This window comes from Thalassophryne amazonica, chromosome 14 (genome assembly GCF_902500255.1).
Source record: "Thalassophryne amazonica chromosome 14, fThaAma1.1, whole genome shotgun sequence".
Classification (NCBI taxonomy): domain Eukaryota; kingdom Metazoa; phylum Chordata; class Actinopteri; order Batrachoidiformes; family Batrachoididae; genus Thalassophryne; species Thalassophryne amazonica.
Genome location: NC_047116.1, coordinates 37,578,444 through 37,707,248, shown reverse-complemented (window position 1 = coordinate 37,707,248; position 128,805 = coordinate 37,578,444). Strand labels below are relative to the sequence as shown.

The following is a 128,805-nucleotide window of genomic DNA, read 5'->3' as shown; positions in this document are numbered from 1 at the left end:
ATATGTGGAAATAAACAGGCACCCAAATGTAAAAATTTAACCATAAACAACAAGGAAATTGAGCTAGTAAAAGAGAACAAATTTTTAGGTGATGTAATTGATAATAAACTTAGCTGGAAATCACATATAAATTATGTCAAATCGAAATTGTCAAAAACTATTGCTATTCTGTATAAAGCCAAAGATGCACTGCTGCAAGAAGGGTTACTTACTTTACATCATTCTCTGATGGTACCATATATGACATATTGTGTTGAGTCGTGGGGAAACACTTACAAATCAAACATCAATACAATATTTCTTTTGCAAAAATGAGCCATACGAGTTATCTGCAATAAACATTATCGTGATCCAACTCATTCTCTATTTGTGTCTTTAAATGTATTAAAATTCAGAGATTTGGTCGATTATATCACAATTCAAACTTTGTTTCATGCGAAAAACCAAGCCTTACCGAGACGTGTCCAGAATCTGTTCAGATTGAGGGAACCCAGTTTAAGAGGTTGTGCACTTTTTATGAAACCATCAGTAAGAACAAATGTAAAGGGTTTTTGTGTGTCTGTGGTTGGGGTGAAGAAATGGAACGAATGTTCAACAGAGATTAGAATGTGTGGTACCTTAGTGCGATTCAAGAAACTACTCAAAAACAACATCATGTCAAGGTATCATAAAGATAATATGTATGTGTATATTTGAATGTATGTAGGTGTATGTATATATATATATATATATATATATATATATATATATATATATATATATATATATATATATATATATATATATATATATATATATATATATATATATATATATATATATATGTGTGTGTGTGTGTGTATGTTAATGTATATATGTACGTATATAGGTATATACCCAAGCAGAGGGGCACTCCCTAGAGCCTGGTCTGCTTGAGGTTTCTTCCTAAGAGGGTGTTTTTCCTCACCACAGTTGCCTAATGCTTGCTCTGGGGGTCGGTAAGGTTAGTCCTTATTTGAGTAAAGTGACTTGGGCCAAGTTTGTTGTGATTTGGTGCTTTATTTATATACATAATATAATTATACATGAATTGAAGTGTAATTGAATATTGAAGTGTATGTCTGTGTGTTGATATGTAGTGTTGTGAATTTGTGTTTATGTTATTATGACTGTTATAACTGTTGGACTTGTACTAGCAGGGGTGGGCGTTGATAAGCTTTGCTTCTGCCCACACCCTTTCGGACCCACAGGCTTTGTTTATATATAATATTCATGTTATTTGTATGTTTTTGTTCTTTCGGATTTGTGTGTGTGCCAAATAAATTAATTAATTAATTCATTCATTCATTTATTCACTTATTTTCCTCACTGTATATACATGCTAAAGATAAAATGATGCACAGCAGAAAACACAAAGGAAGCACTTCATAGGAGGAAAGCAATGACAGATTGTAGGAAAAGTGTTTCGCTCTGTCTGCTGTGCATCAATGATTTTTAGCACACATGAGCACCATGAGTACCAGTTACGTGCGCCCCTGTGTGTGTGTGTGTGATATATATATATATATATATATATATATATATATATATATATATATATATATATATATATATATATATATAATACAAATAATGGAAGGTAAGAGGTCCAACATAGAGAAATATCGGATGAAGAAAAGTTATACTGGACGAGGCATAGCCAAGTCCAATATAAGTTTTCTGAATCCAAAATTTCTCTATGTTGGACGACTTGCCATCCATCAATTGTTATGTTCTCCACCCCCCTCCCAAATTAAGCAAACAACAAAGAGTCAAGTAAATTAGATCAATTTATTTTGTTGTGACAAGCATATGAATGCTTCTAAAACGTAAATAGCATGCTTGTCTACCTTCTTAGTGTTTTTGGCATCGTTGGAGTTCAATATTTCCACCAGTTCCTCCTCTGTGAACTCAGCAAACCTCGCTGGCAGACGATGTTCTGCTGTTGTTGACATGTTTGTTGCCAATTTTTCAACCAGCATCTGTCAGCTAGTTTCTGACCTTCGTATGCCACACTCTGATTGGCTAGCTGTTGGCAGTAAGCTCTAACGCTACTGGGCAGTGGGAACCGATCCAATATAACTTTTGGTCCTAGCCTTTTTGGATCCTTTTAGATCCAACATAACTTTCTGGCGCCAAGCATGCCAAAATACAGGTAAATGATGGACAGAAAGGCTAAGCTGTGATTGGCTATTGCAATCTGAGTGGAGAACACACACACATATACATACATATACATACATACATATACACATATATATATATATATATATATATATATATATATATATATATATATATATCATTATACTATACTACAGTTACTGAAATAATTGTGTTGGCAATGTAAAATGTCCTTGCACTGTTTGTCCAGTAGATGGAGGTCTGACTCCATTCAACTGACAGCTGCTTACACCCCTGCTTAAATGTGTTCATCACCGCCGTCACACTGCACTGATTGGCTGACAAAAACATACAAGTAAGTCTATAAGGATGTTGTTTGTAATAACTTTGCGATTACATTCACCCCACATTTCTCCCGTTTCAGTTCAACTCAGTTTGATTAGCTCAGTTTATGTAGTAAGATCAGATGTATTTCACAACTCTTTTTAAGGATATGTATTTGCTAATTTCACAAAGGTGTAATTCTTGATTGCATTTTTTGAACTTGAAAATTCTTCTCTGTTATAAAGTTAATCAATATGAGGACAAAGCTTTTAGCTCATCCCTTTTTTGTTAAGGGTCCAAACAAGAACATTTTATTCATTTAAAAAAAAAAAAAAAAAAAAATATATATATATATATATATATATATATATATATATATATATATATATATATATTGGCTATCGGCAAATCAGCCGATTTATTGATTATCGGCATTTTTTCATCCAAATATCGTTATCGGCATCGGCCTCAAAAAATCCATATCTGTCGGGCTCTTTTATATATATATATATATATATATATATAGATAGATAGGATCACGGGGGGCTGGACCCTATCCCAGCAGTCATAGGGCATGAGGTACACCCTTAATGGGATGCCAGTCTGTTGTAGGGCTCTTCCAATAAATTAATAAATTAAATGTAATTAAAATGGTATAGCAGATTGTTGTCCTGAAATATGACGACATGTATTGCCACAACCTACTGCCCTCATCTGATTAACCTATCCTGAAGAACTTTCCATTCCCTCCATGTCAAGAAAAACACATATATTAGACTACTTTAAAAGACAAGACTTCAAAATATACAGAAATTATTAAAGGTGTATGGCCTGTGTTTTTTTTTTTAATTTAAGTCATAAAAGTATTTTCTTTGTTACCACAATAATTTTATTCCTTACCATTTAAATTAGGGATTAATAATGACATTGCCTATATTATCAAAATTCAAGCTGTCTGGAAACAATTTATAATTTCTCCCCCTGATGGGAAGAATTTCAAGTGATCAGACGGCCATAGCCTACATTTGTTAGCAACATCAGATCACATGGTGGCTTCCCTCAATATGCACGAGGATGCTGGGAAGCACACAGTGATAAACAGTCAGAGGAAAGCCACCTTGACACTTGTACGAATTTGATCCCCGCACTGGCTCACAATTTTGTGTGCCAGTGAGTGTGAACTGTTTGAAATGTTCAAAATTTCTGGCACGCATAAATTTTGTGACACTTGTGTGAACTAGTTGTGAAAACTGCGCAACCTATTAGCAAACACTGTGTGTCACTGCATATCAATTAGGGAATAACCCTGTTGTGCCTGATGATTTGCGGACATTCATGCTGGTTATATGATCACAAATTGAGTTTTACTGGCGAGGCGTTAGCGGAGCCGATAAAACGGATATTTACGACAAATCATCAGACACAAGTGGGTTATTCCCATTCTAATCCAATTCCATCGTTTGCAGTTTATTTTTCTGGAGGTAATTTGGTCGGCGAGGCTTACCGTGAGGCAGCGTCGCTCCAACAGCAGTCAGGCCATGGAGATATCCATCAAATGTGAAATGGTAATTCTGTGTCAGAATCCACATCAATTCTTTTGTATGGTAGCTTAAATTCCCCCATTTCGATGGCGGCGGTATGCAACTTTCTATCACTCTCAACGACATTATGACATCTGCGTAGCAGCGCGCACAGCCGGTGTTCTGTCGAACTGTGTGTCTCATCGGAAAAATTGACAGTTACGCATCCCGATAACATTGCACATGCGTGCACATGGGCAGTTGTGCGGAGGGCTGGCCTGTTGACACGAATGACATCTTGTCAGAACACCGGTCAGGATGCGGAGTAATACATCCAAATATGAAACGGTTAAATATTTTGCCACTGTTACCCCAATATTATACGGTCTGAAATCTCACATGATTAACCAATCAGATTTGCGGAAAAAAAAATGAATTGGATTAGAATGTGTTATTGCACGCAGGGCCTCGCACAGTTTAGGCACAGCTTACAACAGTTTACGACACACTTGCTTGATGTCCGCTCCTGGGGTGTGCAGCAAGAAAGTGGGTCAGGTCACAGGTAATCTCAAACTTCACACGTGCACACGTGCTTCCTCCTACAATCCATCTGCACTATGCCGTAAGAATGAAAAGAAAATACTCACTATGGAATTCCCCCAGGTACATGTGTTCTCTTGATTAAAATGAGCTGTAATTCTGCAGCACTGAAACTATATTTTGTTAGTTTTGTGAAGTTTGAAAGGCTGTACAGCTTTAAGCTTCAGAAGACCATATTTATAAACAAACAAACATGCAAAAAAAAAGGTATGCTAATCTAACAAAACGTACCCTGGAACACCAACCTCCAGAGGGAGACATTTAGTACAGTCAACTGACGGTACAGTAATACAGTCAACTGACTGTATTTCTAAGATCCCTGCAGATATCACAGCATCTCTTCCTTTCCCCAAAGCACAGTCCAGCCACATTACAAAGGAAACCAAATGTTGCAGTTTGAATCTGTGATTATATTCTTTAGATCAGACTGACTGTAACAAAGCGCTGGCTCATATTCCTGCATTACCACACATAGATCACCTCAGGAGCCATGATGATGAACCCTCTGTAAGTGCATATGAATGATCTTGCCAAATCTTATGTGGATAACTGCGCTGCAGAGAATATGCAGCTTCGTGCCTGGCATGAGCAAAGAAGGCATGATTTTATGACTTAATAATTCACATTATAAGTACCTCATCAAAACATTAAGTGTTTGCTATATTGTATGGAAAAAATTAAATGATGTAATTACAGTGCAAGCCACCATCATTTTTGCCCTATACATGGTGGTTTGATTTGTCTCCAAGATAATTAAAATGAGTTTATTGCTAATTGACCAGCAGCAATGGCAGCCGTTCTACATAAGGCTACACATTCTTGCTCACTATGAATTAATGACTGATTTTTAAAATAAATTAAAAATCTTTTTCGTATTGAATTAATTAGACATGAAATGATAAACTATATGTGAGTGCCTTTGTCCTACAGTCAACATATGGGGCCCTATCTTGATTGCCTAAAATGCATGGATGATAATGGGTGGCACAAATGCTTTTGGGGAGCATCAACCTCCTTTCTGCATTTTAAGCAGAGTGAAATCTCAGCACAAATCCAGGGCACCGGATGCAAAAGTTGCCACATTAAGTCACCTGATTAGTCATGGGCTTGTTGTGGTTGTAACATAAAATCAACCCATCAGATTGTTACCCATCAGAGCACTACAGATGCAATGTTTGCTCTGAGAATACTGATGGAGAAGTATCGAGAAGGCCAGAAGGAGTAACATTGTGTTTGTGGATTTACAGAAATCTTATGACAGGGTACCAAGAGAAGAGTTGTGGTATTGTATGAGAAACTCTGGAGTGGCACAGAAGTATGTGAGGGTAGTGCAGGATATGTACAAGGATAGTGTGACAGCGGTGAGATGCGGAGCAGCAATGAGAAACTCATTCAAGTTGGAGGTGGGATTACACCAAGGATCAGCTCTGAGTCCTGTCTTGTTTGCAATGGTGGTGGACAGGTTGAGATCAGACAGGAGTCTCCATGGACTATGATGTTTGCAGATGACATTGCGATCTGTAGTGAGAGTAAAGAACAGGGTGACTCGAGCCGGAAAGGTGGAAATATGCTTTGGAGAGAAGGGGAATGAAAGTCAGTTGGAGCAAGACTGAGTACATGTGTGTGAATGATCGTGAGCCCAGTGGAATAGTGCAGTTACAAGGAGTAGAAATGGTGAAAGTAGATGAGTTTAAATATTTGGGGTCAACTGTCCAAAGTAATGGAAAGTGTGGTAGAGAGGTGAAGAAAAGAGTGCAGACAGGGTGGAGTGGGTGGAGAAAGGTGGCAGGAGTGATTTGTGACCAAAGAATATCAGCAAGAGTGAAGGGGAAAGTTTACAAGACAGTAGTGAGACCAGCTATGTTGTACGGCTTAGAGACGGTGGCACTAACAAAAAGACAGGAGGCAGAGCTGGAGGTGGCAGAGCTGAAGATGTTGAGATTCTCCTTAGGAGTGACGAGAATGGACAAGATTAGGAATACACAAATCAGAGGGACAGCTCAGGTGGGATGGTTTGGAGACAAAGTCAGAGAGGCGAGATTAAGATGGTTTGGACATGTGAAGAGGGGGGACCCAGGGTATATAGGGAGAAGGATGCTGAGGATGGAGCCACCAGGCAGGAGGAGAAGAGGGAGACCAAAGAGGAGGTTTATGGATGTGCTGAGGGAGGACATGCAGGTGGTTGGTGTGACAGAGGAAGACACAAAGGACAGGGTGAGGTGGAAACGACTGATCTGCTGTGGCGACCCCTAACGGGAACAGCTAAAAGACAAAGAAGATAAGGCCAATTTCCCTGCCCTGTTGGATAAGTTAGAAAACAATATACAATTTTGGAAAACACTCCCCATTTCTCTATTGGGCAGAGTGAACGCTATCAAAATGATTCTCTTCCCTCAGCTACTTTATCTTTTTCAAAACCTGCCTATATATCTTGCCAAATCCTTTTTCAGTAAATTGTACTCAATTGTTCTCCCTTTTGTAAACACAGAACTAATGGGGGGTTGGCACTGCCTATTTTTTTTTTGTATTATTGGGCCACTGGGTTACGCTCAATGGTATACTGGCTAGATGACAATCCTTCACCTTATGATGGGCTAGAAATGGAATGGGAGGACTGTCTACCATATTCTATTAGAGCAGTCATACTGTCACCCATCCCAGTCAATAAAACTTGCTTTAATCATACCCTATAATTTATGCTTTAATTAGGATATGGAAACAACTAAAGAATCATTTCAAGCTCAAGGCAATATCATTTCTGCTGCCCAAAACGGCAAACCCTTCTTTCACTCCCTCAGCTCTGGATGGAGCCTTTACCATCTAGAAGCGATTAGGGATCAGTGTCGTGGGTAAAGGGACTTTTGCGTCTTTCCAACAACTTCAAAAAAAGTTTAATTTGCTGAGGAATCAGCTTTTTAGATATCTCCAGGTTAGGGACAATGTTAGAACATACCTTCCTAATTATGAGAAGGCAAACCCAGACAGGATAGAGAATTTTTTTAATCTGTTCCCCAACCCTTGTAACTATATGAAACACTACAAATCATGTGTCTTCCAAAGATGGACAAGATTAAGGAGGAATGGGAAAGAGAGTTAGGAGCCTGGATACCTCGCAGTGTGTGGGAGGAGAGTTTAGAGCACATTCATGAATGTTCTATAAATGTGCATCACTGTTTAATTCAATTCAAAATACTGCACAGATTACATTATTTCAAAACAAAGCTGCATCAAATATTCCCTGAAGTCTCTCCTCTGTGTGAGAAATGCGAATCCATGGAGGCTACCCTATCACATAGTTTCGCTCTCTGCCCCAAACTTCAAAACTATTGGCATGAAATATTTGATTTCTTTTCACAGATTTGGGGGATTCAACTAGACCCAGATCTTATTTTAATAATTTTGAGAACTTCTGAGGGGCTAAGGAAGCGAAAGGTTGCACAACAGGGCCTCCTGGCTTATGGCCTTATTACAGCAAAAAAAAAATGTATTCTCCTAAACTGGAAAAAGAAAGAGGTGCCCTCCTTCAAACAATGGATGACTGAGTTGGCAAACACCTTACATCTGGAGAGAATTAGATTTATTCTGTAGGACAAATTGAAGAACTTTGATAAGATCTGGCAGCCACTGGACTCTCATCTCAAGGGGGAGTAAGACTGACTTGGGGGGGGGGGGGGGGGGTACCTTTTTATTTTTTATTTACTTACTTGTTTATTTTCTTCCGTCTGCCCTTTTTGTTTTGTCTTCCTTGTTGATGTAGGTTTCTGTTGTTATTAGTTATTTTTGTCAGGGACTACTTTTTCTAGCTTTCTGTTAAAATAAGAAAGGAAACATGACTATTAATTTCTCTGTTGTGTGACTAGTTTCCCAATAAACATATTTGAAAAAAAAAGACACTTATTTTCCCTTTCATATGGCTAGCAAACTGGCATAGTGTGTTACTATGCTTTTTACCCTTTTAAATTCATTTTATTAGGAAACAGAGCGGGCTGCGGCCTCAACTTTATCTATAGTCTGGGTCTTTAGTGAAGCTTAGGGCTAGTGGCCGGCGATCACCTTAGTAGTTCTGTTTTTTCTTATTGCTTAATGGTGACAAATTACACTGTATTTGTTGTCTTTGTTGCCGGGGATCAACTCCAGATGTAGAGACGCTGCCTTGGTCAGGGACAGAGAAAGGAGCAGACCCTAATAAGCAAGTTTTTGATTGTGGGAGGAAACCGGAGTGCCCGGAGGAAATCCACGCAGACACAGGGAGAACATGCAGAAAGGGCGGGAAGCAATCCCACGACCTTCTTCTTGTGAGGCACTAATGCTAACCACTGAGCCACCGTGCCACCCTGGCCATCTCCTCCTACCCCAGGAGGACGAGACTGATGGAAGGATGTTATCAGAAAGGAGGAAAATTTGCACTCATCAGCTCGGAAGCTGCACATGGGACGTACTTGGACGTTCCAACACAACAATGACCCAAAACGCAAGGCCAAATCAACCTGTCATTGGCTACAGCAGAATAAAGTGAAGGTTCTGGAGTGCCCATCTCAGTCTCTTGACCTCAATATCATTGAGCCACTCTGGGGAGATCTCAAACATGCAGTTCATGCAAGACAGCTCAGAAATTTACAGAAACTGGAGCCTTTTTGCAAAGAAGAATGGGCAGCTTTACCATCAGAGAAAATAAAATACCACAACAGACTCAAAGCTGTCATTGGGGAGGTGATGGTCTAGGGGCTTCAAGGGGCTTAACCCCAACCTGTCCAGAAAATCACTATGGAGCCTTGGGCAAGGTCTTTAATCCCGGTGTGTAGTGAGCACCTTACATGGCAGCACCCCAACATCGGTGTGTGAGTATGTTTGTGTCAATGGGTGAAAGCAAGGCATCATTTTAAAGCGCATTGAGCTTCTCAGAGGGAGTTTTTCCTTACCACAGTTGCATGTGTGCTTGCTCTTGGGGTTGGTAAGGTTAGGCCTTGCTTGTGTGAACCACCTTGAGGCAGCTTTGTTATGTTTTGGTGCCATATGAAATTAAAGAAATTGAAAATTTAAATTATTTGCTCCCCCTATTAACTTTAACATTTTCTTCAAAATTTTCCAAAGTGCTTTTTTAAAAAGAGCAAGGAATTTTCAACACAGCATTTCTAAACATCCTAGTTAGTCCTACTTATTTTGGGTGCTTAGATTATTTTACTTGGCACACAGAAACAAAATAATTTCACAAAAACTACCAGCGCCAAAATTATTAGTCTTCCTGATGCTAATATCCAGTTGTGTGTCCTTTTTCCTGGAAACAACCTGCAGTCATTGGTAGCAGCTTTCAACAAGTCTCAGACATGTCTCCTAAGGAATCCCAGCCCATCTTCTTTGGTGAATCCTCAAGCTTTTCCAAATACATTATGTTATGTTACGTGGTCTTCTGGCATGGACCTTGGTCTTCAATTCACCCCACAGATTTTCAATGGTATTCAAGTCATAGCTTTGGACAGACCAGTCAGTTATGTTCACTTTGGTCTCCTGGATGCAGTTCTTCATCTGGAGCGACATTGTTTTGGATTGTGTTGGAAGACGAATTTGATGACCCAGACCCAGTTTTGCTGCCAACTGCTTGATGTTTTCTTTCAAAATCTTCACATATCCTTCTTTCTTTATGACTCCTTCCACCTTGAGGAGATACCCAGTTCCAGACACACTGAAGCATCCCCACAGCATAATACTCCCACCAGTGTTCTTTGGGTCATACGCCTATCCCTTCTATCTCCAAACATAAGCAACGTCTCTATGGGCAAAGACCTACAGTTTTGTGTCATCTGACCAAAAGTAAAGTCTTCCAGGATTTATAACCTTTCTCCAGGTTTTCCTGAGCATACTTCAGCAGAAATGAATTGTTGTTGGTCTTCAACCTCACAGTTCATTCCTGTCCAGGATCTAGTGATTGCCTTCTAAGAGGCTTCATTCCTGACTTGACAAAGTAATTCCCCTATGTCTTGGCAGTTGTTCTGCACTCTTTAGACAAATCTCTCATGGATTTTCATTCCAGAGTCTCTGAAATCTTTTGCTTCCTGCCTCTGCTGGGCTTGTTCTGTACTATGTGACTCTCTTTGAATGTCTTGATAATACTTCACACTCCAGTTCTTGGTGCTTGACGGACATGACATACAATACCAGAGGCACTATAACACATAAAGAAGTCATGACTGTAAAGATTGTGGTTGTCGTTTGTAGAGCATAAGGAAAACATCAGTGAAACCATACATCAAATAATGATAGTAGGACCAGCAGTAGAACTGCCATCGTTCGTTCCTTCACAACATTAACTTGAACTTGTGTGTTATTGTGTATTTTTACGCCTAACATCAATCATTAACATGAGTAAGTTCCAGCTTCTTTTATATTGTGCTCAAACTTTAAAGGCGTAGGGCCACCAAGCTTTTTAAAGATTTAAAGCATAAAAACAATTTTCTTTGACACCACTATTACTTAATTTATCAGCCTTTAAATATGGGATTCCTGATATTACATTGCCAATATGATCAAAATTTGCATTGTCTAGAACAAATTAATCAAAAAAGATCCCCTGAAGAGTAAAATATCAAAAGAACAGAGGACCTTGAACTACTTATAGCAGCAGCAGTTGAGACCCACACAATCAATGACAGTGACATCATAGATCACGTGGGGGCTTGTCCAGACTTGTGTGAGGCATTACGGAAAGGACATGTGACAGCCAATCAGAATAGAGAGGCACCATGACATCATTGGCGGGCCTCTCTCTTGTTGCTAATCCAACATGGTGGAAAACACTCATAAACGCTGACGTTTCTTTGTAAATCTAACACGTTTCTCATGGATTTTGTAAAAGCTAGTGAGAAATAAACACTTCTAAAACTAAAAATGCTGTTCTTGTATCCAAATACAGCGCATCTGGAAAGTATTCACAGCGCGTCACTTTTACTACATTTTGTTGTTACACAGCCTTATTCCAAAATGGAGTAAATTCATTTTTCCCATAAAAATTCTACTCACAACACTCCATAATGACAACACGAAAAAACATATATATATATATATATATATATATATATATATATATATATATACTCAACAAAAATATAAACGCAACACTTTTGGTTTTGCTCCCATTTTGTATGAGATGAACTCAAAGATCTAAAACTTTTTCCACATATACAATATCACCATTTCTCTCAAATATTGTTCACAAACCAGTCTAAATCTGTGATAGTGAGCACTTCTCCTTTGCTGAGATAATCCATCCCACCTCACAGGTGTGCCATATCCAGATGCTGATTAGACACCATGATTAGTGGCACAGGTGTGCCTTAGACCTGCCCACAATAAAAGGCCACTCTGAAAGGTGCAGTTTTTATCACACAGCACAATGCCAGAGATGTCGCAAGATTTGAAGGAGCGTGCAATTGGCATGCTGACAGCAGGAATGTCACCCAGAACTGTTGCTCGTGTATTGAATGTTCATTTCTCTACCATAAGCCGTCTCCAAAGGCGTTTCAGAGAATTTGGCAGTACATCCAACAGCCAGCCTCACAACCGCAGACCACGTGTAACCACACCAGCCAGGACCTCCACATTCAGCATGTTCACCTCCAAGATCATCTCAGACCAGCCACTCGGACAGCTGCTGAAACAATCGGTTTGCATAACCAAAGAATTTCTGCACAAACTGTCAGAAACCGTCTCAGGGAAGCTCATCTGCATGCTCGTCGTCCTCATCGGGGTCTCGACCTGACTCCAGTTCGTCGTCGTAACCGACTTGAGTGGGCAAATGCTCACATTCGCTGGCGTTTGGCACGTTGGAGAGGTGTTCTCTTCACGGATGAATCCCGGTTCACACTGTTCAGGGCAGATGGCAGACAGCGTGTGTGGCGTCATGTGGGTGAGCGGTTTTCTGATGTCAATGTTGTGGATCGACTGGCCCATGGTGGTGGTGGGGTTATGGTATGGGCAGGCGTCTGTTATGGACGAAGAACACAGATGCATTTTATTGATGGCATTTTGAATGCACAGAGATACCGTGATGAGATCCTGAGGCCCATTGTTGTGCCATACATCCAAGAACATCACCTCATGTTGCAGCAGGATAATGCACGGCCCCATGTTGCAAGGATCTGTACACAATTCTTGGAAGCTGAAAATGTCCCAGTTCTTGCATGGCCGGCATACTCACCGGACATGTCACCCATTGAGCATGTTTGGGATGCTCTGGACCGGCGTATACGACAGCGTGTACCAGTTCCTGCCAATATCCAGCAACTTCGCACAGCCATTGAAGAGGAGTGGACCAACATTCCACAGGCCACAATTGACAACCTGATCAACTCTATGCGAAGGAGATGTGTTGCACTGCATGAGGCAAATGGTGGTCACACCAGATACTGACTGGTATCCCCCCCCAATAAAACAAAACTGCACCTTTCAGAGTGGCCTTTTATTGTGGGCAGTCTAAGGCACACCTGTGCACTAATCATGGTGTCTAATCAGCATCTTGATATGGCACACCTGTGAGGTGGGATGGATTATCTCAGCAAAGGAGAAGTGCTCACTATCACAGATTTAGACTAGTTTGTGAACAATATTTGAGGGAAATGGTGATACTGTGTATGTGGAAAAAGTTTTAGATCTTTGAGTTCATCTCATACAAAATGGGAGCAAAACCAAAAGTGTTGCATTTATATTTTTGTTGAGTAGGTGCTGCACTTTCTTTTACTTTCATGGAGAATTCTAGGGAATTTAAAATGCACAAAAAGCATTTGTATTGTGGGTGGCGTAAATAAAATTAACTGAATTATGTATGCATTAGAGCACATCTGACAGAAACAGTATGTACTGTAAAATCTTTAAGTCTCATGTGGAAGCAGTAATGCCTCCCTTAACATCCATTCACAACCTTCCCAAATCACTTTTAATTTAATCTGCTTGACTGACCAGAGAACACAGCGTTCCCTCTAACCAAAAAAATAAATAAAATAAAATAAAACAGAAAAAGAATTGATCCAAATCATTCAGACATACTTCAAAAGGCCAGCCAGCATCAACCTCATTCTTGAGAAGTCCTTCTGTCTAGGAGCACTGACGCACTGACACAAGGACAGAAAGCTTTGTGTGTTTTAAGGTATGATTCCTTTTGCATCTGAATCTGAAAAGCATACTTCCCTTTGTACTGAGACCTAAATCTAAAGTGTAAAGGTTCAAAAAGATAATTTTCTGTCAGACAGCTTGCATATGGGGCTATTCCACAGAGTCCATTTCAAACCAGGACAGGTTTGAAGCATCTTATTAACTTCAAAATTGATATACATGGTAGTTACGGCCATCATGAGCACCAATTTTGAAATCGGTGTGAAATTTTCAAGCTGTTAAAAATTTACATCCAATTCACCAAATCGTCGCTAGTTCATGGTAACAACCGGCTGTTCATAGTTTTAACAGATTCAATCATGTTTAGGTGTGTTTAACCGTGTATTCCTCGTGAGTACAGCTTCAAACATGTTGTGGCCGAGGGGGAAGCCTACTAGGAGGCAAGCCAGAATAAGCCATTTCATCCCATTTTTGAACTGTTTTTGTATCATGGCCGATTGTAATAAAACTGTGGAATCGGGATGTTACACACTGAGGCAAATATGTATTTGTGTTTTCCCACCTACAAAGAATGGAGAGGTCTGCAATTTTTATCGTAGATACACTTCAACTGTGAGAGACAGAATCTAAAAAAAAAAAATCTGAAAATTTAATTGTATGATTTTTAAATAATTAATTTGCATTTTACTGCATGAAATAAGTATTTGATCACCTACCAACCAGCAAGAATTCTGGCTCTCACAGATCTGTTATTTTTTCCTTATAGAAGTCCTCCTATTCTGTTTTTTTTTTTTCAATTTCAATTTATTTTCATTTATATAGCGCCAAATCACAACAGAGTTGCCTCAAGGCGCTTCACACAAGTAAGGTCTAACCTTACTAACCCCCAGAGCAACAAGTGGTAAGGAAAAACTCCCTCTGAGGAAGAAACGTCAAGCAGACCAGACTCAAAGGGGTGACCCTCTGCTTGAGCCATGCAGACATAAATTACAGAACAATTCACAAAACGAATATACAGGAAATGCTGTTGGTGCACTCTGCACTCTTTACCTGTATTAATTGCATCTATTTGAACTCATTACCTGTATAAAAGACACCTGTCCACACACTCAATCAATCACACTCCAAAACTCCACTCGCCATGTTTGGAGGATGAGAACAACCCCAAGAAAACCATCCCAAACGTGAAGCATGGGGGTGGAAACATCATACTCTGGGGGTGCTCTTCTGCAAAGGGGACAGGACGACTGCACCGTATTGAAGGGAAGATGGATGGGGTCATGTATCGTGAGATTTTGGCAAACAACCTCCTTCCTTCAGTAACAGCATTGAAGATGGGTCGTGGCTGGGTCCTCCAGCATAACAATGACCTGAAACACACAGCCAGGGCAACTAAGGAGTGGCACCATAAGAAGCATTTTAAGGTCCTGGAGTGGCCTGGCCAGTCTCCAGACCTGAACTCAATAGAAAATATTTGGAGGGAGCTGAAACTTGAAATGTGAAAGATCTGGAGAAGATCTGTATGGAGGAGTGGACCAAAATCCCTGCTGCAGTGTGTGCAAACTTGGTCAAGAACTACAGGATACATTCTTCTATTGACATACTTGTATTTTGAGATCAACATAGGTCCGTCTCGCCTCTTTGTAACCTGCGATGTACTCAGAAAAGGAAAAAAAAACAAAAACATTGCATACGTCTCAATAACACTGAATATGTATGTGAAAGTGGTGTCTCTGATTTCACTCCTGTTGTGTACACACACACACACACACACACAGAAAGTCATGTAAAATTATTACTGCTCCACTGCTGTTTTTTGTCCATAGGAAAACAGTCTTGCTCCACCAGAAGCCGGCTGTCAGTAGCTTAGCTTAGCCATCGGGTTAACTCAGCTTAGCCAATAACACAAACGCTGAAGACCTGAATCCATTTGAATATCTCTAGAGAGATCTGAAAATGACTGTGCACCGATGTTCCCCATGCAACCTGATGGAGTTTGAGAGATGCTGCAACGAGGAATGGGCAAAACTGCCCAAAGATAGGTGTGCCAAGCTTGTGACATCATATTCAAGAAGACCTGAGGCTGTAATCGCTGCAAAACATGCATCAACAAAGTACTGAGCAAAGGGTTTGAATATTTATACATATGTGATTTCTTTTGTATTATTTTTAATAAATTTGCTACAATTTCAAAAAACTTTTTTCATGTTGTCATTATGGGGTGTTGTGAGTAGAATTTTGAGAAAATATGAATTTCATCCATTTTGAAATAAGACTGTAACATAACAAAATGTGGAAAAGGTGAAGTGCTGTGAATACTTTCTGGATGCACTGGATGCAATACACCCATTGTTAAACATTTTAAGAGCATGGTTTTATATACTTGGACAGTGACCAGTGAGTGCAGTGTGTGGGGAAAAAAGTGACTACCAGGTCAAGATCACCTGCCTTATCACGCTTGATTGCCACCCTGTGTTATGAACAGAGAAGGAAAAATTGACAAAGTAGAGGATACATGAAGCAGAGAAGGTCAAGTACACCTGCTGGAAAATGCCACTAGCATTTAACCTGATGGAGAGAGAGAGAGAGAGAGAGAGAGAGAGAGAGAGAGAGAGAGAGAGAGAGAGAGAGAAACAGAGAAAAAATGCTTCAAGTTTCCAGATTCTCTTTGTGTGAATGTGAAAGGATAAAAGTAACACAAAGAAGTGACAAAAGTGGCCAGTAGATACGCTCAGAAATATGTGTTGTGTGGGCCTCTGAAGAGGAGGTACTGCTGGCCCACCACCACCATATGGCGCCCTGCCTGAAGTGCAGGCTGCAGGCACGAGAGGGCGCTGCCGCCCCACAAGAGCGGCCGGGGTGACGGCTGTCACTCAGCGGCTATGACAGCTGTCACCAATCATCTGCTCCTCACCCCTAATAAAAGCAGGACGACACCTCCACCACGTTGCCGAGATATCGTTCTACCAAGGAGGTAATGTTCTCAGCCTGAGTGTTATCACTACTAACGTTGTTTCAGTGAATACGTTGTTGCAGCTGTTTTCCTGAGGAATCGGCGTATGCCGCGACTGCTTCGCTCTGCATCCCGCCAGTTAAGTGATTGACAGTAGCTACACGAGTGTGGATTATAGGTGGAGGTGGAATAACCACCATACTTGTTACGGGGTGTACACACACCCACACCTGACTGTTTTTGCTCTTCGCCAGCAGTACCAGATCCGACACGCGGAGACGGTGGCCACCTGGGGACTCGGAACTTGGCGGCTCCAGTATTCTCCTGGTTCGGTGGCGGAGGAAATCGTGTGGTTCCAGTTCTTCTCCAGACGGACGTCTCCTATTGTCGAGCCTGCCCACACGACACCTTGATTGATTGATTCTGTATTTGTTCTATAATCTGCTGTGTGTAGTTGTGGCATTCACAACAGTAAAGTGTTCATATTTGACTTCTTCTATTGTCCGTTCATTTGCGCCCCCTGTTGTGGGTCCGTGTCACTACACTTTCACAACAATATGAATATGTATTCATAATATGCCTACCCCAGCAGTCACTGGTGAAGAGGCAGGGATCCACCCTGGACAGAAGACCATTCTATTGCAGGCAGACACATACAGAGTGACAAAACACAATCACACAGCCACTGTACTCTCACCTATGGCCAATTTAGAGCCATGTATTCACCTAAACTATCATGTCTTTGAAGCTGGGAGCTAGCCAGAGCACCCATGGGAACCCATGCAAACGCCCCTCAGGAAAGACCAATCAGAAGCGAACCTGGGACCTTCTCTCTGGTGAGGCAACCCTGCAATCCACTGAGCCACTGTGCTGCCACAAACTGTGCTCTGTTGTTGGTGGAAGTGGTAACAAGGGGATGGTTTCGATTCCTCTCTTTATCCATCTTCTGAGTGTTAACTGACTGGGAATTTAAGCTTTTCAGTCTGCCATCTTCCAAGAAAAACCATCTGTCTCTTTTTTGGAACCATTGATATTGACTTTCTTCTGAAGGCATTAGCTTTGATGTATGCCGCTTTGCACTGGTGAGTAGAACACAGTTAAGTGGCAGTGGTTCATGTTAACAGAAGGAATAGGTCACAAAATGCTGCTTTTTTCCTGTGTGGATTTTTGAAAGAGCATGTCAAGCTCAGATCCCACCACTGAGCATAAGGAAGGGGGAAAACTCTCAACTGTGCAAAAGTAAAAAGATTATTTTTAAGGATGTCAGGCACTTCGATATGTATAGAGTGCTATGCAAATGTTTTGGCATCTCTGTGTTTTCAAGTCCATGTATTATTTCATGAGAAATTGATTAAATGATGTTGAGAAAAGTGAAAATAGTATCTGTAATTATCTACTGGATCCAGACCAGCACCACACAAGATATGTATGGGTGAAAAACATAACCGCTTTGGCAAATGTAAGAAAGTGGGGGCGGTCCAATTTATCTGAATGATATAAGATTAAAACAATGTTTATTTATCAACCAAACCAGATTGTGTTGATTGACGCCCTGAGCCTCAAGTAGTTTCTAGCATTTCTGGCTCCTGTCACATTCTTACTACTCACAGTGGGATGAGACAAGCTGATTACAATGTATTATACTGACATAGGCTTTGCATACAACACGACAATTTCATAATAGTAACAAATGAAAGACAAAAGAGCTATACTTAAAGGAGAACATTATTTAGTACTATGACTGTCAGCATTGTTTCTGTTTAAAATCTTAGGGGCCCCTTCACACAAAGTGCGAATACGTACAACTCCAGGGCGATTCACGGCGGTAGAGCTCGTATGAGTGAACCACGAAACATCACGCTGACGGGCAAGCGTGTTTGATTGCCGGTGCGATGGTTCATGCAACGCGGACAACAGCAGGCTGCCTGGCACTGTGTTCCCGCAATGCATGAACCATAAAAAAAATAAAAATAAAAAATTACATGCCACCCACGGGAATTGAACCCACGGCTTTCCAAAAGCCTGATTTCTAGTCACAAACTTTACTACTGAGCTACCGTAACTGTTCTGTGGACAGGTGCCACAGAAACTGCCTGATATCAGAAAGGACATGGACAGTATTTTAAAAAACAAATAAAACCACACACCATATAAAAACCCCGCATTTATCAAGTGGACAATACAAATATGATCCGTCTGTTCCTCTGTAGATGACCCATGGTCACTGATGTACAGTCATGAAATGATATGAATGAGAAGCAGTTCACTCTTCTCATGTCCACATCTGCTGGCGATGTACAGCCGGTTCCGCGTGCGTATCTTGTGGAGGGCGCGCCGCAGGACTAACACTGCATCATGTGAAACAAAGCTCACAGGGGTGACAGTCAGATCGCCTGCTGTGTGTTATGATCTGATGGTCCATTTCAAACCTTGGGGGGAACCTGTCAATGGGCTGCAGCATGTGTGTGCTTGCTGCAGCCCTCCGCCACAGCGATATATGTTTTTATTTATGTCCACCGTGATGACAGCCAGCAGATACATGCGCGTCACAGTGGGCAGTTGTTATTCCATTTCCATCAAACGCAGTACATGTTGTCCACTGGGATGTCCAGCTGCAGTCGGTCGGATGGCCACACCTCCTGTTAGTTCAGCGCACAGAGCCAAAGCCACACTCGTGGAGTACTTAGACAAATTGTTACTGCCAGCACGACAATGATTGTCTGCTGACTGTTGTCATGTTAATAGTGCGAATGGCCACACATTTTCTAAGTGCCAAACAAGCAGTGTTAGATGTTCATGTGTGTCACCTGGAATATGGCCGAATATGAATATGACCTACCGCGAGAGGGTTCGATGGTTCGCACAGTGCACAATCATGTCTTTCAGCCACTGGTTTGCGCAAATAGTTGCAGCAACAGGTGTTCAAGGCAGCTACGATTTCACACGTTTTGCACATGATTCCTGCTTCATGTGCACTTTATGCGCAAATCGAACCAAATTCACATTATGTGTGAAGGGGCGTTATGATTTTGGTGTCAGGCAATGTTAGTTCAGCATTTGGAAGTTTCCCAGTATTTTGCTGTTTTAAAGGCACCTATCCGCATGTAAATTAACCCAAGGGGAGGCACAGTTCCATTGAAGCCACTCTGACAAGCCCAGATTATCTCAAAATGTAAATCAGGTCGAGCCCTAGTTACAATGACACCTGTAACAATTGTAAAACAAGAAAAAAAATGAGGTTGTAGCTTAATGAAAATTTGTTTTAAAAAATTTTAAAATGATGGAATCGATATACATATTTTTGTAACAGTGGGGGCGGGAGGGGACTGGGGACTCTGCATGCTGTACATATAATATAAGTATGTTTCTTTTTCTGTTCCACTTTTTCACTGTAACCTTGCATTATTTTCATGCTCTGCTCTCTACTCCAGCCTGCAAATCAGTCGATGAAGTGCTGTTTGTCTCAACTGGGTCATTCCTACCATCACAATTGTGCTGAGGAGCCCAGAATTGTTCTTTTCTAACAGACCTTGGATACAGCAAATAGGTTATTTTTGGAAACTTTTTAAATGATATATGTAAAGTTAACATGATCAGTTCAAGAAATTTGAAAACCTTATTATTAAACTTAAATTAAACTTATTATTAATTTCTGTTTTCACCATTCCTGGTGATGATGAATGGTATAATTTTGGCAAATAATAATAAAAAAAATTCCTTTTAAATCCACCAGGCTTTTTGTCTTCTTCTTTGTGTTTATCATCACTTCTTACAGCAAGGGATGAGAACATTCACCACCAGCATTTTATTTGCCAAACAGAATGAATCAACAGCGTTTCAATGAGAGTGGATAACGTGTCTTTCTATGCTGCACCTGAACCATGTGACAGCAGAACAGCCACACAGAACAACTCTGTCTGGGAGTGTCTAGACACCCACGCACACACCCACATGCAGACTGCCTAACCAATAAAACACGAAAGAAAGAAAACGTGCTTAAAACCTCTAGAATACATCAGAAAAATACATAAATTCACTGACACACGAATGCTTTCCCCTCAATAAGGAGATAACAATCTCGAAGAGACACACACAGAGTATCTACTGTACGAGACAAAATGAACAAAAATATTTGTTGTACTCTGCTACTTCTCCTGCAGTCATTCTACAAGTGTGCCGCCATGAAGTCGCCACGGTGACGCAGCATCTTTGCAGCAGAGCCAAAAGGAATATGCAGCACAGAGAGAGAGAGAGAGAGAGAGAGAGAGAGAGAGAGAGAGAGAGAGAGAGAGAGAGAGAGAGAGAGACCGGGTTTAAAAACAGAGAAAGGGAGAGACTGAGACTTACCACAGATGAATGGGTTGTTGTCCTCAGCTCAGAAGAAAGAAAAACATCTGAGACCAGAGAGAGAGAGCGAGAGAGAGAGAGAGAGAGAGAGAGAGAGAGAGAGAGAGAGAGAGAGAGAGAGAGAGAGAGAGAGAGATTAGATCTGATTTCCAGTTCTTGTCGATTTGGGATGTACACACACACACACACACACACACAGGAAGGGTAAAATGCAGCAGAAGGCGAAAGAGAGTGTGGGTGCGTGAGTGTGATTGACAGGCGTTTGAAATCGATTGTAGTTCTCGAGGAAGCCCTGTTTAATCAGCCGGCTGGGAACTGCAAAGTTCACAGCAGAAAAAGAGGGGAGTCAGGAAAAGACAGCTTCTCCGGTTTTATACATCTACTGACTCTCTACATTTTAACACCACATGTGCAGGGCTCATTCAGGCACAGCCACAAAGATACACACACACACAAACGTCTGTGCCTCCTGCTCGCACAGAAATCACATCAGAGTGTCTGTCAACAATGAAGTTTTGGAAGCATGTCCTGGTGCATCCACCATGCTGAGGAATCACCTTGAATCCTGAATGACAACCACCCAGGCAGTAACTGGTCCATCCCCATCTCTCAAAGGAACCATCTATCTGTCACAGCCAAGTGAAATGTGGGTGTCCCATTGATCTTTCCCAGATGCTGGATGTACATTCTCACTCCCACCTCCTCATATTTTGACGTTTGGTCAGTGGCCCTCTGCATCACTATGTGACAAATTGGGTTGTACCTTCATGTGACATAGTGGCGGGTAGGGAAATGTGTTTTTTTTTTCCCACAGCAGTTTTTTTAGGGTTATTGTTAGCTTTTCTCTGTACACCATATAGTGATGCAAAGGGGGTACCCAACTCATCACATATTGACTTTGGTTAAAAAGCTAATCTTTTGTGTCAAAATGTAAAGGGTTGGAAGTGAGACTGTGTTGTTGATGGCATCTTCAACACTGAGGCATCTGCATGCTGGATCATGCCCAGAGAAACACGCCACATGGCCAAAATATCACAAGTGATGGTCCCTCACAACACAACTGGTACTCCTCATTGTAGTCTCCCAAAGTAACCGTTTGGCACAAAGTCATTCCAGTGCTATAATATGTTATATATGCCTGTATGCATGTGGGCCGGGGTGGTGACCAGGTGGTTAGTGCGCTTGGTTTGGTGACCCAGAGTGAAAACAAAGGAGCAGCTGAAGAGATTTACTTTATGTGTATATGCATTTGGAGTGTCTGCTCGGGAGGACTTGGCAACAAACACAGCCAGGTGGGAGCTTCTCTGGTGGAATGATGATGATGAGGTGCCCTGAGTTGTAGCTTGGCTTCACTACACACTTTGGTTGCATGTATTTCCACACAGTATGAATATGTCAAGACGTGCAACAACTCCTGGCTCTGGTCAACTGTGCATGTTCATGTTTGTTTCTACAAGACAGACTGAGGGCTTTGAGTCCAAACCATGGGCTCTTTGGAACCAACATTAGTCACCCTACTGTTGGGTGATGTTCACAATGCTGCCCTGAATTATTATTCCAAAGATACAAAACCATTTTGTACAGTACACAATCATTACACATAGTAGTCCTGCATCCTGCAAAAGCAAAGCCCGGGCCGGTCCGTAGGGTTTAATTAGTTCAGCTAGGAAGGGAGGTGCCAGTCTGTGAACTATTTTATAGGTTAGTAGCAGAACCTTAAAATCCGATCTCACAGAAACAGGAAGCCAGTGAAGAGATGACAAAATGGGCTTAATGTGATCAAACTTTCTGCTTTGTGTCAAAAGTGTGGCAGCAGCATTTTGTACCAACTGGAGACCCCTAATGCAGGACTGTGGTAAACTAGAAAATAGAACATTGCAATAATCCAATCTAGAAGAGACAAATGCATGAATCAGGGTCTCAGCATCAGCCATAGACAGGATGGGACAAACCTTCGCTTTATTTCACAGATGGGAGAAAGCAGTCCTCATAACATCTCTAATGTATTAGAGATGTTATGAGGTCAAAGGACAACGTAAGATCAAAAATTACCCCGAGGTTGCTCACTTTGTCAGTGTGATGTATGACACACAAGCCTATGCTATTAATTATTAATTGGTTTTTGACCAACGGTCAAACCTGGGGGGGTACTTTCTTCTTTTATCACCAACGTTTTCCTGTCACCCATGCCAGTCAGTCTCATCTTGTTCCACCGTTTTTCTTTTTGCTGACTCGCTTGATTTTCGCAACAGAGAAAAGAAGCAACCCCATATCAACAAATAAAGCTCTTGCACAATAAGTGTCAGACACTAGACAGCTTCAGACGGAGGAGTTCTTTACAACACAACAAGAGTTTTCACAGCTTCATCATGAATCTGTGCAGGCTGCAGTATAAACAACACAACTTATTACAGCAAGCTAACAAATGCTACTTACTCACTGATAAGCTACAGGCTAATACAAACATATTTACTGTTCTTACACAAACATATGCACAGTCACTACTTGACACATGCAGACAGCTTATGGTCGTAAACACTCTCGATTTTTAGAGTGTAGGTGGATGGACAGAAGCTTTAGTTGCCATTATGTAGTTCTACTTTAAGTTAAGTAGCAACAAAGATGCTTAGACCAACATCAAGTGCATGAAAGTGAACTCATACTGTCATGTTTTATTGGAAAAAAGACAACTCACATAAATTGTGGAAATGCAAAACAGATAATACTTTAATTTCTTTGAGAATAAATCCTACAGAGGTTTAAAAGTACTTTGTGTTAGTTTTGAGGCTGACAGTAAAACAAGGTTCTACATCATTTTGTAAGCATGGGTGCGGCCATGGAGGCACTGGGTCAACAGGCAGATCTTGTAATCAATCCTCTGCTGGACCGGGAATGAAGTATGGGGGTGATGTGGTCATATTTGCGCTTCCTCATCAGGACCTGGGCAGCGCAGTTCTGAATGTGCTGGAGCCTCTGATGATGATGATAAACCATGTCCACGCAAAAGGAGGCCAGGACAAATGTGGCCTGAGGGCCACAAATTAGCAGCCCTGGTTCAGGCGCAGCACAGTGACTTAACAAGCTGCTGTCCGACAAAACCAACATAACAGATCACCTTAAAAAACTCACAAAAATTTCCACTTTTTTATGACACATTGCCTTCAACAGCATAGCTGTGTTGTGAAACGCGAGTTATTGAGAAAGTTTTACCACCAACTGACTGTGCAAATGGTGTGACATTTCAGGAAATAACATCTGCAGTGTAAAAAACATATTTGGAGGTGAAAGGGAATGTCTGACTGTTGTTTTGTCAACAGGAGCCAAAACCTGTGGAGTAGATGTCAGATTCAGACGTCTGATGTCTTCTATTGAAAGCTTTGACTGCTAACATTGACATAATCACCACTCCCAGTTTCTTCATACAATACTACAACTCCTTCTCAAAAGCTACAATCGCTAAAAAAAAATTGATTCAACAAAGAAACAACAAAGAAATGTCAAACATGCAAAGATAGAGATGGTGAAACTAAGCATCCAGGTACTAATAAAATCCAGTGGCGTATTTGACATTTGTCAAGAGTTAAGTGGGATCATCAGAGACAGTTCATGATAAACCTCAGCAACGACCATAAACCCAACAATGCACAATGGGCCATGGTGCTCATCGGCAGACTTAAGGCAGACTTAAGGCAGACTTGAGCACATTTGGAAAATGCTGGAGTGCCCAGTGATAGCAAAATAATAAAAAAATAAGAATAAAAAGCCTACAGTGCACTCAACAACTTGCAGAACGATGTCCCTGCTGGATATATAATCCCTCACTTATATCCTCCTTTTGTCCTTGGCACAGAGACAACGCTCATCCACTCGCTGGACCAGCCTCTTCTCTGTGACACAGCGATGTCTATCAGTGCTTCGGGGCTGTGCATCCTTTCATTTGATTTGATTCATTCAGCAATAACTTAGTAAGTTCCTTTTGCTGCTCCCTTGTTTTTTCACTCGAGGTCCCCACAGCAGATCCAAGGTGGATCGGCATGCTGGGAGCATAATGGGAGGAGCCTTGTCACCTCTCCAACTCTGAACAATTCAAAATCTAGGTGCAATGCTTGTGATGCCCTGCAAGTGAAGCGAGGGAAGAGCACCACCCAGCAACACAGCACAAAATCAAGAGATTTCCTTCACAATTGCCATTCGCAGGCTGTTGCAGCCCAGTGAGAAAGGACCCTAAGTAATGTTGCAATTGCTGCTCCATCTCTGGCACCTCGGACAAAAGGATAGAGCAGAAATTAATCGGAGTCATAGGAAACAACTCAAAGGAACACTATATCTCAAAAGTAATATCAAGAAGAGGATGCTAACATGACTGCCAGCAGTACTGTCCTACATTTCACTGACTTTCCCATAATTTAGATGTTTTGAGACTAAGTCCAGTCCTATGAGCAGTAGCACAAATTTAAGGTGGGGGTACAGGGCAACACATTTTCTACCAAGTATCACATGATTTAAAACAAAAACAACTCAAATACTTAAAGCTTTTGTTGAAGCTTTTGTCCTGCAACAATGGCATCATGGTTACCAGTCGAGCGGTGCACCCTATGATGGTCACAATCAAGGTATTCATTTATGTGGACTCTTTAAGTCTGATATGAATGCACACTGACAGCAAGAAACAGCAAGCAAGTTTCCTTTGCAAACAGAGGTGTGCATTAGTTGTACATCAGTATGCATTCACAGTCTCAAATAAAAGTGCGAATGAGAGCTTACTGTGAAACATGTAGGCATGTATCGTGCAGCCAAGATGCATTTTTGACAGCTTTGTGAACCAATATATGATTTGGAACTGCACCAGCACACAGTTACAGATCCAAAACAAAATTACAAGTATGTAAGAAAAAGTCAGAAACTGTCAAAAAGAGATTTTTTTTCAAATAACCCCACTGTGACTCTCTTCCTCTTTGGGATCTCTGTGTGTATGTGTGTGTGTATAGAGTGTACAGTATTTCAGCTTCTTGAATGTGAATAGTTTCTGATTTATTTTACTAGCTGCTTTACTGATATCTGACTGTAAACTGAATCTTTTTGGGCACAAGGTGTCACTTAACATTTCTCACTTTTTCTTTACATTGTTTGGACATAACAACTAATCAACTAAGCCAAGAAAATAACTGATATAATAAGAATAATTGATTACTTATAATATATAAATAATCATTAGTTGCAGCCTTATTGCATACTGTTCTATGCTGCGATGTGACACTGAAATTCCCCCATTAAGGGATGAATAAAGGCTTTTCTTATCTTATCTTATAATTCTTCAGAATACAAAATATAAAATTCTGTGTGGCTTTGACATTTGATCACATCTGTCCAAAATTTTCTGTCTAACTTTATCCTGGACTAAAAACAACCCTTCCACCAGGTTTAATCCATCAATCCAAACCTTTGACCTTGACTTTCACAGAGGTTGCTGATTAATCATTTTATTATCATTATATGCAAACAGCACAAACCAGCACAAACCTGAAGCAAATTATAGAGACTAGATCGCTTCACTTTTTCCACATATTACAGTCTTATCTCAAAATTCTACACACATTACCCCATAATGACAATGTAAAAGAGGTTTTTTTTAGATTTTTGCAAATTGATTAAGGATTAAAAAAAAAACACAGAAATCAGATGTACATAAGCAGTGATGCCGGTAACGCGTTACTCTAATCTGACCACTTTTTTTAGTAATGAGTAATCTAACGCGTTAATCTTTCCAAATCAGTAATCAGATTAAAGTTACTTCTCCATGTCACTGTGCGTTACTATTATTTTTCATTGTGGGTCGATAGCAGCATTAAACTTGGTCTGTGGGCAGGAGGTCGGGGTTCGACTGAACTGTCCACTTTCAGCGAGCTGTGAGCTTTTCATCCACGGTTTTTTGCAGCTGCTCGACTCGTCCTCACCTCTTAAAGCGCGGTGATCAGCACACCAGCACTGAGCTTTACCAAGACATTTTTATACTTTCTTCCCTCCTTTATTTAGAATTCTGAGCTGAGCCGCTCTGTATCGTCTCGTTAAAAACAGCTGATCCTACGCGACGCGTCAACAACTAACACTATTTTCCACTCAAATGCACCTACACTCTCTTTCTGAGGACCACATGATGTGAAAACGCAATAAAACTTTCTTACCTGTAAATCTGGTCATGTTTTCTGCATAAATAAATGTTCCATTCTTTGTGCTCAAAGGCCAAAGCAGGGGCGAATCCAGATGGAATGGGGGCATGGGGGAGGGATGTGCCCCCCTTCCCCACAACACCCCTGGATTAAAGGTCCAGTTTTGAAGCCTTTTTTTTTTTTACTACAATTACTAATACTACTTAAAATAATAGTAATTTCGACAAGTAAAATATTAGAGAGATTTAAATGTTAGAATGAAAAAATGCTAGAATGAATTTAATAGTTACATTTATAAACAATGTAGGTTCGAAACTACAAGTTTTACTGTTACAGTGCTGTCAACAGTTAAATATGAGGTCAAGAAAGAGGTCTTTATTTTACTTTTATAAAACAAGTATTTATTTCATTGAAGTTAAGAAGGGTGACTATAAAGTAGGTTTTGGCAAAACAGGTATCATTGTCATGTTGAGGTGGGTTGTTGTCGGCAGCTGGGGAAAGTAACTAAAAAAGTAACTAGTAATCTAACTTAGTTACTTTACAACTGAGTAATCAGTAAAGTAACTAAGTTACTTTTTCAAGGAGTAATCAGCAATCAGTAATTGGATTACTTTTTCAAAGTAACTGTGGCAACACTGTACATAAGTATTCACAGCCTCTGCCATGAAGCTCAAAATTGAGCTCAGGTGCATCCTGCTTCCACTGATCATTCTTGAGATGTTTCTACAGCTTAATTGGGGTCCACCTGGGGTAAATTCATTGATTGTACATGATTTTGAAAGTCACACACCTATCTACATATAAGGTCCCACAGTTGACAGTACATGTCAGAGCACAAACCAAGCATGAAGTCAAAGGAATTGTCTGTGGACCTCTGAGACAGGACTGTCTTGAGGCACAAATCTGGGGAAGGGTACAGAAACATTTCTGCTGCTTTAAGGGTCCCAATAAGCACAGTGGCCTCCATCATCCGTAAATGGAAGAAGTTCAGATCCACCAGGACTCTTCCTAGAGCTGGCCGCCCATAAACCAAGCGATTGGGGGAGAAGGGCCTTAGTCGGGGAGGTGACCAAGAACCTGATGGTCTCTCTCTGTCAGAGTTCCAGCATTCCTCTGTAGAGAGAGGAGAACCTTCCAGAACCTTCCTGCCGCAATCCACCAATCAGGCCTGTACGGTACAGTGGCCAGAAGGAAGCCACTCCTTAGTAAAAGGCACATGGCAGCCCACCTGGAGTTTGCCAAAAGGCACCTGAAGGACTCTCAGAACATGAGAAACAAAATTCTCTGGTCTGATGAGACAAAGATCGAACTCTTTGGTATGAATGCCAGGCGTCATGTTTGGGGGAAACCAGGCACTATCTCTACAGTGAAGTATGGTGGTGGCAGCATCATGCTGTAGAGATGTTTTTCAGTGGCAGGAACTGGGAAACTAGTCAGGATTAAAGGAAAAATTAATGCAGTAATGTACAGACACATCCTGGATTAAAACCTTGACCTCAGACTGGAGTGGCAGTTCATCTTTCAGCAGTACAATGGCCAGCCAAGATAGTAAAAGGAGTGGCTTCGGGACACCCCTGTGAATGTCATTGAGTGGCCCAGCCACAGCTCAGTCCTGAATCCGATTGAGCATCTCTGGAGAGATCTGAAAATGGCTGTGCACCAACGCTCCCCATCCGACCTGATGGAGCTTAAGAGGTGCTGTAAAGAGGAATGGGCAAAACTGCCCAAAGATAGGTGCACCAAGCTTGTGGCATCATATTCAAGAAGACTTGAGGCTGTAATTTCTTCCAAAGGAGCATCAACAAAGTATTGAGCAAAGGGTGTGAATACTTATGTACAAGTGGTTTCTTAGTTTTATATTTTTAACAAACTTGCAAAAATTAAAAAAAAAAATCATGTTGTCATTATTGGGTGTTGTGAGTAGTTGTAGAATTCTGAGGGAAAAAATTAATTTCATCCATTTTTGGATAAGGCTATAACATAACAAAATGTAGAAAAAGTGAAGCCTGGTGATTACTTTCCAGATTCACTGTATCATAGCTGACACTCTTCCACAATGAAATTAATATTCCTCATCTGATTCTCGCGAAGTAACTGGTCTTTTGATGCAAAGTCATTTCAGCGGTACTCAAGGATCCTCTGAACAGATTTAATGGACATCGAGTTGTTGCATCGATAGAGCCAATTAAACTCGTTCAAGTGCAAAACTGTACATCAGTGTAACTTATCAGAAAACTGAAGTTGTGTTCAGTCTGCAGTCATTCTCCACAACAATTACTCATGTTAATCAGTGAATAAAAACATCCAAACACTACTGTGCTGTTCTCAGCAATGACCCATCCAACCATGAAACAATGAATCATCCAAGTGAAGACACTTTTCCCTGTCAGACTGAGTGGGAGCTGAACAATGTCCGTGAAGCACCTGATTTAGGGATGCACCGATCCACAATTTTTCTTTTCCAATCTGATCCCAATACGTGAATTCGGATATCTACCGATACCGATACTTTTCCGATCCAATATCAGATCTCTGTTTGCTTTAATATTATTATCATTATGATGATTTTATATGAGGATTTTCTTAAAAAGGAGACCTGAAAGTTGAGCTACAATTTGCAAGAAGGTGTATCTAAGATGAAAGCCTAGATTTGATGTTCTGGTGAAAGAATTAAGTACTTTTATTTTTTCTAGACTTTTATAGCCTTATTTTTATAGCCTTAAAGAGAAAAGACAGCTCTCTCTCTCTCTCTCTCCTCTTTCGCTCAGCCTCTCTCTCTTCCTCTCTCCCTCCGTCTCTCTCTGTTATTCTTCCTCTCTCATTGTTTAAGTGCTGCGCAAACTTCGAACTTTTGGGAAAAACAAAGGCTTTCAACTTTAAAATAAATGTCAACATCGAAGCTCACGCGCAGGATTTTAATGGAGACTTTTTCCCTTTCAATGGACAGAATCTCTGTTCACTGTCCTCCTCGGCTGAACGCTGAGCTGGTGTTTTACAGCCTCGGGACAGTGAAGCGGCTAACTTTTTAGCACACATTTTCAGCAACAATTCAGTTAATTTTTCAGAAAATCCATGCTCGACGAACAGACAATTTGAAGCCGAGAGCTGGGTGCAAATTTGCCGCTATTCGCAGTGAGAACACTGCGGAAGAGAGCTCTCTCAAACATCCTGGCTTCAGAAAACTTCACCCCTCCTCCCGCTCAGCAGTAAACAAGCAGAGAGCAAACAACAGCAGTTGAGAGGATTCACAGTGGCTCTTCTCCAGTATCGGAAAATGTTGCAGGTTGGATCGATAATTTCCGATACCACTCCGGAATCGGATCGGTCCCATCCTTAATCCAATGACACATAGTCACAGAGACAGAGAGGAGATCTAGGGGTGGAGACGTCAGCATACCACCATGGAAGCAGAGCTGCCATCACCGAATGGGTCAGCTTGCAGTGTCAATGCAAAGACAACAATGTCAACTGGTTTCTTAATCTGTTTAACATTGTACTGTTTTATTGAAACTGCTCTATGGTGTATTTGAGCCTCTGTAGAAATGTTGCATAGACGTGCATGTTACGGCTGTTTTAAGCAAAGACAAGCTGGTTAAAAAGCACGTTTCCACAAGTGATTATTTAAATTTTTCTGTTTTGTTTGTGTTGCAGAAAATTAAGACAAACTGCACCAGCATAACCATGAGCATTGTTCATCAAGACAAGAACATACCGGTTGAAATGCATGAATGTAGTACTGTAAATAGAGAATTTAAACACATTTGGAGCATTTGGGGCTGCTCAGAAAAAAAAAATGCATGAAACACGTGTTTGTGTCAGTTGGTTTTGGACACATATGCAGACGAAACAGACTGTTGATCTAGTCGCACATGCATGTACCTTCTTTTTGGTAGAACAATGTCGTTCGATTATCTTGGAAGTGCTGAGAGCTTACTTATTTAATTTCATGATTTCATTAAGATAAATGTATCTGCTGCTTCGCTGAGGAGTGACTAGTTTGCATTGGTTTACATTTTTGGGGGGCACTTCTAGCCCTATTCAGTGATGGCGGACAGCTCCCCATGGTGGGACATTAGTAATACATGTTTGGTGTAAGGCGCCCACCCTCTAGTTCGTCTATCTATCTCTATGCATGTAGCACATTTGTTTAGATATACTATACAGTACGGTAGCCTGTGTGTGAAAACACACAATGTATACCATTATTTACAAAAAATAAATAAATAAAATACACTACAATAATGGCCAATAATCAAATAAATCCATTTCTCTTTCTCTTCTTCACCTCTCTCTCCCTTTCTTGCATTCTCTATTACTGACATTCTTTCATTCTCACTCTCTCCGGACCTTCAGTCAGCCATTACTGGGGTAAGATTTGTGTGTTTATGACTATGTGTGTGTTTGCTTCATGGCTCAAGCGGTAGAGGGGGATGCTGTGAGCACTGAGGAGCAGTCCTTCAGTTTCCACAGCAACACCCCAACTCTGTCAGTCTCCATGGCAACAGATAGAAGCATTAGCTGAATCGGCCAAAGCAAAGGTTCACATAAAAATACCGGCACAAAAAAATGGCTGCTAATGGCCTATATGTGGGTAGAAATTACCTCACAAATAACCACATTCTCAAATTCTGCAAAACACTGCACTTAGGTGATTACTCCTTAAATGTTGATGGCAATTATTTCTTTAACATCCACTTTATGACATCACAAAGGGCTACCTGCCACTGTTAATTGCTGAAGGTGCGGGTGTCCCAATTACATCTCAAAAATCAGGATCACATCACATCAAGGAATTCTTGTGACTGATCTGTATTAACTTTCTAAAAGACGAATGCTGACCAAATCTGTCAAAGACCCGTTTTGGAGGTCATGGGTCTGCACAGCTGATATCCACCACCCAATTCAATGCATGCTAGCTCACCAGTAGCATGGTGGTGTCTTTCAAAAGCATTTTAAAATCATATATCTACACTCTTCTTCTCTTCAAACATGCACCAAGTCTATTTGTGGCAAAAGCTGCATCTGATCTTGTGTTTCCAAACTCATAGTACATTTTTGTTTATTCCACAGAGACAAATAAATGTGAGAGGGGACACTTTCATTCACTGAACCAACCAGTAAGGAGTACATCAGTCCACTGCCTTGGGAGAGGGATCGCATGATGTTCCACAGTGTTCTCACTGTTTACACCGCAAAAGCAGCAGAAAGGTTTGGGGAGGGGATTCTGTCTATGAATTGTTCTTGCTATTTAATATATTGATCTATTTGTGTGTTAATAAAACAGAATTTTTGTTGTATTAAAAAAGTTCATTTTAATGGAGATAAACAGCGGTTGACACGAATTTAACATGGTGTCTGTTATGTGCCGACGCGGGTTGAGGAGCGGACCTGCGTCTGACTGAACCCAGCGCCAAATAACCAGAAAGCAGTTCCAAAAACAAAACATTTATTTCCCTTTCTGTGCAATAATTGTGTACAACATAATATATGGTTTGTCTGGCGGAGTGAAGGACGGCGCGCTCTCCAGCGCCCAAAGGGATCGAAGCCCGGCGCTTCTGGACTCAAATTCACCGCCAAACACCCCCCAGGTGGACACGACAAACTGACTCTGTGAAGGATAGAAGAGGTGAGGTAAGTCAACAGCTACAACTAATATCCTTCAAAGGCACACACTATCAGCAACACATTCAGGTCTGAATTTAAGCTTTATATAAATGAGCAGCTTCTCACAACAGGTGGAGGATCATCAGTCCGCACGCCACGGCCGTGAGAAGCGAGCTGCACAATTCTCATCAATGTTAAAATATACTGCGTAACAAAATACCAAATTACTGTTAACACTTATTCAGACAATCAATCACCTCTGACGTGTGCTGACAGCATGTGTCCCTCAGCCGTCCTTCTTCACAGGCACGATGTGTCAAACCCAGGCGCGGTCCTCAGCGTCTCACAAACGAACGTCACAAGGTCGAGTTCCCGGCAATTCTGCTTGAATCACTCATGGCTTAAATGCAGAACGCCATCTCATTATCTGCTTCAGCTGAAAGTCTTTAAGTCTGCACGTGAGCATCATCCACAGGTGCTGCAAGTCATTAGGCCTGCACATGAACATCCTCCACAAGTGCAGCCAATAATGTTGATAAGGGTGAAGGATTCTTCTGCCAGCACCGTCTCCACAGACAAAAACCAGTTTGCATACCACCTGGAGAGCAAAGAAAAGAAAACAACACAAAAACATCCAGCCAAACCCCCCAACACACAACAGTGTCAGGGTTAATACTGAAACATTATTGGGGCAGAAAAAAAATTGAATGGGAAATCTCAAGCTAATGGTAATGGCAATGCTGGCCATTATTGCCCTGCTGGTGGAGGTATGCACTCTCTGAATGCACCTGCTTAGTTATGAAAATATTACAAACTGCCCTTTGAAAGAGGTCATAAGTGACAACAAAGAAGTTAGCAAACGCTTTTCCTCTCGGCACATTTATCATTGCAGTGAAAACAAGGACAACATACTGGAGTGGGATGGGGAAAGAAAATTAGACCAAGAAAAACTGTGAGGATGGAGCATAGCAACAAATGACAATGAGCTAATGTCCACATTCACTAAAACAGGCTATACCATATGTTATGCTGGTTACGGGTGTTAATACTATAGTTTAAGACTATGAAGAATGTGCGTTAAAACATGAGGTTGATGTTTTTTAAAGACAATATTTAAACAAAAAAAAGAATTCATACAATAGCTTTGGCCATGTGATTACACATCTGCTTTATTCTTCACAGTGAAGAATAACGCTTGAGTAATTACTGGTTTTGTCATTTGCATCTGTGTCAGTATTATTTTTCAGGCTGAGACAAAGAAAGATTGCCTCTTCTGTAATTAAAACTGACTCAATAAATAAAACCAATACTCATTTGTTGCCGCGCTCTCTTTCACATGGTTACTTCATTGTGATTGGTTGTTCCTCTGTAACGTACATGTTGAACACTCAACAATAATGACATCTTTGCATCACAAGCGAATTGGCAGTGCAGGGTTGCCATGGAAGCAAGCTTGATGAAATGGCTGCGCAAAACATGTGGGTTCCGTATATGTGATGTATATATAAAGATGGAAATAGAAAGCGGGCGCGTGGTAATGTTGATCTGGTCTTGAATTTCTGAGGTTACCCTCAGCAAGCACTGTCAGCAGTGATATATTAAAGGAGGGAGTTGTCAGGGTACGAGCACGTCTCTGATGAAGATTCCTACATCCCTCCCCCATTCCTCCAGCTCCCGCTGCTGAAAACAGGAAAAGGGCATGTAAACCCATGTGTTACAACACAGCAGAAAACTGCAATGGCGAAATCGGACACATGCCGCTCCTGCTGACAACAAGCACATGGACAGGAGGCTGTGAAATACAAGCGAGACTTACAGTGCATGTGTGTATGTGTGAGGTTCGACTTAATTTCTTACAGTCAGAAACAAACATGCCCGGATATAGAATAGTAGCCAATCCAAGTATGGGCACGGTAAGGAGTACTCACACTAGTCAAGTGAACTGGATTTTAAGGGTCAAAGGTGCTCGGACCGTACACTTAACTCTGCCTGGGCCTCCTTGAAGCGGGGGTTTGGGGGTGCGTGATATGCAGAATTGTGATTGCTAACTGCAGGGCTGTGAAATGAAAATTGTGAAATCCGAGGAAAATTTGCAGGGGGTCTGGGGGGGGGGTACAGCTCCCCAGGAGACGGGGTCTAGGGCCCTCTGGGGCCCCAGAATTAAATTTTTATCTAATGATACTTTTTCAGCATCTCCTGGAAGAACAAATCTCAAAATTAGAGGATATTTAAATGATCCTATATGCAGTGGTGGGCACAGATAACCAAAAAATTAACTTTGATAACAGATCATCAGATAACTGAAAAGTTATCTTTGATAAAGATAAAACAATAAACCACCCAAAAATGTATCAGAAGTTACAGATAACCGATAAATTCCAATACTGTCTCTGGTACATTTGCAACTACTAATAAACTAAATTTGAGTTTAATGCCACAACAGCTTCTAGTAATATTAAAAGTGACAGCAAACCCAAACAATGAGACCACACTTTTATCTTTGAACATTCTGCCCCTGCTGGAAGCTCTTGTTTACAACACAGCTTCCAGCACAGAGACACCCTGAGAGCAGCCATAAAGCCCAGCTCTGTATCAATCACAATGCTGTGGTCAGGCGGAGGTCTTGGAAAATAAAGTCATGCTGACTTATGGTTTGGATTTATAAATAACATTAATACAGATAGAATAACTCCATTGTCAATTCTGTCATTTGTACAAAGTTAAAATATAACATATGTCTTTTAATGTTGAATAATGCACTAATTCTGAGGTTTTGTAACAAACAGACAGATCGCAAAGGATTCTGGGTAAAAGTACCTCTGCTAAACACTGATTGGTTCAGTCATTCATTATGTAAACCAACACGTTAATGTGACGTGTGTCGTGTGTTGGTGTTTACAGATAAATGTGCTTTTGTAAAATATTCCATTTTTTATTTGTAAAAACAGGCATTTTTATGGAGCCCTGGAAGTGTCATCGCAAAATGTTTTGCATGTGGAGAGAATATGCGCACATTTTATTAGTGCCGTGCGCACATTTGATGATGTTGTAAAACGTGCACTCAATAGTCTTGACACATAAATGTTGGCTTTACACTGTGTGAGTTTTGGCCCTTTTTCAGATGATTTTTCATTCATGCAAGAATTTATTGGACCGAGTTTCAGGTTAATCGCGCGTCCTGTATCGTGTAGTGTTCATGGAGTAACAAGCTGCGTTTAACATCTCACGACCACCTCCTGATCGCCGATCATATGGTTGAATGAAAATCAAACCTGTTTGATATTATTCTGGTAGGCCGTCATGAGGTTATCCTGCTGCTGAGGGGCTACAAGCATCCAACCACTCGCACTGTGCCTGTGCAAACACCGCAGAGCTGTCTTGTAATGTTATTTTTTGTTGTTGTTTTGTTTTTAAACTTAATTTGTAAAAAAAAAAAGAAAGAAAAAAGCCATTTGCAAAGCCAAAAAGTTGATCTGACAACCATCTGATATAACCGGGGTCAAAATAAATAGAACACTGCCATCTACTGGTGACCAGATGCTTAGTACTTAGGGCGAATACTGCCATGAACACTGCTGGCCAGTAGATGGCAGTAGAGGCCTGAAAAACTTGCCAAAACAAAATCCCAGATAATCTGTGTCTGCTACATTTAAGATGCGTGGAATTTAACAAACGCAAATACAATAATGTCTATAAACGCAGAGAATATATTCACGAGGGTTTTAGGCACTGGAGTTTAATGCTGTTGTCCGTGGAGCCTGAACAGAGTGTCTGAAATGCATTTGTCCTGTCGTGAACATACTGAGATTAGACTATCCTACCCATAATGCACTGCTGGGCACAGCATGTGCTCACTAAAACCTTAAAGTTAGCACATTACTTTAAAACTAACACATATATCTGATATTTTCATTTTATAAAATGTCAGACATGACAGTAATTTTAAATAACTTGTCCAAAATTAGTTTGGTTAAAATTTGAACCATAAGTTAAAAATGTATGCCTCTGGATGACTTGGGTGATATTGCCAGCATATCAGTATGGTGTTAAAGAAAATTATTATTATTATTTTTTTTTTTTTTTTTGGCGAGACCATTTCTCTTTTGCCTGCAGAGGATAGAGTGGTTTCTTGTGAAAGCAGCTCTCTTCTGTTTGCAGAGGGTAGAACTATGCATCTGTTAGGAAACTTTTAACAGGTAGGTGCTCAACTGATTTTAAATTTTAAAAGTGTTTGTCACTGTTGATCTTTGTTTACTATGTTATCGGTCTAAAAGTTATCGGACAAAAATGTATTGGAAGATAATTAGTCCGATAATGGTTTTTAAAGTTGTCTAAAAAGATAATCCGATAATGAAAACATTATCTTCGATAATTATCTGTTATCCAATTATCGGAACTGTGCCCACCACTGCCTATATGCAACCTTTTATTTGACCTGTCAGTGATGATGTTGAAATAACAGAATATGACATGGAAGTAGGACCTGGAATGATTTTCCTTTTAATTGTAAACCAAATTATGCATTAACTCAGAACAATTAAACTACATGAAATTTATGAAAACTGAAAAGACTATCACAGCTAAACCTTGTAGAATATTTGGAAAATCATGGTAAAATATCAATAACATACCTTATAGTAAAGAGTCACTTATATTCTTGTGTAAATTCATGCAGCCTAAATCCATTCAAAGCCACAATGTCTTTTTTACAATGAAAGAAAGTCTAGATTAGTGAAAAAAGTCTCATAATCTTGTCTAAAATCCTGTTTGAACAGCAGAATGTTTATTTTCCAGGGAGAGAAAAATTCTTACCGTGTTTTCCTGAGGGGGCACAGTTCACTTTTCCCGTTTCTTTTATCTTTCAGGTGTGTTGATGAAGCCAGCGACAATTCCACGGATTCTTGTCCTTATAAGACTTTTTCAAACAGTCTTTCTCGCCATCTTCTCTCTGCGACGTCGGTCCGTGACACAGACATGCTGCACAAATCTTCTTTTAAAAACTTGAAAGCTCTAAAAGTTTGGGATATCCACATGCTAAGTTTAGCTTAAACGTTGCACAGGAGCCACACAACATCGCCGCATCATCCAACCAGTCCTGCTTTACGACAACTGTCGTAACAGCTACGCTTTGAGTGGCATTTTTCCTCCGCGAGTCTCCATGGATCCGAGGAAACTGATTTGTATCTGTAACACATAGATCAGTGTCCGCGGACTTATAAAACTTACACGATGTCATAAAAAAAGAGAACGCTTTGTGATAAGCATTTTAAAAACTCAGTGATGTTCAAGATTAAAGAGTACATCACCAACACCCCACCCCCACTCCCCATGATGAAATCCACGGAATCCCGCGGATCCGCGGAATTTTCACAGCCCTGTAACTGTGCCGGATCCTGCATGCTATGTCACTGAACAACTGTTCCATTTAAGAGTCTCAACTAATATTATTATTACTACTTGAATAGTTCAGTCTTCAGTTCATTCAAGAACATTTGGGTTAAAAGCACATCTGGTTTCTTGTCCTACTGATGAACGGTAATTGTTGCCAGCGAGCAAAGCCACAAAATGCTTCTTTGTCATCTGCTGCCTCAATAAAAATCATGCCACAAGTCCAGCACGACTGATTTATAAATCCTTTATTGTATAATTTATCATGTTAAGCATGTGATGGGCCATCAAGGCCTCAAAATGAGCGACAAAGTCAGGAATGTTTCAAACTTCATCATTGTGGTATGGGAGCCATATTGCCATGTCTGTAGTTCTAAGTGCAATCGGGCTACTTTTAAAGTATGACAAATTATGCTGCTGCCTGTGAACACTTTCAACTTATTCCTTTCTTCCCCTGTCATGCTCGGGGATGGTACAAGGTAACTGGGCCAAGTGTGAGTGCACCCTAAGAAATAGAGTTAAGTCCTATGCAGGCCCAGAAGCACACTGGACCAGTGCTTATCCCCTGGATACCACAGCATGAAGATGAGATTTGACAACTACCCCTGGATGGGATGCCACTCCATCGCAGGTTACTTGAGCCTGGTGGCATTTCCAGTGTCTCATAACTTGTCAAACGTGTACTTGATCTTGAATAAAAAAATCTTTATTAGGTGAAAAACACAAATATGGTGGCGTTGGGGTGGCATAGTTACACGTGGTCTGCAGTTGAGAGTTTGGATGGAAACAACATTGGAGGTGGCTTATGGTAGTGAAATTAAAATGCAATTTGTGGGCAACAGCTCTGGTGGAAATACCTGTAGCCAGAATGCTAATGAAACACTCCCACAAAACTTGTGACATACATTTTAAAGTGGATTTTTATTTAGACCAGTCCAAAACACATCTGTGCAATAACCATGCCATCTAATTAGCATTTTATATACCACACCAGCCTGGTGAATGTGTAAGCTTGGCAGATTTTACCAAATTTGTGAGATTTGACAAAAATAAACCTTTTATGTACACAGAAGAATTCCTCTCTCTGTTACTTCAATACACGAAAAATAAGAATAAAACGAAAGCGTTGCATTTATATTTTTGTCAAGTACACATGTTGACGTTTTAATTCTCATGGGTCTTGTCTTATATGACTTTCTTAAAGGCAAAAACAGATGGCAAAGAAAAAAATGAGGAAAACAAACTCTAAAAAATAAATGGAATGTAATTGTTTTTCCTAGACTGCAACAATTTACCATATCATCACGCACAGGTTCGCCCCTGCAAGACAAGTACAGGTGTCTCAAATGAATTCCAGTAGGTCCATCTTTTAATACGACAACGTCTGAGATTACATGTATGTGAGATCTGTCAGTAAAGCAATCGTTTGAACTGTTCCTGCATTGTAATCCTTTAATTTCCTCCAGGAGAGAGGATCCCTTAATCACATATAAACTGGCTTGTAATCCTTATAATCTAATAACCTTTGTATTCTTTGTGCTGCTCTTTGTATAAGTGAGCCTTCTTGTGCAAAATTCTCTGTGTGCATGTCCTTACCTAAACCCTCTGTAGTTTTCACTGAGGGTTACTACTTCAGCCAAGGAGGTGATCACTGATGATGGTACACTCACAGACACCTCTCCACTAAATTTGCTGGAATTAGATATAACTTTTATTTTAGCAGGGAAGGAGGGTAATGCTGTCTTTTTGCAGGCAAGCCCTGTTCACACACTTTCGCATTCACCCCTGGAAGGTGTCCAATGGTAACACAATCTTATCTGTTAGCTGCCGAGCAGCTCTGTTGGAACAGTTGGGGATCAAGAGCCTCCTCCAGGGTACTGTGGTGGACAAGTGCTGCTCTTTAGACCTTGACAGGCCTACAGGACTTATCTCATCTTTCTTCTTGCTTCTCTCAATCATAAGGCTGCTTTTCTGCCATTTAGGCTACAACTTCCCAATCAGCATTACCAAGAGGAAGAACATTTTGTTGTCAAGGTGTCTCTGTGCCGGGAGTGGGACTGCCAATATATACAAAGGGGGTTTATTTCCAGGCGTGTGCTTCGTCCAGGTGCTCTGGCTTCCTCCTAGATCCAAAGGACATGCAGGTTAGGTGAATTGGAAACTTTAAATTGATCATAGGAGTACATGTGGGTGTGAATGTGTCTGTCGATATGTGGCCCTGTGACGGATTAGTGTCCACTCCGGGGTGTACCCTGCCTCACACCCTATGGCTGCTGGGATAGGATCCAGCCCCACTCCCCACGACCACCGTGGCCCTTAACTGGAGTAAGCGGGTATAGAAAATGGATGAAGTAATAATATATATTAGTCGTCGTTGTGGCTATCCCTCGGTGTGTGAGTAAAATAGTCTCTGATTGATTCCCAGACAGGATGATGGAAGCGAAGAAAAACTGAACAGGCCCAGTCTTGATGCACACTGTATCTTACAGATGCTGCACAATGTTGCTGTGAGAAGCTTCTGCGGTCAGGATCTGCTCTCTCTCCTTCCTTTTTCCCTCTTTGTTGTTCATTTAGGGAATAACCCTGTTGTGTGTGATTATTTGCGGACGTTCATGCTGCATTACGGTTGCAAATATCCGTTTTAAAAGGGATATTTTACTTGCGACTATAAATTCCAGCATGAACGTCCGCAAATCATCAGACACACCAGGGTTATTCCCATTCCAATCCAATTTCATCGTCTGCATGATTTATTTTTCTGTAAGTAATTTGGTCGGCGAATCATTGTGAAAGGGTGGGGTCGGCTCATCAAAGCTTACCATAGCAACATTATCTTCAAACCGAAAATTCTGTGAGAAGATCCACAGATTTCTCCATCTCATCATCTGCATTGAGATAAATCCACAGAAAATCCATCAATCAATCTAGTTAAATCCATTAAATCCACTTATTTCAGCATCGTCGTCACTGCACCAGTTTCTCTCGCTCTCAGCTGAGAGCGCCATTATTGACACCTACGCAGCAACGCGGTCAGGGTGTGGAGTTATACATCAAATGTGAAACAGTCGAATATTTTGGCACCATCTACTCGATATTTTATGGTCTGAACTCTCACACGATTAACCAATCAGATTTACGGAACAAAGGTAATTGGATTAGAATTACATTTTTTTTGAAGACTTACACTCCAGTGTGGATCATTGCTCGCCAGCTGGCTCATTCTCTCCTGTGTTTCCCAGATCTTCCAGTCGATGGGGCAGTTCTTGAGGTTGTGCTTCGGGAGGTCCTTGTAGTGTTTCTTCTGCCCACCTCTGGAAAGTTCACTCAGCTGAGAGAAGATCTGCTTGGGAAGTTGGCTGTCATCCATCCTAACAACGTGACTCAGTCAACGAAGCTGGTTCTTAGTGATGACACACTCAATGCTTTGTAGCTTGGCTTCAACCAGAACGCTGATGTTGGTACGGCAATCTTCCTCAGGCTGATGTAAAGACCAAGCTTGGTGTAGGTGTTGTCAAAATGTTTCAAGTATTTTCTGTCGATCTTCTTCCATAAAGGAGGACCTGGCTGTTGTCGGCATACTGGAAGTCCAGGAGCAAAGTGATGATTTTTTTTTTCCCTTCAATTGACTGAGGTTGAAGGGTTTTCCATCCATTCTATATTCAATGTCAATTAATGGTGACACCTTGTCCTTGATCAGGTAGAGGATTATTGCCACAAAAATGATGAAAAGAGCACGGGCGATGAGGCAGCCCTGCTTTACTCCTGATTGAACATTGAAGACTTCAGTTTTTATGTCATTTACCAGAAATGTGGCAGGCATGTCATTGTGAAGAAGCCTCAAGATCTTGATGAATTTCTCTGGACAGCTCATTTTGCTCAGAATCTTCCACAGAAGTGGGTGTGACGCTATCAAACGCCTTTGTCAAGGAACAATGGTTGGTGTTGTTCTTGCCAGTTTTCTTGCAATTGGCAGACAGTGAAGATCATGTCTGTTGTCCCTCTTGATGGTCAGAAGTGACTCTGGGTTTCAGGAAGGATGCGTTCTGTTAGTGGTCTCAGACAGCTGTTAGCAATTTATGCGAGAAACTTGCCTGCAGTAGACAATAAGGATATTTCATAATAGTTTCCACTATCAGACTGTCTCCATCCACTTGTAGACTCGTGACAATCATTGAGTCTTTCAGGTCTGCACGTATTTCTTCTTGAGAGCAGATTTTGACAATGAGTTGGTGCAGTTGGCGCTGGAGAAAGACACCTCTTTCTATAAACACCTCAATGGAAATGGGGTCTTCCCCTGGGTGCTTTGTTGTTTTTCATACCCTTAAGGATGATGAAAGTTTCTTCAAAAGTTGGGGTTCAGCTGAGTTCTTCGCCATTTACCGTCTTGTGTTGGTAAATGGCTGAGTACTTCCTCGTCTTCCACAACTGGGTTGGTGTTCAAGAGGTCTTCAAAATTTTCTTTCTTTCAAGTAATGATGTAATCTCTGGCCTTCGGCAGACTAAGGCCATCCTTGTTTCAAAGAGGTGCTTGATATTATTAATATGCATATGTCGCGGACATGAATGAGCGAAGCTCGTCAGCATCTCACCATGTCATTTAGGTTCTTCAAACTTTATTTTGAGTAAATGCTTCAGGGGAGCATTAGCATGCCCCCCCCCCAGACCCCCTGCCTTTTAAGCATTTTTCTTATTTGCCTCTCACATACTTGGAAAAGCTCCACACCATCTAACCTTCACACTTTTTTCAGTAAAATGGTTCTTGGGAGCATGAGCATGACTAAAACATTTTAGCTTCTGGGGGACCTCTCCGCCCCCCCCCCCCCCCCCCATACTCTCCACCTTTTTAAGCATTTTCCTTATTTTGCATTTCAGCTTCTGGAGGGGCTGTGCCCCCTATACTCTCCACCTTTTTAAGCATTTTTCTTTTTTGCTTTTCAGGTGACCCCCCCCCCCCCCCCCCCCCCCCCCCCCAACACCCCCTGTCTTTTAAAGCATTTTTCTTTATTTGCCTCTCACATACTTGGAAAAGCTCCACACCATCTAACCTTCACACTTTTTTCAGTAAAATGGTTCTTGGGAGCATGAGCATGACTAAAACATTTTAGCTTCTGGGGGACCTCTCCGCCCCCCCCCCATACTCTCCACCTTTTAAGCATTTTCCTTATTTTGCATTTCAGCTTCTGGAGGGGCTGTGCCCCCTATACTCTCCACCTTTTTAAGCATTTTTCTTTTTTGCTTTTCAGGTGACCCCCCCCCCCCCCCCCCCCAATTACAGCCCTCTTACCCCCCTGCCACTTTAAGCATTTTTTTTTATGTAGATATAAATTAATATTCAAAGTTTTCAGCTAGTTGACAGTAGGGCTGTACAATATGGCCAAATTTCCGTATCTCAATATTGTCATGTAAATTGTCATGTAAATGTCACTTATATACATGCTGTTCATATTCTCGAGCTGCTTAGGTGGGTAGGGAGAGTTCCCATGGGATAAAAAAGTTTTTCATACTCCCATCCCTGGTTCTCAAGACCAGGCACCTAAGTGGCTCTACTTGTTCTCTCTTTTTTTTTTTTTTTAAAGATATTTCGGTGTACCTTCGTAAACACGAGTAGAGTTCCACCTTAGATTTGGAATGTATACTAGAAGATATACCTTACTGAAATTTCATATCAATATGATATACAATATGACTATGATTTGACACAAAGTGCAGCAACAGTGAAAATAAAACATTCTTAAACAAAACAGTAATAATACCACACTCATTTTGCACTCATCATAAGGTTAGGATACTGTGCCCTCCAAAAGTATTGGAACACTTGGAATTTCACACATTTTAATTTGTTTATGCCATTTTAAATACAAGAAATACAAAAAAATAAAGAATTAAAATTTATAAAATTATCTTCTTCAAACTCATACTGAAAGCAAATCTCTAAAACTTGATAAACCCTGTAAATAATAATCAGTTTTATTGCCAGTTTTCTTCAGATAAGTCAGGGGATGGAAACATGAACATTTCCACGTCACTGAATATGTCTTGGGCTTTATTTACATCAATTATGAACAAATACAAAAGTTTCTTTCACTAAAACATCAAATCTAGGCTTTCATCTCAAATGTACTTTCTGTCAAATTGTAGCAGAACTTTCAAGGCTTCTTTTTAAGAAAATCCTCCTCGACACCACTTCATCGGGAATCTGGATTTTATATTTTTAATTAATTTATATCAAGTTGTAGAGTTTTGCTTTCAGTTTGAGTTAAGGAAGATAATTTTAGAAAAAAAAACATATCTGAAATGGAATAAACAAATTAAAATGTGTGAAATACCAAGTGTTCCAATACTTTTGAGGGCAATTGAGAAACACTAAGGAGCAGCATCTTACAGCTCACAGTGGGGTAAAAAAAGTATTTAGTCAGTCCTTGATTGTGCAAGTTCTCCTACTTAGAAAGATGAGAGAGGTCTGTAATTTTCAACATAGGTACACTTCAACTATGAGAGACAAAATGAGAAAAATATCCAGAATTTATTTGTAAACCATGGTGGAAAATAAATATTTGGTCACCCACAAACAAGCAAGACTTCTGGCTCTCACAGACCTGTAACTTCTTCTTTAAGAAGCTCTTCTGTCCTCCACCTGTTACCTGTATTAATGGCACCTGTTGGAACTCGTTATCTATAAAAGACACCTATCCACAGCCTCAAACAGTCAGACTTCAAACTCAACCATGGCCAAGACCAAAGAGCTGTCGAAGGACACCAGGAAGAAAATTGTAGATGTGCACCAGGCTGGGAAGAGTGAATCTACAATAGTCAAGCAGGTTGGTGTGAATAAATCAACTGTGGGAGCAATTGTAAGAAAATGGAAGACAAACAAGATAATTGATAACCACCCTCGATCTGGGGCTCCACGCGAGATGGGGTTAAAATGATCATGAGAATGGTGAAGAAAAATCCCAGAACTACACGGAGGGACCTGCTGAATGACCTGCAGAGAGCTGGGACCAAAGTAACAAAGGCTGCACACTACACAGAGAGGGGCTCATCCTGCAGTGCCAGGCGTGTCCCCCTGCTTAAGACAGTACATGTCCAGGCCCGTCTGAAGTTTGCCAGAGAGCATATGGATGATCCAGAAGAGGATTGGGAGAATATCATGTGGTCAGATGAAACCAAAATAGAACATTTTGGTAAAAACTCAACTCGTCGTGTTTGGAGGAAGAAGAATGCTGAGTTGAAAGTCCATGTTGGCCAGGGACAGCCCCAAAACATCACTGCTCTAGAGGAGATCTGCATGGAGGAATGGGCCAAAATACCAGCTACAGTGTGTGCAAACGAGCTGAAGACTTACAGGAAACGTTTGACCTCTATCATTGCCAACAAAGATTATGTTACAAAGTACTGAGCTGAACTTTTATTACTGACCAAATACTTATTTTCCACCATAATTTACAAATAAATTCTTTAAAAATCCTACAATGTGATTTCCTGGATTTTTTTTTCTAATTTTTTTTCTCACAGTTGAAGTGTACCTATGTTGAAAATTACAGACCCCTCTCATCTTTCTAAGTAGGAGAACTTGCACAATCAGGAGCTGACTAAATACTTTTTTACCCCACTGTATAGTGTAGCAGCTAATATTTAGAGTGGAATCCTGCAAATGGTGATACAAACATCAAATTTGGAACAAATAATCCATAGACATTAACTCTGATTGGTCACTTGAATTTTCAATAGGCAGCCAGGTAGGGGTCAATTGAAGAATTACACAGGGGTCAAAATCAGGGGTGGGCAACTTGTTCCAGAAAGGGCCAAGAGGGTGCAGGTTTTCATTTCAGCCACTTACTCCACCAGATGATTTCACTGATTAATATCACGTTGAGCAGATGGAATCAGTTAATCGGTGAAATCACCTGGTGGAATCAGTGGCTGCAAAGAAAGCCTGCACCCTCTTGGCCCTTTCTGGAACAAGTTGCCCACCCCTGGTCTAATTAAAAGATGCTCCAATTATATAGAAAACTACACATTATTTGCCCTGATCATAAAGATTCCAAAAAGTATAGTTAGGACAAACCTGTGACTGAATGTTATGGAGTTATGAGGTAAAAGCAGCAATAATGGTGACAAAAGTCAGTTCAGTTTGTACAGGGGTCAAAAGTTAAAGATACTCCATAATTTTACATCAGCCATATTTGTGTTGAATTTGATGTTTGTATCACCATTTGAAGGACTGTTTCAGGTATCTGCTGCACTAATAAGCCAACAGAGCATGAACCAGCTGCTCTCTGTTAGTTTAAAGATGTGTATATAAGACAACCCAAATTAAAAGAGAAATGCTGCTTTTAATAACCTGGACCTCATTTCTGGCATAAAATATGGTCATTTACTCACCAATACAAGTTTGGTGTGATTAGAAGTCCATAGTTCAAACGACATGTTCAGTTCAAATCTGGAGCAAACATTTTTTTTTCTTCTACTAAGGTGGATTAGAACTTTTTGTGGTACACAGCACTAACTACTGGACAGGAGGAACCTCGCAGTCAATGTGACTCACTGATTTGAAAATGCAGCTCTTTCATCCAGACGTGTGGTGCTGTGACATCTGTGTCCAATCAGATTTCAGGAGAATCCAGTGAAACCCCGGCCTCTGCTCTAGCTCCACCCATGCCAGGAAGTGTTTGACATTTGAACATTTCCTGTTTCACTGTGACTGATAGATTGGCACTTCTTGTTTGAGTATGAGCTTGCCACTGACTTCCCACGAGATTCCATGGGATCTCATCTGTCAATCCAGGAAGTGTTTGACATTTGAACATTTCCTGTTTTACTGTGGATTTGAAAATTGGCACTTCCTGTTTCAGGCGTCCTGTACCATGAGTGAGGTTCACACCACTGCGCAATGCTTCGCTCATATTAAAAAATATCTTCAAAAGTGGACCTTTACTGTAACAGTGTTGGGGGGTGGTGTTCTGTTCTCTTTCCCCTCTGGTTGTGCCCCTGGCCTGCACAGTGAACAAGAAGAACAAATAACTCCTGTATTTATGTAGAAGGCACTACCTGATTGGTATGTAAGAAGGTTTTATTCATGTTTTTACCTGGTGCTATCCTCAGAAAGAGACTTTGTACATAATTAAAAAAACAAAGCATTAGTTTTTTTAAGTCACTCTGGGTATGCTACTCTTCACTATTTTTAACATCTGTTGATGCTGCGCTAGCAAAGTTAGATTATGTGCACAAACTTTGAAAGAAAACAAAGCGTAAATGTGTTTCCAACATTCACTGCGGGTGTGCAGCTCTTGTTTTATTGTGCTGCCACCGTGCTGTGAGAAACAGTAAGATGATGTGAACTGTTAAGTGAAATGAAGCAATTGGAGCTATTGCACAAAACAGCAGACTAATTGCTTGCCACATCCAGCGCAGATTAATCAAAAATATGGGGATGGGATTACCGAACACATGCCAAACGTCTTATACCAGTGCATCAGAAATACATTCACCTGGTGTGTAACCCTAATCAATAATGGATCCACTGTGATGAACCCACGTGAAGGGGAGCAGTCGAAAGAAACCGTTGGAGCTTGAGCATTATTAAAGCATTAAAGTGATGTGAAAAACATTATTCTTGAAACACAGCCTCAAAACAACAGCTAAGCCCTAAAATTAAAGTAAACTTTTAATAGCTTTCTGTGTGAACAAGTACTATACCAAAGGAAGTCATTGTAGGTAATGTTTTTGTATACAGTTCATGACTAAATACCAGAGACAAACAAAACCCACGCTGAGCCTAGAACATTAGGCATCACTGACACCAACATTCAATCCAAAGTTTTGAAGTTTTCGACTCTTTGGTGAGAGAGAAACTGGTGATCAGACAACATTCTCTAACAAGAGGAATTTCTAGTGTTAAATTTTGCCAATTGCCTGAGGATGCCCTTGAAGTGTGTCTGGGAACTGCAATTTAACTGTCTAGATAATAACACTTTGATTGACAGGCTTTCCCAAACAGCACAGCTGTTTTGGTAAGAACTGTTATCAGTGCATGAAGAATGCTTCATTAAGAAATGAGACATCATGTAGCGGATTGCCATCAAGTGTGAAAAATAACAATTTCACTTGTAACCCCTCATGGAAAAAAGGGACGGACAGACAGACAGACAGATAAAATGGCCCTTGGGCAAGTTTCTGTGTAGGCTCTCAGTTGTCCAGGTGGTTTCCATAGTAGAGAAGCTTGAATCTTCGACTGGACTGGGTTGCTTGACGCGAGGATGTTTCGCTTCAAATCGCAGAAGCTTCCTCAGCTAAAATTCTTGCTCTGGTGGTCTGACTTCTGTCTTGACTCTTGTCGAGAAGAATGATCCGAAGTCACAAAAGCTGGAGTTTTAAACCTAACCAGACCCCTCCTACCGCGAGGCAGACTGCTAAGGCTAGTGACTAAACAATAGCTCTAATTAGAACCTATTGTGCTCTAGTTAACACCCTCCTAATGACAGGGCAGCTGTGGCTCCCTTGACGACTCTGCTGATGACGTGAATGACTCATTACCATGAACAAAAGACTGAAACTGCTTTGACCTGAGTACCCCATGGTAAACAGGGGATAAAGCGTGTCTCAGACCCCCTCCCCGGTTCCTATGTAGTGTTCGTAGGTGAGACGAAGCAACCTTTACACAAAAGGCTATACCAGCACCGCAGAGAGGGCGCCAGTGGACCTCAGTCTGCAGTTCATCTCCACCTTAAAGACACTAACCACACGTTTGAGGACAAGGAAGTTAAGATATTAGCCAGAGAGAAGAAATGGTTTGAGAGAGGGGTCAAGGAGGCATTCTTTGTGAAACGTTTGAAACCCAGCCTTAACCGGGGAGGGGGTCTGAGACACACTTTATCCCCTGTTTACAATGGGGTACTCAGGTCAAAGCAGTTTCAGTCTTTTGTTCATGGTAATGAGTCATTCACGTCATCAGCAGAGTCGTCAAGGGAGCCACAGCTGCCCTGTCATTAGGAGGGTGCTAACTAGAGCACAATAGGTTCTAATTAGAGCTATTGTTTAGTCACTAGCCTTAGCAGTCTGCCTCTCGGTAGGAGGGGTCTGGTTAGGTTTAAAACTCCAGCTTTTGTGACTTTGGATCATTCTTCTCGACAAGAGTCAAGACAGAAGTCAGACCACCAGAGCAAGAATTTTAGCTGAGGAAGCTTCTGTGATTTGAAGCGAAACGTCCTCGCGTCAAGCAACCCAGTCCAGTCGAAGATTCAAGCTTCTCTACTATGGAAACCACCTGGACAACTGAGAGCCTACACAGAAACTTGCCCAAGGGTCGTTTTATCTGTCTGTCTGTCCGTCCCTTTTTTCCATGAGGGGTTACAAGTGAAATTGTTATTTTTCACACTTGATGGCAATCCGCTACATGATGTCTCATTTTTTAATGAAGCATTCTTCATGCACTGATAACAGTTCTTACCAAAACAGCTGTGCTGTTTGGGAAAGCCTGTCAATCAAAGTGTTATTATCTAGACAGTTAAATCACGGTTCCCAGACACACTCAGACCACCAGAGCAAGAATTTTAGCTGAGGAAGTTTCTGCGATTTGAAGCGAAACGTCCTCACGTCAAGCAACCCAGTCCAGTCGAAGATTCAAGCTTCTCTACCTTGGGCAAGCTCCACAACCCCCAAGTTCCTCCCAGCGTGCAGCTGAGTGCACATCACATCAGAGTGTGTCAGTGAATGGGTGAATGTGATGCATCATTATAAAGTGCTCTAAGCTTCAGATGAAATAGGGCTATAGAAATGCAGTAATTTACAAATGCAGTCCATTTTGACAGATAGACAGATACAATGCATCTGGAAAGTATTCACACAGAGCTTCACTTTTTCCACACATTTTACAGCCTTACTCCAAAAGGAGAAAATTAATTTTTCCCTCAAATTTCTACTGACAACACCCCATAATGACAACATGAAAAAGTTTATTTTTTGCAAATTCCTTAAAAACTAGCATACCATGCTCTTACAGTGTGAGCCTCTGCCAACACTAGTTTCCAATTCCACAAAATTTTACCTTGGAAAAAGTACTGTTAGAAGTGGCTTTTCATAAGCTAAATTAGATATGATCAAATGTCAGGAGTATGTATTTAGTTCATTCATCTGAATTGTCATTTTTTGTGGTGTTGTCAAGGTTTTTTTGTTATTGTTGTTTTGTTTTGTTTTTTTGTTTGTTTTTGTTTTTTTTACTTTTTCGGTTCCTGAATTCTTTTTCAGATCATTTTCACAGAACATTGGTTATCTCTGCTATGCACAATTTGTCATTGCTTTTTGGCACTTGGTTTCCTGATAACTGGATAATAGACAGGCATAAAATTGGAACATCCATCCAATTTTGGTGGTGTAGGTAAATGCATAACAGAAAAAATGAGAGTGATTGAGGCACTTTTGATTGAGATATAAAGCAAAATGTGGACTGCCCCAGGTGGACTCTAATTAAGCTGTAGAAACATCTTAATGATGATCAGTGGAAACAGGATACATCGCATCTCAATTTTGAGCTTCATGGCAAAGGCTGTGAATACTAAGGCAAATGTGATTTCTTAGGTTTTTTTTTACTTAGTTTTTTCACTAAATCTTCTCACAGCTGCTGCTTTTACCGTGATTGCATCAAAACGAACAGTTATCACTTAAAAACGAGCCAACATCACACAACATCACACTTACGTAAACTTTGGAATTAATCTGTGGCTAAGTTCTTAATGTTCGCAGATACATCCCATTTAAGTGTGCGCTGGGACATTCCTAAAAGCTGCTTCATCACTGTCTGAAACACCTGAGTACTCAAACATAGCTGTGTGTTGCAACTGCCGTATACTCTGAAACCGGTCATGAAAGTGCACAAAGTAATCCCGGTGTATCATCGGATGGTCACGAGCAGCCTAAATCTATACTGTTATGATTTTGGTGTGATATGTCCTTTAATGTGCCGTTTTGGAAAGTTGTAGCTTCTGCTGTTACATTGATTAGCTCTTTACACCGATTATGCACATGCTCTATTGTCTTCTCAGTTTTTTTGTGGGAGAATTACAGTGCCACATACAGGCCTGGCATATATACTAGAGTATTAAATGGAGCACTGAGGCAAAGAATTTGCATCAAACAGTTTTCACATGTTAACTGGGTGGTTCAAAGGCAGTGTAGTATTGATTACAACTTCTGTATTTTCCAAACTATAAGCCACAGTATTTTTACTTGTTTGGCTGGTCTTCTAACTTAAATTTTGAAGTGGCTTGCGTTAAAAAAAAAAACTGATGGCACTGTCTACATCAGGGGTGGGCAACCTGTTCCAGAAAGGGCCAAGAGGGTGCAGGTTTTCATTGCAGCCACTGATGCCGCCAAGTGATTTCACTGATTAATATCCCTTTGCGCAGATGGAATCAGTTAAAAAAAAAAAAAATCACCTGGTGGAGAAGATCTAATGAGGAGGGCGTGCTGGATCTTAGAGAATGAATGAAACTAATAACTCGTGCTCTCAAACTGAAAGAGCATGCTCTTGAATAATGGAAGGACATAACCCTCGTACTCTTTTGAATAAAGAAAGGAAATAACCTTCATAATATTTAGCACTCCACTTGTTGTACTTTCTGGGACAGCCAGGATTGCAAAGAGGAGAACTGACAGGTTAAGGTGAAAGTAAACATGATGTTTTAAAAATGTACAGGAGTTTTAAAATGTTTATATTTAGGGAGGAAAACATGCACACGTTTAGCTGTGAGCAGACATTTGTGTCTGTTCAGTGGAAACAAGAAGCAGTTTACTTTTGAGTTCTTTCTGCCACATACAATAATATGAATTAGCTCATTAGCTTCTGCTCACTAACACAGTGGTTATGTTGTAAACAAATTATGCTATTAAAAAATAAATGATGCAATAAAATTCATTTTATTTCTTGTTGTGTGAAGCAGAAGCACCATGTTTCAAAAATAAATGTGACTTATAACTGATGGTTCTTACACAAGTTTTCTCTCTTCATGAAGCATTTTTGGATAGATAAGACTAATGCTCTGGTGCAACATATAGTCCTAAAAATATGATACACAGCAGTTTTTAAAAAATTCTTCAAATGAAATCCTGCCGGCGTGACAAAAAAGGAAGTTCAAAATGATCAAACATTTTCTGAAAACATTACCTGATGGAGGTGATGGTTGACCCTCAGAGCTGTCAGGAAGAGAAAAAGTCTGCCTATCAGTATTTTGCGGTTTTGACTCGACTGATCTCAGCCTCCCATAAACTAAGGGTCTGTAACTTGACCCCAAGTCTTCCTCTGGGCAGAAAGAAACAGAGGCGATGAACAGAAGGCCAAAACGGTGCTTAACCCCGTGCTGCGCTGCAATGCAGGTGAAAACAGGTCACTGAATAAAGCGGGCAGCCTTCAGGTCAGCCACAGGTGAGCATTACTCCTCCTGAACGTCTCTGACAGAACTGTCACTACCACAGCAACTGCAGTCCATCATCATCAAACAAGACAAGCATCAGGATGCACATTATTCAATTGATTATTTGATCATCAGATAATGAAGGGATATTTTGGGACACAACGAACTGCTCAAATTGCCTGAAGTTATCCAATTACAGTTTCTTTGACATGACAAATTTATAGATGAAATAAATACTCCAATTAACCAAAACAGAAAAGTTAAACGTTAAATTAGCTATTTCAATAACACATGCAGCCCCTAAAGTCAATCTTTCTCATTACTTTGATAATGTTACAATTTCCCATTTCAATTCAAGCATGAGATGAAGGCAAAGTGATCAAAATGTCTCTCATGGGAAAAACAAGGGATTTGAGGCAAGTACATGAAGGAATGAAGCCAGTGTCCTTGATTCCATCATAAAATGTATCACGAAGTGAGACACATTCTGTGATTGCATCCCGTTTTCTGATCATAACTCAATTGGGGAACATCGGAGTTACCACATCACGAACTCTCCCATCTCTGAGGTGGTGGCCTGAAGGTGTCAGATGAAGGCAGGGTGCCGTTCTTAATTTTCCATAATCTAGCCACTAATCAACCACCAGGTGGCAGAGATTAGTACAGACCTGATAGTAATCTAAAATGGCAAATGGACAGCATTTACACAGTGCTTATCCATCTGAATCGGAAGCGCTTTATAATGATGCTTTACATTCACCCATTCGCACACCAATGTTAGGGTGCTGGCATGCAAGGTGCTCACTAAACATCACGTGCAACTTGGGGATTAAGGACCTCGCCTCAGGGCCCTTAGTGGTTTTCTGGCTTGGCTGGGGTTTGAACCGAGGATCCTCTGGTCTCAAACCCAACACTTAAGCACTAGACCATCACTTCCCCTACAACTGCTACAACCCCTGGCAAAAATTATGGAATCACCGGCCTCGGAGGATGTTCATTCAGTTGTTTAATTTTGTAGAAAAAAAGCAGATCACAGACATGACACAAAACTAAAGTCATTTCAAATGGCAACTTTCTGGCTTTAAGAAACACTATAAGAAATCAGCGAAAAAAATTGAGGCAGTCAGTAACGGTTACTTTTTTAGACCAAGCAGAGGGAAAAAAATATGGAATCACTCAATTCTGAGGAAAAAATTATGGAATCATGAAAAACAAAAGAACACTCCAACACATCACTAGTATTTTGTTGCACCACCTCTGGCTTTTATAACAGCTTGCAGTCTCTGAGGCATGGACTTAATGAGTGACAAACAGTACTCTTCATCAATCTGGCTCCAACTTTCTCTGATTGCTGTTGCCAGATCAGCTTTGCAGGTTGGAGCCTTGTCATGGACCATTTTCTTCAACTTCCAAAGATTTTCAATTGGATTAAGATCCGGACTATTTGCAGGCCATGACATTGACCCTATGTGTCTTTTTGCAAGGAATGTTTTCACAGTTTTTGCTCTATGGCAAGATGCATTATCATCTTGAAAAATGATTTCATCATCCCCAAACATCCTTTCAATTGATGGGATAAGAAAAGTGTCCAAAATATCAACGTAACTTGTGCTTTTATTGATGATGTAATGACAGCCATCTCCCCAGTGCCTTTACCTGACATGCAGCCCCATATCATCAATGACTGTGGAAATTTACATGTTCTCTCAGGCAGTCATCTTTATAAATCTCATTGGAACGGCACCAAACAAAAGTTCCAGCATCATCACCTTGCTCAATGCAGATTCGAGATTCATCACTGAATATGACTTTCATCCAGTCATCCACAGTCCACAATTGCTTTTCCTTAGCCCATTGTAACCTTGTTTTTTTCTGTTTAGGTGTTAATGATGGCTTTCGTTTAGCTTTTCTGTATGTAAATCCCATTTCCTTTAGGCAGTTTCTTACAGTTCGGTCACAGACGTTGACTCCAGTTTCCTCCCATTCGTTCCTCATTTGTTTTGTTGTGCATTTCGATTTTGAGACATATTGCTTTAAGTTTTCTGTCTTGACGCTTTGATGTCTTCCCTTGATCTACCAGTATGTTTGCCTTTAACAACCTTCCCATGTTGTTTGTATTTGGTCCAGAGTTTAGACACAGCTGACTGTGAACAACCAACATCTTTTGCAACACTGCGTGATGATTTACCCTCTTTTAAGAGTTTGATAATCCTCTCCTTGTTTCAATTGACATCTCTCGTGTTGGAGCCATGATTCATGTCAGTCCACTTGGTGTAACAGCTCTCCAAGGTGTGATCCCTCCTTTTTAGATGCAGACTAACGAGCAGATCTGATTTGATGCAGGTGTTAGTTTTGGGGATGAAAATTTACAGGGTGATTCCATAATTTATTCCTCAGAATTGAGTGATTCCATATTTTTTTCCCCTCTGCTTGGTCTAAAAAAGTAACCGTTACTGACTGCCACAATTTTTTTTTTCCTGATTTCTTATAGTGTTTCTTAAAGCCAGAAAGTTGCCATTTGAAATGACTTTAGTTTTGTGTCATGTCTGTGATCTGCTTTTTTTCTACAAAATTAAACAACTGAATGAACGTCCTCCGAGGCCGGTGATTCCATAATTTTTGCCAGGGGTTGTATAAACCAAAGTAAAAGCATAATTCAACTTTAAATTTTCTACAAAACATACGAAAATCAATACTTATTTCACCAGCAATGCTAATATCAGTAAGTATCTTCAGCTTCTCCTTTTTTCTCTACTCAGGGTCACTACAGCAGATCTAAGATGGAGCTGCATGTTGATTTAGCACAAATTTTACACAGAGATGGCACAACTTCACATTACACGGAGAATGGGCAGGTATGGTCTTAAACCGAGAACTTTGTGATCTGGAAAGAATCATACTAATGCTTAGCCACCACACTGCCCACCAGCACCACCAATGTATAGGCTATCATTTAAAAGGTAAGCAGAAATAGCCCTTTCCATATTTCCATTATATATACACTGCTCAAAATAATGAAAGGAACACCATGTTCCCTTCATTTATCATTCTGAGCAGTCAATCCTTTGCCCAAGATGGTACCCGGAGCAACTCACTGCTGGCTGCTTTACTAAATAACAATAGGGCTTGTTCATCTCTATGTCTTTGACTCAGATGTTACACCACCAGTAAAATATTTTCATTATATATATATATAGCTCATTTTAAAAAAAATTAAATTGATTTACTGAACATTTTACTTCTGAATAAATATACATTTCCTTGTGATATGTAATGTAGTTTGATATTTCCATGAAAATAAATAAAACACAATGCAATACAATGCTGTTATCTTTGCTCTTGCTTCCTAGTTCAGCCCAGTCTATGATCCAGAACAAAACCACAGCTGGGGCATCAGGGACTGGTCTAGTGGTAAAAGTAGTGAGGCTGAAACCAGAAGACCCTGAGATATCATTATAAAGCCCGTTGAGCATCTGTACAGGATGAAAAACTGTACGGAAATTAATTTTGAGGCTGTTTTTCCTGATACAATATGCATTATGATATAAATATCGCAATATCGTTAGTATATTTTCCCACCAGAATGGAAATGCAATCCATTTACAACCACCCAGGGAGTCAACTGGTGCAGCCAGATAAAATATGGACATCCCCTTGGCCTTCTACAGCCGCTCGGGACTTCAACACCGAGGCACCTGTGTGCTGGATCACTCCCAGAGAAATGCAAAACATGTCCAAAATGTCACTGCTGATGCCCCATCACAATGCAAGTCATACTCCTAATAGCCTGTCATTTGACAAAAAGTCATTCTAACAGTACCCAAGGATCCTCCAAAGAGACATACGACATCGTAGTACCATAGACATCTAGTCCTCACTGGTTAGCATCTAAGTCTCACAACCATACAATAAGACAGGAAGCACCAAGACCCTAAAGATTTGAACCTTCACTCTCCTGCAACGATAACGACTTCACCAATCACCAGCTGCCTCATGACTCCTATTAAGCTCTTCCAGGCATCTTTCAATTTCAAAAGCCGAGAACACATGGACATTAACGTCACTGCTGAGATAAGTGAATGGTCAGTGTGCACAGAACCGTTAACTGCCACTGATCCATTCTGAGTTGTTTCAGAGCCATTCTGCGATGGGTGTGCAGCTGATGCACATAGGCTGTAATATATTAATGCAATCAATGCAAAACAGACTTTTGGGACTAATTTTCCTGTCCCTGGAGAACAGGAAAGAAAGCAAGGAAGAGAAACTACCAACTAATTGACAATTATGCCATTTAAGTGAAGTAGTGCTGCTACAACAACAGCTGTCCATATACATACACAGTATGCACACACAGTCTATGTCATGCTTTGAATAAATCTGTATAAATGTCTGAAGAAATCGGGTATTACAGTTTTACTTGATGTACAGCTGACCTACAGTAAATGGCAGCATGCACAAGTATGTAGTGGCCTGCTGGAGTAATGGCTAAGCAAATCGGCACCTCAGCATGTCTGTCTGGATTGTCGCAACAGCAGACTATAGCAAAAATTAGGGCCCGACCGATCTATTGGCCGGACGATACTGCAATCTTTCGATTGGTATTATTAGGCTATGTCAAAGTATTTAAACATAATACTTTATATTGGTTTTAATAAGGAGAGTAATTTTCTCACAAAATATATAAGCACAAATCATTTTAAAACATTTCTAAATGACTTCCCAGAAAAATATAATGATGATGTTAGCTCCCCAAAGGTTGAACCAACGTTAAAAAATCCTGTTACCTGGTTAATCTAAATGCCTTCCAATGGCATTATCACTGTTTCATGTTAATTCATGCTACTTGATGGTGTCGCTTTGAGATTAAAATGATATTTTTGTGAAGTTCTTTCAGAAAAATTAGTTGCAGCTTTGCACATTTCACTTACTGTAGCTATAAAGACCTGAAGAGGAAAGCTGTCCAGAACAGCTCTTGGTTTGGTCTCATTCCTTATTTTTGCCAATTAAAGTGCATGTTCTTAAATTTTCAGGTCTTCTTGACCCCAGATTCAGCCCAGCAAATTTACAGACCTACTAAATGGTAGTGGAAGCCTGACACAGTAAGCTTGTCAGCGAACTGGAAGAAGCTGGTTGCTTCTGTCAGTGACAGAGAACTACAACATTATTGTACTGGCAAGAGGACTCCTGGATAACTGCATTTGTTTTTGTTATTTACTTCAAAGGATGTTATCAAAAGGCCTTCACTGTGTGGATTTTGTGAGCAGGGAGGGTAAGGACCTTTATAGGTTGACTGACTGACGCTTTGCTGAAGCAAAACATCAGAGATCTTTCATGTTATATGAGGTGAGCCAGAAGGTGAGGCTCTTGATTTACGCTCCTATCCTCACCTATGTTCATGAACTTTGGGTTATGACTGAAAGAACAAAGTCACAGACACAAGCAGTGAAAATGAGCTTCCTATGTTGGGATTATTAACCATCAGATGATAAAGGTAAAACCTCTTAAATCATTCTAAAGTCAGTTTTAAGCAGAAATGACACTGTTTAAAGCAGAAACTCTGCGAAATTCTGTGGTGCTTTGAAATGACCGATGCACGGTGAATGCATCAGCTAGCAGCTCGTTTACTCTGATCGCTTCATCTGCCTTTCATGATGAAATAATGCTGAATTTATGTGGAAATGATTGTTGTACAAAAGCTTTAGTTACAGTGAGGAAAATAAGTATTTGAACACCCTGCGATTTTGCAAGTTCTCCCACTTAGAAATCATGGAGGGGTCTGAAATTTTCATCTTAGGTGCATGTCCACTGTGAGAGACATAATCTATAAAAAAAAAAAAAATCCGGAAATCACAATGTATGATTTTTTTAATAATTTATTTGCATGTTACTGCTGCAAATAAGTATTTGAACACCTACCAACCAGCAAGAATTCTGGCTCACACAGACCTGTTAATTTTTATTTAAGAAGCCCTCTTATTCTGCACTCTTTACCTGTATTAACTGCACATGTTTGAACTTGTTACCTGTATAAAAGACACCTGTTCACACACTCAATCAATCACACTCCAACCTGTCCACCATTGCCAAGACCAAAGAGCTGTCTAAGGACAGCTTCCTTTTCTCTCAAAAATTCTTGAAAGGGTAGTTGTAAAACAGCTAACTGATCATCTGCAGAGGAATGGTCTATTTGAAGAGTTTCAGTCAGGTTTTAGAATTCATCATAGTACAGAAACAGCATTAGTGAAGGTTACAAATGGTCTTCTTATGACCTCAGACAGTGGACTAATTTCTGTGCTTGTTCTGTTAGACCTCAGTGCTGCTTTTGATACTGTTGACCATAAAATTTTATTACAGAGATTAGAGCATGCCATAGGTATTAAAGGCACTGCGCTGCGGTGGTTTGAATCATATTTATCTAATAGATTACAATTTGTTCATGTAAATGGGGAATCTTCTTCACAGACTAAGGTTAATTATGGAGTTCCACAAGGTTCTGTGCTAGGACCAATTTTATTCACTTTATACATGTTTCCCTTAGGCAGTATTATTAGACGGCATTGCTTAAATTTTCATTGTTACGCAGATGATATCCAGCTTTATCTATCCATGAAGCCAGAGGACACACACCAATTAGCTAAACTGCAGGATTGTCTTACAGACATAAAGACATGGATGACCTCTAATTTCCTGCTTTTAAACTCAGATAAAACTGAAGTTATTGTACTTGGCCCCACAAATCTTAGAAACATGGTGTCTAACCAGATCCTTACTCTGGATGGCATTACCCTGACCTCTACTAATACTGTGAGAAATCTTGGAGTCATTTTTGATCAGGATATGTCCTTCAATGCGCATATTAAGCAAATATGTAGGACTGCTTTTTTACATTTGCGCAATATCTCTAAAATTAGAAAGGTCTTGTCTCAGAGTGATGCTGAAAAACTAATTCATGCATTTATTTCCTCTAGGCTGGACTACTGTAATTCATTATTATCAGGTTGTCCTAAGAGTTCCCTGAAAAGCCTTCAGTTAATTCAAAATGCTGCAGCTAGAGTACTGACAGGGACTGGAAAGAGAGAGCATATCTCACCCATATTGGCCTCTCTTCATTGGCTTCCTGTTAATTCTAGAATAGAATTTAAAATTCTTCTTCTTACTTATAAGGTTTTGAATAATCAGGTCCCATCTTATCTTAGGGACCTCATAGTACCATATCACCCCAATAGAGCGCTTCGCTCTCAGACTGCAGGCTTACTTGTAATTCCTAGGGTTTGTAAGAGTAGAATGGGAGGCAGAGCCTTCAGCTTTCAGGCTCCTCTCCTGTGGAACCAGCTCCCAATTCAGATCAGGGAGACAGACACCCTCTCTAGTTTTAAGATTAGGCTTAAAACTTTCCTTTTTGCTAAAGCTTATAATTAGGGCTGGATCAGGTGACCCTGAACCATCCCTTAGTTATGCTGCTATAGACTTAGACTGCTGGGGGGTTCCCATGATGCACTGAGTGTTTCTTTCTCTTTTTGCTCTGTATGCACCACTCTGCATTTAATCGTTAGTGATTGATCTCTGCTGCCCTCCACAGCATGTCTTTTTCCTGGTTCTCTCCCTCAGCCCCAACCAGTCCCAGCAGAAGACTGCCCCTCCCTGAGCCTGGTTCTGCTGGAGGTTTCTTCCTATTAAAAGGGAGTTTTTCTTTCCCACTGTTGCCAAGTGCTTGCTCACAGGGGGTCGTTTTGACCGTTGGGGTTTTTCAGTAATTATTGTATGGCCTTGCCTTACAATATAAAGCGCCTTGGGGCAACTGTTTGTTGTGATTTGGCGCTATATAAATAAAATTGATTTGATTTGATTTTGATTTGACACCAGGGATAAAACTATAGACTTGCACAAGGCTGGGATGGACTACAGGACAACAGGCAAGCAGCTTGGTAGAAGACAACAACTGTTATGATTATTTATTAGAAAGTGGAAGAAACACAAGATGACTGTCAATCTCCCTCGGTCTGGGATTCCATGCAAGATCTCACTTTGTGGGGTAAGGATGATTCTGAGAAAGCTCAGAACTACACAGGAAGACCTGGTCAATAACCTGAAGAGAGCTGGGACCACAGTCACAAAGATTACATTAGTAACACATGATGCTGTCATGGTTTGAAATCCTGCAGGGCAGCAAGGTCCCCCTGCACAAGCCAGCACATGTCCAGGCCCGTTTGAAGTTCACCAGTGACCATTGAAGATGGGTCATGGCTGGGTTTTCCAGCATGACAATGACTCCAAACACACAGGCAGGGCAACTAAGGAGGGGCTCCGTAAAAGGCATTTCAAGGTCCTGGAGTGGCCTGGCCTGTCTCCAGACCTGAACTCAATAGAAAATCTTTGGAGAGAGCTGAAACTCCAAACCTGAAAGATTTGGAGAAGATCTGTATGGAGGAGTGGACCAAAATCCCTGCTGCAGTGTGTGCAAACCTGGTGAAAAACAACAGGAAATGTTTGACCTCTGTAACTGCATACAAAGACTACTGTACCAAATATTAACATTGATTTTCACAGGTGTTCAAATACTTATTTGCAGCAGTAACATACAAATAAATTATTAAAAAATCATACATTGTGATTTCCGGATTTTTTTTTTTAGATTATGTCTCTCACAGTGGACATGCACCTAAGATGAAAATTTCAGACCCCTCCATGATTTCTAAGTGGGAGAACTTGCAAAATCGCAGGGTGTTCAAATACTTATTTTCCTCACTGTATCTGTCACTGAGATAGATGATGACTGGAGTGCAGTTCTAAGCAGAAATGAGGAAATGATGCATGTGCAGATGCAAAAGGTGGACCGATTTTGAGGGGGGACCGTTCGATCAGCAACACCGGGTTTACACTCAGGTACATGGTCAGAAGCTTGAATATTTAGCAGGAACTTGGAGTAGAGGAGCTGCTCCTTCGTATAGAAAGAAGCCAGTTGAGATGTTTCAGGCAGCTGGTGAGGATGCCCCCTGCTTATCTATTATTATGAAACGATGGTAGGTCTCCACAGTTTAATGGAAACCCTGAGTGATGGGTACCAGAAAGCAATCAGTCTAGCTCTACACTGACATCTACAGCAGTGGAGATTGTCCTGATCACAGGGGTTTACGGACATGTAATCCATTTAACCAATCAATATAAGAGGCAGGAAAAAAAAACAATGCCGCAACTAATTCCTTCTGGCTTTTCCTTTTTTGCCTGTGGGTGCTAATTGAGATCCGATAATCTGCATGTTGATTTGGCACAGGTTTTACATCAGATGTCCTTCTGGATGCAGTTCCAGATGCATGGAAAATTGGGCACAATTGGCCATGAACCAGGGACAACTAGCCTGGTATAGCCAGACAAATTCTCAAACAGAGAATTAGTTTGGCACCTCTCAATTCATGTTTTCTGTCCAGGGGGGCAGTACCATCAGATGCAGATAAAACCACCTCTGGATGCACCAATCAGAGCAACAATACATGATGTAGGCAGACCGACAACCAGACAGGGTCAACAAACATGCAGTTGAGAGTAAGGCAAACACATCTTTCTGACAAAGGAAGGCTTTTAGAGCTGTTCTATGTTCTTCATTTGCAGACTTGATGTTGTCCAGGTTGTTTAAAAAAAGGAGCAAGACCTGTTTCAAATATTCACTCCATATCAGCTGGACCCACACAGCAGCTCTTCAGTATTCCTTGATGAGTCATCACATAAAACCTGCTCCATATGAGATAAACGGAAGCGACTGGCCCAGCCCGTTTCCGGCTGAGAGAAAAGGACCATGAATGGGAGGAGGACAGGGCCCTTTTGCAAAGCGAATTTATTTACAATGTGGTTTACAGTATGGGTCCCTTTTACCAGAAAGAGGACCACCTTACTCCCACTGATAATAAAATTCTTTTATCAATATCACAAAAAAGACTCAAAGAGCATCCTCTCCTTTCCTCAAGTGGCCTCCAGTGACCAATGACTTTCATTACATCACTATGACCCCACAGAGGGTAAATATCTGAGTCTCGCTACTACGACTTGAACCGAGGGAAGCTTTACTGGAGCACAATGTCTTGAAGGAAACAAACAAGTCTAGCTGACCTGATTCAACCTAATTGGTACCACGAAATGGATGACTGAGAACCTCAACAGACAACTGGGAACCTTGTTTTGGAAGCAAGTGCACGAACATGCTAGGAAAATTGTTAAATTGATACATTAATGTGTGTGTTTGGGTATCGCAGTACTCACCTGTATCAACCTTTTTGTACAGCCCTCATATATATATATATATATATATATATATATATATATATATATATATATATATATATATATATATATATATATATATATGACTTACATAAAACTATATGTACAGAGGTCAGCTGGCAGGAATGCCTCCTCCAGAATTATAGAAGCCGCCAGACACTCTTATTGGCCTAGTGTTCTGTGATGACGCAATTATTATAAAACCGCTGCTTGTTTTGCAGCACTGCACCCCAGAGTCTTTTGTTAGATGTGAATTTTTGCATTGAATCTGAGACACTGGCTCCGAGACAGACAGACAAATAGAGAGATGGACAAACACACACATGCACACATAACTGTAATTTAAATTTAACAGTAAAGCCAATAGCAAATCAACCATAAATGTGTAATAAGTGAAAACCCCAGCAAATATGACTCAGCACCTCTGTGTGTACCCCACCCTGCCCCCACACAAACCACCCGCACCTAAAAATTAAGCAGATTAAAAAAAATCGATATTATATTTCTGTTACAGCCTTATCTTGAATAAACATTGACTTTGATCTGATTTTATATATTTTATAAAACATACTGCAGGCTGATGCTGCCCTGACAGCCGTGCACTGTCCACGCAGCAGGCCGTGGGTTCCCGCAGTGACCGCAATCGGTAATAAGACTGATCGGAGCACAATGCAGACATTAGCCGGCACCAAAACACGCCTTCAAACGCACAACTGCACCGACAATAGTCAAAGTCATTAATGTCAAACCGCAGCTTTTACAAATGTCATGGATTCATCAATGAGCTGCTCGGCTCGGCTGTCATACTGTACAAATGCCGCAGCAATGCTGAGGTTAAACCAAGCTGAAAACAATGAGCAGACTCCGAAAAGCCGGAGTCAACTCGAACAATGCGCCGCTCTCCGTCCAGACACACACACACACACACACACACACACACACACACACACACACACACACACACACACACACACACACACACACACACACACACACACACACACACACAACACACACACACACACACACACACACACACCACACACGGGGCACCGCATCATTTCAGCTCCGCTTCACTCACTCTGTTCTCAACACCACGTCAGTGACAGTCAAATACATTCACGTGTACTCTTACAATTTAGTGTAAAACAAGGCTGTTTGTGGTATTTTACCTGTTCGGCGCGGTGTCTCCAACAGCGACTCAGAGTCCGTCGGACAGCGCGAGCCTCCGCAACCTGCTTCTACCGTAACGACAGCAACATACCGCGCGCCGGCGCCGTGGTCCAGTATTTACGGTATTATCGTCCATTCAGCGGATGGTTAAATGAATGTGAATGCATTAAACTGGAACGAACGATTATTGTAAAGAATGAGAAATCAAAGGATCATTTTATGGACTGCATTTATATAGCACTTGTTGTACGTTTTATGCAACATTGTTTTTTTTATATCTGTTAGTTTGAAATAAATCAGTCATAATAATAACTGGTATTGTAAAGCACTTTGAAATGTATTTATTCTGAAAGTGCTATATAAATAAACACAATAATAATAATAATGTGTATTGTAAAGTGCTTTGAAATTATAAAATTATATGTATGTATATTATATGTATATGAAACGGCTATAAAATAAAATAATAACAATAATAATAATGATAACAATTTAAAATGAATGCAATGGGTTTTTATCAGGTCAAAGCCAGTTTGATTCAAATGCAACCACTTTAAAGACCGGTGAGACTAACTAAGGTTTGGGAACTGCTGATGCATTTTTATTTTTAAAACAATCCAGATTTGTCCATATGAACTTTCCAAAATTATTCTCTGTAAACTCACAATGAAAGGAAATCTTTCCACACCATGGTATACATTAAATAAAAGTGTCAAAGACTTAATAATAGAATGCATAAGTAAAAGCACCCTTTAGCATGATGCAATTAAATGATCACGTTTTTCTTCAGTCAGGGGATGGGTACATGGACATTTCCAAGTCAATGAATGTGCCATCTACAATCAGTCGTTAAGAAACACAAACAGTAATGACACAAATAACAGCTCTGAAGGAGTTTTAGGCATCTGTGACTTTTTGTGTTGGATTACCAGTTGGAGAGTGACTTGGAAATTTTCATGTATCCATCCCCTGACTTGTCTGAAGAAAACTGACAATAAAACTGATTATTTACAGGTATTATACCAAAGCGGTCCAATACTTATGAAACCCATCATCTTGGCTTTTATATTTTTAATTCATTTATATCAACTTGCTTTGAGGAAGACAATTTTAGAAATTTTTATTGTTTTTGTATTTGAAATTGAGTAAACAGATTAAAATGTGTGAAATACCAAGTGTTCCAATAGTTTTGGAAGGCATTGTATATATGACCTAGGAATTCTAAATCCACCATGCTTTCATATTTATACATATAGCTTGGAGTTGGGAAATATGCCTAGAAATAATGACAAGAGGGCGGCATGGTTGCTTAATGGTAAGCACTGTTCCCTCGCACCAAAAAGATCCTAGGATCACTTTCCAGCGGGTCCTTCCTATTTGATGTTTGTATGTTTTCTCAATATTTGCATCGGCTCCCTCTGGGTGCTTGAGCTTCCTTCCACTTTCAAAGACGTGGGTTGGTGTGTTTGTCTATATGTGGCCCTGCCATAGACTTGCCTCCTGTCCAGGGTGTACCCCACCTCATGGCCAATTCCCACTGTCACAGGCTCCAGCACCCCTTTGACTCACAACTGAAATAAGTGGGCATATATTTAAAAAAGGAATGAATGATAAGAATTCTCATTTGCAAAAGAACTGTGTCTATATCTTGAATTGTGATTTTCTTTCACTTCCAATGCCTAGATCAGTTTTTTAAAGAGATGTTTAAAACGGTGTACAAAATGTAACAGAGAAGTGGTTATATAAAGAAACTATTAGAGATGCAGAAACAATAATTCAGTTAAGTGAATGCTCTGTAAGGAACAACATGGCCCTCATGTGGACACCAGAGGTTAATTTCTTCCTGCCATGCACCAGGATCAGGCAGGAGATCTGGAGCATCAGACAGATCCATCTGAGTGGAGTTCAATTCTGACCCAATGCCTTCTGAGTCTAATCTACTCCAAGAAAAACACACAAAAAAGTTATTTATGTTTTAGTGTGTCAGATTCCTGCAGAGTATGACATCTCTGAACCTCAAAGCTGTCAAGAGTACCTTGATCAAGCATAAAAAGGTCTGTACATCCTTTGTGTATATGCTTTATGCATATGCCTTCCCAGACCATAACAGAGCCACCACCATATCAGTCACGTTCCACAATGTTACACTGGGCATATTCACCAACATGTCTCCACACTCTGGCACGACTATCATTTGTCGTTACACTGAATCTGTTCTCGTCTGTAAAAAGTACACGAATCCAGTGACAAAGTTGCCAGTGTTCTTGATCTCTTGCAATCTCCGTCCTTGGTCTCCGATATGCTGTGTTCAAAACAGCAGCTGTTATTGGCCATCTGGCATAAAGACCATCTTCACGGAGTCTCTTCTGAACAGTCTAGTCTGATAAATGTACTCCCCTAGTACGACAGAAGTCAGTTTCTAAAACTCTGGCTGTACTCTCTTGATTCCAGGCAGCAAGGGTTTGCAGAGAACGGTCTTGGTGGGGAGGTGTCATCTGTCTCCGACCTTGCCCTGGTCTTCTGGTGTAAAGGCCATCATCATGCTACTTCACCCACAAGCAGTTTATTGTTTTGGGGGTTACACCAAAATGTCTGGCTACCACTCTTTGGGTTTGATCATCCTCTACCATCTGAACTGCTATGGCAGTCTCCACCTCCATTATATACCTTCAGACAGTATCCTTCTGCTTGAAAAGAAGCAGGTAGAGCCATACAATGAAGAACAGTTTCATTGTGCAGGTCAAAAATAAATAAATAAATAAATAAACTTCACATAACCTACAATAAAATTTCATTCTTTATACAGGGGTTATAGATGCAGTTGCTTCCAAAGATGCATCACCAAATTTTTGAGCAAAGGGTGTGAATGCTTACATGCATATGACTTCTTAGTTTATTTTTAACAGTTTTGCAAAAATTTCAAAACATCTTTCATGTTGTCATTATGGGGTGTTGTGAGTAGAATTTCAAAGGGGGAAAAATTAATTTACTTATTCATGGAATAAGATGTAACATAACAAAATGTGGAAAAAGTGAAGCGCTGTGAATACTTACCAGATGCACTGCATGTGCAATAGGTGTTACTGAAGCATAAATAGCTTCTGAGTGATTATGTACAGGTGCTTTTGTATTAACGGTATTTACTGTGATAAGGTGTTCATCAGGATGACAGCCTGTGGAAAGAAGCTCGTGTCAAATTTAGCATCACTTTGTAGATATTTTTGTTTTCACTTTGAGATGAAAGATCATAATTTGTATTTAAAGAAGCCCTCCAACCCCAATTATTACATTTGGGTTTGATGTCATGAAAAGTAAAATAAAATAATGTAAAAAAAAAACCACCTAAATAAATAAATGGTAAAATAATTGTCCAATGATACCCAAACCTTTCAATATGACTGTAACAGCATTAACGAAGAAGATATCATAAAGCAGATGTAAATCAGGACAGGTTACACATGTAGATGTACATTTTCATATGAAAACCCTTTAAGAAATCTATGGAAATAAATAGTAAGTAACAACGACACAGGATATAATACATACAGTATTTTACCTGTACTTAATGACCTGAAAGGGTTGGGGAATCTACTGCCAATATGAAGTCTATAGTGACACAAAACTCCCAAAATAAATACTTGCTCCTTAATCAAGCAAACACAAGAAATAACCACATTCATGGAATGCAAATGTCCAATTCTGTGTATGTTTTTCTTTTTCATGTAAAACAATGACACCTTAGTTTAATGATTGCCAAATTGGGGGGATGGGGGGTGATAATTTGAGATTCATATGGGTGATTCATATGGGATCAATAACAAGACAGCTGTGATCGTAGGTAGCTAATGAAACCTGCTGTTCCGGAAGAAGACGACCACTGCTTGGTCAGTTGAGCCGTGTAGTTAATACTAGTTATTTATGAACCCCATCTACCACGTCAGAATTATTCATAATTGAATCACGACCATTCACCACACTATGTTCAGTTTAGGCTTTTCTTCTGTCTGATGATTTCATATATTGCTGTTGTACTCAGGTTAGCTCAAAGAACCAAATTGTAATGTTGAGAAAACTACAATGTTTTATTGTGTTCCTCTAATAACCCAATCACTGGTTTTAAGATAAACTAGCACCACCCCATGGATAAATTCAGTCTAATCTGGCAGAAATTCCCCAGAATAAAAATACTTAAAATATGCATTTTAGTACATGTACTAAATTCATTAAGTATATAAAATCCCTCAAGTAATCACTGGATTTTAATTTTCAATTTTGTGGGGTTCTTTAGTCATATGATTTATTTATTTATTTATTATGTTTATTATTTATTATGATCACAGCCAAAAAATTCACCTATAATCTCTTGAATCATTAGTATTTCATTGTGCAATTACTGAAAAATATGTTCCAAGGTCCTTCTGCATTATATATACTTAATCCAGCTGCAGTTCATTATAGACAACTTCTGGGTCCCATAATCCTTTGCGTGCAAGTAGTCATTCCGGTGGGGCACTAGCATGGCGGTGGTGCACAGAGATTAGTTGTTTCCTTGCAGTAAATTTGGAAATAAAGGACTTTCCGGAATGGAAATATCAATGCCACATAACCCAGGTGCAATTCATCCTGGAATTTGAACAAAATAAATGAATTAAAAAAAAAAATGTACACTTGAATGCCTTCGGTAATGGTTAGAAATGGCAATGCTGATGAACCAAAATGACGTATGCGCAGTGAAGGCAGGGCAGACCGATTTTTAGGGGCGGTGGCATTCGGTCTGCGACACCGGAACCACTTCAAGCACACAGGGGATGATGGGACCTGGTGTGCTTGTGTTGTGCTCCTCTGCCAGTGTGGCAGCACTGTTTCCTCATTTGAGTGATGTTACACTGTTTATATAACGTATTATGTTGTATAATAGGCTTGGCACTAGTTTGGTGTTAGCAGAGCTGCCAACTGTCCCGCATTGGGCGTTATTTACCCACGTCCTGCATTCCCCATGACTGTGTGTGGGACGCCCATTAGTCCCACAGTTGTGTGGGTTGTGTGGACCCCCCACTTATGCTTCACACCATTGGTATGCATGGCCATGCGTGGGTGTCCAGTATTGGTACATTCAAATGTTGGCAGGTATGCATTAGATAAAATGTCAAGGCACTGATACCTAACGTTAGCGTAAGCCGAGTGTCTCCATTCCAAGTAACAGGATTTATAGTGTCCTTAAAAAAAAGCATGTACTTGCCATAGCTGAGAACCTGAGCAAGAAGAGTGCTGTAAAGCAGTTATTCCCAAAGGATTTAATCATTCACATATCAGTTTACTCACAGTAACAACAATAATGCAATGCTAACTGGCTAACATTAGCATGAAAACTTGCTAGCATCACATAACGATGGTAACAGCTAATGTTAGCATGAGCACGCCTGCATTGTGAGCAACGGGATTTCTAATGTGCTTTAAAACAAACACTGAAAATGACAATTTTGCTTAGAAAAATCTAATTACGCATCTCCAGGTAAATTTACAAGGTGCCTGAAAACACTGGACAAACGATATTTGCTTTTTGAGTTTTTGACCTGCCAGATTTACATGTAACAGACACAGATTTGGTCATTTTCAGAATTGTGGTGTAGTTTACAGTCAGCCAATTTATAAATTAAAATAATGACACATTAAACAACAGAACAAAAACTTGAACTGATATTAGCAATGACAGAAAAAACAAAATATTTCTTATTTTTTATTTAATAAATAAATTAAATACTCATTTATGCAATACATAAATAGCTGGACAGATGAGTGAAGAATCAATGAATGACAAAACTGTTTGCTAAAAGATCCGTGGTTTAAATGAGGACTAATAAGACTACTGAAGAATAAATGTCAGTAATTCTGATTTGCTGAGTGAATTGTGGAATAAATTTTTAAAAGAATGAGGTCATTTTGAAGTAACATTTCTTAAATAAATGAGCCAATCACTGACACTGTGCAAATTATGAATTAATTTAAAGGTGAACAAATGAAGGGTGAAATGATTTATGTAATACGTATATTCTTATGCGCATAAGCTTGTAACACAAAAGCCAGTTAAGTAGGACTGGCTGTGTCACTCACACTTTGTCCATCAGAGGGCGGTGTTATACCAAAAGATAATAGGAAATGATGAGTGTCAAATGTTCTTTGATAATGAGGAGACACAATGAGAAAGGACTCTTTCTGAAGAAGAGAAGAGCAGAGCTTCTCCTTCATCGTCCAGAGGAAAAACTCGCCGCTCCCACTGTGCTTGAGGCTGTTGAGAGACAAACAAGACATAAACACAGAAATAATCTAAAATATTTGGCAGTAATATGTTCTACATAAGTGCTAGAATAGGCTCCAGCCCCCCCGAGACCCTTAACTGGAGTAAGCAGTTGAAGATGAGTGAGTGAAGTTCTAAGAATTTGTGTTTTGACTTTTAAATTCAACATAACTTGCACAAAATGTTGAAATGAATTAATAATCTTGTTTATATGTTCAATCATTCATTCATGTCATTTCCCATGAACATCTACCCTGAACAAAAATAAACAGAAAGAAGATAAATCTTGTATTCTCTGCTCTTTATAACAAATAAAATAAATAAATAAAAACAGAAATTTGTTTCTTCAATTCCAACCCTCCCCATCAAGTCATCAAACATCAAATCAACATCACTAACAATAACATGATTATCTTACATTTCAACAGTTACAACCATTTTCTTCTAATTTTCTATATTCTGTCATGATTTTGTCCTTACACTTTTTTTTTAATTTCTAAACATTTGTACAGCCTTTAAGTTCTTCATTCAATACATTTCAAAGTTTAACAACATAAAGAGAGGGACACTTCTGTTTCATAGTTGTCCGTGCGATACAAGGTTGGGTAGGATTACTTTGAAAGAATACATGTGGATTACATGTATGTATGTACATACATTTGGATTACTTGTAACCTGATTACTTTTGGATTACATTTCAAAGTAATCCTACCCAACCTTGAGTGCAAACATAGTCCAAAAATGATATTTTCTTCTATGGCAAATGACCTGTTTAACAAGACTAAACAAATTTCGGAGAGCATCTGGCAAAACTCCTTTTCCACACTATAAGTACAATTTTTAAGTTAACAAGATCCTTAAATTTTAATTGAGTAGTTGCAATAAACAAATTATTGGTATCGTCTCTGTAACCTTTTTTGTGGATAATTCTAATGGCTCTTTTTTGTGACAGATACTTAGTGGCAGATACTTACAGATACTTAGGTTAGTGGTACTGCTATATGTGTTACCCCAGACTTCGGTACAATAACTGATGTATGGGAGAATCATTGAGTAATACAGCACATGCAAGGAGTTACAATCAAACAAATCTTTAACTTTAAATAAAATGCCAATACTTTCACTAACTGTCCTTTTTATATACTCTATATGGGCTTTCCAAGTTATTTTTTTAATCTAAAATAACACTGGTACAGTAGTGTTCAGAATAATAGTAGTGCTATGTGACTAAAAAGATTAATCCAGGTTTTGAGTATATTTCTTATTGTTACATGGGAAACAAGGTACCAGTAGATTCAGTAGATTCTCACAAATCCAACAAGACCAAGCATTCATGACATGCACACTCTTAAGGCTATGAAATTGGGCTATTAGTAAAAAAATAAGTAGAAAATGGGGTGTTCACAATAATAGTAGCATCTGCTGTTGATGCTACAAACTCAAAACTATTATGTTCAAACTGCTCTTTTAGCAATCCTGTGAATCACTAAACTAGTATTTAGTTGTATAAACACAGTTTTTCATGATTTCTTCACATCTGCGAGGCATTAATTTTGTTGGTTGGGAACCAAGATTTTGCTCCTTTACTAGTGTGCTTGGGGTCACTGTCTTGTTGAAACACCCATTTCAAGGGCATGTCCTCTTCAGCATAAGGCAACATGACCTCTTCAAGTATTTTGACATATCCAAACTGATCCATGATACCTGGTATGCGATATATAGGCCCAACACCATAGTAGAAGAAACATGCCCATATCATGATGCTTGCACCACCATGCTTCACTGTCTTCACTGTGAACTGTGGCTTGAATTCAGAGTTTGGGGGTCGTCTCACAAACTGTCTGCGGCCCTTGGACCCAAAAAGAACAATTTTACTCTCATCAGTCCACAAAATATTCCTCCATTTCTCTTTAGGCCAGTTGATGTGTTCTTTGGAAAATTGTAACCTCTTCTGCACGTCTTTTATTTAACAGAGGGACTTTGCGGGGGATTCTTGCAAATAAATTAGCTTCACACAGGTGTCTTCTAACTGTCACAGCACTTACAGGTAACTCCAGACTGTCTTTAATCATCCTGGAGCTGATCAATGGGTGAGCCTTTGCCATTCTGGTTATTCTTCTATCCATTTTGGTGGTTGTTTTCCGTTTTCTTCCACGCGACTCTGTTTTTTTTTGTCCATTTTAAAGCATTGGAGATCATTGTAGATGAACAGCCTATAATTTTTTGCACCTGCGTGTAAGTTTTCCCCTCTCCAATCAACTTTTTAATCAAACTACGCTGTTCTTCTGAACAATGTCTTGAACATCCCATTTTCCTCAGGCCTTCAAAGAGAAAAGCATGTTCAACAGGTGCTGGCTTCATCCTTACATAGGGGACACCTGATTCACACCTGTTCCACAAAATTGACGAACTCACTGACTGAATGCCACACTACTATTATTGTGAACACCACCTTTTCTACTTTTTTTTATGAATAGCCCAATTTCATAGCCTTAAGAGTGTGCATATCTTGAATACTTGGTCTTGTTGGATTTGTGAGAATCTACTGAATCTACTGGTACCTTGTTTCCCATGTAACAATAAGAAATATACTCAAATCCTGGATTAATCTTTTTAGTCACATAGCACTACTATTATTCTGAACACTACTGTATATCTTTTAATTAAGTACAATTGTTGCCTGTGTGTGCCGTCGTCTACCGTTTGCCGCAGTAGATAACAGTGACTCTTCTATAGCGACAAATGTGTCTGTTTTTCTGCCATCAACATATATATATATATATATATATATATATATATATATACTTCAATGGTACAAATATTTCATGAGGTGAAAGCTGGAACATACCATTCAACGAGGCAAAGCCGAGTTATATGGTATGTTCCAGCTTTCACCAAATTAAATATTCGTTCCATTGAAAGAATGTGAAAACATTCATTAGTTGTTTTGTATAACGGCTAAAACAGATCCTTCTCATTTGATATTTTATTATTTTATAAACAACAGAAAAGGGACTTACATTTTGGTGTGCCACTGTATCGTGTAGTCCAGTGATGTTGTGCACTGACTTCGGACTTCCATAAAAAAAAACGACTTTGTGTAGTTCCTCAGTGCAGCAAATCACGTCAGCGTTTCATGTGAACAGGTCTTCATGCATGCAGACGGCTTACAGTGGAGTGGATTTTGTGTGTGTGTGTGTATGTTACAAGCAGCGTCAGTTCGTTCAATCAAGTCATCATGTCGTTGTCCCCCGTGTGCACACACACGCAACCGGGTGGGTCGACTGTGTACGTCCTCAGTGCAGCGAACAAAAAAAAGTCACATCAGAAATGAGTCCAGCTTTTCTTTCTTTCTTCCTGCTAACACCCTCCAGACAGCACAGTGGCTATTAGCAGCGTCAGTTAGCTCAATCAAATTATGTCTTGGGAGAGTCGTTGTCCCCCACGCGCGCGCACACACGCAGCCTGGTCGGCGCTTATGCGTGCATGTACTACCAAAAAAAGACTGTGTACGTCCTCAGTGCAGCGAAAATAAAAATTCACGTCAAAAATGAGTCCAGCTTTTCTTTCTTTCTCCCTGCTAACAGCCTCCAGACAGCACAGTGGATTTGTTTTGTGTGCGAGGACATGCGCGCATGCGCGTGTGCAGAGTGCAATGGTACCAAGCGTATGGAACCAAATTTGCAAGCTGCACTCCAAATGCAATGCAACACAAATGGGATGAATTAATCCATGTCATGTGACATACAAACCACCAATCAAATGACAAGGATCCACTCAGCCGTTATATAATATACAAATAGGGATTGGTATCAAGAACCGGTTCCTTTCGAATCGTTAAGAAATGATTCGATCCACCGACATCAATAAGCTTTGTGCTCAACGATTCTGTTATTGGTCCTTCAGAGTGGCCGTTGTTTTGGGGGGTGTTTGTCAGTAAAATTATCATTTCTCTACAATGATTACAGACCCTGCAGCGGGTACGTAATCAACTTTTCTGCAGCGCGGCTTTGCTTTGAACCTTGAACCAATCAAAACAGTGGTTCGCAGACTGAAGCAATGTTTCGATCTATTGCTTCGTTTATTCTTTCTTTCTTTTGCTTAATTTTCCCCTAAAACTCTAAAGAGCATACGTCTGTGAGTATTATTTACCTTTTCTATGTTAAACCGACCTGTTATGGTCTTCTGAAACAGTTGATAGTTGTATCTTATAACTTAAAAATGGGAGCGATGCTAACGCGTTATCGTGTCTATGGCATTTTCAATGTTAAAAGTTAGCATTAAGCAGTTGCAGCTGTCATCACGTTCAGGTGCATTTGTTTTCAAACTGTAATATTTCTTAAATTTATTTTTGTTTATATATTAATAATCTAATGCTTATTGTATACAATTTTAGAGAAAGAGACAAAAAGAACCTGAATAGAAACACAACAGAAAATATAAAAGCAACTAACAATGAACATAAATAAATAAATGAATACAGAAATAATAAGTGTTTCCTGTGAACACCTAGTGACTCTTACACCTCCATTTCATCCCGGTCTTATTTAAGTTTAATGACAGTTTGTTCAGTCAAACCATATTTTCAATGTGTTAATTTCTTCAGTGATTTCCTCCAGAACTATCTGCCAAACTAGAAAACTGCTGCATCCTAGTAAGAGCAGAATACTACTGGAATGAATTTGAATAAGGAAAGTTGTTGTTTTTTTCTCACCTAAACAGATGCTGCACTCACTCCAGTTTATCGTCTGGAATAGTCACAGACTGCATTTCAGAGGTTCTAGAATTGAAACATTTTCATGCAGGTGGTGTTGGTGGGTAATTTTGGGTTTCAGCTTTTTTTGTTTTTCACCACTTTCATCCCTGAATATGTCAATCGTGAGTCACTTGTGCGGATTAAAGTTACTAACTGGGACTCCTGACTTGTTGCGAGAAAGAAACGAGAATCATCCTCCGTTCTGTTCACACAGCTCCAAACGCTGCGCGGCTCTCTGCCGAGTCAAGTTAGAACGATAGAGTCCAGTCTGAATTAATAACTTCAAACACCATTTTGTTTATTTTTATTTATGTCCAGAGATCAAGGATACAGTGACCAATTTCATATTTATTTATTTTAAGACTCAATGAAATACATAGAAAATCTGTAAAGCCTACTTTTAGTACAAAATTCATGAGGTATCGATAAGGGAATCAATAAGGAATCGGATCGATAAGCAGAATCGATAATGGCATCGATATCGATAAAACCTTATCAATACCCATCCCTATATACAAATAATGAATATTTATGAGTTCAATGGTGATAATATTTCATGAGGTGAAAGATAGAATATTCCATTGTTGCTTTGGAGTGATGCTTTGTCATCATTATTTAATTGTATTCATGATGTAAAGCAGTGGCTGTCCCAAAACGTCCTTTACTTGAATGATGGTAAAACTGAGATCATGGTGTTTGAGCGCTCCGGTATACCAAATGTGGTAACACCAAATTTTGGTGCTTTGGCTAACTATGTAAAACCAGCTGTCAAGAATTTGGGAAAGATATTTGACAGCTGTTTGAGGTTCGATCAACAGATAAATTCTGTTGTCAAAGCTAGTTTTTTCCAACTTCGCCTTTTGGCTAAAATAAAGCACTTTCTCAGTAGACGTGATCTTGAGACAGCCATTCATGCTTTCATCAGCTCCAGACTTGATTATTGTAATGCACTTTATTCAGGCATTAATCAGTCGTCTCTTGCACATCTCCAATTGGTGCAGAATGCTGCTGCTCGTCTTTTAACAAACACTTTTAGACGTGAGCATATTACACCCATCCTGTACTCACTCCACTGGCTTCCAGTTCGTTTTAGAATTGATTTTAAAATTTTAATGTTTGTTTTTAAAGCTATTTATGGCCTTGCACCTCCCTACTTGTCTGAAATTTTAACTTTGCGCACTTACAGTGGGACATTAAGGGCGTCTGGCCAGCTTTACTTAGATGTTCCAAGGTCAAGATATAAACGCTGGGGTGATCATGCTTTCGCGGTAGCTGGCCCCAGACTGTGGAATGAGCTACCTCTTGAGTTACGTACTATTCCTGACCTAGCACTTTTTAAATCTAAGTTAAAGACTTATTTATTTAACTGGCTTTTAACACTTAGTGGGGAGGTGACATGTTCTGTTATTTTTATGTTCTTTTTTATGTATTGTTTTAAATTTTATTTTATATGTGTTTTATTTTTGTAAATTTGTGTTTTTAATGTTAAGCACTTTGGACACCAGTCGGTGCTGTAAAGCGCTTTATAAATAAATGTTGATTGATTGATTCAACACTGCACTCGGTCCGTAAAAAAAAGACAGATTCTGATAGTCTCGTACAGACTGAGCAAGTGAGGTCAATAATTCATTTATTATATATCTGTTTGGAGCTGTGTTTTCATGTTGTTGTCCTTCATTTTGCATGGCCACTTTCAGCTCGTTTGCTGTTAATTCCTCCAATTCAAACTCACCAGTGTAATAAAATTTGCTCAGAAAATGGTCATCTTCATCGCTTATAACTTCTTTGTTAATTTTTTTTTCTTTTAAATTTTGTGCCATGAAAATTGTAAACAAAGTCGCAAATATGATACGCAATCCGGACCAATTATATCAGACCGGAAATCACCCAATCAGAGTGCGCGTGCTGTCGCAGCCATATAATAATATGATTTACAACAGGTTTGGTACCCTTCTCCAATAAAACAGCACAAAAAAATAGCAAACACCCATAAAATAGCATTACACCCATTTTGGCATCCCTTCACTGGCTTCCTGTCCCAATGAGATCAGATTTTAAGGTTCTGCTACTAACCTATAAAATTATTCATGGGCTGGCACCTCCCTACCTAACTGCCTAATTAAACCTTACGTACCGGCCCGAGCTTTACGTTCTCAGGGTGCAGGACTACTTTGTGTCCCTAAGGTGAATAAGAAGACTGCGGGTCACAGAGCTTTCTCTTATCGTGCCCCTGTTCTGTGGAATAATCTCCCTGCATCACTAAAACAGTCAGATTCTGTGGAGATTTTCAAGTCCAGCCTTAAGACGCACTTATTTTCCCTTTCATATGGCAAGCATAATGGTACAGTTTTGTTTTACGCTTTTTACTCTGTTAACTCAATTATTAGTAATTGGAGCAGGCTGCGGCCTCAACTTTACCTAAACTCTGGGTCTTTTAGTGACGTTTAGGGCTAGTGGCCAGCGATCACCTTAGTACTTCTCTGTTTTTCTTGTTGTTTAATGCTGGCAAATTATACAGTATTTTTTGTCCTTCTGATGCCTGATTCTGTTTTTTCTCTCTGTTTAAGGTGCAGCTCCATCCAGAGATGGGAGTCGTATTCGTGTTGGCGATCCTCCTGTCCTGTGCACCAATAGCATTTCTTGTATATTTGTCCGTGAATTGTTCTGTGAATTGTTCTGTAATTTATGTTTGTAGCATGGCCCAAGCAGAGGGTCACTCCTTTGAGTCTGGTCTGTTTGAGGTTTCTTCCTTAGAGGGAGTTTTTCCTTACCACTGTTGCTCTGGGGGTTGGTAAGGTTAGACCTTACCTGTGTGAAGCGCTTTGAGGCAACTCTGTTGTGATTTGGTGCTATATAAATGAAAATAAATTGAAATTGAAATTGCCTGCTGTATTTAAATCTTAAATTCCCACTTTCTCTTGAACTAACACACGTATGCAGCGAACACTAATCATTGCTATGTATTTCTCTGTCCCTTTTCAGGCTTTGTTTTCAAAGCTCTGTTATAGCTGTGCACAGGTCTGATGCCTGATTACAAAATCAAGAGCTGAGCTTTAATCACTGTTTTGTAGTGGTGGTGCCGGAGCGCATAAGAACACCAAAGTATCACAGACGGGGTTGTTTGTGGAACAGAGAAGTTTGATTAGGACAATCTCGACTCATTTCTCCTCCAATCAAAGCAAAGAGTGCTGTAATCAGGGCATCATCAGATGGATTATAGGAGAGTCAAGGATCTGTGTGGGCTCTTAAGGATCAATGACAGCTGTGAAATGCAAATCATGGCTGTTAAAGACAATGTTACCACTCGGTGGTGTCATAAAAGATCTTAATGCATCAGTGTTCAGGAAATGCCTGTGTATGTGTGTGAGGCCCAGAAGGATTAGCGTCCTGTAGCACAGTTTTTCCAGACCCTGATAAATGTATTTTGTAGGTTTGGGGTTTCAGCTGTTTTGTGTTTGATCTTACCAGATACTCCTCTGAGACCAGCTGATGATGGGTTTCCAGCTGAGCACTACTCCGTTTCCTAGAGCTCTTCACCGCTGAACTGTACACCCCAATCCTCCTGGGTAACATCAAGAATATGGTATTCTGATTTATTTGAGGATTGTTAGTTATTGCTGTTCAAATATGACATTCAGAAAAATGACTGTTGGCAAGAACTGAGAAACGTGACATTGCCTTTTGCTTCTGTTATTTTGGCATCACCTTCCCTCGTCTCTTTTTTTGCTTCACTTCCTTTAAGAGCCCTCCTGTTTGTTATTGTAGTAATTGTTGCCCCCATTTATTTAAGCTCCTTTCTTGTGTTCTTGTGTGCCAGTACTATAAAGAAGCCACTGTGACCACTAGTTTTCTCCTAGTGATTCCTCATTGCTGACCAGCATTTAGTCCTGTTTGACATTCTTGCCTGCCTCCTATGGGTTTAGTTTGCCTGTATAGGCTGCTTGAACCATGAGTTGATCTTAATGGCTGTCTCGGGAAAGTGCCTTTATCAAGCCACTTGAACACTGTTGCAATGCTGGTCGCCCTTCAGAGTTTTGACATCGTTAAAAGTTAATGCTTTTCAAACTGAGTCACATACAAGCACTATGACTTCACCACCCCTCTCTTACACACATTTTTAGTTTGGTATACTGAAAATTGTTTTGTGTTCACCTCTTGTGATGACGGCTACCACTGCACCACTGCAGTTTCTGCTCTAATTCCAAGTGTCTCTGGGCAAAGACTTCATCAGTGAGCACCTCCACCTGAAACAAACTCACATGTGGAAAATGAAAATCTCTTCACAAATCAACATGCGGCATCCAAAAGGATGAGAGAATACCTGCCCCTCGTCCTCGGCCTCCATCTTCATCAGATACTTTGTGTTGACGACCCGCCAACTGCAAGCAAAACATATTTGAAAGTCAAATGACAACAATAACTGACAGTGTGCTCAACAGCTTTCTAAGGAAGCTGGTACACTCTGACTCCCAAAGGGAATAACAGATGAAAGAGACTTGCTTCTTTCATGTTAAGCCCAAAACATGCAACTGATTAATTAAGCAAACAAATTCAATCTCCTTGCAACCTGTGCCCTATCCTCAACTCGGACTACATGTACTCTAAACAGCAAAAGTGAGTTGGACCCTCACCATAGATCATCAAGATCAGGCTTCCGTTTGTTTTTAATGAGCAGTTATTGAAGTGACTGTCACTCTGTGACGGCTTGAGGAATCATGTGAGTAATCCATATGAAATTTTGATATGTACAAGTCCTTATCTCATTCATTAAATACGTTCCCTATCAACTGAAAGTTTTGTGACCGCTCAGTGGATGGAGAACGTCACTGGTGGTTGTACATTTGTTTTCTGTTCCTTATGTGTTTTGTCCCGTATGTTACATCTATGGTACTCATGTGTTCTTATTACACGAGTACCATGACTTGTTTGTTTGGCTTTCTGACTGGTCTGTTGACTGGGCTCCATCATAGTGGGAAGAGGGAGAAGGGCCCAGTGGTGGGACGAAGTTACCATCAAGTCACTCTCAAGTCATGAATCAGCAAGTCCCAAGTCAAGTCTCAAGTCATAATGACCACCAATTGTTTGAAAGCTGACTTGAGACTTGACTTGGGACTTGCAGATTGATGACTTGAGAATGACTTGACAGTGACTTCGTCCCACCTCTGGAAAGGCCCCTGGATGGCTGCTGGCTCATCTGCTGCCAGGTCCTGGTCAAGCTCACTGGTACTCAGAAGAGGAGGCAGAGGAGGGGCAGCCCTCCTCACACAGGTGGCCGGGGTCTTTTGCTACCCCTCCCCTCCTTCTGAAAGAGAAACTGGAGACGTGACTTGTTGAGAAGCGTAGGAATGGTGCATGTGTGGCATACACTCTGTTGTATTTATAGGCCGTTCTGTGTCCATCACATGTACTGCGCTTATACGTTTGTTGTACCTTTTCTCCGTTAAGTTGCCAGTAGACGTTTCATCCTTTCATCATCTGTTTGCATCTGTTGGTAAAGTCACTACCCATTTGGTGGTTGTCTGCTCATTGTCCATTTTATCCGTTACATATCCTATACTTATCCATCCATCAATGGATTAAGTGATTTTTGTCACCAGACAAATGATTTTAATCAATCAATCAATCAATCAATCAATTTTTTTATATAGCGCCAAATCACAACAAACAGTTGCCCCAAGGCGCTTTATATTATAACGCAAGGCCATACAATAATTATGTAAAACCCCAACGGTCAAAACGACCCCCTGTGAGCAAGCACTTGGCTACAGTGGGAAGGAAAAACTCCCTTTTAACAGGAAGAAACCTCCAGCAGAACCAGGCTCAGGGAGGGGCAGTCTTCTGCTGGGACTGGTTGGGGCTGAGGGAGAGAACCAGGAAAAAGACATGCTGTGGAGGGGAGCAGAGATCGATCACTAATGATTAAATGCAGAGTGGTGCATACAGAGCAAAAAGAGAAAGAAACAGTGCATCATGGGAACCCCCCAGCAGTCTACGTCTATAGCAGCATAACTAAGGGATGGTTCAGGGTCACCTGATCCAGCCCTAATTATAAGCTTTAGCAAAAAGGAAAGTTTTAAGCCTAATCTTAAAACTAGAGAGGGTGTCTGTCTCCCTGATCTGAATTGGGAGCTGGTTCCACAGGAGAGGAGCCTGAAAGCTGAAGGCTCTGCCTCGCATTCTACTCTTACAAACCCTAGGAACTACAAGTAAGCCTGCAGTCTGAGAGCGAAGCGCTCTATTGGGGTGATATGGTACTACGAGGTCCCTAAGATAAGATGGGACCTGATTATTCAAAACCTTATAAGTAAGAAGAAGAATTTTAAATTCTATTCTAGAATTAACAGGAAGCCAATGAAGAGAGGCCAATATGGATGAGATATGCGCTCTCCTTCTAGTCCCCGTCAGTACTCTAGCTGCAGCATTTTGAATTAACTGAAGGCTTTTTAGGGAACTTTTAGGACAACCTGATAATAATGAATTACAATAGTCCAGCCTAGAGGAAATAAATGCATGAATTAGTTTTTCAGCATCACTCTGAGACAAGACCTTTCTGATTTTAGAGATATTGCGTAAATGCAAAAAAGCAGTCCTACATATTTGTTTAATATGCGCTTTGAATGACATATCCTGATCAAAAATGACTCCAAGATTTCTCACAGTATTACTAGAGGTCAGGGTAATGCCATCCAGAGTAAGGATCTGGTTAGACACCATGTTTCTAAGATTTGTGGGGCCAAGTACAATAACTTCAGTTTTATCTGAGTTTAAAAGCAGGAAATTAGAGGTCATCCATGTCTTTATGTCTGTAAGACAATCCTGCAGTTTAGCTAATTGGTGTGTGTCCTCTGGCTTCATGGATAGATAAAGCTGGGTATCATCTGCGTAACAATGAAAATTTAAGCAATACCGTCTAATAATACTGCCTAAGGGAAGCATGTATAAAGTGAATAAAATTGGTCCTAGCACAGAACCTTGTGGAACTCCATAATTAACTTTAGTCTGTGAAGAAGATTCCCCATTTACATGAACAAATTGTAATCTATTAGACAAATATGATTCAAACCACTGCAGCGCAGTGCCTTTAATACCTATGGCATGCTCTAATCTCTGTAATAAAATTTTATGGTCAACAGTATCAAAAGCAGCACTGAGGTCTAACAGAACAAGCACAGAGATGAGTCCACTGTCCGAGGCCATAAGAAGATCATTTGTAACCTTCACTAATGCTGTTTCTGTACTATGATGAATTCTAAAACCTGACTGAAACTCTTCAAATAGACCATTCCTCTGCAGATGATCAGTTAGCTGTTTTACAACTACCCTTTCAAGAATTTTTGAGAGAATCTGTTGCTAATCAATTTACTCACTCCATCATAGTGTGACAACACCTTATAAGAAACGCATATGAGGTGGCGTACTCGCAGCATGAACCCCCTAACCTCTCTGCTAATTTTTATGAAAACAGACTCAGTAGTTTTCCCCATAACCCTGTTAAAAATAAACTCATAAACAGCATATGCGCATGGTCAGACTTTCAACAGTTAATTTTATTAACTTATGAATTAAGGACCAGAAGGATTCCAAGCAGGTCTGAAAAGCCAGTTATGTTCCACACCTGGGTGTAGGGATGTCTTTGTGGTGCAGCTTGTCCACTTTAGTCTGTGACTCAGGAACCATGGTGTTGATTTTGTAGTCGCACTCATCCTGGAAGCTGTGAACAACAACCTGACACAAAACAGGAATGTTTTGTAAGTGAAGTCAAATGGAGGCAACATGGAACTGCATTCATTTATAGACTTAGAGATGAGATACAGACAAACCTAACATGCTGACGACTGAGGGCGCAACCCATGAGCATTTTTTAAAGCTGTTTTAAATTATTTATTTTGTGGCAATTTTTTCCATTTATAATTTCACTGAGTAATCGTTTGGTCTGTAAAATGTCAAAAAAGCAGAAGAACCTTCAATTTAACAATTGTGTTCAAATAAAACTGTCCATAAGCCAAATTAGTCCATTCAGAACTACAATGGCACCCAGAGTGCATGCTACTGTCAACCAATCACAAATTTCAAACACGTTCTGTAAGAAAAAAAAACGTCTTTCTGTGCTCTAAGTGCTACATTTCCACAAAAAGTAATCAAAATCTGTATCTTATATTTTAAGCTATATTGTACACAAATCGGGACATCACATAATGTCCATCCTCATTTGCTGGAAATGATGAGGAAAAAATAAAAACAGAGAAAAGCAACAAATCCAAAAAAATGTACAAGTTTGAACCACTTAAAAAATTCCTTTGGCAAATTTATAAATATGTAAATCAACTGTAAATTGTAAATATTTAAATTGTAAAAAACAATAATTTTTCTGTCTACAATGAACAACTGATTATTCTTGTGCCAGGATGTCAGTGGTATTAACAGATACTGTTAGATGTACCCGTATTAATTTTATCTTGTTTTGGTGGACTTGTAAGTACATACCTCTATTTATTTTAACATTTTACCTCTACTATACATACTTGTGATCTGTTTATAATGACTTTTATCTTTATGTGTGTGGTATATGTTTAATATTATGTGGATGTTGTAAAGTACATAGTGACAATCAAGTTGAAAACTTCTATACAAATAAATTATTATTGCTGCTGCTGTTACTAGTATTATAATTATTTTGAGTAGTAATGGTAATGGCTAATCAGCTCAATAATTAATTGCATAACTGTTTCTGTTATCTTGATGACAATAAATGAGAAAAGTATCACAAATAAGGAAATTGCAGCAGCATTTCAATAATGTGTTTACCAAAAATGTTCAATTATTTCATACATTAGTGAGTGTGTGTGTGTGTGTGTGTGTGTGTGTGTGTGTGTGTGTGTGTGTGTGTGTGTGTGTGTGTGTGTGTGTGTGTGTGTGTGTGTGTTTTGTACCTGGGAGGATTCTGTGTCACTTTTCTCCAGCACATCATGTGAACTTCTTACCGGGTTATACAGTTGGTGTAAAATATCAGCCTCCTCTTCCTCTGGACATTACATACACACAGAAGCTTTTAATTTAGTTTAACACATCCTGCTGTCCACAACACACTCCATTCAGAGCTCTGAATCAGCTTTCAGGAGGTACACGCTTCTCTTTATTTGTTCTCTGTTCCAACACCAACAGTCCTATTTTCATGGAGATGCAAAAAGCAGCGTAACCAATGCGAAGAAAAGTTGGTGCTATTCCTGCTACTGGAATGTTTTACACATGTTCCTAATTTACATGACAACATGCATGTGGGAGGAGACACACAATTACATGCGAGTTTCATATATAAAAAAGCGAGGTTTTATTATTTTGGGAGGTGATGTACTTCACTGTCATTTTCTAAATAAAACAGTGACTCTACAGATAGCAATTACAGTATGATGCTGAAAACTGTACATAAACAATTTAATTAAACATTCCAAACAGTCACTGTATTCAAGCAGCAATCAAAAATAGGTGTGATGTGAATATATTAAAATATTCAATAATGGAGTTTGTTCCAAACTATAAAATGATGGAAGACTCTTGTTAATCCAATACTGTATACATCCACCCAAGTCCAAAGATCCTCTCTTTCCGCCTGTAAACATTTTGTTTTTGTTCACTATGAGAGAATGATTCATACTGCCGTCTTTTCTAAGATTCTTACATGCTGATCCTTCCAGAGAGCTGATCTGATTGTAAGTCTGATATTTATTCTGGAAAACTCATCTTTTATCATTGATCTTTGATCCTGACTTTCAATCTTAAAAACTCATCTTTGATCTTTACCAGAAAACCTGACAGCTGAACTTTGATCCTAATCTCTGATCCTGATCAGTAAGCTGTGATCCTGATGGCTGATCTTTCAGCCTCATCACATGCTTTAGTTGCTGTTGTCTGTTTCTTTTGATCCATAACAATCAGAGATATTGGGCTCAAGGGACAGATCCTAATGTTTGATCCAGTTATCATCAATTCTGAGTACATGATCAAAGCAATCCGGATCACAACTCAAATTCAAGATCCATCCGTTTATCCAAATCCATATCCAATTTTATTCTACTGTCAGAGGTATCAAATCTGACATAGCTGTAACATTATATAATGAAAGTATATTGCGATCTGTACACCTGACCCCATCAGATCTCAGCAGCACACGCCCTGTATAGTAGTTAGAAGGGAGACCTCTTAGGAAGACCAGGGCTGTGTGTGTTTTTCCAGGTAAGACTGCCGGTACATCAGGAAGCACATCTGACATAAAACGTTTGCCAGATCTGAATGTGGGTTTATGCTGGATCCTCTGTGGTGACCTTGAACAAAAATGGGGCTAGCTAAAAGACAAATAATAATTTACATACAGACTTACCTTCAGTTATTGTGCTGCTGGTATTTCTCTTTCGTTTCCTCTTAAAGGCTGTCCTGTGTTGGTTCTTTGTAGACCCTGGTAAGTACATGTGTGGCAAACCCACCACTTTATTTTTATAATGCCTTGAAGGAGTCTCATATTTGGGACCTGTAATAGTGGAAGCAGACACACCAACTAAGTAGATATGTCCCTGGAATGACAACTGTGAAGGAGTAATAGGTTGAAATATAAAATATAAAATATAAAGTCTACAATTTAAGAAAATCTTTCCGCTCCAACATGAACCTGTGTAACTGATGATAGAACAATCCAAGGCTGACAAGTTCTTTGGAGTTGACATAGGTCTTTGGGTGGTACATGGTATTAATGTACTGTACAATAATAGGTGGGAGGACTGGAATAGCTCTCATACTAATAATACATTGGCTTGGACTGTTCTCGTGCCTGAAGCCCACATTTGAGTGGACTTTGAGGTTCAGTGTAACCTAGAATTAATCTCATGACCCTTTGGTGGGAACATGGGGCAACTACACTGCATACTGTGCTGTGATCTTCTTATCTTTAAGATGCTTTTGGGAAACAAGACCCAGATGCCTATTATTCAAAATCAACATATGCACATCTGGATATGGACACAGGTTCTACAGGGCCATTTTACTCTGTGAAGACCAGTATTAAGGGGTCACTTTATGCACCACACAATGGGCTTGCCTTGACCAATTTGCCATTCTAAGGATTGACTGATGCTTTAATACATTTTGTGAAAAAGAATGGGTGAGAAGTATTGAGAAGAAGGCCAAAGATGTAAACAATGCTATCAGATGGACGGCTCTTACTGCTGTGCAATGTTGTTGAGCTGTTGTGTTCTGAACTGGACAACTGAGCACTGCTGAAAGAAGACCTTTGGGTCCATTCATTTCTGAACAGAGTATGCTGTATGTGACAGGACAGAGGAGTGTCTCGAGGAAGAGGGCAGAACATTACTGTAGTGTATGCGTTCAAAGTCACAAATCAGTTTTCAGGGTGAACCATGTACAAGAACTGAAAGAAACTTTGGTTAATTTACTCAAGCCTCCTGACATCTGTAAAACCAGACACCCATGTTTCAGATTACAATGAAACTCCTTGCCCCTATTGATGTATTTAATGTATGTTCAGTTTCTCCTACCAACAGAACGAGACAACACAGGCTGAGGGCTGAAGCTGGAAGACAGAGTACGAGTGAAGCAGCTATCTGGATCACAGTGCAGGGCCGTGGGATCCCAAGAACAGGAATTGATAAAAGTGTATTTCTTTGAATCCTAAATGGGACAGAGGAAGCATAAAAGTATTTCTGAGCTATATTTAATGATTAACCATGCTGTGTAAGTGCATCAAAAAAAAGAAGACAAAGAAGAAGTTTGGCTTAAATGAACAAATATTTCAGACAACAAATCATACTTTTTTTTAACTTGTTTGGCTGGTCCTGTGACTTGTATTTCGAAATGACTTATATCAGGGGTGGCCAAGTTCGGTCCTCGAGAGCCACATTTCTGACACTCTTAGTTGTCTCCCTGCTCCAACACACCTGAATCCAGTGAAAGACTCATTAGCAGACTTTTAATGAGTCTTTCATTGGATTCAGGTGTGTTGGAGCAGGGAGACAACTAAGAGTGTCAGGAATGTGGCTCTCGAGGACCGAACTTGGCCACCCCTGACTTATATGACAAAAACACAGTGTTATCCTCTACGACCACAAGATGGCACCATCTACACATATAATGGGCTGCCCCTGTATACTCATCTAAATGAGGTGCTGTCTGATTCACACTCCAGAGCAGAAGGTGACATTGATGCACCATTAAACTGGATGCCAACTATCGTAAAACAAGAAGATCTGACTGAGCAGGAAGTTCTGGTTATTGGAGAGCAAGTGAAATTAATAAATCTTGTTGTCAAACTGAAAAATCATGCACTTGAATAAAGATGGGGTATAACCTTCATATGGCATTTGTTTATACTCTGTGGGAGAACCAGAGGATAACAAGGAAGATGCTAAGGTAAGGCTAACTAAAACAACCTGGTCTCACGGCAAGTCATGATTCAGCAGCATGAAATAGACATTAATCTATTGGTTTGTGATATTGTGACGAAAAGCACGGCAGCACGAATTCATAATTCATTCCATGATGGCTGCACGAAATTAAAAGTGAAGCGCGGGGGGGGGGGTATGGTTAGTGAGTTAAAAAAAAACCCTGTCACGAAATTTTGAATCATTTCATGTCAGGAGCACAAAAACAACAACAACAACAAAAAAAAAAAAAACGTGAGATTGGGCTGAACTAAAATGTGCCTACTACAACAACATTAATTAGCCCATTAGCTTCTGCTCACTATCATGGTATTTGCATTATCAATAAATAATGTGCTGATTCAATTAGTTTTACTTGTTACTGCATGAAGAAGTAGCATCTCATTTGAAAAATAAATGCTCTTCATGATGTATTTTTAACAAATATGTGTGACACCCAATCCAGAAAATACAGTGAACTAATAAATTATCAAAACATTTTTTTTCTGGCAAAATGACCCATTGTTGTTGACTGATATGAGTGTTCAGTTCAGCTCAAAGTCTAAAGATCCAGGCAGAAAGCAGCACAAGGCACAAAGTTGTCATTTAGTTTCCACCCCCAACATCTACAAGTCTACGAGTGTGCATCCTGGATGTGCCATGGATGTGTTCGGGCACAGTGCGACTCCATTGGTATCATGTGGAAGCAGCGTAATTGTGCCATCAACTGGAAAAATTACTGCGTAAACCTCAGGGAGCTTTGGTGGCTCCTGTCCATGGTGCACTCTGGCAGGGATGAGAGCTGACTGATTGTTTCATATGAGGAGCAACTGAGAAGTTTTGAGCGTTCTCTATCTTTTGCACTCTGAGAAACCAACATTTCTCAGAAATGTGCGAAGTTGTGATTCACTGGGTGCAATGTTGAAAATGGAGAACCAGGCCCTGCTTTTTCTGGGTCACACTCAAAACTTCCAAATTTCCCCTCGTATGATGTTATGCCCAAACACATGCATGAATATTTTCAGAGGATAATCCATCTCTTTTGTACCTAGTGCCTTATTTTATGCTCACATTACATTCATTCATTTATTCTCTATACTTGCTCACTCTATTCAAGGGTCACGGGGGAGCTTATCCCAGCAGACACTGGGCGTGAGGCAGGGTACACCCTGGAGAGGATGCCAGTCTACTGCAGGGCCTCACATTACATTTCTCCACTAAACACCAAAATGGAGTTGGACACACCCCAAATCCACTTGGCCTTTATGTCTTATACCGTGGACTATAGATTGTCCACATAAGGCCGTAAATGCTGTGACATTGTGAAACTCATTGAAATACATTCTTGTTGCCCTTCCAGTGCTGTTTGAAGACTAAAGAATGACATAGTCGAGGGAGTGTCTATCTTCAGTAGAGTGCTCACAGGAGAAGGAATTGATACTGATGCTGAGGTTAATATGGAGATATTGGTGAACCCCAGCCAGCAAGAAAGCTGATAAATGCCTGCTTGTACCTTGAGGTATTTCTGTATCTATCTGAGAGCCATCAGGGGTTCAGCATCATCGATAACAATTGTGACAACTGCACTGATATCACTGGGCGATGCTGCACACAGTGCAACATAATTAAAATCTGTGCAGCAATTGTAACTGTACTCACTGCAGAGCACCATATTGTACTGATTATACCCTGTCAAAGCATTTAGAATGAGAGTAAAATTAGGAACACCGAGGCTTCTTTCTCATGGTTTTCTACTCGTACATATATGACAGAGTGTTTCTAATGAACCATCTCCATGAAGTCTGAATCTGAGCCCCTCTTCCCATCTTTATCATCCCTTTTACCTCCATTCTCATTCCTCTTTTACCAGCATATTCCTGGTTTCTTCTCATGTGTCACAATCACCTCAACCTCCTTTCCTGCACTTTCTTAGATATTTCTCCTGCTTTTGTTGAACATGTAATGCTCTCATTTTTTATTGTGCCCAGGGCTGTGAAATGAAAATTGTAAAATATGAGGAAAATTTGAAGGGGGAGTCGGGGCTGAGGTGAAGCCAAATTAATTTTGTATCTAATAATGAATGAATGTATCTAATAATAATGTATCTAAATGTATCTAATAATAAATAAATAATAAATACAATTAAATACGCTCTATTATAGAGTGAAATCAGCTCTACCGTCTTGGCAAGAGTCATTCATAGCATGATAGAGTTGATTTTACACTGTGATAGAATTGATTTTACTGTGCTAGAGTATATTTATCTGTATTTGGACTGGGACCAAATGTTATCCCGGCAGAGTATATTTTACTCTGCAAAATTTGTGTACATTTTCAGCATCTTCTGGAAGAAAAAAAAAATCTCAAAAGAAGCACATATTTAAACAAGAACAATCAGAGATTTCTGATGTCTGCCAATCCGGATGCAGATCACCTCCAAAATTCAGTGGTCTTTCATGCTGTAATATCTATCTGTGGTGCAAATTTGGAGAGAACCCGTGAAGTAGTTTTGACATAATCCTTTAAAGCCTATATAAAGTGAAATCTTGATCCAGAATCCAGATCACCTCCAAAATGTAATGGTGTCTTCCATGGCCTAATATGTATCCGTGGTGAAAATTTGGTGAGAATCCGTGAAGTGGTTTTGACGGAATTCTTCAAAGCCTATATAAAGTGAAATGTGATCCAGAATCCGGATGCGGATCATCTCCAAAATTTAATGGAGTCTTCCTGCCCTAATATGTATATGTGTTGAAAATTTCGTCAAAATCAGTGCAGCAGTTTTGACGTAATTCTAGTAAGAACAATCCTTCAAAGCGTATATAAAGTGAAACATGATCCAGAATCCACATCCGGATCACCTCCAAAATTTAATGGATTCTTCCACGGCCTAATGTGTATCTGTGGTGAAAGGTTTGTCAAAATCCATGCAGTAGATTTGACGTAATCCTGCTAACAGACAGACAGACAGACAGACAAATAAATAAATAAACACCAATGATTTTATTACGTCCTTGGCGGATGTAATAATCCTAGATTCAACCTTTAAACTGTCAATGATAATATTGAAATAACAGAACATGACATGGAAGCAGGACCTGGAATGACTTTCCTTTTAACTGCAAACCAAATTATGCATTAAGTCAGAACAATTAACCTACACGATATTCATGAAGACTGAAAAGACTGTTAGAGCATTTCAAAAACCTCAGCTCAAGCTTCTAGAATATTTTGAAAATCATAGTAAAAATCATTAACATACTTTAAATGTAAAAAGTCACTTATATTCCTGTGTGAATTCTTGTAAAACCATTAAAAGCCACAATGTATTTTTTCCAATGAAAGAAAGTCGGCATTAATAAAAAATCACAATATCTATTTTCCAGTGAGGAAAAAAAATTCTTACCAGACTTAACATACTGATGGTACAAGATGCCGTACACTTTTCCCGGTTCTTTTATCTATCTGATGTGTTCATGAAGATATTCATTGCATACCTTCAATTTAAGCCAGTGCCAATTCCACAGATTCTTGATTCTGTTATGCTTATCCAACTTTTGACATTGTCTTTCTCGCCATCCTCCCTCTGTACGATGTCCCTCTGTGACACCGAATTTTTCTTTTAAAAACTTGATAGTTGTATAAGTATGTGATGTCCACATGCTACTTTTAGCTTACGAACAGCATCTTTAATTACACTCAAGACAGAACATAAACAGGAGCGGGCCAGAATAGAAGCAGACATGGAACCACACAGAAACGACAGCCTCGCCGTAGCAACCAACCAGTCCCGCTTTATGTGTTGTAAATAAAACTTGTATAGTGTTGTAAAAAAGAATGCTGTGCGATAGCCATTTTCCGAACTTGGTGACAATCACGATTACAGACCGTCGGCAGAGTACAACACCACTACGCCCATGACGAAATCTGAGGACTTCCGCTGATCCATAGATTTTTCACAGCCCTGATTGTACCTCCATAGATTTATTGTAGCATTCTCATTTCCACCACAGTCTTCTGCACTCCCTTTACTTGCTTTATTTTTTCAGTTACATAACATGTCTGTTCTCCATCTTGACCATTGGTGCACTACAACTCTATCTGGACTCTTTTCTTTTACGCGGATACGGCCTCTATCATTGTTCCTCACTCTCTCATACAGGCATTAAATATGTCTAGGGTACTGTATTTTTCAGTCTATCAGTCAAACAGAAGTAGTAGTCGCATCTGTTCAAATTAAATACTTGAAAACCTAGCACATTATTTAGTGAACAGACGCTAATGGGCTAATTAATGTTATTGTAGGAAAGAACTGCTACTTGCCACCACTGAACAGGCAATCAGAGGTGAGGTAAACATACAATGCAATTAAATGTTTGAAAACTTGGCGCATATTCATAATGCAAACACTGTGTTGGTGAGCAGAAGCTAACAGGCCAATTAATGTTATTGTTTGAGGCACAAAGAATACAAGAGCAAATTACTTATTGTGGCCAGTGAACAGATGGTCAAAGGTAAACATGCAATGCAATTTAACGCTTAAAATCGGAGCACATTATTTATTAATAACGCAAACAATGGACCCAGTGGCATCGTGGATACGGCAAGGCGCAGCACCAGCGCATGCTCCCAGACTTAAATTGGCCATGTCTTGGGCGTAAGATAAACTGAAGCAATCACTGTCACTGGTCATTGCCTTTAGAAAACAAGTGCGCCACCAACTAGCGCATTGCTCTTTCAATGGCAAACTTGAAAGTGAGAAGTTTGCTGGTAAGGGAAAGGTCTCTGTGCATAAAACCTGCAGCAGCAGTCATCGAGGTTAAGTGTTAGTGATTGAAGCACCTCCTGTGATAACTTCTTCTCTTCATCCTCCTTTGACTACTCAATTTCTAATATATCCCACCATGCCCAGAATGACAGCACGGGTCTAACATCAGCCAAATGGCTCAAAAGCACTGAATGACACTTCTTATGAGTTCTCGTTTCATTAACGGAATTAAGATAAAGACAGCTAAAGTAAAAGTAACAACAAATGAATGCACAAAACATTTATTCAGGAACGAATGTGCAATTTTTAGGAAATGCACAAAAGTGCAGACATACCTATTCTAATTGTGTGAGAACAAATATATCAAAATGTGTCCTGATTTTCACATATGAACTGCACATTGTTGCATAAAATGCATAGAGCTGGAATATGAAGAGCAGATGTGACTTACCTGTGGTTTGCAGGTGCTGAAGGTGAACAATTTGGGCTTGTGGTAGGTGACCAAAGGTCGAGTTCGGGCACAAACCCATGACACATCACGTCGCCACCTTCTGGAGCTTCCCAATACAAAAACCCTGTCTCTTCTCTTACCACTGCATGGGCAATATTGGAGGACATAGAAATGTCAGGAATAAGAGGAAGAGAGGCGGTTGTTTAACAAAGGAGTGTCTTAAAGTGGCACGACTTTATAAAAAAGCAAAGACAAAACAGTGAACTGCAAGTGCTAGTATTCTTTTGTATGACACTGTCTTTAGGGTCTTGGTGCTTTCTGTCTTACTACAGAAGTTTACATACCCTGGTAAAATTTTAGATCTTTTTGGCCATATTACAGAGAATAGGAATGATAACACAAAACGGTTTTTGTCACTCATGGTTAGCGTTGTATGAAGCCATTTATTGTCAAACAACTGTCTTTACCCTTTTTAAATCATAATGACAACAGAAAACCTAACCCTAACCCATCCTCACCTGTGAACTCTTTGCTTGTAATCAGTGTGTGTGTATAAATGGTCAGTGAGTTTCTGGGTTGCTGAAAGACCCCTTGCATTGTTCATTCAGTGCTGCACTGATGTTTCTGGTTTCTGAGTCATGGGCAAAGCAAAAGAATCGTCAAAGGATCTGTGGGAGAAGGTAACTGAACTGCATAAAACAGGAAAGGGATATAAAAAGATATCCAAGGGAATGAGAAGGCCAATCAGCAACTTTCAAACAAACAAATGAGGGATTCTGTTGGAACCAAACCATGGTGAGGTAGACCAACAAAAATTTCAGCAAGAACTGCCAGGAAAATTGTTTGGGATGCGAAGAAAAACCCACAAATTACTTAGCTGAAATACAGGACTCTCTGAAAAGATGTGTGGCTGTTTCAACATGCACAATAAGGAAGCACTTCAAGAAAAATGGGCTGCATGGTGGAGTTGCCAGAAGAAAACCATTACTACACAAATGCCACCAAGTATCCCGCTTACAATACACCAAACAGCCCAGACAACAAAGTCATTTGGACTGATGTGACCAAAATTAATCTTTTTGGCCACAACCATTTGGAGAGGAGTCAACAAGGCCAATGATGAAAGGTACACCCTTCCTACTGTAAAGCACGTTGGTGGATCACTGATGTTTTGGGGATGTGTGAGCTATAAAGGCACAGGAAACTTGGTCAAAAATGATGGCAGGATGACCTCAATATCATTAAGCCACTCTGGGAGATCTCAAACGTGCAGTTCAGGCAAGACAGCCCAGGAATTTACAGGGACTGGGGGCTTTTTGCCAAGACGAATGGGCAGCTTTACCGTTAGAGAAATTAAAGAGCCTCATCCACCACTATCACAAAATACTCCAAGCTGTCATTGATGTTAAAGGGGCAATAAAATGTATTAAGAACTGGGGTATGTAAAGTTTTGATCAGGGTCATTTGGTTAGTTTCTGTTGTCATTATGATTTAATAAGAGTAGAGTAAACAGTTGTTTGATAGTAAATGGCTTAGTAAATGGATAGTAAAAGGGTGTGTAAACCTATGAGCACAACTGTATATGTTGTGAAAATTGGCCACTAAATACTGACCGAAGGTGAGGACTGGATGTCTTTTAGGTCTCTCTGGTGCATCTTTGAGTATTCCTGGAATTTTGGAAGTTTTTTTTTTCAAACGAGTGGTGACTAGGGAGACTCAGCTGAGGAATATCAATTCCACTGTGAGGGAGAGTCAGCTACAACATTCTTGAACATGTGGTATGTTTGTCTGTGCATGATCCAGCATGCAGGTGCCTCAGTATTGAGGACCCGAGGGGCTGGAGAAGGTCAACGGTAGCATTTCACATGGCTGTTGCAGATAGATGGCTACTTTCAAAAGGTGGTGATGGAGCAGTTGTTTAACTGAATGGTTGTCATCCAGGATTTGGGGAGCTTCCATGGTATGGTGAATGCATTGACTTGCGTCACCTGCACATGCTTCCGTTTTGTTTGTTTTTGGGGTGATGTTATGTGCTTAGACAGTTATCACTGAATGGGACTTGTGTTTACAGAAAGAAATTTTGAAAAAAAAAAAAAACAACAACATAAAAACAGAGACTACAGTGTATGTACAGTGTACACGTAGTCTACCTATGTACGGTAAGTACATGCATAAAAACAGAGCCACATTTTACATTAAATTCATGTAAGGACCAAGCTCTCTTTTCCAGGGATAATGCTGAGCACAGAACACTCCATCCAGCAAATGGCTTTCTGTTCATTTTTGTCTTGGAACGTTTCAATTATCCGTCCATCACCCCACCCATTCCCAGAGAAATTTCGATCACTTTTCCTTGCAACGTTCTTTTCCACTGACACATGGTTTCCATAGTAAATCTGTTTGCCCGATCCCAAAGAGAAATGCAAATAGTGGTTCATAATCCACATATATAATAAAACTCAATAAATGCAAGCCTTATTAAATCAACTTCAAGGTCAGAAGAACAGCTGAAGATTCTAGCAGTCAGAAATAAAAGTAGATTAAAAAAATGTTTTAACTGTGCTCTGGATTCTTTGATTGTCATTATTTTAAACTCTTCCACAGCAAAACACAAACCATACAGTATGTTGTTATTGGAAAACTGCATTAGAATGTGCAGTTACACCAAGAAACAATAGAAACAATTCCATGCCTATGCTTGAGCAGATGAGTGTTAGGTCCCACGGCAGCTCTGGGATCAGTTAGTTCTCACAGTAAAAACCAGGCAGCAAGGACAAAGGATTCAAACTTTCATTACACAATCGCTGCAGTCTCTTGCTGTTGCCAGCACTTCTATAGAATAGATTCATTGCATATTATTTGGTCATGTTTCACTTCCATCATGTAGCCAATCATTTCACGAGAAAGAAAAAAGGAAACAGTTTGAAGAAAAGCTACATATACAGACGTTTGACAGGAGAGCAGAGCACCAGTGTGGAAAGTGAAGGAAGCTGGAACCAACCTGTGTCAAGTATACTTTATTACTGTCAACAAATCACAGCTTACATTTTTAGCTCTGCATCTATAATTGATTCTTGCCTCTGCTTTCTCTTCCTCCTCTTCATGTGTCTCAACCTGCCTTCATGCCCTTTATCGCAAGTTACTCAAATCCAAGCAGCCAGAGGCTTTCTCTTTCTGGCACGCAGGCGTACATGTCCACACAGGTAGCTGTGTGATGTTTCGGAAACATGCTGTAAAGATTACATACATTTTCTCGAAGTATGTCTTGGAATCACCGAGGAGGAGCTGGAAGATGTGGCTGGGAGAGGACTAACTGGGCTGCCATTGTGGCTCCATCCATGAATAAGTGTCAGAAAAATTAGGGACAGATGGTTTGGAAGTCAGTGGTCTGGTTACTGCTTTGTGATACATATAAGTTACTACAACTCTAACAGTGTGAGGAAAATGATTATTTCAAATCCAATCCAATTTATTTGTAGAGCACATTTAAAAACAAGTTTGACCAAAGTGCTGTACAACAAAGACATAAATAGATAAAATAGATACATGGTAGACAACAGTGGCAACAATATAAGTCTTTACAACAGTAAAATCATCAACTCTCTAGTCAAAAGCCAAAGAAAACAAATATGTTTTAAGGCGAAATTTAAAGACTAGAAGTGAATCCGCCTGCCTGATACCGTGAGGCAGGTTATTCCACAATCTGGGACCAACAACAGAAAAAGCTCTATCACCTCTAAGTTTGAGCTTGGTCTGAGGAACTACAAGCAGAGATTGATCTCATGACCTAAGAGAACGTGATGGGGAATAAGACACAAGCAGGTCAGACAGATAACGTGGGGCAAGATCATTGAGACATTTAAAAACAAACAATAAAATTTTAAAATCAATACGATATTGAACTGGCAGCCAGTGAAGGTTAGAAAGAATGGGTGAAATGTGGTCATGCTTCCGGGATCCAGTTAAAAGACGGGCTACAGCGTTCTGAACCAGCTGCAGCCTTGCAAGCAAGGCCTGGCTGATACCAACGTACAACGCATTATAATAGTCCAGCCAAGTCATGACAAAAGCATGGATTAAGATCTCCAAGTGATGCCTTGAAAGTGAGGGCTTTATCTTAGCTAGCTGCCTCAAGTGAAAGAAACTTGCCTTCACAACAGCACTGATTTGTTTATCAAGTTTAAAATCTCCATCCATTTTCACACCAAGGTTACAAACAGTAGATTTAATACACTATGTCAATGGTCCAAGGTTTACTGAACCACAACTGCTTGATTTACTTGGCGTGGCCAAAAGAACTTCAGTTTTCTTTTCATTAAAGAGTAGAAAGATTATGGACATCCAGCCTTTAATGCTCTCAATGCACTCTAAAAGTTGATTGGCACAGAATGCATTCTCACGCTTTAGGGGCACATAGATTTGACTGTCATCGGCATAGAGGTGAAATGACACCCCAAATCTATGAAAAACTGATCAACTGCAGTAATTCATGCATTTAGAATAGTTTTAATTAAGGACAATAAAGTTGGTTGATGAGTATTGAATAACATTAAATATACAAAGGGAACAGTGATAATTCCATTGAAGTATTGTTATGAACACAAGGCAGTGTTTTCTTTGGATATACCCTCACTCACTCATCCTCAACTGCTTACTCCCATTAAGGGTCGAGGGGGCTGGATCCTATCCCAGTAGCCACAGGGTGTGAGGGGGGGTACACCCTGGACAGGCGCCAGTCTGTCACAGGTCCACATATAGACAAACGAACACATTCACACCCGCATGCACACCTATAGACAATTTAAAGCTTCCAATCCACCTAACCTGTGAGTCTTTGGATGTAGGAGGAAGCCGGAGCACCAGGAGGGAACCCACGTAAACATAGGAAGAATATGCAAACTCCACACAGAAAAACCACAGGTGGGAATCAATCCCATAACCTTCTTGCTGTGAGGCAACAGTGCTAACCACTAAGATACCGTGCTGCCCCCTTGAATATACAGAATTTATAGGCATGCCAGAGTTGCAATAAAGGTAGCATTTGGTGTTCCTCCCCTTTCTTATTGGCATGTTAAAATGAAATCAACTCCAACAAAAATGAGTATGTGAGCTAATTTTATTCAAGAATCATAATAATAGTAATAATAATTTCTTTGTAAATGTCCTGGCCAGTAGATACCACACAGACAGAGTTGCAAATGATCATGCAATACTAAAATGACTGTAAAACACAATTACTCATACTTTTAGTCGTGTTATCCTTAAATAGTTTTGAGGTCAGGCAACTTATACTCTGGTGTGACTTATATACTGAAAAATCACACGTAACTAGAACCCAATTGTCATATCAATTATCATCAAAGTTGAAATTCATCACACACTGAATTTATTTATGAATGTTTATCAGGTTTTCATACTTTTTAATGCTTTGATGTCACATTAAATGTGCCTAAAACCTTTGCACAGTGCTGTACATCTGAACAAATGGGGTTGTCTTATATTCAGGTTCTTGATATTTACATGTCACAACACATTCCCAACAAGTGGCACCAAATACCTGTGAAGCAACTGGTCCCGTCCATTTAACTTTTGCTTATTGTTGTCATTGAAACAAAATGAAAGCACAGTGTCTTTTATTTACTTATTTATTTTAATAAAAACGCTGGGATGAAGTGCTCCACAACACCATGACAGCACATTTCAGCCAAATAGTCTTCAAAACGGATTTCATGATAAATCAGCTAATCACTGCTGATTAATTATCAGTGGTTAGCTGATAATAGGGTACCGCAGTCTTGTCTGAACCCTGCATGATATCGCGGGATTTGACCACATATGGGGACAGCTGCTCCTGTTGCACAATATATACACAGCATAACTTCACACGGGAAAATGCTGTACTGTTTTGTTTTCAGCTGCAATCACTGAAGCAGTCGTGAAAAGTGTTTTTTTCTGTTTCCCAGTGAAGAAGGGAAGACGAGGTAAATGGGAGACGTCGTGTCCGTGTTAGCCTACACAGCTAACCAGAGCAGCTGTGTTCTCTCACCCGCAAACCATCTCGACAGACTTGAGCTCCGGGTCATAAACAAACCACAACACATGTCCACTTTCCCACCGCATCATCACGTTTTCTTTGCATTTTCACTTTGTTTGCCTGTAATTTGTCCAAAAACTCATAGAAAATGCAGTGTTTTCATCCCCAGAAGTACAACCCCAATTCCAATAAAGTTGGGACATTGTGTGAAATGTAAATAAAAACAGAATGGTTTGCAATCCTCTTCAACCTATATTCAATTGACTACACCACAAAGACAAGATATTTAATGTTCAAACTGACAGATAGACTTTTTTGTTTTAGTGCAAATATTTGCTCATTTTGAAATGGATGCCTGCAACACATTTCAAAAAAGCTGGGACAGGGGCAACAAAAGACTGGGAAAGTTTATGAATGCTCAAAGAACACCTGTTTGGAGCATTCCACAGGTGAACAGATTAATTGGAAACAGGTATCATGATTGAACATAAAAGGAGCATCCCCAAAAGGCTCAGCCGTTCACAAGCAAAGATGGGGCGAGGTTCACCACTTTGTAAACAACTGCATGAAAAATAGTCCAACAGTTTAAGAACAATATTTCTCAACGTTCAATTGCAAGGAATTTAGGGATTCCATCGTCTACTCTCCATAATATAATCAGAAAATTCAGAGAATCTGTTAAACTTTCTACACGTAAACAGTAAGGCCGAAAACCAACACTGAATGCCCGTGACCTTTGATCCCTCAGGTAGCAGTGAATTAAAAACGGACATCATTGTGTAAAGGATCTTACCGCGTGGGCTCAGGAACACTTCAGAAAACCATTGTCAGTTAACACAGTTTGTCGCTACATCTACAAGTGCAAGTTACAACTCTAGCATGCAAAGCGAAAGCCATACATCAACAACATCTAGAAACGCTACCGCCTTCTCTGGGCCCAAGCTCTTCTGAAATGGACAGACGCAAAGTGGAAAGTGTGCTGTGGTCTGATGAGCAAGCACACAGGCAACAGTGGTAAAGAAAAACTCCCTCTGATGATACTGAGGAAGAAATCTCAAGCAGACCAGACTCAAAGGGGTGTGACCCACTGCTTATGCCATTCTAATAGTTACAAGATTTTGCAAAGTTTTACAAAACAGAACATAGCACAACAAAACAAGATGCACTTGATGAGAAGTCCATGGAGGCATCCAGTCAACAGGAGTCATCCAACAGTGCTCATGCCATTCACTGGGCCTGTTCCTGCGGTAGAGTCCATTCCGCGTCCGTTCTAGAAATTAAGCAGTCATCAAATCCAGCCTATGACATTGTGACATTATCCGCACCTCCGACAGAGAGGAAAAATAACAGAATCAGTCGGCCAGAAAAAAGTACGCCTAAGGCAGGGGTGGGCAACGAGGGCTGAGACACTGCAGGTTTTCCTTGCAACCAATCACCTCACCTGGTGGATTGCTGATGAGCTTCTCCCCTGCACATAAACACCTGATCATCAATGAAATCACCTGCTGAGACACCTGAACATTAATGAAATCACCTGGGAAGGTGAGTGGTAGCAAGGAAAACCTGCAATGTCTCAGCCCTTTATGGCACATGATTGCCCACCCCTGGCCTAAGGTATAATTCATCAGCTTAATACTGATGAATTTGGCAGTGCAGTCTTGTTTGAGGGCGGGCACTGAAGGGGTAAAATATGACGCATATGACATCATTTCTGTTCAACCATAAATAAAACAAAACTAATGCTATTTGGGAACTGCAGAACGAATGAGCAAGTGCAACACATCAAATATATAAAAAACAAATTATCAAAAAGCATTTCAGTGTTAAAAAAGTAATACATGTTCTAGATCACAAATCACTCCACACTTATTTCTTTTCTTATGTTCAAAATAAATCTTCAAATAATTAGTTAAACAGTAAACATCCAGGAGTCACCAAATAAGTTTAAGATGTTTACTGTGAGGATCACTGTGAAACTACAATATATAAATAAAAATAAATTAAAAAAATTACAATTTGTAATGCATTTGACTCTTTTACGTCAACAAACTCTGAGTCATTATTATTATACTGAACACAAATACAAACGTGCGGACAGGCAACAGCTTAATGTTAACTAGAGGTGGGCGATACCGGGAATTTTGGTATTGATCCGATACCAAGTAAATACAGGCCCAGTATCGCTGATATTAATAACGATACTAATACTTTTTCATATTTAAGCTTCATAGATGCAAAGGATCCAAAAGACCTAGAACAGAATTTCGCCAAACATTGTACGTGACAACAAAATACTTTATTATCACAATCAACATTTTTATTTAAAAAAATATCACTCAACACAACTTAAAACAAAATCTCCTGAGGTAGAGGGCTGACAAACCACAATACAAGGGTGTGCTGCTGTTGTGTGACACAGCAGCGCTGCTCTTACAGACAGAGAGTAGATTTTGATGAATCTGCGTGCGCAGCAGTCAGTGCGTGCGGGAGAGAAAAAAGCTTGAGTATCGATCTTTTTACACGAGGATCGTTCAATATCAATACCAGCATTGGTATCAATATTATCGATATTAGGATTGATCCGCCCACCTCTAATGTTAACTTTAACAATGAAAATGCCATAGACACACTAACGCGTTAGCATCGCTCCCGTTTTCACGTTATAAAATACAACTATCAACTGTTTAAAAAGACCACAATAGGTCAGTTTAACATAAAAAGGTAAGTATTACTCACAGACATATGCTCTTTAGGCTTTACTAGGGAAAAAATAAAGAAAATGCGAAATAAAAACCAAGCTTTGCTTCAAGGGCCCCTTGCTGCTCAACAAGATGCCTGATGGAAAAAAAGCGGAAATCCACCAAAAACTGGACATTTTTCACCCCTGGTTTGCTCTAGGGGTTGGTAAGGTTCAATCTTACTTGTGTGAAGCACCTTGAAGTAGCTTTGTTGTGAATTGGAGCTATCCTCCTGGCATCCGTCCGTCTGCGGGAGACGATGGTGTAGTGTCCAGTTTTTTTGTTGCTTTTTTGTTTGTTTTTTTATACACATTTTCAATTCAATTTCAAGTTATTTAGTCTATATCATGATATAAACTAAATAACTCAAAAAAAAAACCTCAACCTTTCCAGACACTTTCAGCTAAGTTTTCTGTGGCCACTCGTTTACATTCTTTGTATTTCAATGTTATCTCTTTCCCCCAGAGAGGGATCTGAGATGGACTGTCTTGTCTCATATTTTAAGATTCCATCTCTTCCACGGGTATGTCAGCTGCACTACATATTGCTCATTTAGGCTTGCTGTGGAGATGTGATTAAACCACTGCAAGCCTGAGAAAATGTGAGCTACAAAACTCAAATATAGTATTGTTTAAATCAAGTACTAGTGTTGTACAGTCTGATTGTTTCTATGCATATTACCTCATTTGCATACACTGTGCGCTCATGAAGTCTCGCACAATTTCTCAAAGAGGTATAAACAGTTGTACCAAATGAAAAAGGATGTTTGTGCTCTACCTTGTGAAGCGTCTTTTGCCTTTCTGGGTTTGTTTTTGTTTGGAGAGCGGTGAAAAGCTGAGAGGAGACTTCAGACTGTTGACTATGTAGTTCAGCTCAGCACTCTGCAAAGAAGACGTACTGTAATCTGTAGGCCGATCAGACTGATAAACATGAGCAGGTAACAAGATATTACATGTGGAATGGCATTTTAAAATGAACTGAAAGATCTGCATAGCACACTGTATTCCATCCATACAGTAGTGTTCAGAATAACAGTAGTGCTATGCGACTAAAAAGATTAATCCAGGTTTTGCGTATATTTGTTATTGTTACATGGGAAACAAGGTACCAGTAGATTCAGTAGATTCTCACAAATCCAACAAGACCAAGCATTCATGATATGCACACTCTTAAGGCTATGAAACTGGGCTATTAGTAAAAAAAAAGTAGAAAAGGGGGTGTTCACAATAATAGTAGTGTGGCATTCAGTCAATGAGTTTGTCAATTTTGTGGAACAAACAGGTGTGAATCAGGTGTCCCCTATTTAAGGATGAAGCCAGCACCTGTTGAACATGCTTTTCTCTTTGAAAGCCTGAGGAAAATGGGACATTCAAGACATTGTTCAGAAGAACAGCGTAGTTTGATTAAAAAGTTGACTGGAGAGGGGAAAACTTATACACAGGTGCAAAAAATTATAGGCTGTTCATCTACAATGATCTCCAATGCTTTAAAATGGACAAAACAAACCCCAGAGATGGGTGTAAGAAAACAGAAAACAACCATAAAAATGGATAGAAGAATAACCAGAATGGCAAAGGCTCACCCACTGATCAGCTCCAGGATGATCAAAGACAGTCTGGAGTTACCTGTACGTGCTGTGACAGTTAGAAGACGCCTGCGTGAAGCTAATTTATTTGCAAGAATCCCCCACAAAGTCCCTCTGTTAAATAAAAGACATGTGCAGAAGAGGTTACAATTTTCCAAAGAACACATCAACTGGCCTAAAGAGAAATGGAGGAATATTTTGTGGACAGATGAGAGTAAAATTGTTCTTTTTGGGTCCAAGGGCCGCAGACAGTTTGTGAGATGACCCCCAAACTCTGAATTCAAGCCACAGTTCACAGTGAAGACAGTGAAGCATGATGGTGCAAGCATCATGATATGGGCATGTTTCTCCTACTATGGTGTTGGCCCTATATATTGCATACCAGGTATTATGGATCAGTTTGGATATGTCAAAATACTTGAAGAGGTCATGTTCCCTTATGCTGAAGAGGACATGCCCTTGAAATGGGTGTTTCAACAAGACAATGACCCCAAGCACAGTAGTAAACCAGCAAAATCTTGGTTCCAAACCAACAAAATTAATGCCTTGCAGATGTGAAGAAATTATGAAAAACTGTAGTTATACAACTAAATACTAGTTTAGTGATTCACAGGATTGCTAAAAAAGCAGTTTGAACATAACAGTTTTGAGTTTGTAGCGTCAACAGCAGATGCTACTATTATTGTGAACATCCCCTTTTCTACTTTTTTTTTTACTAATAGCCCAATTTCATAGCCTTAAGAGTGTGCATATCATGAATGCTTGGTCTTGTTGGATTTGTGAGAATCTACTGAATCTACTGGTACCTTGTTTCCCATGTAACAATAAGAAATATACTAAAAACCTGGATTAATCTTTTCAGTCACATAACACTACTATTATTCTGAACACTACTGTACATGCTTAAATGTCCTTCACACCATATATCCAGCACTGGTGTCATGCTATAAGACACATACGTCTACAAGCTTTAATGGAACATTTTAGCAGAAAATGAAGTGTTACCATGGCAACAGACAAAAAGAAAATTCATCCCTAATTCTGACTTCAGTGAAAACTTGGGCTAGAATGTACATTTTCAGATTCAGTTTCTCAAAAACCTTGTTTCAATTTGATGAAGTTGAATAGTGCAGCAGATAAGAGAATATTTACAGAGGAATCCTTCAAATGGTGATACAAGCATCAAATGTGGCACAAATACTCCTTAGACATTCCCCTTTTGAAAAAAAATGACTGGCCACTTGAATTTTCAATTGGCAGTCAGGTGTGTCATGCTTTGTTTCATGTTACGGGGTAACATATGTCACATGTCATAGAATCCAATGGACGTTGATCTTGTTTAACCTTTACTTTGGATGCCAACCATTCAACACAGTCAAAACTATTCCATTTATTAATCCTATTAGCTCAACCAATAATTTGCACCACTTTTTACCAAAACTGGTGCAACTTTATCTTTTGACCCCTGTACAAACTGAAACTGACTTTTGTCACCATTCTTGCGGCTTTTACCCCATAACTCCATACCATTCAGTCACAGATAGTCCTAACTATACATTTTTGGAATGTATGTGATCAGGCAAATAATGTGGTATAGTTTTCGATATGACTGGAGCATCTTTTAATTTTGACCCCTGTGTAATTCTTCAACTGACCCCTACCTGACCGCCGATTGAAAATTTAAGTGGCCAATCACATTGTGGGACAGCCGGAATCACAAGGAGGAGGACAGCTAAGCTAATGTAAGCAAACTACAATGTTTTAAAAATGTATAAGCATGTTAGATCGATCGATAGATATTACCATTGCAGGCTATACAACAAAACGTCTCCGGAGCAATTAAATTTGTAGCATAAAAATAAAATGTAAAATACACAGACACACTTCACCCATACCCATGACCACATACATATTAATAACCATAAAAATATAAATATGTAATAAATACTCAAAACACATTTAAATAAGAGGCACAACAGTTACTGCACATTTATTTACATTTAGCGAGGTAAACTTACACACACTTAGCTCTGCTTTGATGTGTTTGGATGTTAGGGGAGGTGATGGTCTAGTGGTTAAGCAATGGGGTTGAGACCAGAGGATTCAAATCCCAGCCTGACCTTGGCCTTGGCCAAGATCTTTAAGCCCCTAGTTGCTCCCGGTGTATAGTGGGTGCCTTGCACTGCAGCAGCCTGACATCAGGGTGAATGTGAGGTATTGATGTGTAAAGCACTTTGAGCATCTGATGCAGATGGAAAAGTGCTATATAAATGCAGTCCATTTACCATTTATGTTCAATGACAACAAGAAGTAGTTTGGTCTTGAGTTCTTTTTGCCTTGTATAATAACATTGATTTACCCCATTAGTTTCTGCTTGCTAACACAGTATTATAAAAAAAACACTGCAATGAAATTAATCTGAAAACATATTTATATTGCTTGTAATTATGACATGATTATATTCCACGTTATTTATATTTGTTGGTGTGCATGTTTAATTAGTCTGTCTGTTATGCTGTTTTTATGTTCTTTCAATGGAGAGGTTTTTGACATTTTTTTTTAACAATAGAGGACACTGAAATGTTCTCACTGAAAGTAATACATTTTATTATTCCAGTTGTTGTTACTGTTGTTATTAGCAGGCCTATGGACGAGGACTAGACTGATAAATGGAAATTACTAATTGTCTTGGTTCCAGACTTTTGAAACAGTTGGCATACAGCAGATACAAGTAGCTGTTATTCCCTCCTACCTGTCTCTCTATGTTCTGGAGAAGTAGTGCAGGACAGCAGTATTCATTGTCTTGGTCCAAGGCTGCACAGGACAACCCTGCAACATCTGTCAGCAGAGTCTGCTGGATCTGTCTGTCTGTCAGAGGCTGGCACTCTGCCAGCACCACGCCACACTGACTCACATGAACACAGAGAGATGACACGGTTCAAATTTATGTTTTCGGTCAAACCGACCTGAGGCCGCGCTGACACAGCCTGTTATCCTGCTGCAGTGACTGCACAGCAGGGGAACTATAATTCAATTCAAGTAATGATCATAAATACTCTGCATGACTGCCCTTCCATAACGTGGCTCCAGTTGACTTTTGGACTCACCTTGTTGGCTCTGATGCACTGGTGGAGCTCTCCCAGCTGTTTTATCCTCTCATGCAGCTCAGACATTTGCAGCTGTAACCAGCTCCACCTGCTGCCCAGTTCTGCTCTTTCTTCCAGCCAGCGCATCTCACAGCTGCTGCTGCCGGAAGGAGGTAAAGGAAAAACTATTATAACTAGAAGGCTCTCAGAGAGTGCATACTTCCTCCAATGTCACATGTGCATGTTCTGAAAAACATTGCATGTTATGGATCAAATTCAAAATCAAACCCCTCACTTTCCAGGACTTATTTCCTGGAACATTATCTGTCTACTCTACAAATTTCATTGAAATCCATTCATTACTTCTTGAGTTATCCTGCTAAGAGAAACACACACACAAAAAATAGGAAAAACACCACTGAAAGCTTACCTCCTCTGTGGTGGTACTAATGTGTAAATGTTGTCATCTCTTCTTAATCTCTGATCCAATTATTCCATTCTCTCAACAAAATCACAACCAGATACTTTGTACTATAGATATTGGAAAAACTATGTCCTGTTATAAGCATAAGTATTTAGACAATGAGCTGTGCAAATTTTAATTCTAATTCTGCATCCTGTTTATTACCTCGGTTCAAAATTCAACTCTAATTCAAAAGCTGAATTTTTGTACAGCCCTGATTTGATTGTGATACAATTTTTGCAATTTTGCCACAGTGGAGTTGAAATGACACAATCAACATGTGATTGCAGTGTAGAGTTTTGACTTCAATTCAAAGGGTTTAACAAATGTATCACATTCACCATTTGGGAGTTACAGCATTACATTTTGTTTGTAGTCAATGACTGCCTAAAGTCAAGAACATCACCAAATGCTGATTTTCTTCCATTGAGATGGTTTGTCAGGCCTTTCCTACAGCCTCCTTCATTTGATGCTTCTTTGGGGGTCTTACTGCCTTCAGTCATTGAAAGCATGTTCTGTTGACTGACTTGGCTACTGAAGAATATTCCATCTATTTGCCTTGAGGAGCTCTTATATCTTTGGCAGTACGTTTTGCGTCATTGTCCATCTGCATTTTGATGCTCTGTAATATCAGTTTGGCCGGTCTTGGTTGAAACTGAGTAGATAGTATTGCTCTATACAGTTCAGAACTCATAACACTACTTCTATCAGCACATGCCAAAACGTTACCTCCACCATGGTTGACAGACGATGCGGTAAACAATGGCTCACGAGCCATTTATTTCCTGCTCCATACTCTTCTCTTGCCATCATTCTGGTGCAAGCTCATACTATTTCCAATGTACTTTGTTCTAGAACCAGGCAAGCTTTTTTAAGAGGCTTTCTAGAGAAGCCTTATCTGTCCATCCAGTTCTTGAGGGTCACCAGTGATTTACATACATTATTGAAGGCATCCTTTGACTATAGACTCTGGCAATGATACACCTCCCTCCTCCACAGTGAACTTGACTTGGTTACATTTTGTGACATGGTTTCACCAAAAAAAGAATCCTGCATCAAACTGCATGCCAGCCTTTCTTATGCCCTCTAAAAATGAAGAAGCTATGAATAAAATGGCTGTAATAGTTTAGTGTTGCATTTTTATTTAAACCCTTGAATTAATTTCTGGACATTTACAATTTGTTTTATCAAATGACCCTGACTGTGACTGTAGCATATACTTTCAACTTTGCACCACCCTGGTACCCTTCTGTCTGCAAACTGCTTAGTGTCCAAACAGTAAGGACTAAACCACAGAAGCCTATGTAGGGCACAGATATAAGTGTGTGTCTTGATGTTTCCAAGGCACTGTTTTGTGCTGTTACCATTTGTCCTCTGTGTGTGTCATGTGTGTGGCGAGCTGGATAAAGCAGGGCAATGGTTGCTATGACAGTCCTCTTGGACCTTGGCTAGGACGGGGAGGGACGACCCCACTTCAAATAGTGAAATCAGTGAGCAGCGCTTCAAATACATGACTCCCTTAAACAGCTGTTATTTTAATAGTCAAAAAAATTACGTTTCCTTGACAGCGTCCAGTTAAACACATTTAATGGTTAAAAGGAAGGAAGCATTTGCAAATTAGTGGGAAGTGCCAATTTTTCTCAGAATGATGCTCAAAATCAAACAAAATCAATCAATCGTCAAGCTCAAAATGCATGTACCAACATGCAGGACCAAAAACAATAACCCCACGCATGCTACTGCACAGATGTAAAAATACATATTCAGAATTAACAGACAGTAAATGACCAACAAAAAAAAGTCATAACTTCCCCTCTTGATATGGTTGATTTTTATTTTTTCTAAACATCCAGGGAGACCAGCTGATAGACACGCACTATCTTGTCATGTTATTCATTCAATCATTCTCTATACCCGCTTACTTCAATCAAGGGTGCTGGAGTGAATTCTACCAGTCAAGGGTGAGAGGCAGGGTACAACCTGGACAGGACACCAGTCTATCGCAGAGCCTCAGGTAGACAGGTGGACAATGGCAAAAAAAAAAAAAAAAAAAAAAAAAAAAAATGTATTGGGTACTTTATTTTAATATGACCTAACACTGGCTAAAACATTTTGAGACAAAATGATGAAAATTCCATATCCCACAATGTAAAAGTAAATAAAAAGTATCCAGCATCTACATTCAGATCAAAGCAACACCAGAACATAATAATACTAATCGTTCCATCGTAATTTGTGGCACCTTGATGAAAACCTTTTGAGTGATCCTACAAAATGTGAGACAGGGAGACAAATGTCAGTGATTGTCAGCTTCTAGGCAGAGATAAGCCTGACAGGAGGAGAGAGATTTGAGGCCTGGGAGCATTACATCCACCACACCATGGAACTGCCTCAGGATCCGGACTGCAACAACCCACCCCCACCTTTAGAAAGTAACCATCTATCTGTGACAGCCAGGTAGGTGAAACTTGGGCACTTCCTTGGCTTCTCCAGCCACTGTTGCCATGAACACTGAGGCACACGTGTGCTGGATCAAGCACAGAGACACACACACCACTGGGCCAAAATGTCATAGCTGACATTCCCTCATAATGCAAGTAGGGTACTCTTTTGACTCAAAGTCATTCACGGGGTACCAAACAATCCTCCGAAAAGACAGAGTACAAAATACATCCAGTCATCATCTTAGGTCAATGGTTTGTGTCCAGGTCTCACAACCACACAGTAAGACAGGAAGCTCCAGGACCCTAAAGACGTGGACCTCCTTTCTTCTGCAAAAATACTGGTATCACCAAACACCTCTGTCCACCAACCTCATGACTCCAAAAACCATTCCCAGGTGTCCATCTTAAAGACTGAGAACCCAGAGACACAAATGTCAGTGAACGCATGGAGAAGTTTAACACTTTCGCTACATACAGATACATTTCTGATGGCTGAGTCCATGAAGTCATTAAAAGGCTGGATCTTGATAAAAGACAATTTCAAACAGTTTTCATTTCAGTAATACTTAAAAAAAAAAAAAAAAAAACCTACCAACAATCTCTGTCTGGGTAGAAATGTAGATTTTTCCATTACCTGGCTGACACAGAGACAGGCTCCAGCCTGTGGAACCCGGATATCATCCCTGGAGCTCCAAATCCCCTTTTTGAACAGTTAAATGGTCTCTTTCAAAGACACTAAAGCTGTTGGGTGTGTCCAACAATTTAATTTTCCAACACTTATCCTTTCAAGGATTCTCCAGTGCAGAAAAAATTCAAGCATACTGGAACACCGAAAATGAACACGAGCTGGACTTACGAAGAAAAGCCAGTGAAAGCATGTGGATTTAAAAAGAAACTGCTCAAGCATGTATGTTTCTGAATTTTACTGCCACACACACATATACCATATAAATAAAGCAAGAATGTGCAGGAACTAAGACAACCTGGCAAAAATGGCCATAATCCGGTCGCAGTTGGGATGGAAATAGGTGTGTAGACTGTGGGAGGATCCCGTCCAAACTTCCTCGTCCACACCTGCACGATCGCATCCAAAGTGTATTTAGAAAACCTTTAGACAGTTGACACAGACTGCTGTCAGAAGGCCATAAAAAACTCTGAAGACTGCCGGATGTCCAAATGCCTGGATGGCAAACACGGGACCAGAGTGGGGGGCAGCGCTGTGTTCCTCCCTTTGCACAGGACCTACCGGTACTGGACATCAGAGTACAATCATCAACGTATGGACCAGACTCATGCCATATGTGTCCAAGCCGGCATTGGTTCAGTCACTCACTCACTCATGCAATCATATCTGCACTCGTCCTCTCCTTCCCAGCACTTACTGACCTCATGTGTGTGTGCGTAGAACAGGTACTGAAATGATGAAATGATCGCTCAGTGTCTGTGTTCATAATAGTTGAATGAGCCACTACGTGCAGGGTGGACATGCGCGTGTGTACCGCTGTCAGCCACTGGACACCATTTGCTGCTAAACTTTGCTGGCAGTGGGCCAAGCTTAACACTGGCCAGGGTCCAGTGGAGGTGGACATACCTGGCACAACATGCCGGTAGGCTTTGCCATGACCGATCCATCTCAGAGGTCAATCAACCGTGATCAGATACTTTGAAATGCTGTTGTGATGCCATCAGAATATGTAGATTGCGATCAGATGGCGCACAAACTGCGCGTAGACTGCTGTCAGATGTGCGTCCCATCTCGATGTCTGTCTGTCTTCAGACTGCACCTCAATACTTCTCGACTGTAGCTGGATGTGTCATTCTGACACCATTCAGCCTCAATCGGCGGTGTGATGGGAATATTATGTTAGGATGCCTCAAACTGGCCACACAAAATTCACAAAAAACAGCTAGTTTTGAAATAAGCAAACAGAAGTCCTGTGTTCCTTAAACAGTCAGAATTTAAGCATATTTATATTATTTTGAAAGTACCAACTGACTGTTTTAAATCAACCATACTTTAAAAAGTCACATCTTCTACAAGAGGTGAAAAATATAGAAGTCACAACATAATTAATACAACTAGATTTCCCAGTTTCTGCATTTTGACTTAACTCTGGAAATTCACAACTTCAGCTCTATTTTTAGATGTTTTAAGGGTAATTTGTTTTCCACTTGGGACAAAAATAAGTTTAAACCACACGTTAATTATTTTCTGCCCCTCCTGGGCTGTTGACTCTAATTACTCTTTAGAGAGCAGCAAGTGAAGAGGATGGCTAGGCTAAGGCAAGCCGCTAACTGTATAATCAGTCATTTCAAAGAGTTTATTAAAAATTAGTGAGGTAAATGTGTGCAAATTGGGCTCTGCATGGAAGCGGTCCATGGAACCAAACAACTCTTATGGCATTTTTATGGTTGTGGCAAAAATAAGCAGCTTACTCTAAATTGTTATTACTTTGTCAGTGACATATATTAGCCGGTTAACCTCTGCTTGCTGGGGTGGGTGTTTCTGTTCGAAATAAATGATGAGCAAAAAAGTCAAAAGATGCTCACAAAACATCTAAAAATAGAGCCTGTTTTTTCTTTTTTTTACAAAAAAGACAAGATACAGAGCTATGATGGCACAGAATGAATAGGATGTCATAGATTCTGTCAGCAAATTAGTTACAACTTGAGCAGGGGGAGGGAGAGAGAGAGAGAGAGAGAGAGAGAGAGAGAGAGAGAGAGAGAGAGAGAGAGAGAGAGAGAATGTGTACTGCTGTGTGTTGTGAAAACACACACTACACATTCACCCTATAAACCAAACTGTGTGCCAATTGAAATATGTGGCAGGTTTTCAGTCGTTGCACAGACCTCACATACTGAGAGATGACGTTCCAAAACTCACACCCACATGCTTTCCAATTTATACCATCTTAGTTCAATCCCATCTTTTGATCTGCCCTATAAACAGCATTCATTTATAAAAAAACAAACAAAAAAAACAAAACGGGCACTGTAGCTGGTGTCTGCACAGTAAGGTTCAGTTCCAACTCAGTCCAGCTGTAAAGCAGAACAAACCTGTTGGTAATGAGCTGAAAGTGAACTTCAATCTTGAGCTGGTTTTTAATGTGACAATGTGAGAAATCATAAGATTTACTTCAGTCAGTCTGATCATGTACAGCAACATTACTTCCAGTGACCTAGGAGAAGGGCAGAGGTGGAGGGATCAACTCCTGGCAAAAATTATTGACTCACCACATGTACAGAATGTTCACCCAGCTTTCTTCCAAACATTTTCGGTGTGGGAAATAATCAAATTACAGATATGACATAAATCAAAATTTGTCCCATAGCTGAACATTCCAACTTCATGAAACATCACTCAAATAAATTAAATCTGATTATTTGAATCAATGACATATTGTTTTCCATGTCAAGTGGAGGGAAAAAAGTATAAAATTGTTTAATGTTGAAGGAAATCTCATCGAATCACACTGTTTCCATTTCTATAACAAAAACTAACACAAGTCTAAAAATGTAGGTGAAAGAGCAGTAAATTCAAAGACAGAAAATAATTATAAAACTCCCCAAATATGGAGGTCCAACACTGAGTGTGTGAAAAGATATTGGTTTGTCCCAGTCAGCTATGTTGAAGGTTTTAAAAGGAGAATATATACATGTAGACCACAGGATTAAAAAAATCAGGAGAGAAAAGTAAAAATAAAATGCCTTTACAACTGAAAATGCACAATGAAAGAAAACATGTGTAGAAACAGGACTCAATGTTTGTGACAGAACTGTAAGAAATCAGCTGAATGAAAGAATAGTTTGCTGATGTTAATGTCAAATTCCAGAACAAAAGAGTGTGAAGATTTTTGTGAGGAAATGCAAATCAACTCAATGTCACGGCCATCTAACGGTCCAGATCTCAATCTGCTCAATCTGACGGAAAATATGTCATGGAAATTAAGAAAATCAGTCCATTAGGAGCCTCCATCCTCCAAAGCTGTTCTGTACACCACTATTTAGGAAAGTTGGAACCAGCTTAATGGAGAGTATTGTTTTTCATTGAGAGTGTTTTTCATGGAGAACATTGTTTTCATTAGTGAAGTTCATGCCTTAAAGCCGTGGTGCTCAGTCTGGTCATCAAATACCAGGATTGAATACCAATGCCTGGAGGAAGAACAACATAATACTGTGATTTTTTGGGGGGATGGTTCCACAATTTTCTCATCATTGAGAGGCAATTTTCTTTCTACACTCAACAAAAATATAAACGCAACACTTTTGGTTTTGCTCCCATTTTGTATGAGATGAACTCAAAGATCTAAAACTTTTTCCACATACACAATATCACCATTTCCCTCAAATTTTGTTCACAAACCAGTCTAAATCTGTGATAGTGAGCACTTCTCCTTTGCTGAGATAATCCATCCCACCTCACAGGTGTGCCATACCAAGATGCTGATTAGACACCATGATTAGTGCACAGGTGTGCCGTAGACTGCCCACAATAAAAGGCCACTCTGAAAGGTGCAGTTTTATCACACAGCACAATGCCACAGATGTCGCAAGATTTGAGGGAGCGTGCAATTGGCATGCTGACAGCAGGAATGTCAACCAGAGCTGTTGCTCATGTATTGAATGTTCATGTCTCTACCATAAGCCGTCTCCAAAGGCATTTCAGAGAATTTGGCAGTACATCCAACCAGCCTCACAACCGCAGACCACGTGTAACCACACCAGCCCAGGACCTCCATATCCAGCATGTTCACCTCCAAGATCGTCTGAGACCAGCCACTCGGACAGCTGCTGAAACAATCGGTTTGCATAACCAAAGAATTTCTGCACAAACTGTCAGAAACCGTCTCAGGGAAGCTCATCTGCATGCTCGTCGTCCTCATCGGGGTCTCGACCTGACTCCAGTTCGTCGTCATAACCGACTTGAGTGGGCAAATGCTCACATTCGCTGGCGTTTGGCACGTTGGAGAGGTGTTCTCTTCACGGATGATGCGAAGGAGATGTGTTGCACTGCATGAGGCAAATGGTGGTCACACCAGATACTGACTGGTATCCCCCCCAATAAAACAAAACTGCACTTTTCAGAGTGGCCTTTTATTGTGGGCAGTCTAAGGCACACCTGTGCACTAATCATGGTGTCTAATCAGCATCTTGGTATGGCACACCTATGAGGTGGGATGGATTATCTCAGCAAAGGAGAAGTGCTCACTATCACAGATTTAGACTGGTTTGTGAACAATATTTGAGGGAAATGGTGATATTGTGTATGTGGAAAAAGTTTTAGATCTTTGAGCTCATCTCATACAAAATGGGAGCAAAACGAAAAGTGTTGCATTTATATTTTTGTTGAGTATATCTTACATTTGGAAAACAACATTTTATTAATTCTAATACTGACATTCAGTTGGTTTGAGGGATGCTTGAAGAAGCCAAAATGTTCAGCTGGTGAACAAAACTGCTGTCATGTCTGTAATTTGTTTACTTGCTACAAACTAAGAAAGAACATCACGTGGGGGGTCCATTATTTTTGTCAGGGGGTGTATGTAATCCCCCCTGCATGGTTGCTGGTCTTTTCAACTATGTACAAAATATATCAAAAGGTACTGGATAGATTGAAATGAAATTTACTGCGTCACAATCTAATCAACTCTTTCCAACCTAAGAGCTTTTTTCTTCATAAAATTATCTCAAATTCCATCTTGTAATTGTGTGTTGTCATTTATGAAAAAAGCAACGTTTCCCTTACCTTTACAGAGGGTCTGAAATTTCTGTAACTATATTGCAGGGCTATTCCACAGGGCATTATCCTACTACGATTGCCCACAATCCAAAAAAGTGCAAAAACGGGATGAAATAGCTTATTCTGGCTTACCTCCTAACAAGCTGACTTATAAAGTGCAGCTGGCAACTGGTTGGCTTATAAAGTGCAAACCTGGCAACCCAACTGAAAACAAAAGAAAGCAGCTGTGCCCTTGGCCAGACATGCTCAAGCTGTTCAACTTTGAACAAAAACCGCAACAACCATGGCTTTGGCTTCAAATTTTTTCCAAGTCCTAGTCACTACGACTACCCCATTTAAAGACATCTGAACATGACTGAAGCCGTTAAGACTATGAATACCTGGAAGTTACTATGTATTATCAACGATTTCAAGAATCTGGATGAGAATTTTAAACAGTTCAACAATTTGATCCAGATTTCAAATCTGGTGCTGACAATGGCCAAAACTACTACTGATAGCAAGTTTTTTTTTTAAGATTGGCAAAGATGGTTCAAGAAGCTACTGTGAGGCTTCAAAACGTGGCCCAATTTGATATTCAGTTATTCTCTTATTATTATTATATCTCGGGTATGGGAATCTATTAACAACTTTGAACAATATGTCAGTATTATAAGAACACTGAATCAGATTGACTAGCATTCTCTTATTATATAAAAATTGATAGAACTGTCAGTCAGTTAATTTGGATCATCTGTCTTCCTGCACCTTTAACTGTGTGGTATAATAAAGTCGCTGCCTCTGGAAGTCACCTTTGGGACATTATAGCATAATAGGCAATATATAACGGCTGAGTGGATCCTTGTCATTTGATTGGTGGGTTGTATGTCACGTGACATGATTACTCATACCATTTGCCATTGTGTTTCATTTACCGTGCAATAGTTCTTTTTAGCGTGCAATTTTGGTGCTGTATGAAATGTGCTATTGCACGCCCTGACCACTGCCCATGCTCACACTACCAGGGGCAGTGTTTAGCTAAACACGGCGGAGTTTGTTTTGCTGGCCGACGATGATTTGAAGGAGCTAATTGACGCTGCTAATTCTTCTAACACACACACACAAAAAAACAAATCCACTACGCTGTAAGGCATGAAGAGCTGTTAGGATGAAAAGCTGGACAAATTTCTGATGTGATTTTTCGCTGGACTGAGGAATTACACTGTCTTTTTTTGGTTGTTGGAAGTACATGAAGTCAGTGCACGGCATCACGGACTACATCGTTAGAAATATTTTTTAACTATCTAACTGTTTTTCCAAGTTGACTGAGAACAATTTTGGACTGCTATTTAAAGTTCATGTTGGAGTGTTGACATCAAAGCACCAGTGGAACACCAAATGTACTCGTAAGTCCCTTTTCTGTTGTTTAGAAATTAATAAAATGACGATGTATTTTAGCCATAATATAAAACAAATAATGAATGTTTTTTCATTCTTTCAATGGAACAAATATTTAATTCGGTGACAGCTGGAACATACCATTCAATGAGGCGAAGCCGTGTTGAATGGAACATTCTATCTTTCACCTCATGAAATTTTCGTACCATCGAACTCATAAACATTTGTTATTTATATACTATTGGACTGCAACACAAGCCACCAGATTTTAGCTATATGAACTTTCTGGCTACTCACGCTTGTGAATTGGATCCTGTGTGAAACCTGTCATCTGCTGGCTCCTCATCTGAACTACTGGTGGCCGTAGCCTCGGAGTCCAAGGATTCCTGTAGGTGTCTCAGGGCCGCTGTACTGGAGTGTCCAAAGTCTAAGAGCTCCGTCCAATATGATGAGGCTCCAGATGACTCTTGCTCAGGAAAACAGAGTTTGCTACCCGCTGATGGAAGAAATTTCTCAGGAGACAGGGAGTCAAAAGACACCGTTTCAGTTTGGCAATGCCTCAGCAACTCGTCCAGCTGATGACTGTAGTGTTGGACAGTGTGGTGCCCTATCTGAATTTGCAGTGTCCTCTGCAGCTCCAAAGCTCGGTTTTGCAAAGCTGCCTGCCTAGCGAGGTGCCACTGTATGCGCTCCTTCACAGCTTCCTCTGGCACACCTTCAAATATTGGCTTGTCACATTCTGACTTACCAGCACTGGGCTGCACTGGGGAGATAGGAGGAATTTCAAATCCTGCTACTGCTTCTTGGGTCAATAAATGTGTGGGTTTAAAGACAGAAATGTGGTCATTAGTAAGATGAATAGTGGAGTGATGCACATCCTCACTGTCTGGCCCACAGTCTGGAGCAGCACTGGATCCATGCAGTGGAAAAGGCGCTTTGCCATTTTGGCCTGGCATTGGAATTAAAAATACATCCAGTGTACCTGGAATTTCTGAATCATCCCGATAGGAATCTTTCATGCTTCCACTGAGGGACAGAATGTTGAAGAGGGATCCTGGGCTGGGGAGGAACGCCATCTCGCACTGGCTGGCTGATCCCTCCAGAAATGGAGGAAGGACAGAACTGGCTAAGATGTCCAAGAGATTTTGGGAGAAGTAGGGGTCCAGAGAAGGAATCAGGGAGGGGTTCAGCAACATTTTCTGAGGATGAACATCCTCTAATGTTCTCATCAAAGTTTTTGGTTTATCTGAGGTCATGTTGACAGAGATGTGATGACAAGTGGATCCCATGGACATCTTTAGGAAGTTTTGTTTGGGGTGGAACCATACCTCCTTATGACCCACTGATGGTGGTAGCAGATGTCCCAGAGAACACTACCAAAGGTTATCTGTCAATGCCCAGGAAGAAAAAAAAGTGTTATCATTTCTTCCTATGAGCACCAAAAAATATCTTGTAGCTACAGTGGCACAATTCTCACCTTTCTGGATATGGGAGCATAACTGTCAACAGCATGACTTCAAAATCACACTTATTGTACTCATCACAATGAGGAAAGGTCATAAAATATTACCATTCAGTAAAAATCAGTTATGTGACATAATCTTCAATACTTGCATTCATTCATGAGCCTGTTAGCTCAACACCGTCTCCCCTCAGTTTGAATTATTGCAAAAAAAAAAAAAAAAAAAAATCCTAATGTATTTTATAGTGTTGCAACTAACAATTATTTTTAAGAACTGCATGTGTGTGGCTCTTTCGCCATCTAATAAATGCTCAAAGTGCTTTGTAATGATGTCTCATATTTACTTCCCCAGCCAAGGACGGTACCCATTTTTACAGCTGGGTAAACTGAGACAGCGTAGATAGACTAAGTGTCTTGCCCAAACACACAGACAGGCAACATGAGTGGGATTCAAACCCATGTCTACATATTGGCAGGCCAGTTTCTTGTCCACAGAGCTACCTACTCTGCAATTTTCATGATCAATTTTTGCCCCTTCAGCTGCTCCCGTTTATTCTGAGTCACAACCAGATACAACCAGATCCGCATTGGTATTTGCCACAGGTTTTACACCGGATGGCGTCCCTGGCTGCTCTAGCTTCCATCATCAATTAATCTGTTGATTTTTTTTTTATTAATCCACTAGTTATTGGGTTTATAAAATATTTCAAAACAATAAGTGTTTCTTAAAGTCTAAGATGATGTTCTGAAACTGTCTTGTTTTGCCCACAACCTAAACCCAATAAAATAAATAAATAATGAATAAATAAAATATTTATACTCAAGAAGCTAAAAGAATCTGAATGACGTGTACCCGCAAAAGAAAATGTTGCCTAATTAAATTAGCTACATACATTTATTAAGTGACATGTTAGTGAGGCCCAGCAGGAGATGCTGTGCATGTGGTAGTCAGTAGGCCTCACTCCCAACAGCCAAAGGGTACTCTGGCAATTCAGGCCAGAGCCCAGGTTTTAGTCGACTAGTCAGAGTGTCCGATTCTCATACCAGAAACTGCGTGTTGGCGTCCCGAGTGGGAGGAGTCAATCACAATGAAGAAGCAGAGACACCAGCTGCTACATTAGCGAAAGGCTAGTCATCTTTAGCTTAAATGACTCATCAAATTCATGACTAACATGAACTGGCTGACACGTTCCCTCAATGAAAATTAGGGTGTGCCTGAGTAATGAATCATATTAGTAACAAACTTTAACTCACTGACATGTTAGCTAAATGCTAACTGCTGTTAGCCTGAGTAACTGACTAAACTCACAACCAACATAAATTCATAAATGAATTATACGTGAGATGAACTGTACAATTGTACATGAGCAAATATGCAGATAAAGTGAAAGTGCTAGACATAAATCTGTTAATAACTCAAGGTAAAATAGGAACATTATGTTAAGCTATCAACCGTGTGTTCAAATATTATTGCTGTATTTCTGCCAATGGAGATTAGTTTCACCAGAAACTGAAGCGTTAATTGCAAAAGAAAACATTCAATTTTGTAGTGGGCATCCATTAAAAAATAAAAAATATAAATCAAAGACCTTTGTATTGTAATAAAATAGTGTGCTGTTAAATCACAGCTAACGTAACCAGATGGGGTTGATATGGTTGAAAGGCCTGTTGTGCTTCAGCGGAGTTAACTTTAAAGCTACAGTATATACACTCCGGCATGTTTATTAGCAGAAATGGAATAAATTAGTCTTTTATATCGACATAGGAGCGGGCCCCTTCATGGCGTTTACCATCATGATATAGAAAAGTCCCACAGAGACAGAATTACTCCACCTTTTTGCACGTTTCATGGCCAGAAGACAAGAAAAAGAAGAGGGATCAGTGGTTGCTTTCCGTTTTTGTCTGCTGGTTGCTAGCGCAGGCTAACAAGTTTGAGAACTAGTGGTGGGAGAATATGCACAATGTCGCAATGTTTAATTTTACAATATGAGGATTTTTAAACTCCAGAATCAATATAATTCAAACTCAAGTGCTATTTGAAACAATATGGACATGCAGTTCTGCTTTCAATAAGTAGAGGGCGCAATGACATGTAGGCCAAATCTGAGTTTTCGTAAATGTCATGTTCATTTCAAACAAACAGAAGAAAAATAATGATAATAATGATAATAATCCAAACTAAGACTGCAAGCAGTCATATACGGGCCCTCGTTCCGCGCAACCGCCTACCCAGGCCAGTGGGTGCCCTTGTGACCACATGTGAGCATGTGCATGCAGGGGCAACCACTCATCACACAGTTAAAATTTTAAACAAATCATACAATGCATCAAGGAGTTATGACATGTTGATTGTTCATCCACTAGGGGGCACTCAGTGTACAAACAGAGGGGCTGGGTGTGTTCAGGAGCAAACCGTCATCATACATGTGAAGTTTCAAGTCAATCAGGCAAAGCATGAAGGAGTTATCATGACTTGATGTTCCATGGCAAAGGGTCAAAATGGCGGCACCATAGTGGCCACACCCTTCAACATAGAGAAAAGCTTTCGATAACTTTTGGTCAGTGTCATCTCTGGATGCTGTCAAAGAAATTTGAAGTGCATTGGACAATATCCCTAGGAGGATTTCGTTCAAATACAACATGTGGAAATCATTTCAAAATGAGAAGAAAATTCAAAATGGCCGACTTCCTGTTTGGAGTAGACTCATGGTGCAAGAGACTTTTTTGTACGTCTATGCAAGTCACATGTGTACCAATTTTCATGTCCCTACTCCAAAAATAACCCTATGGGGAGGGGTTTTTGAAATTTTCAAGGGGGCGCTATTGAGGCACTTTGCCCCGCCCATGGGCGAGGCCCCTATGAATTGTAGGAGGTTGTCATGCTTGACCTGTGTATCAATTTTCATGATGATATGACAAAATTAAAGCCGTCAAAAGGAAGAACGTAATTTCATGACAAAGGGGCGATATTCGGTACACCTCCACACAGAAGCCGTTACTCGTAAGTTCACGGCGATCATCACCTATGTTCACCAACTTGTTCTGCATGTTTTAGAAGTGGAAGGAAGTTGATGGTGTTAAGTATGTAACATCAGTACCTGTTTAAGTACAATGTTCCATGGCAAAGGGTCAAAATGGCGGCGCCATAGCGGCCACACCCTTCGACATAAAGAAAAGAGTTCGATAAGTTTTGGTCAGTATCGTCTGTGGGTGATGTGGAAGAAATTTAAAGTGCATTGGACAAAATCCCTAGGAGGAGTTCGTTCAAATACAACATGTGGAAATCACGCCAAAATGAGAAGAAAATTCAAAATGGCTGACTTCCTGTTTGGAGTAGACCCATGGTGCAAGAGACTTTTTTGTACGTCTATGCAAGTCACACATGTGTACCAATTTTCATCTCCCTACTCCAAAAAAAAACGTATGTGGAGGGGATTTTGAAAGATTCAAGGGGGCGCTATTGAGGCATTTTGCCCCGCCCATGGGCGACGCCCCTATGAATTGTAAGAGGTTGTCGTGCTCGACCTGTGTATCAATTTTCATGATGATGTGACAAAATTAAAGCCGTCAAAAGGAAGAACGTAATTTCATGGCAAATGGGCAATATTGGGCACACCGCCACACGGACGCCGTTACTCGTAACTTCACGGCGTTCATCGCCTACGTTCACCAATTTGTTCTGCATGTTTTAGAAGTGGAATGAAGTTGATTGGGTTAAGGATGTGACATCAGGACCTCTTAAAGTAAAAATAGGACATTTCCCGCCACCACCGGGGGGCGCTATGGCGCAGGTGGGAACTTAAGATATGTAGACGTTCAGGGCGGAGCCCTCATCATGTTCAGCAAGTTTGAAGGATCTACGATGAAGTATGTGGGCGTGACAGCCATTCGAAGTGAAATGGCGTGCTCCGAAAAGCTCGCCAAAGTTTGAGGACCCCTAGCAGCCACGCCTTTTGACTTAATTAGAATCTTTTGATAACTTTTGATCACCATTGTGTTGTTATGATTTTGACCAAATTTGAAGACAATCGGATGAAATCCCTAGGATGAGTTCGTTCAAATGTAAGTAGTGGAATTGGCCAAAAATGGCAAAAATTTGCTCAAAATCGAAACTTAAAATCAAAATGGCCGACTTCCTGTCGATATTTCATCATGACAGTAAGAGACCTTTTCGTGCGTCCTGGCATGGTAAATATGTGTACCGAATTTCGTGAGGCTACGATGAAAAAAGCCCAATGAGGAGGGGTTTTTGAAAATTTCTAGGGGGCGCTATTTCGCGATTTTTCTGCGACCATGTGCGACGCCCCCAAAATATCGAATTTCGGATCCGGTCGGACAACTTTGGAAAGTTTGGTGAGTTTTTGAGCATGGGAAGAGGCCGAAATTTTGATTTCAAAAGTGAGAATAATAATAATAATAATAATAAATAATAATAATAATAATAATAAACAGCGCAATTACAATAGGGTCCTCGTACGACGTTGCCTACTCGGGCCCTAATTATCAGGGAGTTCTTCCGTACCTGTGTGCTTGCTCTAGGGGTTGGTAAGGTTAGACCTTACTTGCGTCAAGCGCCTTGAGGCAGCTTTGCTGTGATTTGACGCTATATAAATTAATTAAATTAAATTAAAGCCCCATCACCAAAGAAGAAAAATGTGAAAGGAAACAAAATCATGTCCAGCGATGGCATAATTCAATCTACAATCTTACCATTAGATGACACTAAATCCTACATACTGTAGCTTTAATGTTTGTAACATAAACCTTTAATTAAGATCAGACCATCCACTCAATGTTCAGAAACCAGCGTCAGCAGTGAGGCATCATGGTATTCACACCAGATATATCCTTCTGAATTCTCCCCTCCCAGAGACCATGTGGGCGAGTGTCAGTGAGCATGCAGAAGGTCAGACACAGCTGGTTGTGACAAATGTGACATTAAATGAGTCACGCTGTGCAAAATCAGTTGTTATCTACTTTTTACCTTTAAATGGGCTCTGTGTTAAGTTCAACTATTACTCCAGCACTGCTGCATGTCTGTGTCATTTACGGCAGATGCAAAGATGAGAATTATGATTAATCATGTGATGTAGTGGCATTTTGATTCAATGATGTGCACTGTGAAGCCCCGTCGCAATATTACATACAACTCACTCTCTCTACTGGATGAAGGGCTCGAAGGCCATCTGTGCATGTCGGTCAAGATGGAATCACAAACATCACAAAAACGTTTTTATGCTCATGTGAGGTCTTTCAGGTGATTTGATAAATCCTTAATTTGTAAAGGTGGAATGGAAACACGTTTTCCCCCTATTATAGGTCATATGACATACCAGAAAGCATCACGTGACATTGTAAAATACATGATGCTCTCTGTCTGGAAGGAGTAAGCAACTGTGAGCTTGTTAATCTTATAGAAAATGACATTATGGCAGTAATGGATTTGAAGGGTAAAAACAAACAAACAAAGAAATGTCAATATTTCATGGATTTTACCATTCAGTCCCATTTCATCAGTTACTGTCATTTTACTATTGCAGTCGACATTCTGTGCAAATCTATAATGGAAATCCAGCTGCTGTCTGTGGGACAAACAGCTGCTTCCTTTGGAAAGGGGGCGTGGCAAGCATCCATTCATGAATTATTAATATTACAGTGCTTCACCAGCATCTATGTATTTTTGAGTACAAACTTCTAACATCTGCCTCTCTGGGAACCATCATCTTATCGTTGGGGGAGAGGTTTATGTGTCACTGTGTTGTCTGGAGCCTTTGTGCTCCTGGCAAGGTCTCCCATGGCAAATTGGTCTCAGGCCAGGGTCCACTCTAAGAATGATTCACAAAGACTCCACGGACAAACAAGGCAGGGGGAATGTGGCCCAGCCTCAAGGAAGCTCAGGGTCACTGTCTGGAGCCAGGCCTAGACGGAGGGTCCGTCAGCAAATTCATGGTGGCAGGGCTCAGCCTGAAGAGGCAACGTGGACTTTCCATCTCCACCCTGCGAGCTCACCCCCAGCAGGGGAACAACTGTCGGGTGCGCTGTCCCATAGGTGGCAGTGATAGCCGATGGCCTCGGCAGACCAGACCTAGGTGGCAGTGGAATGTCACCTCACTGTGGGGGAAGGAGCCAGAACTTGTGCGGGAGGTGGAGTGCTAGCAGTTAGATCTGGGGGCCTCGCATCTACCCACGGCCTCAGCTCCGGAACCACTCTCCTTGTTAGGAGTTGGATGTTATTCTTCTCTGGAGTTGGAATTAGGTCAGATATGGGCCTCTCTCTCCTAGCCTGTGATTGGTTGGCAGCCGAGATGCTGATGTCAGCCTCACTTTGGTGTGGCGCCAGCGCTGCTCTCCCTTTGGTCGTTTAGGAGTGGGAATTCCCACTCCTAAATGGCTGCCAGTATCCAGCCTAATTCAGGCCAATGTTGCAGACCGAATGGTCCGCCCTTAAAAATTGGTCCACCTTTTGGATCTGCGCATGCGTCATTTTGGACCACAGCAGCATGTCTGAGACGGAGTCTCTTCACCCAAAGCAATTAAGTGGATTAATGGGATTATTAACCACCAGATGATAAAGGTAAAACCTCTTAAATCATTCTAAAGTCAGTTTTAAGCAGAAACAAAGCTGTTTTAAGCAGAAACTCTGCAAAATTCCGTGACGCTTTGAAATGACCGATGCACAGTGAACGCATCAGCTAGCAAGACATTTAGCCGCGGCTTTTATGATAAAATAATGCTGAATTCATGTGGAAATGATTGTTGTACAAAAACTTCAGCTATCTGTCACTGAGATAGATGATGACTGGAGTGCAGTTTGAAGCAGAAATGAGGTGTTAATCCATGAACTGCGTCATCAAGGGGACCGATTTTTAGGGGGACTGTTTGGTCGGCAACACCGGTTGTCAATTTTCGATTTCAATTTCAATTTATTTTCATTTATATAGCGCCAAATCATAACAGAGTTGCCTCAAGGCGCTTCACACAAGTAAGGTCTAACCTTACTAACACCCAGAGCAGCAGTAGTAAGGAAAAACTCCCTCTGAGGAAGAAACCTCAAGCAGACCAGACTCAAAGGGGTGACCCTCTGCCTGGGTCATGCTACAGACATAAATTACAGATCGGGTGTTGGGCTAGAGTTGCACAACAAGTGAGGCACCGGGTGGGTGTGGAAATACTCACGAGCCTAGGGAGGTGTTGCAGGCACATCCAGCTAGGAGGAGACCCGGGGTAACACCTAGGACTAGGTGGAGTGATTATATCTCCACACTGGCCTGGGAACGCCTCAGGATCCCCCAGTCAGAGGTGGTAAATGTGACCTGGAAAAGGGACGTTTGGAATCCCCTACTGGAGCTGTTGCCCACACAGCCTGATCCCGGATAGGCAGTTGAAGAGTGTGAGTTACTTTAACATCTGTTGAAAAGATGGAGGGCAGACTGGGGTAATTCCATATCCGGGGCAATTCCATAACCAGATTTATTTTCTCCTGGTTATGGGTCTTCAGGATTGGAGGGGAGAAAGTCATATTTCAGGTATATTTTATGACAAGGCTGTTGACCTTTCAACGTGTCTGGCCAAAAATATGACAGTTGAGCAGACAACAAAAAACAATCCATATTTTTAGGGTCCAAAACTACACCATCCAAGCTTGCATTTTGGTAAGTATGTTTTATAAACTCTCAAATAATTGTACAGAATTGATATGTTTTCAAAATAAACTATCTAATAATGTAACAATATATATAATATATTGACCTGCAGACTCAGTTGTAAAATGATTTGACATATTTTCAACACTGTGAATGGGGTAAATCCACACCCAGGGGTATGGATTTACCCCAGAGGTAAACAATGGATTGTTAGCAAACACTTAATTTCTTAGGAATACATTAATTGATATGGGATTACTTGCACATATATGTAATGATAAAAAAAGTGAATTTTGTCTTTTTAAATTACTATTTTTTCTGTCTTTCCAGCAAAAATGGTGTGTTTTGATATCCTACTGGAATGTGAAACGAAAATGGGTTTAGCAAGTTGTTGTTTCCTTAAAGTTTAAATTTCAAGATTGACTAAAACATATACGAGGTCTGTGAGAAAAGTATCTGACCTTTTTATTTTATGCAAAAAATATATGGATTTGATTCATATGTTTTTACGTCAGCCAAGCTTGAACCTTCGTGCGCATGCGTGAGTTTTTCCACGCCTGTCGGTTGCGTCATTCGCCTGTGGGCAGGCTTTGAGTGAGCACTGGTCCACCCCTCTCGTCGTTGTTTCATTGCGAGGAAATGATGGAATGATTTGGCCTTTTTTTCCATCAGAATTTTTTCAGAAACTGTTACAGACAGGCAGCTGGAAACCATTCGAAAAATTTATCTGGCTTTCGGTGAAAATTTTACGGGCTTCACAGAGAATAAGGAGTGTTACTACAGCATTAAGGACGGCCCACAATGGCGCACAGCTCGCCGCGCTCCGAGCCGCCATCGAGAGGCAGAAACCACCACATCATTTCTAAATGGATTGCTGTGTGGAGCCGGGACCATCATGTGCAATTTCTCTGGTTATCACAAGAGCTGGACATCAGCCATTTTCCGGCAGATTTCACTTTTAACTAGAAAGCCGCGCGGAGGCTTCGTGCGTCACGACCGATTCGCTGATGAAGCGAGACAAAGGAACACCTCCGTTTCGGAGTGTTAGAGGACAAGTTGGGACATGCCCAGCTCTCCACAATTTCTCTTATACTCACTCGACTGGTAAGCACTGAAAGCCGAGATAGGCATAAAATTGCCTATAAATTTTTCGAATGGTTTCCAGCTGCCTGTCTCTAACAGTTTCTGAAAAAATTCTGATGGAAAAAAAGCCCAAATCATTCCGCCATTTCCTCGCAATGAAACAACGACAACAGGGGTGGACCAGTGCTCACTCAAAGCCTGCCCACAGGCGAATGACGCAACTGACAGGCGTGGAAAAACTCACGCATGCACACGAAGGTTCAAGCTTGGCTGACGTAAAAACATATGAATCAAATCCATATATTTTTTGCATAAAATAAAAAGGTCGGATACTTTTCTCACAGACCTCGTATGACTGAATTTCTGACATTGTTGAATGTTTTACTGTTAACGTTAATGGGGTATGGAACTGCCCCGTTCCAAATTTTATTGAGATTTTTGTAATTTTAATGAATAAATATTATATGCATGTGCAAAGGTGAAGTTCATTTATGTTTTTGTTTAGTAGGTATTGATTGTTTGTTAGAATGATTTTGAATTGATTCTGCTTCCACATGGTTAAAATATTGAAATTTATAAAAGTAGGGTATCACCCGGTCTGCCCCATAATATGTCCCCTTTAAATATATAACAGCTGTTGAGATTTCCTTTTTTTCTAACCCTTCCTTCATGACAAAGACATCAGGGATTAAAAAAAATACAAAGCAGTTTTGTCGAATTCTTTCCAATGCCAATTTTGATCGCCCTGGCGTGAAGCTGTGATTTGTTTTTGTTTTGTTTTGTTTGTTTTTTTTTAAGCCATATCGTAACTTGATCTAATCAGGCAGCGGCAAAAAAGTGGGATCCTCACGTAACATAGTTAGACAGAGAAAAGTAAATTTTGTAACTTAAACTGTCGGTAAAGAACCGAGATTATTTTTGGTGAAAAACACTCCGTCAAAGTCAGGTTAAAGTGAACCTACTCACCTGAAGAGGACCGAAACCGTTCGGTAAACATCCGTTCATGAGAAAAAAAAAACGCGACATAAAACCTCTTTTATTGTGTAGTGATGAAATCAATCGTTATTACTGTGTAGTTATCAAACAGCAAGTCGCTTTTTAAATGTTCTCCTCATCATAACTGTCGCTCTTTCTGACCTTTTTTTCATCAGCAGCCGCCGCGGTCTGAGGAAGGGGGCGTGGCCAGAGCAGTGATGCCTTCAGGAGCGCAGCTTGAGCTCCGAATTCTGGTCATCGCAGAGAGAGTTCTGCTCTTTGATCAAATAGTGCAGCAGATAACACAATATTGACAGTGGAATCGTTCAAATGGTGATGCAAGCACCAAATTCGGCAGAAATACTCCTTAGACATTACTCTTTAAAAAAAAGGCTGGCCACTTGAATGTTCAATAGGCAGCTAGGTAGGGGTCAATTGAGGAGTTACATAGGGGTTAACAATTAAAAATGCTCCAATCATATTGAAAACTATACCACATTATTTGATTAATCATAAAGATTCCAAAAAGGTATAGTTTGGACTATCTGCATCTAAATGTTCTGGTGTTATGGGGTAAAAACAGCAAGAATCGTGACAAAGGTGAATTTCAAAAGTTAAAGTTGCACCAATTTTGGTAAACTGTGGTGCAAATAATTGGTTGAGTTAATAGGGTTTCAATAGTTTGCACATTGTGTTATCCCTAGTTATCATGTTACAGGGTGACATATGTCACATGTCATAGAATCCAAATGGACGTTGACATTGTTTGACCTTTACTTTGGAGACCAAACATTCAACACAGTCAAAACTATTCCATTTATTAATCCTATTCTTGCTGTTTTTACCCCATAACTCCAGAATATTCAGTCGTAGATAGTCCAAACTATACTTTTTTGGACTCTTTATGATCAGACAAATAATGTGGTATAGTTTTCAATATGATTGAAGCTTTTTCAGTTTTTGAGTCCTGTGTAATTCCTCAATTGACTCCTACCTGGCTGCCTATTGAACATTCAAGTGGCCCGTCAGTTTTTTCAAAAAAGTAATGTCTAAGGAGTATTTGTGCCAAATTTGGACTTGTGATGGTAAAGAAGGTAAATTTTTGAGACATCGAATCAAACTGAGCCACTGGTTCAAATAAAGTTTGATCTTTCAAACATTCCTTGTCACAAGACAAAATCAAGGCTGCATAAATTCCATTGGTTTGAACACATCACACCCATTTTGGCATCTTTACCAAAATGGTGTCTGTGAGAGCAGATTTTAAGGTTTTGTTATTGACTTATAAAGTTGTTCATGGACTGGTGCCATCTTATCTGGCCAATCTGGTGAAACCCTACGTGCCGGCCCAGGCTTTGCGGTCACAGGATGCGGGACTTCTCTGTGATCCCAGGGTGAAGAAGAAGCCAATGGGTCATTGACCTTTTTCTTATCGTGCACCCGCTCTGTGGAATGGTCTTCCTGCGACTGTGAGGCAGTC

The 128,805-nt window shown here is 40.2% G+C and overlaps 1 protein-coding gene and 3 long non-coding RNA genes across 5 annotated transcripts in view; 2 read left to right on the top strand and 2 right to left on the bottom strand.

Annotated features, from left to right (window-relative positions):
• Positions 1-1,030, bottom strand: part of LOC117524046 — a 7,376-nt gene extending 6,346 nt beyond the window's left edge. Inside the window, exon 1 of the long non-coding RNA XR_004564686.1 lies at positions 877-1,030. This is a non-coding gene — a long non-coding RNA (uncharacterized LOC117524046). The remainder of the gene's footprint in view (positions 1-876) is intronic.
• The window catches only part of LOC117524045, a 28,284-nt gene extending 7,258 nt beyond the window's left edge, over positions 1-21,026 (top strand). The window contains exons 2-3 of the long non-coding RNA XR_004564685.1: positions 16,983-16,988; positions 20,983-21,026. This is a non-coding gene — a long non-coding RNA (uncharacterized LOC117524045). The remainder of the gene's footprint in view (positions 1-16,982; positions 16,989-20,982) is intronic.
• Positions 778-1,011, top strand: LOC117524050. The gene is made up of 2 exons (XR_004564690.1): positions 778-826; positions 869-1,011. It is a non-coding gene; the product is annotated as an uncharacterized LOC117524050 (long non-coding RNA).
• A 48,247-nt stretch (positions 21,027-69,273) lies between the features above and the next one.
• On the bottom strand, positions 69,274-127,508 carry kansl1l (KAT8 regulatory NSL complex subunit 1-like). Of its 2 annotated transcripts, XM_034186521.1 has the most exons (15): positions 127,317-127,508; positions 116,460-117,549; positions 106,160-106,298; positions 105,805-105,957; positions 102,245-102,348; positions 92,696-92,837; positions 86,595-86,727; positions 86,263-86,385; positions 85,427-85,573; positions 83,982-84,073; positions 82,667-82,776; positions 79,373-79,430; positions 79,204-79,295; positions 78,517-78,613; positions 69,274-70,286 (listed from the first exon to the last, which is right to left on the bottom strand). In XM_034186521.1, the coding sequence occupies exons 2-15, from the start codon at positions 117,455-117,457 to the stop codon at positions 70,167-70,169; spliced, it is 2,508 nt and encodes an 835-aa protein (XP_034042412.1). In that variant the 5' UTR covers positions 117,458-117,549; positions 127,317-127,508; the 3' UTR covers positions 69,274-70,166. The 2 variants fall into 2 exon arrangements, with proteins under 2 accessions (XP_034042412.1, XP_034042413.1); XM_034186522.1 differs by lacking the exon at positions 85,427-85,573 and having other exon boundaries at positions 106,160-106,303; positions 116,462-117,549; positions 127,317-127,507.
• Positions 127,509-128,805: the final 1,297 nt, after the last annotated feature.

Bases quoted from the DNA above. Each gene is read 5' to 3' on its own strand.
- kansl1l (XM_034186521.1), bottom strand. From the start codon at position 117,457: ATGTCCATGGGATCCACTTGTCATCACATCTCTGTCAACATGACCTCA. The intron at 79,431-82,666 runs GTGTGGAACATA...TTTTGCTTGCAG, and splicing joins AAAGACATCCCTACACCCAG to TTGGCGGGTCGTCAACACAA. The intron at 79,296-79,372 runs GTATTCTCTCAT...AGTTTGTTTCAG, and splicing joins AGGCCGAGGACGAGGGGCAG to GTGGAGGTGCTCACTGATGA.